We start from the raw sequence: 144,179 nt of genomic DNA, 5'->3' as shown, positions 1-144,179 counted from the left end.
TGCTTACTGCGTGAGATATTTGGCCCGGTCACTATCAATGGACCACCCTGTATATATATGTGTGTGTGTTGTTAGCAAAAATCTCGAAAAGTTGATGACAGATTTACTCCATGTTTACTCTATTCAACGTTCAGATTACCGAATCTGAATTTGCAATAGCAGTAAACAAGGCTCAAGGTCAGAGAGAAGGGTCAGAAGAGGAGATGGACAGAGGGGTGCGGGGAAAAAAGACACAGAGAGTGGGAAGGAGGAGATGGACGATTGGGGCAGGAGGAAATCGAAAGAGAGAGAGGGGGAGGAGATTGACAGAGACAAGGGGAGAAGCATTTTAGGATGTGCTTTCTCTTTTTTTTTTTTCATTTAACGAGACGGAGCTACAGCAATGTGTGACCTAGTGCAGTTAGTCCGTTATAGAAAAATCAAGATGCCGTCATAGTCTCCAGTGTTTTGATGTGTATTGAATGAATCGTTACAAATATGTTAGTCTTGCTCCGTGATAAAATAAGTTAAATATGGTAATATTGTTAATAGTTTGTTTGATGAGCATGCTCGCTCATTTTATATTCACATGTAACTGATGGTGATTTATCCCACTCCTATGGACACACCCAGATATTAAAGTTCAGGTGGACCATGAATAGTCAGTTTATTGAAATACGCTTATACTCAAGTCTCCTTCGTGGAATTTGATTTACACCACAAAATTGAAAGACCACTATTTAGTCTCAGCCTCAGCAAAGAGAGACACAATATACGCTTAATAGGCAGAAGATCAAACTGAATAACAAAACTTCAAGCTCTGAATTCGCTAGGAATTGCAAGTTTAATAACAAATAAGACGATGGCCTAAATACCATGTCAGCAATTGTCCATGCTGCAGAGGACAAGTTTGGGCCTATATCGAAGATGGCTGCTGGTTGTTCCACGTAGCGAAGAGTCCCGGCAGGAGCTGCACGCGTGAGAGATCTGGATGCATAATTATTTCAGATGATACTCTCAACCGAAGAACCGCAGCAAGTGAAGGGCGCATACGCCCAGAGAGCTGGTCTGGAAAGACTGGTGTGGCAATACCAGGCTCCAGGTTAAATACTATGGAGGTGTCAGGATTCTCCCAGACCTATCTGCACACACGTGACCCCACGGAAGCAAGTAAGTGCACAAAGACGGCGACCTCTTTTGGCGAGCCTGCTAAATGTCATTTTCCAAAGCTGTTTCACAGAGGAAGAGGAAGTTTCTTCTCTAGATTGTCGCACAGATGACAAAATGGTATATATCGAAATAGACGACAGAGGGATAGAGAAACAATTAAAATCGCTCAAAAGAGGACAGGCCGCTGGACCTGATGGGATACCAGTTCGATTTTACACAGAGTACTTCAAAGAACTTGCCCCCCCTTCTTGCAGCGGTGTACCGTAGGTCTCTAGAAGAGCGTAGCGTTCCAAAGGATTGGAAAAGGGCACAGGTCATCCCCGTTTTCAAGAAGGGACGTCGAACAGATGTGCAAAACTATAGACCTATATCTCTAACGTTGATCAGTTGTAGAATTTTGTAACACGTATTATGTTCGAGTATAATGACTTTTCTGGAGACTAGAAATCTACTCTGTAGGAATCAGCATGGGTTTCGAAAAAGGCGATCGTGTGAAACCCAGCTCTCGCTATTCGTCCACGAGACTCAGAGGACCATAGACACGGGTTCCGAGGTAGATGCCGTGTTTCTTGACTTCAGCAAGGCGTTCTATACAGTTTCCCACAGTCGTTTAATGAACAAAGTAAGAGCATATGGACTATCAGACCAATTATGTGATTGGAATGAAGAGTTCCTAGATAACAGAACGCAGCATGTCATTCTCAACGAAGAGAAGACTTCCGAATTAAGAGCGATTTCAGGTGTGCCGCAGGGGAGTGTCGTAGAACCGTTGCTATTCACAATATACATAAATGACCTTGTGGGTAACATCGCAAGTTCACTGAGACTTTTTGCGGCTGATGCTGCAGTATATCGAGAGGTTGTAACAATGGAAAATTGTACTGAAATGCAGGAGGATCTGCAACGAATGGACGCATGGTCCAGGGAATGGCAAATTGAATCTCAATGTAGACAAGTGTAATGTGCTGCGAATACATAGAAAGAAAGATCCTCTATCATTTAGCTACAATATAGCAGGTCAACAACTGGAAGCAGTTAATTCCGTGAATTATCTGGGAGTAGGCATTAGGCTTCGGGCAGAGGACGTCTCACAAGTGCTTCAGCTAGAGCTGATTGACCTGCAGTGCGATATCCGCCTGAAGGACCGCTTTCTTATCTGTAGAACTTTGGATGACTTTTACAGCTGTCTTCCACGAGAGAAAGATCAAAAATGGTTCAAATGGCTCTGAGCACTATGGGACTCTTCTTCTGAGGTCATCAGTCCCCTAGAACTTAGAACTACTTAAACCTAACTAACCTAAGGACATCACACACATCCATGCCCGAGACAGAATTCGAACCTACGACCGTAGCGGTCTCGCGGTTCAGAACCGCACGGCACTCCGGCCGGCAGAGAAATATCCTCTTTTGCACAAGCACACTGCCAAAGTTCTCTCAATGTTTGGTTCCACGTATATTTGTGAGCGGTTGTTCTCTCTTTTAAAGCTTGCTAAAACTAAGAACCGTTCATTACTTGGCGATAAAAATTTGAATAATTCTTTGTGGCTAGCAGTCTCACGGAATATTGTACCAAACCTAGACAAAATCGTTTCCTCAAGAAAGAAAAACGTGTAAAATGTTAACTGTCTTCTTTAACAATGTTGACCGTAAAAATTAAAGAGCTTTATAACCTTCACTCCATTCTTAATAAATTTTTAAACTTGGTCAGTTAAAATTATTATGTACAGAACAGCAAACTAAGGATCCGATTTCTAAACTCTGAAAAGGGATACAAAAAGCTGTAGCACGAAGTATAACAAATAGCATTACTTGTAACTACTAACAGTAAGAATGAGACTCTATATCCCTTACATAAAATTATTTCTATAATAGAACATTTATGACTATAGTTCATTTAAGAAACTGATATATTTTTCAGAAGAGGCCTATTGTACATATGACGAGTGTGCATGTGCAGTACTAATAGAATCAACCTGTGGGTCAGAAAACTACTAACAAGAGAACCTCCGCATCGCACCCCCCTCAGATTTAGTTATAAATCGGCACAGTGAATAGCCCTTGAAAAACTGAACACAGATCAATCGAGAAAACAGGAAGAAGTTGTGTGGAACTATGAAAAAACTAAGCAAAATATACAAACTGAGTAGTCCATGTGCAAGATAGGCAACATCAAGGATAATGTGAGCTCAAGAGCGCCGTGGTCCCGTGGTTAGCGTGAGCAGCTGCGGGACGAGAGGTCCTTGGTTCAAGTCTTCCCTCGAGTGGAAAGTTTACTTTCTTTACTTTCTCAAAGTTATGATCTGTCCGTTCGTTCATTGACGTCTCTGTACCCTGTAATAAGTTTAGAGTCTGTGTTTTGCGACCGCACCGCAAAACCGTGCGATTAGTATACGAAAGGACGTGCCTCTTCAATGGGAACCGAAAACATTTGATCACAAGGTCATAGGTCAACCGATTCATCCACAGGAAAACACGTCTGATATATTCTATACGACACTGGTGATGGCATGTGCGTCACATGATAGGAATATGTTGTCGATCCAAATAAATTGTACACTTGGCGAATGGGTAAAAAGATTCTTCTACCTTGCCCGATTTAGGTTTTCTTGTGGATGTGATAATCACTCCCAAAAAAGTGGTGAAAACGTAAGAGTTTGTCACATAAACTGCATCAAATGAATGCAACAGTTTCACAGTCGCACAGTTTTCCCTGTGCTCTGTCAAAACATATGTTTTTAACATTTTCAAATTTTTCCGTGTGTAGACCGTCAGTTACCTAGCATCGGACGGACGGACGGACAGATAATACTTGTCTGAAAATAAAAAAATTAAACTTTTCACTCGAGGGATGACTTGAACTAAGGACCTCTCGTTTCGCAGCTGCTCACGCTAATCACTGGACCACGGCGCTCCTGAGGTCACAGTATCCTTGATGTTGCCTATCTTACGCATGGACTACTCAGTTTGTATATTTTGCTTATTTTTTTCATAGTTCCACACAACTTCTTCCTGTTTTCTCGACTGATCTGTGTTCAGTTTTTCAAGGCCTATTCACTGTGCCAACTTATAACTAAATCTAAGATGGGTGCGATGGGGAGGTTCCCTTGTAAGTTGTTCTTCGATTCTTCTTTTGGATATTGCTTTCTAAAGCTTTGCGTAGTAATTCTGCCATACGAACACTAGTTGTTACCTAAACAGTAAATGGTTTGCTTGTTTTACCGCTCATCGACTTCTTTTACAGAGTGCCCTTCCTCTGTTGTTTTCTTTACGTTGGATCTGACCGCGGGACAGTCCAGCGCAGAGCACTGCTGTGCGGTCCCACTCGCTCCGCAAGCTCTCTCTCTCGCTGCTATGCCGACACTAGCGACACACGGTCTCGGACGGATCGTTAAACTACACTGCCTTGCGCCAGCGGGGTGCGGGCGCAATTCTTGGATGAGCCGGATTTATGACATGGCTTGTGCAGAGGTAACACTTGTGTATTCAGCGAATTAGAGGACAAAACGATTTTAAGCTGGACTTACGAAACAAAGTTAACATATAAAGATAAGCGGTTCACACCACACTTAAGACATTAAAAAAGTTGATGGGAACAAATTAGAAAATTTAAATTGTCTTACTATTGTATTGTTACATACTGTAACATCCCAAGAAACCCGAAAACCCAAATAAGAATGTCATGATAATTTAAAATAGGGAACAGTGTTATCCTGACAGGTACGACAACTTTGACAATAATATAACGCCTTAAAGTTTTGATGAACACCAATTTCAATAATTAATGAGTATGCCATGATATAAAAGCAGAAAGAAAGAAAGTTTATTTTTAATTAGCTATCAAACATCTCAGTAATAACTGCAAATCAGTATGACGAAAGTTACGTCCAAAGTAATATGTCGGTCAGAGATAACATTTACGAGGTGCATTCAAGTTCTAAGGCCTCCGATTTTTTTTCTAATTAACTACTCACCCGAAATCGATGAAACTGGCGTTACTTCTCGACGTAATCGCCCTGCAGACGTACACATTTTTCACAACGCTGATGCCATGATTCCATGGCAGCGGCGAAGGCTGCTTTAGGAGTCTGTTTTGACCACTGGAAAATCGCTGAGGCAATAGCAGCACGGCTGGTGAATGTGCGGCCACGGAGAGTGTCTTTCATTGTTGGAAAAAGCCAAAAGTCACTAGGAGCCAGGTCAGGTGAGTAGGGAGCATGAGGAATCACTTCAAAGTTGTTATCACGAAGTAACTGTTGCGTAACGTTAGCTCGATGTGCGGGTGCGTTGTCTTGGTGAAACAGCACACGCGCAGCCCTTCCCGGACGTTTTTGTTGCAGTGCAGGAAGGAATTTGTTCTTCAAAAGATTTTCGTAGGATGCACCTGTTACCGTAGTGCCCTTTGGAACGCAATGGGTAAGGATTACGCCCTCGCTGTCCCAGAACATGGACACCATTTTTTCAGCACTGGCGGTTACCCGAAATTTTTTTGGTGGCGGTGAATCTGTGTGCTTCCATTGAGCTGACTGGCGCTTTGTTTCTGGATTGAAAAATGCCATCCACGTCTCATCCATTGTCACAACCGACGAAAAAGTCCCATTCATACTGTCGTTGCGCGTCAACATTGCTTGGCAACATGCCACACGGGCAGCCGTGTGGTCGTCCGTCAGCATTCGTGGCATCACCTAGATGACACTTTTACCATTTTCAGGTCGTCATGCAGGACTGTGTGCACAGAACCCACAGAAATGCCAACTATGGAGGCGATCTGTTCAACAGTCATTCGGCGATCCCCCAAAACAATTCTCTCCACTTTCTCGATCATGTCGTCAGACCGGCTTGTGCGAGCCCGAGGTTGTTTCGGTTTGTTGTCAGACGATGTTCTGCCTTCATTAAACTGTCACACCCACGAACGCACTTTCGACACATCCATAACTCCATCACCACATGTCTCCTTCAACTGTCGATGAATTTCAATTGGTTTCACACCACGCAAATTCAGAAAACGAATGATTGCACGCTGTTCGAGTAAGGAAAACGTCGGCATTTTAAGTATTTAAAACAGTTCTCATTCTCGCCGCTGGCGGTAAAATTCCGTCTGTCGTACAGTGCTGCCATCTCTGGGACGTATTGACAATGAACGCGGCCTCATTTCAAAACAATGCGCATGTTTCTATCTCTTTCCAGTCTGGAGAAAAATAATCGGAGGCCTTAGAACTTGAATGCACCTCGTATTGTGAAAGAGAGTTGTAAACGCGGCGAAAAGGGAAATTCAATGTGTCTACAATGCTCGATCATGGAAATGTTAGTCGCTTGCTAGCTTGCTTGCTATCAAGTCGTGAAAGAGCACCGTTTGTTATAGTACTACAAACGGAACGCTACGAGATTGTTTCTATTAAAAAAAAAGTACTATTGCGTGATCGAGATGCGCAGACTTTGCTCTCAGTTATTCTGACTTGAACTGAAGTGATATTCTGATAGTGTACGACGAGTTAATGAACTCTGATTATTGGAGATATTATTGTTGGACTCAACCTTCATCAAAGTAAACAGTTATAACGAAGAATGGACATAGTATCGAAGACTGCAATACCTGATTAGCCTTGAGTAGGAAACATTAATACGACCACACGAAGATAATACAAATACGCCGATTGTAAAAGTTGTCGTAATTGTCACGATCACCGAACTCAAAAGAATCGTAATTGATCTGATCCATCGGTGTGCGTGTGGTGTGATGATTATAAACTAACTGCTAAGAAGGAACAATAAAAATTGTTCGTCAGTAATGGAAATCTCACGTGTTGGCTCCATCATTAATTGAACAGTGTGATAGTTGATGATCAGAATTAATTAACTGTGAACATTTTAAATGAAAGAGTGACTTGATGAACATTGAGCATTGAAAGGAGTGTTTTGCCGAAATAATATTACGACGCACGGAAGCAAGATAGCATTATATATTATCTCTGGATTTGCGTCGTGCCGTAGTGAACAATTCTGCCTAGCAACGTAACAACAACTACTGATACTGAATCGCAAATGAATTTTTCATCGCTTCTGTAGTGTGAAACGACGCCGGTGAAGAATGATTCACTCAATACTGCAATTACTAACTAACCGGGCACAGCAAATCATCATAAAACCATAACAGATAATTAAAATCAGCAGTTCACATCGCTGAGAAGACTGTGCGGACTCGGAAAACGGACTTTCATACATTACGAGAGGAACGATTTTCTTTAGAGATATTCAGGTGCTGTTCCACGTTATCCGACCGGGACAACCATCACTGCGCGTCGCGTCTCCATTCCACCGACCGATCTGTAGCAGTAGCGGCTCAACAGCGACAGCGACAACAACAGGGGAGACGGGACGTCACAACGCGTGTTTTGCTTGGTGGGTCCGGGATTGAAAAAGAATTGACGTCAGCTTCCTTCGGAGCATGTGTGACAAAAAAGTCCGACAGAAAAGCCGACAAGCACCAGATTCCAAGAAGGCACTTTCAGGATCAAGAGAGTTTTCAGTTGTGGGGTCATGAACGAAATGAATATTCAATTTCTTAAGACCCAAATTATAGCCGTAAAACTGTGAACTAAAATAGATTCGTAATCGAGAGACTCATTCACGATCTTTGTTTCTGGAGCAAGCAAGAGCTTGCATACAAACGACACTTTGAAGTTGAAAGATCCGACAACAAAGGCAATTGCAGTGTCTTGAGTTACTCGAACTTCGGCTATATGGAACAGTTTACAGGTATTCGGGCATCTTATCCGCATGGCTGTAACGGATCGTGCAGCCACATCTCGATCCCTTAGTCAGCAGATGGAGACGTTTGCAAGACAACAACCATCTACATGAACAGTTCGACGACGTTTGCAGCAGCATGGACTATCAGCTCGGAGACCATGGCTACGGTTACCCTTGACGCTGCATCACAGACAGGAGCGCCTGCGATGGTGTACTCAACGACGAACCTGGGTGCACGAATGGCAAAACGTCATTTTTTCGGAGGAATCCAGGTTCTGTTTACAGCATCATGATGGTTGCATCCGTGTTTGGCGACATCGCGATGAACGCACATTGGAAGCGTGTATTCGTCATCGCCATAATGGCGTATCACCCGGCGTGATGGTATGGGGTGCCATTGGTTACACGTTTCGGTCACCTGTTGTTCGCACTGACGCCGCTTTGAACAGTGGACGTTACATTTCAGATGTGTTACGACCCGTGGCTCTGCCCTTCATTCGATCCCTGCGAAACCCTACATTTCAGCAGGATAATGCTAACCGCATGTTGCAGGTCCAGTACGGGCCTTTCTGGATACAGAAAATGTTCGACTGCTGCCCTGACCAGCACATTCTCCAGATCTCTCACCAATTGAAAACGTCTGGTCAATGGTGGCCTAGCAACTGGCTCGTCACAATAGGCCAGTCACACTCTTGATGAACTGTGGTATCGTGCTGAAGCTGCATGGGCAGCTGTACCTGTGCAAGCCATCCAAGCTCTGTTTGACTCAATGCCCAGGCGTATCAAGGCCGTTATTACGGCCAGAGGTGGTTGTTCTGGGTACTGATTTATCATGACCTATGCACCCAAATAGCGTGAAAATGTAATCACATGTCAGTTCTAGTATAATATATTTGTCCAATGAATACCTGTTTATCATCTGCATTTCTTCTTGGTGTAGCAATTTTAATGGTCAATAGTGTATTTGCCCGTCATGAGCAACGCTTCATTTTCACCCCCACCCCCACCTTTTTGAAGGGCAGGTGGCTCTCACCCCCTCAGTGATTCTTTCCAGACAGTGAAATATGTGTGTATCAGATTTGGTTGAAATCTATGCACTGGTTAGGAGATGTGTAATATACGTACATACACACATACGTACACTTCTGTAATATGTATGGATTTTCCTCATTTAACGTCAAGTGAAAGAGATGCTCCAGTCAGTTTTTCGGATTTTCATGAAGTTTTCTTTGGTCGCTTCTACATCCATTTGGAATTGATAGCGCATACGCCTATTTTCATGCTTGTTATAATTTCTGAATAGCGCCATATTAAAATTTAAAAAAATATAAACTGATGCATTTCTTTCTTGATTCGATAAAAACTCTAAGAAAAGCCCAAAGACTATCGAAGAAGGTTCAGGAATATCGCCAGGTATCGCGTTAAAAATAAAATTAAAACTGAAACTGCAACGTGAAATAACAGATTTAGAAAAAGCTTTACTTTGAGCTCATCTAAAACCTGAATAATATATCTTATTTATCGAGGAACTGGTGAAGCTTCGCCATGTTACTATTATGGGGAAAAGCAGCGCAATATTTTCGTGATTGCTCTTTTCTTGCCCTCTATTTTCGAAAAGTTTGCTTCATTGTTTTGAAGTCGTAAGAGAACGTGACAGGAAGCTGTATTCGCGAGAAGAAATGTTTATTAACACTATTTCTAGTTTTAGGTAGTTACTGAATACAATACTTATAGTTCTGTGGTTTACGTTGAGAGGGATGCGAAGCGTTAATTGTATGTCACACCTTAAAGTATACAGTTTCTTCCAATGAACAGTAGTGAAACAACTATAGCAGACAAAACTTTACTTCTAGGCACATGTTCAACGAACGAGACACACTCTGACACTAAAGCGTCTGTAAGCAAGACAACGTTGGTCGTTGTCGCGAGTGAAAGATTCACAAAGACAGAAGTAAAGCTCAGTCTGTGAAGAAGAAGGAACTCTGCATCCACCAACCCTATCCTCAGAATCGCGCTTTCGAATTGCGGCTGAGGCTGACTAGGTATTACTATTCTGCTGTTGCTTTTGAATTTAGGAGTGTAAATACGTACATGGATATCCCATATCTAGATGTGCGAATTTCGCTTGCTATTTTGTTATTCAAAAATTATTAAAAATAATGTAGTGCATTCTCGGTTTCTTTTCAGAAACCAGTGTGCCACATTAACTAACCACGTGTTTATATGAACTGTCATTTCATCCACAGACGATCTTGGCGATAGCATATTGTTTAGAATAATAAAATGAATATTGCTGTAAAATGAAGCATAAATAAAATAATCCTAATAACACCTTATGAAAATAAAACTTTAACAAAACCAATTAGATTCCTAAGGAGGCACTTCATGTTGCATTAGTAACTTGCTCTAGGACATGATACTGACAGCGCAGCTGCCGCTTTCCGAATGTACAGCTTTCAAATATTCACAACTCAGCAGCCCCACGGGAGACACGGCTTTGCGCATGCGCGACGTGAGGTTGCAGCCGTACGGGAGACAGCCTTTGCGCATGTGCAACCTGAGGTTGCTCACAAGGCATGTGAAGTAACTCCCGTTTGCGCCACTGACCGGCGCCACCGGTACATCCGTGGTAGAACGACGCATAAATTTTACTTTCTTGGAACATGCAAACGCGCGCCGAATGTTAAACGTAAAATGTCTCATACAGACATACTGCTAGTTCTGGTTGCCATTACCGAAACATAAAACTTGTCACAAGAATAGGAAAGACGTCTCTACTCGTCTGATTCACAAAATGCTTCATCTATATAAAGCTGATTTAGTCCAAGCAATTTGGTGGGCGATTTAATTAAATTGCGACTGACTGTTGTGCATAATTTTTGGAAGGCTTTTTAGCCTCATTATGTAAGTAACTTATCTGTAGATATGGGTCCCGTCGAAGGTTCGAGTCCTTGGGCATGGGTGTGTGTGTTGTCCTTCGCGTAAGTTAGTTAAAGTTAGATTAAGTAGTGTGTATAGGATGACCATACGTCCCGATTAATCTAGATTGTCCCGTTTTTTGAGGCTCAAAAATTTGTTCCGACTTTTTTTTTTTTTTAACAAGCTAATTGTCCCGATTTTCAAGGATTATTTTCAGACATTTACAAAGTGGTTAAAATATTTTCTGAGTGTCGATTATATAAACTATCAATTGAAACTGACATTCCGTACGTTGGTACCCCCTCATAATGTACAGCTTAAGCACTATAATTGTTGCGTACTTTTATTTTCTTTGCTTTTGCTTGCCATTGTTGTCAGCACTCAGAATCAGTTTTGTGAAATGCTAGCATGTCGTGGCGATGCCGAAACGAAAATCAAAGTTTTCGGAAGAGCTTCAGAGGAAATTTCCTTGCTTCACTGTTACAGACAATGACTGTTCAGCAAAATGTAACTTATGTAACTGTGCTGTATCCGTGTCTCATGGTGGTGCTGCAGATCTCAAGCATCATATGGAATCAGAGAAACACAGGAAGAATCTTCGATCGGCAGGTTCCTCGCAAAAAATTACGAGATATTTTGTAACTTCAAATACACAGGAACAGAAAAACGTAGCTGCAGCAGAAGGAACCCTGTCATTCCATGTTGTTAAACACCACCAAAGCTATCGTTCTAATGTCTGCAGTGTTCAACTATACAAAAAAAAAATTTCCTGATTCTAAGATTCCAGAAAATGTTTCGTGTGGAAGAAAAAAAGTGTGAAGCAATTATCAACAGTGTTATAGCTCCGCATTCCCAGAAACAGGTAATAGCTACTGTAAACAGTGCAAAATACTTTTCAATATCTACTGATGCTAGCAACCATGGGCATCAGAAAATTTTTCCTGTGATAGTTCAGTATTTTTCTGTAAGTGAGGGTGGACTGCAGACGAAATTGCTTGATCTTGATGAATTGCAGAACGAAAAGTCTGAAACAATTGCCAATTATCTTCCTCATGTTATACAGTCATTCAGTATCATCTCAAAGTGTGTTGCATTTTGTGCAGACAATACTAACTGTAATTTTGGGGGGTTAATGAAGAAAGAGGGTAATAATGTTTTCACACATCTGAAAGAAAAATTAAAAAACTCTAACAGTGTTGGCATAGGTTGTCTGGCACATGTTGTTCATAACACACTTCAGAGTGCTTGTGATGTTTTACTTGTTGACATTGACTGCATTGTCATGAAGTTGTACAACCATTTTCATATTTTTTCTATTCGTGTTGCAGAACTCACTGAATTCTGTGAATTTGTTGGTGTCACTTACAAAAATTTCCTTTCCTTTTCCAAAACAAGGTGGCTTTCATTGTTGCCAGCCATAGAAAGGATCTTGAAAATGTATGAACCTTTGAAATCTTACTTTTTGTCACAGTCTAACTCAAAGCGCCCTACAATCTTAAAGAGTTTTTTTCAGTGATCGTATAAATGAATGTTATTTACTTTTTGTACATTCACAAATGAGGGTTTTCCAACAATCCACTCTGAGCATTGAGAAAGAAAATAATTCCATATGTGAAGTATTAGCAGTCTTAAATAAAGCTTTCGAGGAAACATGAACATTTTGTACCACTAAGTGTAAAAAAACTGCTGAATGATTGTGATGACCAGTCTGTTAAGAAATTTAACATATCAGTATCAACGTTTTATGATGCTTCAGTAGACTATTTATCCTCATGGTTACAGGGAATAGCTGAGTATTCTGTATTCTCATGGATGATGCTCACTGAACCACCAGAATGGTCAGTAGTGAAAATACTTTAATATGGCTAAATGAAAAGGGCATTCTAGTAAATGACAGCCTCTTATTTGATGAAATAGTTCATATACAGTCATTTGTAAAACAACAAGTGGAAACAAACAGTGAACACTGGAATTAGTTGATGGCACATGAAAAACGGTGTCGGTTTTTCAGATCTTGCCAGTGTAACGAATAGTTCAGAGAATCGCTTAATATAGCGCAGTACTTCTTTTCACTCCCTGCCCACAATGCAAATGTTGAAAGAGTTTTCAGCTTACTGTCGTCACAATGGACAGATGAGAGGAATAGATTTACGGTGAGGAGTGTTAAGTGTATTTTACTGACCTGTTTAAACTTCAGTAAATACAGTTGCACTGACTTCTATTCATACCTATTAGGAAAACCTGAGTTGCTGAATGAAATTTCATCTTCGAAGAAATATGATTGCAGTGTGGAATCCACAAAACCATAAATTCCTTGTGTTCACTAAGAACTTTTTTGTAGTGATTGTTACTGTATGTCTTTCTACATTCTGTGTTATAAATGTTACATTTCTTAATAAGTAAATTTCTGAACACTTGAAATGTACTTCTTTCCAGTCTTTCCGTTCTTTGTTTGGTTTTGTGTACACACACACACACACACACACACAAATATCAGTGAAGGTTATATTTGCAGAGGAAGAAGAAATGTTAGCATTAAAAGTGATATTTAACGAGAAATAAAAATTGTCCCACTTTTTGGCCAAGAAAATGTATGAAAGTCCCACTTTTGTCTGAAGAAAATATGGTCACCCTAAGTGTGTAAGCCTAGGAACCGATGACCCCAGCAGTTTGGTCCCATAGGATCTTACCACAAATTTCCAAATTTTGGTATTTGGGCAATGAGATAACTAAAGGCTAAAGTAGAGAGGATATAACATACAGACAGGTAATAGCAAGAAAAGCAATTCTGAAGAAAAGACATTTAATGACCCCAGTAGTAGGGCAACCAGGACGTTACCCCAAGTACCGTTATCCAAGATGGCGGCCAGGACGCAAGTACGTGACGTCAGCTGATGACGCGATTGACGTCAGCTGATGATGCAAGTACTGTTATCCAAGGTGACGGCTTTTGGTGGGAAGATAGCTCAATTTCGCTACCTCTACTAACCTAAGAAAGTGCCACGCCCCACTGGCGGCAAGATTGAATTTTTGTGGGGAAGATAGCTCAATTACGCTGCCTCTACTAACCTAAGGAAATTGCGGGAAAAAAGGGCTATGTCGACTAACCTAAGTCACCTCTTCCTAGTAACTAGACGTAAGTCTTGATTTAAAGAATTTGAGGCAGTACCGCCATCAAGTGTGTTCACTATCTTCTTGCAAAAAATGGACCTTAATTTTGCTCTAAGAGCTTACTCCTGCAGCTGGGGCGAGTTAGTATTGTGTTGACTCCGCTAAACGCTGCTCATTCAATTCGAATATAATTTGTTTAAATTTACTATCTACCTACAGCATCAGTGTCGTGTTACCGCCGTAAGAGGCTGACATATCGGTAGCTGTATTACATGCACTGGAATTAAGTCTTTATTTAAACAATTAGACCCACTACCGCCACCAAATGAGTTTGCCATCCTCTTGTAAAATGTGCTTGAATTTTGCTGAGGCAGGTTAGTATGGTGTCTCCCCCACCAGAGGCTGCTCATTCATATAGGCAAGAAAATGTGTTCGCTGCACTTCCAAATACCTAGTTTCAACTACTTTTCAAGGTCATCCAACCACATTTCCTACATACATCGAATTACAGATCTCACCTAGTTCATTACGCTGATAGGAAACACCATGCCAGCAGTCTGGAGGGGAGGAAAATTGGTGTGAAAAAAGGAATCAGCGTGTTCTGGGCTGCTGGAGAGAGGAGGGAGTGTACTTTATTTTTTGAACAATTTATTTAGCTACACATTTCACCTAATTTATTTATTACGCTGATGCAAAACACTCACCCTAACGTGCTTAGAGTCATTATATACAGTTTAACCTCGAAACTACTCGTAAATAATAATACATTACACTCATGAGCCGAGACGCAAACAACTCGTAAATTACGAAGTCGCGCAGTGGCTAGCATTCTGGACTCTTATTTGGGAGGACGACGTTCAGTCTCGAGTTCGGCCCCATCCTGATTTACGTTTTCAATGATTTCCCTATATCGCTCCAGGCAAATGGTGGGATGGTTCCTTTGAAAGGGAATGGCCGACTTCCTCCCCCCGTCCTTCCCTAATCCGATGACCTCACACTCCGGCCTCCTCACTCAAACAGCCCAACTCCTAAATTACCGAAATAAACCAGTACATACCATGCAGACGTGCAAATCACTCGTAGATCACCCAAATAATGTATGCAAACACGCTCACGATGCTTAATCACCCGAAAATAATTCCAAACACTCACCGCAAGTAAAAAGGCCAATTTATCACTTCTACTGGATGGAAAGCCTAAGTACAACCCCCCTAACGCATCGAAACCCTCCAGATGCAGGAGAGGAAGGTTAGGTTAGTGTATTCTGTTTATTTTGCTCGGGAATCTGACCCAAATATCCATCCTAATTACATAATTTATCACAAAGATCGGTCCTACTTACACAAATAAATGGCTCTTAGCACTATTGGACTTAACATCTGAGGTCATCAGTCCCCTAGAACTTAGAACTACCTAAACCTAAGTAACCTAAGGACATCACACACATCCATGCCCGAGGCAGGATTCGAACCTGCGACCGTAGCGGTCGCGCGGTTCCAGACTGTAGCGCCTAGAACCGCTCGGCCACCGTGGCCGGCCCTACTTACACAACTATATGCTTAGCGCTGCATAAGGACGGCTTAAAATCGCTAAAAATAACTATACAACTCACCTTATCATGCTTTAATTCAGGGCTTCACAACATACGTGCTTGCGGAGCAAGCTGTGAGCAGCAAGGCGCGAGCAGGGAGCAGCGCGAGCACGCTACCCCCAATATCGGACCAGAGCAGAGAGTGGGGAAAGTCACGTGGGGCACATAACAGCTGCCGCCAGTCAATGTAAATCCGCGGCCACCTGCAGGGATATCACTCACGAATTATTACTGCAACAAATGAAGCATATGGCTTCTTGCTGGAGATGGACCTTTATTTATGTTTGTTTGGATCATTAATTTCAGAAGCATTATAGGCAGAAAAGTGGAGCTAATGGACTTGTACCACTATTGAAATAAGCCCTTCATATATGCTCATTACTAGTGATGGGTTAAACTGCGATTTTCCGATATCAGTGATTTCTGTGAATGCTACTTTTTAGTATCTGTTATTCTTAACTGTGATTTGTCGCAGTTAAGAGTCGCAGTTAAGGAACCTAAGTCGCGTATCCCTCCGCGACCTCCGCGATTTCTGTGACTCATGCGATTTCTACGACTTACCACCGTATGAAAAAGCTACATCTGTCCACACAGAAAATTGCATCTCAACAAACCTGTCATTGGTAAGTATGTTTTACGTTTGTTCTTCCATTGGCTTTAATCTTGTATTAAAGAAACAACTGTGAAAATATTAATAGTGTAATTAATATGTAAGTAGCCATACAGTACCGTAATAGTTCGTGTTTAGAAAATGAATTCTAACATATTGTTATGTTCTCAGGTACCCGAACTACATTTCAGTCACTCAGTAAAGTGATAACTCAAAATATCATTGTCAGCAGATCTGGAGAAATTGCCACTGCGTCTTTAGACCATTGAGTGGCTTTCATTACAGCAAATATTAGCAATCTACTCTGTCAATTATATTGCTTGTAATTTGTGACAGCAAAAATTGTTTAATAATCCTTGTGATTTTACAGACACAGTTTTGGTTGCTGTACGTATCTATCCACATCAAGGCTGTTGGCTGTTCGGAGAGACTCGTGAAGATTCAAGAGAGCTCTTAGAGGATTTGCAGTTTAAAAGTGACATTATTGCGAAATAGGTGTGCAGATGAGTGATTAAACTGTGTTCTATTGAAGTTGTTGTGCGATTTTAAAGGAATAATAAATGTTAAATACAGTGAGCGAATAATGAAAATCTCATTTTCCACATGTTAAGCCGTCCTATACCCGTAATTTTCCGCCACATATTTATTGGTAAACACTTGTTGGAGAGTGACATGCGGCCCCCCCCCCCCCCCTTTCTTTCTCCACAATCTTGGTGTGACACTGACCTGTAACATATCCCGAAGTCTACAATATGCATTTTGAGGCTGTTGATACGAAAGTGGGAAGTACAGATCTTACAGTTAAATCAGGAATGGCTTAAGTGAATTACTTGAAAGTAACACAGGAAAAGCTTACTTATGTAGGTGGTAGTAGTGTCGGCAAAAAGTTCTTGTGTGTGAAGTTGCCACGTAGAACACCAGATGTAAAACTTTTCTCCCGAGTCTTGAACTGTGTCGGAACAAAAGTGAGGCATTCATATGACACAATAATACTGTTTTTATTTCACTACACTTATACAGGTGTCTGAGTTCTGCTGTGTTAACATTGCAAAGTCCTGTAGGCATGTGGAGTATTAACCAAAACTGTCATATTGGAAGCAGAATCAAACACATTTGTTACGTTACTTGATATTTTCAGGAGAAAAATGTTGCTTCTTATTAATATAATACATTCTGAGTCACAGCTGTGTTTGACCAACCATAACTGATGCTGAATGTGCATGTCGTCATATAATATGAAGGGCTAATTTCAATAGTGTTACAAGTCCATTACCTCCACTTTTCTGTCTATAATGCTTCTGAAATTAATGATCCAAACAAACATAAATAAAGGTTCATCTCTAGCAAGAAGCCATATGCTTGAATATTTCTGGTATCTCAACTGCAGATTTTTCAGCACTCATTTAACTTTACGACTCTGTATCTCAAAATGAACAAAAGTAGACTTGTACCACTATTGAAATAAGCCCTTCATATTCAGTATTATGCACACAGTCACACACAGCACGACGATCTCGTGAGGCACAAGGCTTTTGTAACGAAGTACGTATGTCGGTCAACAGATGGCACTAGGAAAAGAATGTTAACTGCGCTTTTTAGTTGATACTTGCGACTCTTAGTTGCGATTTGTCACAGAAATCGCAGTTTGACTCGGTAGCAAATAGCATAGTATGAACTTTGCTCAACAGATGGCACTGTTAACTGCGCTTTTTAGTTGCTACTTGCGACTCTTAGTTGCGACTTGTCACGGAAATCGCAGTTAGACTCGAGAGCGTGTCGCAGAGATGAGCGTAGTACGAACTTTGGCCAACAGATGGCACTGTTAACTGCGCATTTTAGTTGCTACTTGCGACTTCTAGCCGCGATTTGTCACTGAAATCGCAGAAAGCAGTACGGAATTCGGCCAACAGATGGCTCACGGCGTTGAATGTGATATGCTACTTGCGACTGCTAACTGTGACTGAAATCGCAGTTATATTTTGTAAAGTTGTTATTGTGATATGTGACTTCTCAATCACTGTGATTTCTAACAGATACGCGATTTCCTGCCCACCACTAACCTGCAGGGATATCACTGACGAATAGTGATGGGCTAAACTGCGATTTTCCGATATCAGTGATTTCTGTGAATGCTACTTTTCAGTATCTGTTATTCTTAACTGTGATTTGTCGCAGTTAAGAGTCGCAGTTAAGGAACATAGGTCGTGTATCCCTCCGCCACTGCTATTTCTGCGATTTCTGCTACTTCCGCGATTTCTGCTACTTCTGCGATTTCTGTGACTTCTGCTACTTCTGCGATTTCTGCTACTTCTGCGATTTCTGCGACTTCTGCTACTTCTGCTACTTCTGTGATTCCTGCGATTTCTGCGACTTACCACCGTTTGAGAAAGTTACATCTGTCAACACAGAAAATTGCATCTCAACAAACCTGTCTTTGGCAAGTATGTTTTACCTTTTTTCTTCCGTTGGCTTTAATTTTGTATTAGAGAAACAGCTGTGAAAATATTAATAGTGTAATTAAAATGTAAGTAGCCGTACAGTACCGTAATAGTTCGTATTTAGAAAATGAATTCTAACCTATTGTTATGTTCACAGGTACCTGAACTACATTTCAGTCACTCAGTAAAGTGATAACTCAAAATATCATTGTCAACAGATCTGAAGTAATTGCCACTGCGTCTTTAGACCGTTTTCGTCAGACGAGAGGTTAGTTTCTAAGCGTTTCGATGGACTTAATTACTTCAGTGAGATCGTTCTTGCAAATGTGATATTCATTGTAGCAAATATTAGCAATCTACTCTGTCAGTTATATTGCTAGTAATTAATGACAGCAAAAATTGTTTAATAATCCTTGTGTTTTTGCAGACACAGTTCTGACTCTGATTACTGGTTGCTGTACGTATCTATCCACATCAAGGCTGTTTTTGAGAGAGACTCGTGAAGATTCAAGACAGCTGTTAGAGGATTTGCAGTATAAAAGTGAAATAATTTTGAAACAAGTGTGTGAATGATTAAACTGTGTTTTATTGAAGTTGTTGTGCGATTTTAAAGGAATAATAAATGTCAAATACAGTGAGTGAATAATAAAAATCTCATTTACCACATGTTTAAGCCGTCCTATACCCATAATTTTCCGCCACTTACTTATTGGTAAACACTTGTTGGAGAGTGACATGCCGCCCCCCCCCCCCTTTTCTCCACAATCTTGGTGTGACACTGACCTGTAACATATCCCGAAGTCTACAATATGCATTTTGAGGCTGTTGATATAAAAGTGGGAAGTACAGATCGTCCAGTTAAATCAGGAATAGATTAAGTGCATTACTTGAAAGTAACACAGGAAAAGCTTACTTATGTAGGTGGTAGTAGTGTCGGCAAAAAGTTCTTGTGTGTGAAGTTGCCATGTAGAACACCAGGTGTAAAACTTTTCTCCCGAGTCTTGAACTGTGTCGGAACAAAAGTGAGGCATTCATATTACTGTTTTCATTTCTCTACACTTATACAGATGTCTGAGTTCTGCTGTGTTAACATTGCAAAGTCCTGTAGGCATGTGGAGTATTAACCAAAACTGTCATATTGGAAGCAGAATCAAACACATTTGTTACGTTACTTGATATTTTCAGGAGAAAAAGGCAATGTCGCTTCTTATTAATATAATACATTCAGAGTCACAGCAGTATTTGACCAACCATAACTGATGCTGAATGTGCATGTCGTCATATAATATGAAGGGCTTATTTCAATAGTGTTACAAGTCCATTACATCCATATGCTTGAATATTTCTGGTATCTCAAATGCAGATTTGTCAGCGCTCATTTAACTTTACGACTCTGTATCTCAAAATGAACAAAAATGGACTTGTACCACTATTGAAATAAGCCCTTCATATGCACACACAGCACATCGATCTCGTGAGGCACAAGGCTCTCATAACGAAGTACGTACGTCGGTCAACAGATGACACTAGGAAAAGAATGTTAACTGCGCTTTTTAGTTGCTACTTGCGACTCTTAGTTGCGATTTGTCACGGAAATCGCAGTTTGACTCGGTAGCGAATAGCGTAGTATGAACTTTGCTCAACAGATGGCAGTGCTAACTGCGCTTTTTAGTTGCTACTTGCGACTCTTAGTTGCGACTTGTCACGGAAATCGCAGTTAGACACGATACCATATCGCAGAGATAGACGTAGTACGAACTTTGATCCACAGATGGCACTGTTAACCGCGCTTTCTAGTTGCTACTTGCGACTCTTAGTTGCGACTTGTCACGGAAATCGCAGTTGGACTCCATAGCGTACCGCAGAGATGGACGTAGTACAAACTTTGGCCAACAGATGCCACTGTTAACCGCGCTTTTTAGTTGCTACTTGCGACTCTTAGTTGCGACTTGTCACTGAAATCGCAGAAAGCAGTGCTAAATTCGACCAATAGATGGCTCACGTCTTTGAATATGAAATACTACTTGCGACTGCTAACTGTGACTGAAATCGCAGTTAGATTCTGTAAAGTTGCTACTGTGATATCTGTGACTTCTCAGTCACTGTGATTTCTAACTGATACGCGATTTCCTGCCCACCACTACTGACGAATTATTACTGCGACAAATGAAACAAATAAAGGTGAATGTACACTTGCCACATAATTTTATTAGCTTAGTGTATGCCTCTACATTCACATTAATTTGTGACCTGTTACACAATAAAAGGTGTCACTGAAGTGTGGGATTCTCGCTTATCTTGTACTTTTTGCCCTTTACAATTGCGTCTATGTTCGGAGTAATTGTTCTTGTGCATTTTAGGCGCAGCGTGAAGTTTAAATTTCGATCAGACAATGCGTTTCTCAGGCGCATCTTGTTACATTTCATTGCAGAGAACAGTTGTTCACACACATACGTGGAACCGAACATTGATATTATTGTAGTTTGTGCAAACGAGGAAATCTATCCTGAGGGAAGTGTCTAGAATTCCAAAATGTTTTTCTTGTTCTGAAATTTGTCTCTGTATTCTCTGTCACACTGCAGGTCAATAATTTCTTGCTGCAGCTCAGGACGAATCTCTTAAATATTCGCTGAATATGGAGAGAACAGATCATAATCATTGTCTAGTGCTGTCAGATATTGAAAGCGCTGATCAACTAAACTATGTGAATAATGTTCACAGTCTTTGTGAACATCTTGCATGGATGATAATTTAGGAAAATGAGCTAGGTTTCCTGTTTCCAGCTGACTCACCCAAAGTGTCAGTTTCGTTTTAAAAGCTCGTATTCGATCTATGGAATAAGTAATTAGCAGATCTTTACCTTGTAGTGAAATGTTCAAAGCATTCAGATGGCTAGTTAAATATGCTAAGAACGCGAGATCGCATTCAAACGTGCGCGCGCATTTCCCCTCCCTCCCTACTCCGCGACCATGCACCTGCTCGCGAGCACGTGCCTGAGCAGACGCGAGTACTCGCGCTCAAAACGGGCCAGTTCTTAAGCCCTGCTTTAATTACACAACTACACTCCTGGAAATTGAAATAAGAACACCGTGAATTCATTGTCCCAGGGAGGGGAAACTTTATTGACACATTCCTGGGGTCAGATACATCACATGATCACACTGACAGAACCACAGGCACATAGACACAGGCAACAGAGCATGCACAATGTCGGCACTAGTACAGTGTATATCCACCTTTCGCAGCAATGCAGGCTGCTATTCTCCCATGGAGACGATCGTAGAGATGCTGGATGTAGTCCTGTGGAACGGCTTGCCATGCCATTTCCACCTGGCGCCTCAGTTGGACCAGCGTTCGTGCTGGACGTGCAGACCGCGTGAGACGACGCTTCATCCAGTCCCAAACATGCTCAATGGGGGACAGATCCGGAGATCTTGCTGGCCAGGGTAGTTGACTTACACCTTCTAGAGCACGTTGGGTGGCACGGGATACATGCGGACGTGCATTGTCCTGTTGGAACAGCAAGTTCCCTTGCCGGTCTAGGAATGGTAGAACGATGGGTTCGATGACGGTTTGGATGTACCGTGCACTATTCAGTGTCCCCTCGAAGATCACCAGTGGTGTACGGCCAGTGTAGGAGATCGCTCCCCACACCATGATGCCGGGTGTTGGCCCTGTGTGCCTCGGTCGTATGCAGTCCTGATTGTGGCGCTCACCTGCACGGCGCCAAACACGCATACGACCATCATTGGCACCAAGGCAGAAGCGACTCTCATCGCTGAAGACGACACGTCTCCATTCGTCCCTCCATTCACGCCTGTCGCGACACCACTGGAGGCGGGCTGCACGATGTTGGGGCGTGAGCGGAAGACGGCCTAACGGTGTGCGGGACCGTAGCCCAGCTTCATGGAGACGGTTGCGAATGGTCCTCACCGATACCCCAGGAGCAACAGTGTCCCTAATTTGCTGGGAAGTGGCGGTGCGGTCCCCTACGGCACTGCGTAGGATCCTACGGTCTTGGCGTGCATCCGTGCGTCGCTGCGGTCCGGTCCCAGGTCGACGGGCACGTGCACCTTCCGCCGACCACTGGCGACAACATCGATGTACTGTGGAGACCTCACGCCCCACGTGTTGAGCAATTCGGCGGTACGTCCACCCGGCCTCCCGCATGCCCACTATACGCCCTCGCTCAAAGTCCGTCAACTGCACATACGGTTCACGTCCACGCTGTCGCGGCATGCTACCAGTGTTAAAGATTGCGATGGAGCTCCGTATGCCACGGCAAACTGGCTGACACTGACGGCGGCGGTGCACAAATGCTGCGCAGCTAGCGCCATTCGACGGCCAACACCGCGGTTCCTGGTGTGTCCGCTATGCCGTGCGTGTGATCATTGCTTGTACAGCCCTCTCGCAGTGTCCGGAGCAAGTATGGTGGGTCTGACACACCGGTGTCAATGTGTTCTTTTTTCCATTTCCAGGAGTGTATATGCATAGTACAGCACAAGAACCGCAATACTACGCAAAAACTGACAAGTCGTGTTATCCTGTTTGGGGAAAAAAATTATACCACTCGAAACCAGCGACAGAAACTCTCAAACTCTATCCTACACCTACAACCTAGGAGAAAAACGTTCAACTCACTAGATCCTGCTGTTCGACAGAGATGATTTTAAAAAAGTCTATTAGCTCCAAGCACATACCATCTATCCCTGTTTGGCGTCAGAGTTCATAACACACGCCTACTAAAAAATCACCCTAACTGAAGCCAGTGAGAGATCCTTGTCGTAAAAGACTGCCTTCTCACCCATATAGTCACAAACTACGAGATCGAGCTACTACACTAACAGTCTCATGGCACCTGCCTCGCCAAAATGCCTTACCGCGAAAGCCCCGCTTTCTCTCGAAATCCATGCTGTTTGTCCCTAATGGCTACGAAGCACCGCTGTCACAGCCCCACAACGCATCGTGTTCACAGATTTTGTTTTTACGTCACGTAGTACGCTCGGGAAGCGGCGCACGAGAGCCACCGTTCAGCGTTCGATTATTATTTATTTAACATCAACTTCGCTCCTATAATCAAGCAAAACATTTCCTATCACAATAAATGTCCTATTCTTCACGAAAACAGACAAAGTCCAGTTTTATGAACAAAAATCTATATAGTTTTTCACATTCGACTAAGGAACTTATCACCTCTGCGAACATATTTACTTCTAAACCGATATTTCCAATCACGAATACAGATTTCCGTGATTTAACAGATTCCAAATCACTCCCTGTAATTTACGAAGTCAAATAACGTCTTTCTCATATCTAGACAACCGGCAAACGTGTTTTCCACCTGCTATATGTATATACCACAATCGATCTCCTCTCAACTACATATAGAAGTCAAATGCGAAGGAGCACTCGACCGAACAATTTACATGATAACAGAATAATGACCCAGCGCAAACACACATCCATATTCAATCTTGTCAAATTCCCACTTGGTCACAAAAGCTGTCCAACACATACCAAGTATTAATTCGGTATTCAGTCGATTAGACGACTACTCGGTTAAGTCAAATACATTCCTGCATTGCAACAGCCCTTTCCATTCGGATGGCCTCCCACCGTTAATGGGAAACTTGAATGATTCCCACCACAGGTCATGCATAGTCAGAATCATCTTACCAAATCGAACACACATGTATTTGATCGCTATACTTACAATTGAATGACATTCGACAATGAGCGAGGTATCCAAAATACACCCTGCTTATGGCTCTGAAAATAGAAATATCTGTACCATTCTTATCACTTGACATACTCTTCCCTTTGCTGTCACAGTATTCCACGTCAAATCCAAGCCTTCCATACCACTGAACATAGTCCTCTCCATTACACATCTCAGAACACAAACACATACTTTAGAAACCAGATGCTCCCAATTTAGAAAATTATTCTGCTAAGGAACGTGTTATGAAACCGGTATTTTCAAACCCCTCAAGCCACCGCGGCTAGATATTTATCCAGTATTTGTAAAGCATTCTTGCTCTATGCCGTGTCAGAGGTTCCGTTATATATCGACTGAGCTATAGGCGATGCTTGATTGAGAAGGATCACAAACAGTGGATGATGTGCTGATTGAGGTTGTAAGAAATGTACACTAGCTGTCCAGATCTCTAGTGCTACGCTATCCGCTAGAAATGCAGTATCCGATTTTGAATCAAGTCCTCGCATTCAAGCACATACCTGCGTAGGATCCTATGCTGCAATTTCTCCAGCTTTACGAATCTGATCGTTCCAATTTAAATCACAACTGACAAGGGAACCTCCCCATCGCACCCCCCTCAGATTTAGTTATAAGTTGGCACAGTGGATAGGCCTTGAAAAACTGAACACAGATCAATCGAGAAAACAGGAAGAAGTTGTGTGGAACTATGAAAAAAATTAATAAAATATACAAACTTAGTAGTCCATGCGCAAGATAGGAAACATCAAAGAGCGTGAATAGTTGCAGAACAAGAGGTCCTTGGTTCGAGTCTCCCTTTGACTGAAAATTTTACTTTCTTTATTTTCGCAAAGTTATGATCTGTCCGTTCGTTCATTGACGTCTCTGTTCACTGTAATAAGTTTGGTGTCTGTGTTTTGCGACCGCACCGCAAAACCGTGCGATTAGTAGACGAAAGGACGTGCCTCTCCAATGGGAACCGAGAACATTTGATTGCAAGGTCATAGGTCAACCGATTCCTCCACAGGAAAACACGTCTGATATATTCTATACGACACTGGTGACGGCATATGCGTCACATGACAGGAATATGTTTTCGACGCACCTAACTTGTACACTTAGCGAATGGGTAAAAAGATTCTTCTACCTTACCCGATTTAGATTTCCTTGTGGATGTGATAATCACTCCCAAAAAAGTGATGAAACCATAAGAGTTTGTCACATAAACTGAAAATAAAAAATTAAACTTTTCGCTCGAGAGAGGACTTGAACCTAGGAGCCGGCCGGTGTGGCCTAGCGTTTCTAGGCGCTTCAGTCTGGAACCGCGTGACCGCTACGGTCGCAGGTTCGAATCCTGCCTCGGGCATGGACGTGTGTGATGTCCTTAGGTTAGTTAGGTTTAAGTAGTTCTAAGTTCTAGGGGACTGATGACCACAGATGTTAAGTCCCATAGTGCTCAGAGCCATTTGAACCAACCATTTTGAACCTAGGACCTCTCGTTCCGTAGCTGCTGCTCTCGCTAACCACGGGACCACGGCCCTCCTAGACTCCAATTGTCCTTGATGTTGCCTATCTTCGCATGGACTACTCAGTTCGTATATTTTACTAATTTTTTTCATAGTTCCACACAACTTCTTCCTGTTTTTTCGATTGATCTGTGTTCAGTTTTTCAAGGCCTATCCACTGTGCCAACTTATAACTAAACCTGAGGGGGGTACGATGGGGGAGTTCCCTTGTGAGTAGGAGTCGGGGGAAAATATTTCTACCACCTTCTGCAACCCATATAGAAACATGCTAAGCTGCTTACGGCAACAGGACTGTGTTTTGACAATTCAATGGAAACCGAAACTGCTAGAAGGACAATGATTTTTTTCTACCGTACGACAGTGCGCCCCCAAACTACATACAAGTACTACAGATCCGTGTCCATTCACATCTATCTTCATTATTCTGTACCATCCAACAGAGAAATATTACCAATTATAAAAGCTCCACTAACTTCATCTGATAGACAACTCACCGCATCACTCTCCTACCATATATGGAAAACAAAATACCACATGCGTGCAGGCATCGAGTACATGTGACGGTCCTATTAAATATACGCGTTTTGATCAACTGCACACCTCAGTTTAAGGTTTCATCACCTGTACCGTAGGAACAATGATCCTATCCCGAAGACTATACTGTAAGTCGCAAGAAACGCACCCTGTGACCTCATCTCATTATTTGAAACATTAATTTTTCTAGAATGAGATTTTCACTCTGCAGCGGAGTGTGCGCTGATATGAAACTTCCTGGCAGATTAAAACTGTGTGCCCGACCGAGACTCGAACTCGGGACCTTTGCCTTTCGCAGGCAAGTGCTCTACCAACTGAGCTACCGAAGCACGACTCACGCCCAGTCTCACAGCCTTACTTCTGCCAGTATCTCGTCTCCTACCAAACTTTACAGAAGCTCTCCTGCGAACCTTGCAGAAGTAGCACTCCTGAAAGAAAGGATATTGCGGGGAAATGGCTTAACCACAGCCTGGGGGATGTTTCCAGAATGAGATTTTCACTCTGCAGCGGAGTGTGCGCTGATATGAAACTTCCTGGCAGGTTTGGAAGGTAGGAGACGAGATACTGGCAGAAGTAAGGCTGTGAGAGCGGGTGTGAGTCGTGCTTCGGTAACTCAGTTGGTAGAGCACTTGCCCGCGAAAGACAAAGGTCCCGAGTTCGAGTCTCGGTCGGGCACACAGTTTTAATCTGCCAGGAAGTTTCATTAATTTTTCTGCTATAACACGCTTTGTACACCATCAGACATGGTATTTATTTTTCCCCGCCATGACGTTGAGATCTGTGTCAGGTTCTAAACTGACATTAACACGGCCTCTCGCAGAAAACTAGACCTCCCATGGTGACGCGATTGACGTCAGCTGATGATGTGTGTACGGTTACCCAAGATAGCGGAAGAGTGCCGCGCCTCCCTGCCAAGCCCCTCTTTGCGGGAAGTTTGAATTTTGGAGGTGTGATAGGTCAACTGGGACACCTCTAGACCTCACACGGTGTAAATAAATTTGTTACTGCTGTTACTATAACACACACTCGATGATTTTAAATAAATTTCACTTACAAGATAACGAAATTGGAATAGTCTTGCCGCGTTCATGTGTTTTTCCAAACTGCAGTCCGAATCTGATTGCTATGCTTTCCGTTTTGACTGATTCCTCATATTGCAGTAATGTTCCTGTTTCGGTGCTACCACCCCACAGAAGGTGTCACCCCTCCACAAAACTTTTTCTCCGATTCGAACAAGCGTTGTCAGTCAATCATTATGTGGTAACCAACATTGTGTCAGTGGACAGAAAAGACTACGCCGATCTACTGAAATAATAAGCATTACAATTGATTATATGAACAATTTTACCAATTCTAAATTAATTTCAACACCGACCAATGATGTGAAGCATGTTTCCCAATTTCAGTATCGTAGCTAAATCACCCCTTCTCCACTTTGCTAATCTGGATAGATGACAGTGCATTACATCCATTCATTGCTAATTCTCGAACACATAAATCATCAAAGTATACAGGGTGTTACAAAAAGGTACGGCCAAACTTTCAGGAAACATTCCTCACACACAATGAAAGAAAATATGTTATGTAGACATGTGTCCGGAAACGCTTACTTTCCATGTTAGAGCTAATTTTATTACTTCTCTTCAAATCACATTAATCATGGAATGGAAACACATAGAAACAGAACGTACCAGGGTGACTTCAAACACTTTGTTACAGGAAATGTTCAAAATGTCCTCCTTTAGCGAGGATACATGCATCCACCCTCCGTCGCATGGAATCCCTGATGCGCTGATGCAGCCCTGGAGAATGGCGTATTGTATCACAGCCGTCCACAATACGAGCACGAAGAGTCTCTACATTTGGTACCGGGGTTGCGTAGACAAGAGCTTTCAGATGCCCCGATAAATGAAAGTCAAGAGGGTTGAAGTCAGGAGAGCGTGGAGGCCATGGAATTGGTCCGCCTCTACCAATCCATCAGTCACCGAATCTGTTGTTGAGAAGCGTACGAACACTTCGACTGAAATGTGCAGGAGCTCCATCGCCCATGAACCAGATGTTGTGTCGTACTTGTAAAGGCACATGTTCTAGCAGCACAGGTAGAGTATCCCGTATGAAATCATCATAACGTGCTCCATTGAGCGTAGGTGGACGAAACTAAAATGAGCTCTAACATGGAAATTAAGCGTTTCCGGACACATGTCCACGTAACATCTTTTCTTTATTTGTGTGTGAGGAATGTTTCCTGAAAGTTTGGCCGTACCTTTTTGTAACACCCTGTATAGACAGCACTTTACATATTTCTAACACCTAGAGCATATTGTTTAATTTACGATCCATGTCTATGTTGATGGGAGTCACAGAGCATTCGTCGCGTCCGCCGCTCGTGGTCTCGCGGTAGCGTTCTCGCTTCCCGAGCACGGGGTCCCGGGTTCGATTCCCGGCGGGGTCAGGGATTTTCACCTGCCTCGAGATGACTGGGTGTTTGTGTTGTCCTCATCATTTCATCATCATCCAGGAAAGTGGCGAAATTGGACTGAGCAAAGGTTGGGAAATTGTACGGGCGCTGATAACCACGCAGTTGAGCGCCCCACAAACCAAACATCATCATCATCATCACAGAGCATTCGTGCAGTGTTATTGTCATTGACCAACCCGCCCTGCGGCACTGGTAGCTATTTAATCTGTAACCGACCAGAATTAGTCCGGTACATTTCACGTCTTGTGAATGGATGGAGTTCGCTGAGTCCTCGCCAATCCAAGTGTACAAGATTTCTCGAGATGCACCCATGTCCAGGAGGTTAGCACTCCTTATCTGTATATAGTAAAAGATTTGAAAGTGTTGTGATCTAATAGCAGACGGTTAAGAAGAAGAAGAAGAAGAAGAACTAGAATAGGGTGATTTTTTATGCGTGATGGAGATTCAGATTGCTGGAGTTCGAGGCATTCTTACGTAAATCAACCAAGCCATCAGTTTTAAACTATTATTCCAGAGTCTAGGATCAGTAGCTGGAAGGTATTGTTAAGAGAGAGAAAATAAACACACGCACTCCTATGGCTACAACGTTATTCACTTAAAACGGGCTATAATGTTAGATCACGTAAGTTTCCAACCTATCACTCATATGGATTCTAGCCCTGTTAATATTTCAATGTAACAAATATATTTCAAGCGCATGAGACACGTCCTTCTTCCCGGTTTCTCTATGATAATCTATGTTATCGAACCATAAAATGAAAAAACTATTTTCTTAGAACATTTGCTCTGTGTGATACGAGCACAATATAGCTTTCCAGAGATGTATAGCAACCACTGTTCACATCCGATCACAGTTCAGAAATTATACTATGCGTGCATCAACCTTATATATAAAATGACCGTTACCAACGGGGAAAGCCTCTCACAATGAAACAGATAAACACATAGCAGCAGCTCCCGACATATGAAAATTGCAAGTCATTCTGCTACTAACTCTGTAAACAGCACATCTGTCAGGCAAATGTATACACGAGGGGGTTGGAGTGCCTCACAAGCCTCGTAATTTACGAGTTGTCTGGGTCTCGGGACAGCAGTGTAATGTATTATTATTATTTAGGAGTAGTCTCGAGGTCTGTAAACTGTGTGTAGTGGCCCTAAGCATGTTAGAGTGAGAGTTTTGCCATCATTTTTTATTTCATGTTTCTATGTCTAGTTGTTACATCACCTGTTGAGCTTGTTCATCTGATCGCTCCTTATTCCCGTGTTGATGCCAGCCGCTGTGACCGAGCGGTTCTGTGCGCTTCAGACCAGAACCACAAGGCTGCTTTGGTCGCAGGTTCGAATCCTGCCTCGGGCATGGATGTGTGTGATTTCCTTAGGTTAGTTAGGTTTAAGTAGAATGAGATTTTCACTCTGCAGCGGAGTGTGCGCTGGTATGAAACTTCCTGGCAGATTAAAACTGTGTGCCGGACCGAGACTCGAATTCGGGACCTTTGCCTTTCGCGGGCAAGTGCTCTACCATCTGAGCTACCCAATCTGCCAGGAAGTTTCATATCAGCGCACACTCCACTGCAGATTGAAAATCTCATTCTGGAAACATCCCCCAAGCTGTGGCTAAGCCATGTCTCCACAATATCCTTTCTTCCAGGAGTGCTAGTTCTACAGGGTTTGCAGGAGAGCTTCTGTAAAGTTTGGAAAGTAGGAGATGAGGCACTGGCGGAAGTAAAGCTGTGAGGACGGGGCGTGAGTCGTGCTTGGGTAGCTCAGATGGTAGTGCACTTGGCCACAAAAGGCAAAGGTCCTGAGTTCGAGTCTCAGTCTGGCACACAGTTTTAATCTGCCACTAAGTTTCATATAGGTTTAGGTAGTTCTTAGTCTAGGGGACTAATGACCTCAGATGTTAAGTCCCATAGTGCTTAGAGCCATTTGGACCAGTTGAACCCATGTTGATGTGTTGTCATTCACGCTTCCGGTTGATGTTATTGTAATCTTTAATTTTGGCGTCTGGCCGCCTTCATTGGTGTTTGACGCAGCCAACGCCAGCTTGGCCCACAATGCGTGCTCCAGTGTCCACGTGGTCTTGGAGCTTAACCTAATGGAAAACCCGATATGCACATGCTTAAAATGTTTCACAAAGTGAGGTAGAGGGAGCCCATGCCAGGCGGTTCTTGGTAACTGACAGCCGGCTCCCGAGATCTGGATCTAATGTAAGTGAGAAACAGTCTTAAGGGGAGCCGGAACGATCCATCTCCTCCATGCTAATTTTAGCAAATAGAAGGAACATTTTTCTAAAACCATTACACATATTGCTCTGAAATTTGGATTACATGTTCAGTGAATATTTCTCTACAAAGTTATAATGCCATGTTAAGAAATATTTATTGGTTTTTGTTTTACAATTTTTTTAAACAGATGCTTATTTTTTTCGCTAAAATTTTGCACTTTTTTCTTCTATAATTTTTGAATTGTACAATACTTTTTAAAATTTGTTATAAAAATTAAGGAAAAGAATTGAACAATATTGAGTATAAATTTCATTGATATACCGTTATCAGTTTTTGAGAAAATGTTCCTCAAAGATGAACATTTTAAAGTTATGGGAAATGGCTTCCCAAGTTTTTTAATACATTCCTGCCCCATATGATGGATTAACAGCATCCTCCTCTTTTTCCATTGTTAGTTTCCTTTTCACTGGTCTTTTCTTCCCTTTTGCTGCATGTTGTAGGCTTTTGTCTCTTCTTTATGCACCTCTTAGTCTTTCTTCATCAATTAGGCACATTGTGGAAATGGTGTTGTGTCCTGGTTGGAAACCTAAACGTTTCAGCACATCACATTTGATAATGTTTCCTTCATTGTATGTTGCCACTCCATCATACACTCCAAAATGCAATGTTTTTATCTGTACAAACACTCTTTTGGGAATCCTAATCCAAATTAAAGCCGCACGGGATTAGCCGAGCGGTCTTAGGTGCTGCGGTCGTGGACTGTGCGGCCGGTCCCGGCGGAGGTTCGAGTCCTCCCTCAGGCATGGGTGTGTGTGTTTGTCCTTGGGATAATTTAGGTTAAATAGTGTGTAAGCTTAGGGATTGATGACCTTAGCAGTTAAGTCCCATAAGATTTCACACACATTTGAACATTTTTTTTCCAAATTAAATTATTTACACTTTCTTTTGGATTTTGTGTTTTCCAATGTAAACACTTTTCCAATAAACTCGGCTGTGATAAATCTCTGAATATGGACTTTACTACATCAATTACAGCTTTTGGCAAACTGTTTTTATGGGCATATTCCTTTCCTGATTGGTACTCACACAATGAGTCATCACTTGTGGGGTACAGTGCATGTTGTGGGGGCTTATTTGTTGATGCAGTATGAAAAACTAATGCCCATACTGCTCTCCTCATATGCTCAATGCTGCTTGTATTTTGCCTAATTGCACACCCGTAATACCTCTGCAATCTATCAATTACTTCATCAGTCAATCTTCCTCTTCCTCCAAGGGTCTTACCATTACTAAACTTCTGAGATCCTAATGTCTGCTTTAGTTTGTGCAAGCGAGCCCCCATGTGCTTCTGCACATGTCCAATGCACTCCTGTTTTTTAATGTGCATTTCATTGTCATAAGGTTTGAGTTCCTCTACAGCTTTATATCCCTTAGAATCACCATCTCCTACATAGTGTATCGTACATTATACAAATCCTGTGAACTGGAAAAAATTGCTTTCACTCCCTCTACTTCCATTGCTCCACTCGTGCCATGAAAATTTGCTTCACAACTTTCACTATGTTAGTCCTTGGTATTGCCCTTACATCTACAATTTTTTGAGAGAATAGCAACATTAATTACTTTGCAACTGTCTCCACTGGTAGCTGTCACAACTCCATTTAGAGATTTATGACCTGTACGTTGCCATTATCCATCTAAAGCAACAGTTAAATCTCTACAATTCTCATTATCTGTCACAGCTTCTTCAACTGCTTTATTCATTGTTGCTTGAGCAATACCTTCAGCAGAAGGTCCCACCAATTCATTATTGGTTGGTGGTTCTGGCAAGTTCATAATTCCACATAACATAGTCCCTGCAGCACTGCCCTTGCCAATGCAATGCAAGCCATACACTAGTCTAACATTTATATCATACACCTTCTTTCCACTATTACCACTATGAGGAAAACTGTTAGAATTAGAAAAAGAAACTTCTGCAGAACATTTGTTACACTTCAATAACATTTTACATGCCAAACCAATGTGTGAAGTTATTTTCAATTCCACTCCTCATTCTTTGCAAACTTGGCGTAATATGTTATGTTCCAAAATATTAGAGAGCAAGGAAATGTTAATTATTTCATTCACATCATTACTGTCACTTTCATAGTTTTCAAATTTTTATTTGCTGTCACAAAGTTTCTTGCTGGAAGAAGTTCTATCACATTCATTTGGAGCCGACTGGGTGGCCAAGCGGTTCTAGGCACTACAGTCTGGAACCACGCGACTGCTACGGTCACAGGTTCGAATCCTGCCTCGGGCATGGATGTGTGTGATGTCCTTAGGTTAGTTAGGTTGAAGTAGTTCTAAGTTCTAGGGGACTGATGACCTTAGATGTTCAGTCCCATAGTGCTCAGAGCCATTTGAACCATTTTTGAACATTAATTTGGAGTAGTTGGTGAAGCAGTCTGAGCAGCATCTCCCTTTGAAACAACAAAAGATTTCTTCTTTCACTCATTGTGCCTTTTCTTAAACACTAGATTGCTGAAATGGGGCATATTGATATCCATAAACCAAATACGTAAAACAGGTATGTGCAAAATTTGTCAAATACGCACAATTGAACAGCTAAACAACACAAAGCAAACTCCACAAGTCAATACACACGGTATAGCGTTTATGTTTACTGATATGAATGGTTACTTGCCACAGAACTAAAGCCATACAACGTTGGAAAACAAAACACTGTCTAATTCCGCAAAGATACCCTGCTTGCAGTCAGCGAGTGGTGCTGTCAGAGGTGACACACCAAGTCTCTACAACCGTTTACGCGGCGTGTCAACTTTGCAGTGATAAAAACCACACTTAGAATGGTGAAACCAGATTTGTTTTATTGAGAAAACTCCAAATAATTTTATAATGAAAAAAGCCAAAAAGGTTAATTTTGTCATTATCATCGTTCCGGCTCCCCTTAATTGCTAGACAATCAGGGAAACCTGTATTGAACACCTCATTTTATAGGCTCATTTTGAGTCGACAATGAAATTTTGGTCAATAGTAGTTTCGCTTTTGCTGACATATATGATGGTATCTTCTAGACATATATCCATACTGTAAATTTTTAGTAGATTGATCAGTTGCTGCCCTTTTGTACAGTTGTCCTTGAAAATAACATTGAAATCTCTAACTATAATTGTGTGTTTTGATTGACTGCTTAGACACTTCAGAAGGCTTTACAAATTATCAGAGAACAACTTAAAATTTTCAGATAGTGACCTATATTTACATGCAGTTGTACTGCATACATCTGTCTGGGTCATCCTCTGCTAGGTGCTGGAGTAGCTGAATTTCGAGTGGATGCCATTGACAAGCATGAAGGATTCATATGATCAATGACTAAGTGATTCCACATTCTGCTGACAAACATTGTGTGCTGCAGTGTGGGATTTTCATGAAGGACACCAAAACCATTCTTGAGGTTGTCTCATCAGTAGCACTTTTTGGATGTCCACTCTGTGCTTTCTCAGCCACAGTCCTAATTTCTCTGAATTTGGATATTAAGCACCTGACAGTGTTGTGTGAAACTTCAGGTCTTTCTGAGTGCCAGCTGTTAAAATCTGCTGCTATGGCATGGAAACTCCATTCTCCAGACATCAAAATAACCTTGTTTCTATCCTCCTTAGTAAAAGACTTAGGCAGTAACCTGCAACAAAAATGAAGTGTTTTAACTTTTGAACCATAACTGCTAGTCCAGATCTTTTCACAAGAATGAACTTGTCAGAAAATGCTGATATTATTTAATATACCATACGCCCCATTTTCCACTTAAGAAAATGGACTTAGATTCAAGATGGCACCCATGTATGGTATATACTGTATAAGATAGACCATCTCACTCATACTGTACTGGAACATTCAGGTTTCCTCATTCCTGCAGGATTTTTGACATAACAGGGTACACTGCAAATTTCTGCTCACCCTGTAGAATATAGGATTGGAAAGCTTCGAAGTCACAATCACAAATAAATTTTTATTCTTATAATCTATTGTTATTACTTACTACTATCATTATGACAAAAATTGTCTACTGTTATTTGGACCTCAGTTATGGTCTATAATGTTGTATGTTAACAGTGTTTCTAATACTTTTGTTTGTTATGAGGACATGTAGTTTACTGTTTAAATATATTGAGCCAGTGGCTAAGGCCTTTAAACCTTTGTAAATTAGCAGTTTGGTAGAATATTACATAAAACTGGACTGTATGGTTTATATAACATTACAAGGCTCTGAGGATGGGTCATGTGCAGCTGAACCTAGTACTCAAAATAAAAATTTATTTGCAATCTTGACTTCGAGGACTTTCAGTCCTTAATATAAAAAAATTATGACAGATTGCTTGTCTCGAATTTTGACAGTCAGCAAATGTGAGCACAAAATATTAGTCACTGCCTTAGTACTCAGTTTCCTTTGGAGTGCTGAAGATTGTCTAGAACTGGCACCAAGTGGTCACAGGACACTCAAGTCATTACAGTGAAGCCTCTGGTTCTATGGAATCAACACAGTATAAGGATCAATGTAGAGACATGACAGAATGTGAGAAATGATCATTTGTATTTGGAAGTCCCCATTATCACTTCATGAATAAAGTTGCCTGATTTTTTGTTGTATCATTGCAGACTGTCCAACACATGTACAAGGAATGGTGTATTACATGCTGTCATGTAACACTGTGTAAGAACATTGGTCATAAAAAACCCTAACCAACAGGGACAGGAGTTCAAGTGTTCTGCCTTGTCAGTAACATTCCATTTCAAGTCTAACAGGAATTGTTGCAGTTAGTGAATGCTTTGCAGTCTTGGCTAGTTTCTGATAAAACCTTATGAATGGAATGGCATGCAATGGTCATTTGTAGTTGAGGTACCTTATAGAAGGCCATTGCTCACAGCAGCATACAACTCTACACATCTCTGTGAGCCAAAAAACACTGATAATGGACAGAAATTGACTTGAGGCATGCAGTGTATTCCAAAGAGGTACTTTTGCTTCGTTTCAAATTATGTCAGACACTGACTGCACCAACAGCCTACTCAGGCTTTTAACCCATGGTGTAATTCAAGTGAGAGCTTGTTACAATGTTTTGGAAGTGTTTTTGTACCAAAACTCATTCGGGTTACATGAACATGAACCTGAACGTTTATTTGAACATTCTTCATGACCAATTATTTCTCATTCTTCTGTATCTTCATGATGATTGTTAGCGTATGTTACCAACTTCCAAGATAACAACAAGCAGTTTTGCAGGGCTCCATGCATATGTTACTGATTTGACAAATACTTAGATCACATATCACATTTCAGTTGTCTCCCTGAATCATATAGCAAATGTTTTGGACTATTCGGAAAAGTCAGTATAAAATTTTAGTCAACATCCACACAACTTTAGGAGTACAGAATCAGATGCTCAATGAGTGGCTTCAGCTGAGTATGACATGAAACCTGTGGATTCTCTTCATTGCTGAAATGAGGCCCTATGAAGGCTACAGGTGGTAAGGCTGTTAAGTCTCCAGGTTGTGATTAATTTTTTTGTCTGCTATGCTTATCTTCTTTTTATCCCTTCTACAAACACAATGGCTGCAGTATTAAAGGATCTCAGAGTCTTCTTGTTAGTTTATTCATAAATATTAATCTTGAGCACGTGTCGCTCTATAATTCACGATGGTTGATCAGACAAACATCAACAGCTCAGGAACATATTAATAAATTGCAAAAATCTCCTTCAGTTGCCATAATTTCTTGTTTATTGCATGACTGGTTTTGAAGCCTAAAGCTTCACCCTTGGGTGCCACCAAATTATTGTGGAAACATTAATGTGTTGTGGTCAAGCCAGTCACTCATGGGGGTCACACACACGTCAAAAAGTGTGTGGGAGCATAAGGTCAGCAACTGCAGTGCTTATCTCAACAGCACAACATGGAAGTTTCCATAATTATTTGGTGGCAGTTGAAGATGAAGTTTTAGGCTTAAAAACTGGTCATGCATTAAATAAGAAATTACTGGCAACTGAAATGGATTTTTTGTTTTATTAATATATAATTTACTATAACTGTTTGTGTAGTTATATGTGATGAAGTCAGATGTTTATGAATAATGAGCAAAACATGATCACAAACTTGTTTGCAGATTTTATGTCTTCCACTGATCATCTTGTTAGGTTAAACATTTTCCATCTCACTGATCACATCATTGGCTCTCCACTGTGCTTACTTGCATTGGGACACATCATATGAAAAAGAAAAAGAGGTATCACATCGAGTGCTCAAAGAATGTGTGGGAAAATTGGGCAGATCTCAAATGTACCATACACCATTTTGTATTAGTCAAATTAAAGAATTGGCCATTAACAAGTATGACATTTTTGTACCTCCTTCCATGTTGAATATGTATGATATAGTGGTGTTTGAAATGTTATGGAGGAATGCATAGCTAATTATGATTGATGTTAACCTTCAGCACTATTGCCTTCAGAGTAGGCTATCATTGGCAAGCAACATGCCATATACATACATGGCAGTTCTTAACTTTTTACAGAGAGACACCATCCCACCATGTTTCAAACACACCTCTTCATGGTAAAATGCCAGCCCTAAATTAGTTATGGTGAATGATGGGATGGTCCGTTAAGGAGGACAAGGTTGATTCCTTCATTAGAATGATGTTAAATGCTAATCATTCTCAATACTTTATTATACTGTTGTCAGTCAACTTCGCCCACACAAAACAAATGTCAGTTTGTAATCTGGCATTGACATCTGTTAATATCCTAGTATCAGCAGGGATCAGGAATTGAATACCTTTGCTATCCACTCAGGCATCTTTTATAGAATCCCAGGATTTAATAACAGTACCCGCACTGCCTGTAGTTAATAATGGTGTTTTATGGGAACATTTGTATCATCACTGTTCCATTCTTTGATGGCTTATTATATACTAGTAGCAAAGTTTTGTTACAAAGGATATCCTTAATACCTCAATGAGCCGAAACCTTATGACTACCTGCTTAACAGCATGATTGTCCTCCTTTGGAATGAAATGTACCACTGATTCTGCATATCAGGGATCCAACAGTTTTTTGGTAGGTTTGTAGAGGTATGTGTCATTAGGTGTCTGTGCAGAGGTACATACTGTATGTGATGATGGCACCCAATGGTGACCCGGATGGGTTCCATAGGATTTACATCAGTGGAAATTTATCACCGAGACATCAACTTGAGTTCAGTATAATGCTCCTCAAACCACAGTAGCATGGTTCTGGCTCTGGGACATGGACAATTATACTGCTGAAAGGTGACATCACCATCAGGGAAGGTGTCAAGCATGAAGGGACACAGGTGGTTTGCAGCTCTCAGCTTGTCTTTGATTACTACCACAAGTCCCATGCAAATACAGGAGAATGTCTCCCATATCATAATACTGCTCCTACCAGCCTGTGTCTGTGATATGCTGCTCATTTTGAGCCACCTGTTGACCTCGATGACAGCATTTGTGGTGACGACCTACAACAAAGTGTAGCAAAAGTGTGTTTCACCCAAAGAGCCAACATGTTTCCACTACTTGATGGTTGACTCGTAATGGGCCCATGCACAGTGCAGTTGTAATTGACAGTGTCATTGGGGCAACATGTAAACATGTTGCTGCAGAGCTCCATGTTCAACAATGCACAATGAATGGCACGCTCCAAAACACTTGAGGCTGCACCAACATTGTGCTCCTTCAGCAAAGATCCCACAGATCACCATCTATCCTGCTTTACAGAGTAGGCAAGCCTCTTCTGTGAAGAGTCGTGGACATCCAACCATTTACCGCCTAGTGGTGGTTTCACTGCTCTTCTAACTCTTTCTGTAGATGCCCAAAACAGTAGCATGTGAACATTCATTCAGCTTTGCTGTTTTCAAGACACTTGTTCACAGGCTTTGTGTGATAATAATCTGCCCTTTCTCAAAGTCACTTATCTCAATGGATTTCCCATTTGCAGTACATATCTTTGCTAGGATGACCCCCGTCCGTGTCTGCTCCACTTTTGTTACCGCATCACATGCTTGCAGTGCCACCAAGCAGCATTCAATGTCAAAGGTAGACAGTGGTCATAATGTTTTGGCTTATCAGTGTATAAAAAAATAATGTAGTTGCAGGACTAAAGCATTCTAAATCAGGAAGTTTTGGCAGGCATTCTTAAAATGGGCACTTTTTCCTGACTATTTTATGTTGACTTTGTCTATTCAACAGAATATTTTGAACAGCTGATTATGTAATTTTAGTACATTTTCAAAGTTTTTTTTCAGTGGATGCAGAAGTTTCAGTGTGACACAACCCTACTTTTTGTGAGAATATTTTACAGTCCTGATGTACCACATTACCAAAGGAGATGTAACGCAAGACCAGTTTGTACCCGTAATGGAGATAATCAGTACCTAACCTCTGTATAGATGGTTTTTCTGTGGTAGTGCTATACTATACTGGTCAAATGATGGGATGTTTCATGAAGCACTACCTTGGCTTTTCTGTTGTTGAAGAACTGAGTTAGAGTTTATTACCTGAATATTGTGTTGTTTGTTGGTTGCTCAACTTTGGATAACAAGGAATGCTTATTCACTGTTAGCATTACAGTATTTCAGATCTGTTTATTGTGGCATTTCGTTATGGTATTGAAATGTGTGTTGTACTTTGATGTTCATTTTGTCCATAACTCAAAACAAATTCATTTTTCAGCAATTGTGTAATTTCATATTGTGGATTCAATGTTAACTGTTAATTAGGTGATATTTATAGTGGCTGTGAGTGTACATTAGTGGTATCATGTAACTGTCTATGAAATAGACATGGATTAAATAATAGACCTGGTTAATAACATGGACAACCCATTTGTTACTAATGTTAACAAGTATAGATTCACACCATGTCTAACTACTGGGGGGGGGGGGGGGGGGAGGGGACCAAAGAAAATGCCATTATTCATGGTATACTTGTGTAACAAATAATCTTTGCTGAGAAATAGCCTCAAGTGCAGACACAGTAACAAGGGACAGTTTTCTTCACATTCATAGAATGTCTGGTAGAATCTAAGAGGTAATCTCAAGAACACAACACGATGAAGATATCTGCGTATCAAGGTCATGGGTAATACTGTTTCACATGGTATATAAAGACTGATAAGTGACATTATTGCATTGGAGGCTTTTGTGGGACAGGAATTTAAATTGAGTACTATTCAGTCAATTTAGTTCTGCTTTAAGCATTCGTAACATTTTAATTGCTGTTGTCTTTGAGGCTGTGTTCTTGAGTCACCATTGTATTCAAATTTCAGGTGCAACGACTAGAACAGGAAATTTCAAGATTACATGCAAGTTTTGCTAAACTACAGGAAGCATTATATGATCTAATAGAATGAGAAGGATTCCTAAGTAAGTTCACATTGTTTCTCCCCAATCACAGTAGCAAGTTGTTGTTGTTTTTTCTTTTCCTTTTTTGTCTCTTTTAAATGTAGGATTTCATGGTTTTCCATATGAAACAAACAGTTTTTGTTCTCTGTTGGGTCTGTAGCCGCTCTGCCAAATAGTGGAGAAATTGTGTACAGACATGTTTTTACAAATACTGCCTGTTCTAAATAGGAACAATTATTGTGGCCAACTGCATGCCATAAATATAAAAGTGCTAAACTACTAAAAGAGAGATAGTGGTTAAGAAAGTATTTCCAATGTTTGTCTTTAGTGTATTCCATTATCAAATACTCTAGATACAGTAACTTAAAATTTCCATGATATTGATCAAGCATTAGACCAGATTTCCTACATAACTGGCATTATTAATTTGTATTTGAATTAGTGTCACTTTCATTTATTTCTGACTCTGTTACAAATTTCTTCCTGTTCAGGTCAGAACAATGAGTTGCAACTTGAAGTTGACAGACAGCAAAACGAATGTGTTCAGTTGCATAGCATTCTAGCAAACCAAACCCAAGATTTAAAGAAGGTTGTTAGTAACAACTATGGAAGTGATGTACACTTAATAAATGAGGTTGTGGAGCCAGTGCTGGCATTTGAAGGTCAAAAAAAGATAAACAGGTGAGTATAGAAGTGCAGTACTATATCTTATTTTTGTTAAGTACAACTGAGAATCACTAACTCTTTAGGCTCTAAATTCATGTAGGAAGTTGGAAGATGAATTGCAACATGAAGAAAAGAAGTGGCAAGCAGAAAGGGAACAACTTCAACAAGAAAATGAGAAACTCGAAGAGGAAAATGATAATCAATGCAATTTTTTGTCCATGAACTTAACTAGATGTCCGCAAACTCAAACTGAGGCTTTTATGCAACATGAAATTAGAAGACTAACTTCAGAAAAGTTGGTGAGTGTTACTTCAGATCATATTCAGATTTAAAATGCTTCATCAGAACATCTAATAACATCTACAGAATATTTCAGAAAGAAACAGCCATATATGGACAGATTATATGGACTGTTGAAATGGGGAAACAATGTACTATTGTATGCTCAGGGGCAGTTCAAGAACATTTTTGCACACAAATGACTCATCATTTGGCACCTCCCCCTGCACCCTGTAATCTACCCCTCCCTTTCTTGTTATTGCTACTGTCCACAATGGTGAAGTCTAATCAGAAAATTTGTGAGGAATAAGATTTACAATGAACTTTCTACTTATCTTTTCTCACACAGTTGGCTCCAGATCTTCATGTCGAGTGGTCTGATTCTTGAAGCTGAAATTCTCACATTTTAGGTTCTCATAGTTCAATTGATCTAAATAATTTTTAAGAATGTCTTTGCAGAATTTTTGTAATCATCATAATTTATTGTCTCAGATTTTACTACATCACACTGTCTTTTGAATTTTCTCGTTAACAAAGTCGAAATTACATTGTTTGTCCAAAATACAAATATTTGTCTGATAACATCAGAAACATGCTTATCACTACTTCACTCTGCGGCAATAACAATATTCCAAAACGTTTACAAGTTTTCTTGACAAATGAATTTCTATTAGTAGTTTAGATTTTTATTTTATAAATTAATCTAGAAATAAATGTAATAAAAGCACTAGATTGCATAATTAATAATAGAAAATTTAAGTGTGCCAAATAATTTGTAATTTTGTATGAACGTTTCTAAAAAAATTAATTGTTCATTCAGAGATAGTACATATCGATTTAACAATGAAAATAAAGTAATTTCTTTCATAAATTTTAGCTTGAAATATAACATATTGTGTGTAAAATTATATGAAATTTTTCAGAAAAACAGCTGAGGTAATACTGACCTGCCCAAAATTTTAAAAATATTTCTGGTATCAACTTCCACTGCTGAGGAAAAGTAATGCTAGAGGAGAATGTCCCTTTACAATATCTCCCTCGCAAAATATGGAAACAATGTGTTTACAGTATTTTGTGACCTACTATAAGGTTTGCCAAATGTTGTACGGAATGATGCCAAAAGATAGACTACAGATGTATAAAAGTATCTGATACATAACATATTACAGAAAATGTAAGAAAATATCTACTATACAAGTCATAATTTATACAAATATCAGGACATGGCATTCAGATTTTCAGCGCTGTGGAACATCCTGTCACAAGACAAATGATACAAAGTCAATACTCCAACATTAACACTGAACCATAGAAATAAGTGCAGAGAAAATGTAAATTACTAGAATTACAAATTGTAAGTTTACACCTATAAATTCGCACCTTCAAAATCATCAAAACTTCAGAATCTAAGTACACGATGAGTCAGGCGAATTGAAAAACTCACAGCGATGGGTACAGACCAGAAGAATATGCTCAATCATGAGTAGGAATATAGCACAAAATCAATCACTCACATAAACCAGAGTATGTAAGGATAAGTTGACTTATGAAAGGAGAAAATAATGGAAAAATATTAGGGCTCATGCTTGCGATGTGGGGACCGACCCATATATCCAAACTGCACTGGGTACACACCAGCAGAAATGTTTTGACTCAACAAAATTAATAAAGTTCATAATCATATATCAGTAAACACACACTTAACTGTGAGTTTGCCCACGATTCAAGTTCCTATGAGATACAATAATGCAGTACTCAGGATAAATACAGGTAATCAGAGACATAAATAGATTTGAATGATGACATAATCGAGTAGCTTGAGGACCAAACTCTGTGTGTGAAATCAAAAATGCACACATATTGATATATAATCTAGACTCTTAAATGTCTTCCAGACTATTTGCTAGACGGCCGATGTGGCCGAGCGGTTCTAGGCGCTACAGTCTGGAACCGCATGATCGCTATGGTTGCAGGTTCGAATCCTGTCACGGGTATGGTTGTGTGTGATGTCCTTAGGTTAGTTAGGTTTAAGTAGTTCTAAGTTATAGGGGACTGATGACCTCAGAAGTTAAGTCTCATAGTGCTCAGAGCCATTTGAACCAAGCCATTTGAACTATTTGCTAATTGTTCATACAAACTAATGTATGTACATAGAAGCCCAGAGGATTCATTTAAAACTGATAAAAAATGCATACTGATTTTGACTGGACCAGCAAGAGTACACACTGCATACTGAAGTTACATAATGTCTTGGAAAATTAATCCTCCTACTTGAAAAAACATACATTTATGTGGAATAACACTGTCCATTGCAGTGATGGCTTTTCTAAACAAATAGGTCCTTGAATTCTTCATATGGGATAATTTCTTGGCTAACAATCTACAAATTTTAATAATGACACTGATGTAGCTGACAGATGCTTGAGTACATTACCCAGCACCTATGTTCTCTTGTAAGTTGACTGGATCAGCAAGAGTGGAGCCATACAAGAGTGTGGGAGTGGATCCACCCACATCTTTCTGTTTCCTCCCTAGATTTATCAACACACACTCCAACGGATAGGTAACTTCCTGTCTAAGTTTCACATTGAATCCTGAAACATTGCTTTGTGTACTGAGTATGCTGTTCAATATTGCCCTCACAACACAAGGCATATGCTCTGCCTATATTTGACATTAACAGTATTCTAAAATAAGAAAATTTATTACTAGATGTTTAATGGCATTGTCCCATTTCAAAATTGTAAAATATATATTTATATAGTTGTATGAACCTGCATAGATTTAAACTCAGTCAATAGACACGACAGACCTTGAGAAATCACATGATCATACATATTTTTTTTATTTAAGAGAAAATACTTATCTACAAAATTTAGGAAGTATAAATTTAAGAAGAAGATATTCATGACTCTATACAAACCGAGTTTGAGAGATTTAAGAAAAGTTTTTAAGTGAAATTTAGAAAAATGGTTCTAACCGTATTTAAGTATTGAAAATCTATTCTAATTCATGGGTTAAGCCCACTACTTAAACATTGAGAGGTCGCGATAGGCACAGAAACTTAAGTATATCAGAAGATAGGACTTAAGACTAATCCCGTGTTAGCTGTGGCCTTAATTATGTCAGGCTGGTGGGGGAGGTTTGGAGCTAATTTAGGATCTATTTTGTTTATTTTATTCATCTCCATGCCCTGCCAGCACACTGCACATGCACGGCCACCAGCAGCTGGTGCACCACGCACGCAGCCTGGTCACATGCAGCTGGGCTTCTCCCTTCAGTCCGCCTTGCGGCAGACGTCACTGGGGTGTCGTAGCAGGAGGACATGGCTTCCCGCGATGGCTGGAGACAGCCAGGCAGTAGGCACACATTTGGCGCCGCCCAGCTCCGCGCCGACCGACATGGGGGCCATATTCGGCAGACACCAAGTAGGAAGTGGCACCAGGCAGCACCGCACACCACTGACTCGGCACTGCTGCGGTGCGGCACGAAGATGTTGTAGAGCCGCAGTTCCCGCATCGTGGAGAATAAGCTCAACACCACTGGCACGAAGGCACCGACCTAAAAGTTCTCTGACGACTGCCGTCTCGAAGGTCTCGCAGCCTGACGTCAGAGCATGTCACAGTCTAGGGAGGCACGTACTGGTGGTGGCCAGCGATGTGTTCCACGTAGATGTCGCGGGACCACCTAATGTTGTCAGATACCATCAGCCGCTGCATCAGTTGACAGTAGCGACTGGCGATGCCTAAGTGCCAAAGCACAGCATCATTCTGGTAGTCACACGCCCCTAGACTGCCAACAACCAGGGCATTGACAGTGACGGAATAACTGCGAGTGGCCAATCTGCACGCAACGTTGGCGTATTTGATTTTCTTTAGCTGCCGAGCATTGTTGAGCACAATCCGCCTATTTTCAAAGGGGATTGTCACATTGATGATGGTAACAGTCTTCGCGGGCTCGTCGGTTACTACAAGGTCTGGACACAGCCCACTGCTGTCCCCTAAGACGGTTTGGTTCACCCTGATGTCAGGAACAGCAGTGTTTCTTCTTCTTGGTCGCCCAGTGACAGCTGTCGCAAGGCGGTTGAGGACCGCATTGTGGCGATATTGTAGGGCTGCTGTGTGCACCATACACGCATTGATCACGTGTGGGAGGGTCTCCTCGTCGTAGCCACTCGCTCTCGGTACAGCCGCTCAGGTATGTGGCCAAGTCAGGACGACTGGGCTCATGTCCCAGGCGGTGGCGTGCTGTAGCTGTCAGTGATGCCCAGGCGATGTCACGGACGGCAGCGTCGGCGCAGTGGAGCATTCGGAAGCCGTGGACGATGGTTGAGATGTCCGCGGCATCTGTGAGCGGCGTCAGGCCACATCATCCCTCTCCCAGTGCGAGTTACAGCTGTTCGGTCAAGGCACACTGTGGAAGGAAAAGCCAGGATTTAACAGCCGCCTTAACTGCTTTGTCGCGTGCAGACAGCGGCCACTTGCTTACCGCTCCACCCCGCATGACAAAGTCGAGCCTGGGGAGGACGGAGACACGCACAGCGTCAATTTTCTCCCAAGGAGCCAGCAGGGAAGCGTCCAGGAGCTCCAAGTCGCGCCGAATTTCCGCAATCGCATCCGTTGGTGTCTGCGAGACTTTGCACCTGGTAGGGACGCCAAGATGGAGGTAGGCGTCACCCTCACCTAGCGATGCTGGTTCTCCCCCTTGCAGGGTGAATACCGAGCCTAATGTGTCGCGACGGCAGGTGTGAAGCGCGGCACACTTCGACGGCTTGAAGGTAAGCCCGGCCCACAGTGCTGCCTCACTCACAACACCGAGGAGTGTCTGCATCGCCTCTGAATCCCGTGCTAGAAGCACAATATCCTCCGCATATACCAGTGCACTCACACTGATACCGCAAAGCGAAATACCACACTCATTTCTGAGTACATTTGGAGTGCGAAGTACCAGCTCCAGCGCGAGATTAAAGATGATGGGCGATGGTGGACAGCCCTGCTTGACCCTCGCCTGTATCTCTATCTCCTCAGTTAGCCTGTCAGATGTACGGAATTGGGTGGAGCAACCGTTGTGCATATCGACAATTAGATGATGCAGTTCCTCCGGTAGTCCCATCCTGCCCAGTACTCAGAGGAGGTGAGCGCGAGGCAGTGAGCCAGAAGCATTCGCTAGATCAAGTCAAGCAAAGCATGCTTGACCTCCCCTGCGCCTTACGTCATCAATTGCCGTCTGCACAATAAAATTGTGCTCATAGCAGCCTTCAAAAGAGGGTTGTGCGATCCGCCACGATATCAGCAAAGAGCTTAGAGATGGTGGAGCTCAATGCTAGAGGCCGCCAGTTCGTCACGTCCGAGACGTCCCCTTTCTTGTGAATGAGGACGGTAGTAGATACTTTCCGCTGCACAGGCGTCATCTGCTCATCCCAGCAGCGCGAGAAGATCTTAGCTAGCACATGGCAACCAGGATCCCCACGCCGCAAGTCCTAGTAGGTGACTCCGTCTGCCCCAGGAGCAGTATTGCTCGCCTTCTGGAGCCGCTGTTGCACTTCTGTGGCGGTGACCGACGTCTGGACCTCCTCGCTGACGTCAGGAGGCATGGTGGCGGCAAAGTCCGGGACAGCGGCTGGTGCATCTGTAAAGGCCGGTTCCCACTAGAGTGCGGCAGCGCGTCGTGCGGCAACGGCAGCGGCAAGCGTTTTCCATTTTGACGCGGAGGCTCGCGGAATTGGCGTTACCATCTGGAAGCGGCAGACGCTAGCTGTAGCCAATGATGGACAGCCACTGACGTACAGGGCGGGACCCACAGAAATGCCTGGTGCGTTTGATTAACTATATCTTACACCTACATGAAGGAAAGACAAAGTTGGGTGAAGACATACCAATTTTTCATTTTCTGTACAATGTACTCTTTCACATATTTCATTATTCATGTTTTCTCATTTCACCATAAACAGATTTCATGACTACCATTCATGATTGTTCATTACCTCCTAACGCATTGAAACAATGTACGACAAAAGAGAATATTCAGATAGTTAAGCGAGACGAAAATTTAAAATGTGATACGGTATCAGGTACAGGATAACACTAAGAACACAAAGGCTTGGGATAAGGGATGAAAGTAGAAGCCACCTTGCTTAAGAATCATGAAAGAATAATGCATACTTGGAACAAAGTTTTCGAAACCAGATTTTAAATTATAAGACATTTCCCAGTGCAGATGCAAACGTACATTAATTTATTGGTTACGAGCTGAAGTTTACAACTAAAGAGACAGTAAACGGTAGCAAATTAAGGATATGGAACTTGAATAAGTCAAGACCCACAGTTTTTCGATAATCTCAAAGTTACCATAATACGACGACTGACTGAAACAGAGGAAGGAATGCGCTAGATTACGAATGGATATCTTTGAGAAAAGAAGTGGTGAATGCAGCAGAGTATGTGAACGGGAAGAAGGTACAATAGAAATCGTTATATAATACGTGATATATTAAATTTGACAAGAGGGGAAAATATAAAAATGCAGCAAATAAAGTAGGCCATGGGAAATAGAAATGGTTCAAACGGCTCTGAGCACTATGGGACTTAACTTCTGAGGTCATCAGTCCCCTAGAACTCAGAACTACTTAAATCTAACTAACACATCCATGCCCGAGGCAGGTTTCGAACCTGCGACCGTAGTGGTCGCTCGGTTCCAGACTGTAGAGCCTAGAACCACCAGCGGTTCGTCGAAAGTTGGTGTGGCTCGGGGTGCTGTACCTGACGTCACGCTCAGCGCGTTCTGTGATTGGCGGCGCGGACCTGGAGCGCGGCACGCGGCAGCAGAAGCAGCTCGACATGGTCAAACCGCGACGCAGAGCCCGCTGCGCCGCGGACGGCGTTTCCATGGCAACCACGCCGCTGCCGCGCGTCAAAACCTCGCGGCAGCGGAGTGGTTGCCATGGAAACGCCAACAGCGGTGCTGTGCGGTGGGGTCTGCTTCGCGTTTGCCCATGTCGAACCGCTGCCGCAGCCGCGCTCCACGTCTGCACCGTCAATCACAGAACGCACTGAGCGTGACGTCAGGTACGGAACCTCGGGCCACACCAACTTTCGCCGAACCGCTGGCGCGGACGCGGCGGCAGCTACGAAATACTTATCATCCTATTCCAAGGAAACTATTTGGTAGAAAAATTTGATTCTTCGTTGTGGTTATTTTTTTTCCTTTATTGCGATTTTAAACGCCTTGTATAAAGGTGGGCTGTCAGCAACATAGTACGCTGCTCTTCAGCCGCAAGTGGTACAATACATGACATAAAGGAGATACAGATAAGACAACAAAAATGGCGGGTAAAAACTGTAGACACGGAAAACAATATACACGAAGCCGTTCACGGTGGACAAGAAAAAACACTAAAATCTGTTGACACGGCGCACAAAACACAGACGACTGCGACGGCACATGTGAACGGTGGAAATGACGGCGAAAGAACACTAAACACAAATACAAAGGCACACACATGAGACACTGATGGTGATGATCTCCGGCGCACGAATGTCCACTGAGCGTGTACGAGTTCAGAGACGTGCCAAGAGAGGAGGAGGGAGGTGGGAGAGGGAGAGGGGAGAGCAGAGATGCCAAGGGCAGGGGAGATAGGGGGGAGGAAGGAAGAGAGGAGGGGGGGAGGAGAAGCCCGGGGGAAGAGGGGTGGAGGAAGGGGTATGGAGGGAAAAGGAAAGAGAAGGGAGGGAGGGTACCCAAAGGAAAAAAACATAGGAAGTGGGAGGGAAGGATCAAAGTTGATAGGAGGGGTAGATGGAGGGGGAGCTGGCGGAAGCCACCTTGGGAGAGGATAAGGAGGGTGGAGAGATGGAGACCGGGTGGGACGTGGGAATACAGGCACGGCAGTGGGCAGGGGTGGGAGAGGAGGGGTGAGACAAATGGGGGAGGAGGATCAAGTTTACAGGAGGTGTAGAGGATCTGTATCCGTTCGAGGAAAAGGAGGAGGTGGGGGAACAGAATTAGATCTTACAGGATCCGCGTGGGGGAGGGGATACGGATGCGATAGGCGAGGCAGAGAGCATGGCGTTCAAGGATTTGAAGGGAGTCGTGGTTACTTGCTGTATCGCATTTACATGAACCTTTACACGAAATTTTAATGTGTGTGCAGAGGTAAAAACGCATTGCGTGGACTTTGAGTACAGTTCATTTTAGGTAATACATTATTGCATATGAAATTTAGTCAACATATCGAAATTGTTTTTAAAGCTGAGAGCAGAACGATGGCTATCACCGTTCTCGAGATATTGAATGATATGTCGGTGGACGGGCTGTGCAGTGACCGCACGCGGATCGCTCGCGATGCGACCGATACTTTGTCCTGCTCGTCGTAAACCATGTGTTTATATCAACCGCAAATTTCGTAAACGGGTCAAGAAATCGAAAAGTGTTTTTTTTTTTTTTTTTTTTTTTTTTTGCAAATGATAACTTGTAAAAAGTCATGTATTTCGTCGCATGATAAATATCCAAAATCTATTTATTTACTGAGATATGAAATTAACTACAGTTTTTCAGAAGGGATAGATGAAATTTTTCAAACGGCATTTAATTGCAGTTGGAATGAGAAGTTAAACCGAAATTAATTTGCTGGTATGTCATAAGATGTAATTTGCTAAGTATCTACAGCTATTGTTTATTTCCTTTGGTAAGTAACAAATGTTTTTTTCTTGATTCAATGTACTTTATTGGTTCAAAATGCGTTTCGCCTTTTACTTTAAGGCATCTTCGGTGGAATCAAGAATGATTCAGTTTTGTGTTGATATGTGATACTTGCAGATTATAAAACAGTTCACATCTTTTATTACGTGAATAACTGATTACTTACAGGCATCTTCGGTGGAATCTAGAATGATTCAGTTTTGTGTTGATATGTGATACTTGCAGATTATAAAACAGTTCACATCTTTTATTACGTGAATAACTGATTACTTACAGTGAATCAAGTTTTTGGCAAACATCTGCGCTTCCCCTCACCTGGTCACGTGTTGGAGGTTGAACTAAAACTTAGATTATGGAACATAAGCACATTTTCATGTTCGCTCTTTTTTCTTCTGTCACTAGCTGTAGACATTTTACCGAAAACTCTGATTTGAAGTCGTAACTACAGTGTGTTCACCTCATGCCCCTTCCTGTTTGGTTTGTTTGTGTACATGTTGTCAACCTAAAGAATTATATGCTGAAAACTAATGTTTGTTTATTTCTGTTCTCCTTATATCTGTATATGTGTGTGACTAGCCAGTGATAGTTACAGAAAGTTGAAAGTGAATCCAGTAGTTGCCATACAGTGGTTGAAAGATTTGGCGTTCAGCTGATTTCAGTTTTGGTTTAAATGTTTTGTGGAGGAGTGCATGGAAGAGTAAATTCACTGCTTACATTAACAGATTAAATAGTAGAATAGCATTTCAACAGATGATTATTGTCAGAAAACTATCACCCAACTGCTTTGTCCTCACCCTTTGACGCCTCATAATATGTCCTGTCAATTAACCCCTCTTGTAGTCAAAGTTGTGCCGTGATTTCCTCTTCTTCCTCTAATTAATTCCGTACCTCTTCTTTAGTTACACGATCCTCGTATCTAATCTTCAGCATTCTTATTGATCACCACATTTTGAAAGCGTGCATTGTCTTCTTGACAGAACTGTTCATCGTCCACGTTTCACTTACATACAAGGCTACACTCCACACAAATACCTTTGTAAAATAGGTTCCAACCATTAGAATTTATATTCGATGTGAACAAATTTTCTTTTTCAGAACGCTTTTCTTGCTATTCAGTCTTCATTTTATATCCTCTCTACTTCTGCCTTCTCAATTACTACTTCCCTTTCAAGTCATTGAAGTCTTAGAAATGCAGTTTGGTTTCTGTACAAGTTGTAGATAATCTTGTGTCCCTGCGTTTTATCGATGACACCTCCAGAGCTTCAAAGAATGTTTTAATTAAGATTGTCAAACCCTTTCTCTAAAAATGCAAATGTATAAACACAGTTTCACAGTTCTTCAGTCTGTCTACTTAGCTGAGTGGTAGGATCAGTATTGCCTTGTGTGTTCAGACATTTCACAGGAATCTAACATTGTGCTTATGTTACTTTGTACAGTCCCTCCCCCTCTCCTCTCTACGTATTCCTTCCACTTTCTAGCCTTCTCTTATTTGCTTGGTTTTGGCTTGCCAAGTGAGTTCTTGACAGTTGCTTCTCCTTTGAGCAAAGTTTTCTTTCTTCTTTCTCATTTTCATTCTCCTATGTTTTCCAAGTGCAAAATCGCGTTGTTATGTTTAGACGTTTCTATTTCCAAGGGCCTACTTTATTTGCTGTATTTTTATATTTTCCCCTCTTGTCAAATTTAATATATCACGTTTTATCTAACGATTTCTACTGTACATTCTTCCCGTTCACATACTCTGCTGCATTCACCACTTCTTCTCTCAAAGATATCCATTCGTATTCTAGAGGATTCCTGCCTCTGTTCCAGTTAGTCGTTGCATTACGGTAACTTGAGGATTATCAAAAAACTGTCGGTCTTGACTTATTCAAGTTCCATCTCCTTAATTTAGTGTCTCTTTAGTTGTAAACTGCAGCTCGTAACCAATAAGTTATTGTATGTGTCTGCACAGGGAAATGTCTTATAATTTAAAATCTGGTTTCAAAAACTCTGTTCCAAATATATATTATTCTTTCGTGATTCTTAAGCAAGGTGCTGGTGATGATTACATTATGCTCTGTGCTCTGTGGCTTCCACTTTCATCCCTTCCCCCTAGCCTTTGTGTTCTTACTGTTTTCGTGTACCTGCTACCGTGTCACATTTTAAATTTTTGTCTGGCTTAACTATCTGAATAATCTCTTTTATCGTACATTGTTTCAATGTGTTAGGAAATAGTGAACAATCATGAATGGTAGTCATGAAATCTGTTTATGGTGAAATGAGAAAACATGAATAATGAAATATGTGAAAGAGTACATTGTACAGAAAATGAAAAATTGGTATGTCTTCACCCAACTTCCTCTTTCCTTCATGTAGGTGTAAGATAGTTAATCAAACGCACCGGGCGTTTCAGTGGTTCCCGCTCCGTACCTCAGTGGCTGTCCGTCATTTGCTACCGCTGGCGTCTGCTGCTTCCAGATGGGAACGCCAATTCCGCGAGCCGCCGCGTCAAAGCAGAAAACGCTTGCCGCTGCCGTTGCCGCACGCTGCGCTGTAGTGGGCACCGGCCTTAACAGAAAAGTCGGTTTTGGTATAGATTTTTCTGAAGTGCTCCGTGAGCACGTTGCCATCGATTTGGCAGTACGGCGACGTCCCGCCAAGGAAGCACTGCATCGCCTTGCGCCGGTCCGCGCGGTACAGCCTCTGAATTTCAGATGCTGCATTCGCATCGTGCCGGCGCTCGGCAGCCGCCGCGCGCCTACCGCGGCCGCGTGCTGTGGCAGGGGGAGGGGGAGGGGGATTGGCAGTAGCGCCGACGCGGCCCTGGCTGTTGGTGCCTCGTCCTGTTGACCTCCGGCCGCCTGGCGTTGCGGCTTCGTCTCGGCGATCTCGCAGATGAAGTTGTCAATGACCCCGACGAATGCGTCCGATGATTGGTCGTGGACGTTCTACAGGGCCGCCAGCCAGCGCCGCTGCCTCTCCGTTAGCCGAGCATCGGCCGGGGGAAGGGCTGGCGGAGCTGCCACGGGGAGGGTACAGGAGGGGGTGTCAGTTTCTATGGGAGACGGGCGTTATGCTGTGGCTGGTTGGGACTGGGACTGGGCCGGGGTCGGTTGGTTCGTCGTCGTCGTCTCTTCTTGTTGCTGCCCGGTCTCGGAGATGCAGCTGCAGTCCCTTTATCCACGTCGCGCCGCTCCGTCGTCTGCGTCGGTGGTGCCGTGCTGCCATCTGGCGTGGGTCGCGCAGTGCCGCTGTCGGTCGCCGCGTCGCTAACAGGTGGCGCAGCGGTAGCAGCTGTGGCAGCGGTGGTCGGTGTAGCTCGCGCCGGCCTCGCAACTCCAGGTGTCGCGCCGGCCTCGCGCTCGGATCGGGCGTACCGCGGCTGTTAGTAGCCGCGCCACCAACAGATGGCCCGGCGGTTGCCAGCGCCCCGCTGTCGGCGCGATGCACACGAGGTGTAGCTCGCGCCGGACTGCTGTTACGCGGACTGGGCGGTATGATGCGCCGACGATCTAGAGGCGATGGTCTGCGTCCTGCAGCACGGCGTTTGTCTCTCCGGGGGGTGACTGTGTGCCAGCCGTAGTCCATAACAGAGGGTTTGTTAGTAGCGCTCTCTGACAGAGCGGTTCTTACCTCTCAGACAAGGTCAAGGAGAAGGTACGAACCTTATTTCGGAAGTTGGACGTGATACGTGACAGTACACCACAACTCACCACAGTAGGTACGGTAGAACCCTTACGCAACCACAAATATAAAGTACCGAAGGCGATAGTATTTGAGCCTCCGTAAATGATATCCCTACGTAATTCTCCATAATTTAAGGACATAAAGCCCTTTAGCACTTCTACACATATGTTTTCAAACACACACCAAAAGCAGCGAGTTAAAGGACCCCTCTGTGTGCCCAAACTAAAGCTGAAAGAAGAATAAATAAATAAAGAGAAAATTTTTTCCCTTTCCATTCCCTACAGAAGTAAAAATCAACGAAGTTGATCTTTCTCACACACACACAAAAGAAGCCTGAGGGAGACTGAGGGACTGGGCCACTCGACGTAATCATCGGCAGGGCAGCAGGAATGCGCGTGAACGTCTGTGACCGTCCAAGCATCACACCGTGCGGTACATCTGTCGAGGTCGCGGCCTTCGGTGTATCAATCAGCGGCGCGGTTGTGTCGTGAATAATCGCATTTTGGTCGTACGGAGCAAGGCAGCCTGCCTGCCGCTTTCCACCCGCCGCAGAGCCACCTGTTGGCAGCGTAGCGAACGCGGGCGGCAGTCCCAGGCCGGTACTCATGCTCTCGACAGATGGCGGGCGGGAAGCGACGTGGCCAGAGGCCGGCGCAAGCACTGGCAGAAGTACAGCAGTGAGTACCGGGTGTTAGTTGTGCTTCGGTAGCTCAGATCGTAGAGCACTTGCCCGCGAAAGGCAAAGGTCCCGAGTTCGAGTCTCGGTAGGTCACACAGTTGTAATCTGCCAGGAAGTTTCATATCAGCGCATACTCCGCTGCAGAGTGAGAATCTCATTCTGAAAACAATTATTATGAACCTGCATAAAAATATAGTGTATATTTTCTTCCACACTGTGGGACACTATGCGTCTATGTTCAACGGTCTTGTCTTCCATACTGAAAGTTAAGAGTAGCTGAAATTTTACCAATTTGCTTTGCTTACCAGTAGCTCCTCTTATCTTTACACATAGAATGGGCATTCCCACGAAATTCTTACTATACTTGATCTTCTCCCTAAATTGTTCTGATGTACCACAAATTGAGCTACCTGTATCAATCTTATTTTTAAGTTAAGGATACTCAAAACCTGAATCATCTTCTGTGTTGTCAGACACTTCATGTAAAAGGTCACTTTCAATTTCATCAACTGCTACATCCAAACTCTCGTAACAGGGTTTTATCAACTTTACTAGTATCACAGCATTACTTTTGGTTACTCATGTAGTCAGGTAAAGATTGAACACAGTGACTAGATTCCATGGCACAGCTAACATCTCTTGTTACAGAAGGAACACAAAACACATTAGTGTCATAGTTACACTTCCTGCTTATATTCTCTTTCACTTCATTCCATGAATTGGAACACAAATTCTAACTAACTACAGCTAACTTATTCTGGGATGCACATTTATCTATGTCATCATCAGTCTGGTCCCAAACAAACTTAAAAGTTTTCATGTTTATTCTCCAGGCTCACCTTTACTGTTTGGACCATTACTCTGCATGACAGTTAATGAAAATCTGCTTTGTCTGGACTGGTATTCCATGACTCTCCCTTACAATATTACATACATCACTTACTTTACCTGTACTGTCAACATCATTCACAAATAACTGAAACTTCACTATTCTTAAATTCCACAAATACCTGATACTCATATTCATCATCATCATCATCACTAACAATACAGCTTCATATCCATCAAAGACACTTACATCACCTACATTAATTTACAATAAGCCACCAGTCTCAGACTTACCAACCTCAGTTATTTCACAGCTCCCATTCACATCTACATCAGAAATATGACCTAGCTCAGATCCAATACAGTCACCACCTGATTTACATACATCAACAACACTGTTTTCTGGCCAAGAGAAGAAATCATTAGTACATACTATATCAAAATTCTCACATTCTGGTTTGTGATTAGCACCAAACTCATTTTATAAAATTTCTTCATTCACACTTTTTAACCCCTCTGACAACCCATTTTTGAGCTCTGAAACTTGATTACTAAGTTGATCCATCTGATTTTCCACCCTTTTCTATTTTCTATTGTTATCTTTCTTCATTTCCTCTATTTTTGGCAAAATAATTGCAAAATACGGTTTTACTGTTTCTTTAGTGACTACGATTTCACTCGGATCAGACATAACCTGACTGGATCCTACAGCTTTCATTTCTGCCTCACTCTTACCTTCATCCCTGTGCACTTTGTTAACAAGCACACAAGTCCACAAACAAAATAACTTCACAAATAGTTTGTACTTCTCTTTCCTTTTTGATGTCCCTGGTTGTAGTTGTTAAGTCCTCTTTCATTCAATCAGGTCCATCATTATTGGTAGTACATTGTCACTGTTGGTATGATTTATTTTGTTGGGCAGCCTTTGGCTTTTTGTTTCATGTGATCAGAAATTTATTCATACATAAATTGTAAATGAAATAAATCACTTTCTTTTCTGCAACAGACAAAACTTCATGATTAGTCAACTAATGCCGGCGGAGCCCCCACTTGTAATCGGCCGCTCCCTTTCTTGTCATTGCCACTGTCCATGATGGTAAAGTCTTTTTAGAAAATTCAAGAGGAGTAAGATTTACAATGAACTTTCTACTTATCTTTTCTCACACAATTGACTCCAGATCTTCATGTCTAGGGATCTGAATCTTGAAGCTGAGATTCTCACATTTTAGGTTCTCATGGTTCAATTGATCTAAATAATTTTGAAGAATGTCTTTGCAGAATTTTTGTCTTCATGATAATTTAGTGTCTCAATTTTTACCATATCTCCCTGTCTTTTGGATTTTCACATTAACAAAGCCAAAATTACATTGTTCGTCAAAAACACAAAAATTCATCTGATCACATCAGAAGCATGCTTACTTCCACTTCACTCAACAGTAACAACAATATTCCAAAGGGTTTACAGTTTTTCTTGACAAATGAATTTCTACTAATTTAGATTTTTATTTTATAAATGAATCCAGAAATAAACATAATAAACAGTACTAGATTGGGTAATCAATAATATAAATTTTTAGTGTACCAAATAATTTGAAATTTTATATATTAAAAAAAAAAAAAACAATTTTAACTGTACATTCAGAGATATTACATATTGATTGTAACAACAAAAATGAAGTAATTCCTTTTCATAAATTTTAGCGTGGAAGAAAATATTGTGCATAAAATTTTTCAGAATAGCAGCTGACATAATATTGACCTGTCCAAAATTTGAAAAATATTTCTATCAACTACTACTGTCGAGGAAAAGTAATGCTAGAGGATTATGTCATTTTACAACCCTCTTTCCCCTCATACATTTCCACCATGACAGTTTTTGCTACATTGTGATACACACTGCATACAAATCTTACAGTTTGGACCTCCTCAGCTTGGCACCCTAAGTGGCCACTACTATTGTGATATGTCCCATATAGAAATCTTCATAGGGATTGTCATTTTTATCTTCTAACATAGCAACCAAATTTCAACTTCATTTTTTTGCCATGTGGATGACAAGTGAGTGCTTTTGTAGTGCTGTTTTTTCTGTTGTTGCAGATGAGTGAGATAATTATGAAAGTACGCATACCTCATTCCTCAAATGACAGCCAAGGATGGGGTCACCAAGCTTAACACTCCTGTTTAATTGATGAACAACTCAGAGTGTTACTTGCAATTACTCAGTTTCACAATGCAGAGTGAAAATCTCATTCTGGAAACTTCCAATGTATCACTAAAACAAGTTACCCTCAGGACATAATCTTTGATAATAGGAGGGAGGAACATATATCATGATTCAGGGAACATGCTATATTGGATTTGAAACATTGATTTTGTCTGTATGTGAGAGCGTCTGTGGCATCATGTGAAGTCCCACTTTTGGCTGCAGCCAGAATGTACCCACTCTTGACCACAAGCAGCATACAAGGCAAATTCTGTGATGTTCTGCTCCAGTGATCTAATTGGAAGCATTGATTGGTGGACTCAGATTACTTCTCTGTAGTGAGCGCACTATCCAGTCAGTTGAAATAAGGGTTTACAGCCTTGCTTTGATTGACAAGGCAAAATTATAGTTCTTAATACCGCAAAGTCATTAATTAAAAGTCCTGTACCTAACTTCTTTCAAGAAAGATTCTGAGATCTGGCCTCGTGACTGGAATATATTCACCAATATTATTTCAATACACCACCTCTAACTGGTTACGAGCAACTGTGACTTATAATAAACACAACAACAAAACAAGAGTACTTTTCAAAGCCAATACGGAAAGCATCACACAGAGCCATTACACTTGAATTTCCAGGGAAACAAATATAATTCATTACCGTCTACTGAACCTTGCTAAGTCCACTTCACTGACTAAAACATTACTGTCCATGTAGCTACTGGCTCTGCAATGTGATGTAATGGCTCTGCCTACATAGCAAATCCATTTCCACTTAAAAGCAGCACTTTCTTAGAACCCTGAAAAGTTCAACCCAAAATCCATGCTCTTGCAGGGCATGTACTTTCAGAATCTCTCAGTTTTCTCTACTGCAAAAATAACTTGGTTGATCATGAAGGATCACCAACTCACACCTTCTGAAACACACTACAAAAATATCACCTGCACTCCAGAGAGCACACAACACCACATACACTTGTGAGGACTACCAGCAGAGTCCTAGATTTTGTGGTCTTCAGCCTTCCAACCAGTCTGAATCAGGAGCAGAAAGCAGACAACTTTATTGGTCATTTCCTGTTAACATAGCTTCTATATTTTGCTGCTCAAGTAGGGCTTTTAGAACTTTTCCTGCAACATGTTTCAGAAAATGCTTAGTAGGATTAGGAAATACTGGCCCATCATGCTGACGCCAAACAAACATCCCCTTCTCCAAGCAGCCAGAAATTGACCAAGGTAACTAATGTAACAGACAGGGCTAGCAAGCATGGGTGGCCAGGAAATAATGTATCATAGGTTGGGCAATTACACTGCACATTCACCCAGTCTCATGATGAGTCCAGGTAATACACTTTCACATGCATTCCTGTGTTTGTGATATTCTTGTCTGATGAGTAGAACTGACAGAAACTGGTCCTGAAATAATTTTCATGATTATTTTGCAAAATGTTTTGTGGCTTTATCAGTTATTGTATTACCGGTACATTTTCTACTGGGTCAAAAGTAACTTCAGGAGAAATATTCTTCATACAGACATGAAATGCTGAAATGAAATATATAGTTTTGTAACAATAATGATTTCATTTCTCACACAAAGATACTGGAAGATGTATATTTTATAAAACTTTTTGTTAACTATAGCTTGATTATGAACAGTATTGATTGATAGAATAACATTTACAATGCTATATGTTGCAGACAAGTAAATATATTGGGTATTGATCAAAGATGCAATCAGCTGTCATTTACTCTGTGCCAAGCTGCAGCTTATCTGAGAAAACCCAGTTTTTGCCATGACCAGTTATATGCAATTTGGTTGGCATATTTTAAAATATTGCTACATTATATACTATCCAATTATTTGCCCCTTTGTACCAAAGTTTTTGACAATGAATTAGCTGTTCATTGCTACTGTATGCAGACAGTATTGATTCACCCAGTATTGTGCCATCTGCTTCATTTCTTTTATATGGTATGCAATATACTGGTTTCAGCATTAAAAAAACCTGTGAATCTTGCATCTGTTGCTTATCCACAGACATGATATTAATTGTGCAATAAAGAACAGAGTTTGTGAAGCCACAAATGTTAAACCATGGTATTCCTTCTGCATTTTACTTGTTGAAGTATGTATAGAGTTACAGATTTTACCCTCCTTGATGTGGCTGTATGATTGAAAATGCTGTGACAATCTTATGAGGGTTCCTGACCTGTTTGATGTCTCCTTCAAGTAAGAATTCTCTGTTTTAAAATGCTAGCAAGCAACCCTTAGTTTCTTGTGTTTTGCTCAACTTCAGCCATTGTATGTAGACTAGTGAGTACAAAGGATGTATCTGTTATGACATAAGTGTAAGATTTCATTGACAGATTTATTATGAGTGTATCTCAAGACTATATTGTCTCAAATTATGTGGCCAGAGATTGTGAGCCAAGAGGCAATACATGAATTGCCTTTCATGATACCTTCACCACAGAGGATATGGAACTTAACGGATATCCTACATGTCCATCATAATTGTGAAATGTCAATATTGCCCAGGGATAAATGCCAAGTTCTTTTTCACATGTCATCATCACCACTGGAATTTTTTTATAAACCTCTGAGGGTTGTAATTATATGCAAACAGATAAATGAGGAAGATACGGGGAACACTTTTAGATAACGGAGAATGGAGGAGGAGGAAAAATGAGGAAATCTACCTTCTGATGCAACAACCAACTATCCTACAGAAGATAAAGAGCAAAAGAATACAATGAGTGGGCCATATAGCCCATATGCCAGATGGAAGACAGGCGAAGATGGCTCTAGCGGGAAAAGCAAACACCAAACACCCCATTGGACAACCAGGGCAGCACTGGATGGATGACCTGACAAAGGACCTAGCAGCCCTGGGAATTGAACACACCTGGAGGAACTGGGCACAAAACAGGAAGAAATGGAGGCAGTTTGTGGAAGCAGCACGTGGTCTGCAGGGCCTGTGATCGCTGAATATCTATCTATCTGTAAAAATTGTAGTGCAACCATCTATTTGGTATTTGTGTAATTAATTCCACTTCTTATTATTTTTAATGTTTTTTTATTTTTCATTTTTTGAGTCAAGTGCATTCAAATGCAGCTTTTTTCCCTACTGTAATAATGATGAACTGAACTAGTATTTTTGAGAAAATTTAGATAGATACTGATTTTTACCAAAAACATTGGAAACAGCAGAATAAATTTCAGTTTAAACTATTTGCTTGTCTGTCTTAATTTTTGGTAATTCTTGTGTGTACAAATTACAGGATCTTCAAGAAAAACTAGATTTAGCCAAAGAGGAAGTGCAGCATTGTAAGATCCATTTAAAATTAAAAACAAAGGCAATTAAGGATGCATGTTGTAAGTAAATTTTTGAGAACAATTCTCTCTCTCTCTCTCTCTCTCTCTCTCTCTCTCTCTCTCTCACACACACACACACACACACACACACACACACACACACACACACACACACACACCCTTCCTCCTCTCCCTGCCTCTCTCCCCATTTCTCACCCCTTCACCCCTCTCTCACCCTCTCTCTCCCCCTGCCTCTCTCCCCTCTCTCTCCCTTTCCCTCCCTCTCCCCCTCCCCCTTCCCCTCTCCCTGTGTGTGTGTGTGTGTGTGTGTGTGTGTGTGTGTGTGTGTGTGTGTGTGTGTTTTCAGTGCAGTGATGATGACTGTGTAACAGCTCCTTCAGAAAGAACATTACTTTTTTTCTAGTGTTGGTGAGTAAATTAAATAACAAAGCTGAAACCGTTGAAAGTGCAACACAGAAAGCTCTAGTGAAAAGCCAAGATCAAAAGAATAATGTAAGTGTGGCAATAAAGAAAAGAGTGGCAAGAAAGAAGAGAGTTCCAAGAAAGAAAGAGAGCATTTATCAAGGCATGTTTGAATTTCACAAGAAGGATGTTCAACAAATTGTTTGGCATCTGATATTTGGTCAGTACACATACTTGTACATTTTTTAAATGATGTTCATTCATGCTTTTTCAGTGTTGAGTTACTTGCATTATTTCTTAATCTTTGATTGCTATAATTGCAGAGTTGAAGCCATGTATTGCTGTAACACTATTGCCAGAACTGCCTGCCTACATTCTTTTCATGTGCATTAGGCACACAGACCATACAAATGATGATGAGAAACTATGGTCACTGCTTACAGCAACTGTCAACACCATCAAGAAAGTTATGAAGGAAAGGCATGGTGATATAGATACAATGGTTTTGTGGCTGACAAATACTGTGAGACTTCTGAATAATTTGAAACAGTATAGTAGAGACAGAAAATTCCAGACTGTAAATACTCGCAGACAGAATGAGCAGTGTCTAAGGAATTTTTATCTCTCTGAATACAAACAAGTTCTTTCCAATACTGCTGTAGAAATCTACCAGGTATGCTTCATATTTACTGTAACTCTGTAATTGTTGTACAAACAACAGAGACCAGATAGTAATTTGTCTCAGTAATGTATCACTAGAACATGTAACTAACCTCTGTAAGGCATGCTGCAGTGACATCAACCCAGAAGTCAAGATTCTTCTCAAAAATATTCTGTGGAATCTGTTTCCTACCCCACTTTTATTACCCCCAGGAAAACCACTTCCTACTTGCTTCCTAAGATCTATAAGTCCAGCCTCCAGTGTCATACCATTATGTTTTGTTATTGTGTTTCTACTGAGGAAATCTTCATTCTTTCTTATTAACACCTTCACTCAATTACATCCAGCCTACCACATTATACTAAAGTCACTAACTACTTTACTCATCAACTCTCCACAGTAACATTTGATGGTCAGATAGTCACTGCCAATGCCACTTCCATCTGCACTGTTAGCCTTGTGTAGCTACCCATTCGTGAAATCCCCCAGTAATTCCTGGTCATCCCCCCCCCCCCAAAAAAACATCCCTTTACCCACCTTATCCCACACTTCCCAGATCTTAAGGGAGAAGTAAGTTCAGAGTAGCAGTTATTAGCTGAGTTTTGTGGTTCTCAGAAAGTAGTTTTGGAATAAACAAGCACAGAACTTGTGGTGCCCTAATTGTGTGGGCATAATCTTGTATAAAGCCCTCTGAGAAATCTGCAAAAAGTTATTTGAAATGGAGCTATTGTCATCAAGCAGGTTCATACAAATTCTTTTGATGAATTTTCTGTGCCATTTTGTTGCAGATTACAGGTGGACTTCCACTTCTATCATCATCATAAACATTCATGCTTACACTTTTAAAGAGACACTACTGCTGATGCACATCACCTTCACTCATCACATTCAATTCTTATACAGCAAAAATTTTGGAATGAATACAAACTACATTGAACAACAGAAAGTCTCGCAAGGAATAACAACAGTATCATGAAAAGGATAGGTTGCCACTCACCACATAAAGGAGGCACTGAGTCACAGACAGACATAAATAAAACTCTGCTAAATATTAAACTTTCTGCTAAAAGGCCTTTTTGGAAGTAGAGAACACACACCCATTCACACAAGCACAACTTGCACACACATGGACACAGTCTCCATCTGAGACAGTTGGAGACAGTGGATGTATACATTCTCTATATCCAAAGAAAGCTTTTGGCTGAAAACTGAAATCTTTAGCAACCATTACATTGTGCTTGTCCGTTACTCAACTAATTTGAGATATATTTTCCAGTATAAATTATCTTTCACATTTGGCAGAACTTTCAGTTGCAGTTCCCAATTTGAACAGCAACTGTAGGCAAATGAGAAGATATGTGGCTTTCTCACTATCACAATCTTAAGCACACTGACATGATTCATTAGTCAGTGTATTGACTTCTATAGTCCCTGTACTGTCTCTCATGTTACATGCTACATGAACATGAAGGTTGCTTTCAAGATAGTCCTCATACTAATATATTTGTGTAGAGTAACACAATTTTTACCAAAAATTTTAGGGGGTTAATTGTAAATCTGGGAAAGGTTTCACTTTTGAGAAAGACTTGTACTAATGATGTCTCATCTAATGCACTACTGCAAATTTCAATAGTGAGTAACTATAATAAGGAGTGAACATGCTTTTGCTGTGTCACTGTGCATGGTAGTGACAGCCTCTCAGTCATGGAGCTCTATTGGGAATGTTGTTCAAAGTGGGTCTGAGGACATGTCGGTGCTTTGAGAGATTGTATTTACCATTTGAGGTGTATTTAATTTCCATGCTCCTAATCTTTCATTGGTCCAATAAATTCAGCCCTTACAGATATTTGCTAAATATGCATAGTGGTCTGGACATTTTGGAAACAGGCCTTTCTAAAGAACCTGTTTCATATATGGGGAATATTTGAAGAGGATACCTACAATTATGTGTGCACAAGAGTTTCTATTGGTAGCCACCTCTAAGGCTGTGCTTAAGTGTTTGTATGTAAGGACTACAAGGATTTGTTTCAGTAAAGTTTGCAGTTGGTGAATATCTCACTGGATAATTAAAGTGTATAGAAGGCTAACTAATCTGTAAACAGTTGTATGATAACTTTAATTCTGGTGGCTTAGAATACAATTGAGATGTTTCAAATGGTTACAAAAAGTGGTTGTAGTGATTTACTGAGAGCCAAACTGACAGTCACACATCTGGATCTTCATCAGCTAATATGAAAAAAGCAAAGTGCACATGCAAAAAATCATGTGCACTTTATTCCATGCATTTGGGTGGCTAGTACAAGCACAGTTAGTCAGAAAATAACTGAAGTTTGATATGCTAGTGTGTACTTTACTAAGCTACTTGGTGGTAGGGAATACAGTTTACTATGCTACTCATAAGTATTCTGGAGAAGCAGAAAACAAAAGGTTTTCATGTATAATGTATCATGGGGGTTAGGCCAAATTCAATTAATGAAGTATTCAGTACCAGGTTTTATATTGTCTTTCTGATACATGTTTGTATTCATATTATGTGCCACTACTGGTCACATAGAAGAATTTATTTGAATTTTTTTCGTTTGGAATTAATAGAAGAATTTGTTTTGGGAATGTTCTTATGCGTAGGCCTATAATACTTTCCAAAAGGGATTATCATCCTATTAATGATTCTGAAATAAAGGAAGACAAACAGAAACTGGAAATAGCTATTTGTATAGTAGTGCACATTTGTATTACTCTATATACTACATCTGTAATGAGTAATAAGCATATATGCTAATGTCAAGAATTTTTTGTGGTAGTTTAGACTCAGTTTTTTTTTAACTGAAAGTGTAGATTTCTGGTACAAGAATAAGGAAATTTAATTAGTTTCATGAAAAGCATGTCATTAAATGAAAATTATGGAAAATTCATAATGTAAACAAAGCTACAAAATCTGGAAAATCCCATCTCAAATCTGAAATTAATTTAAATAATAATAACTTGTTACTGAAATATTATAATTGTAGAATCCAATAATGTCATATTTGTTTATAAATGATGGCTTATTTGAAGAGTATGGTAATAAGAAAAGTTCAGGCTTTGAGAAGTTTCTGGTGCACATAGAAAAACTACATAAAGACACAAAGAGTTCCAATGAGTAGTCAGACTTTTAGTTCCATTTAAGGGGATATGTAAAGTTAGACACTTGTTTTTAAGTGTAAACATGACTTCTGTCTTTCAAATAGTATGAGTTCTTGTAAAAAATTGTTAATTAAAATGTTTATTCTCAAGACATCATTTTGGAAGAAGAAATACAGCAAAGGAATGTACAAAGGAGAATTTCAGTCTAAAATATGAAAACCAGCCCATCAAAGATATTAATGTCAATGATCATCTAAAACTATTGTACTAGACCATGAAAAAAGCTCTGTTTGAGTTTATAAGTATTGCTTTCCAGTGACAATGTGACAACTACACCCCTGGAAATTGAAATAAGAACACCGTGAATTCATTGTCCCAGGAAGGGGAAACTTTATTGACACATTCCTGGGGTCAGATACATCACATGATCACACTGACAGAACCACAGGCACATAGACACAGGCAACAGAGCATGCACAATGTCGGCACTAGTACAGTGTATATCCACCTTTCGCAGCAATGCAGGCTGCTATTCTCCCATGGAGACGATCGTAGAGATGCTGGATGTAGTCCTGTGGAACGGCTTGCCATGCCATTTCCACCTGGCGCCTCAGTTGGACCAGCGTTCGTGCTGGACGTGCAGACCGCGTGAGACGACGCTTCATCCAGTCCCAAACATGCTCAATGGGGGACAGATCCGGAGATCTTGCTGGCCAGGGTAGTTGACTTACACCTTCTAGAGCACATTGGGTGGCACGGGATACATGCGGACGTGCATTGTCCTGTTGGAACAGCAAGTTCCCTTGCCGGTCTAGGAATGGTAGAACGATGGGTTCGATGACGGTTTGGATGTACCGTGCACTATTGTGTCCCCTCGACGATCACCAGTGGTGTACGGCCAGTGTAGGAGATCGCTCCCCACACCATGATGCCGGGTGTTGGCCCTGTGTGCCTCGGTCGTATGCAGTCCTGATTGTGGCGCTCACCTGCACGGCGCCAAACACGCATACGACCATCATTGGCACCAAGGCAGAAGCGACTCTCATCGCTGAAGACGACACGTCTCCATTCGTCCCTCCATTCACGCCACTGGAGGCGGGCTGCACGATGTTGGGGCGTGAGCGGAAGACGGCCTAACGGTGTGCGGGACCGTAGCCCAGCTTCATGGAGACGGTTGCGAATGGTCCTCGCCGATACCCCAGGAGCAACAGTGTCCCTAATTTGCTGGGAAGTGGCGGTGCGGTCCCCTACGGCACTGCGTAGGATCCTACGGTCTTGGCGTGCATCCGTGCGTCGCTGCGGTCCGGTCCCAGGTCGACGGGCATGTGCACCTTCCTCCGACCACTGGCGACAACATCGATGTACTGTGGAGACCTCACGCCCCACGTGCTGAGCAATTCGGCGGTATGTCCACCCGGCCTCCCGCATGCCCACTATACGCCCTCGCTCAAAGTCCGTCAACTGCACATACGGTTCACGTCCACGCTGTCGCGGCATGCTACCAGTGTTAAAGACTGCGATGGAGCTCCGTATGCCACGGCAAACTGGCTGACACTGACGGCGGCGGTGCACAAATGCTGCGCAGCTAGCGCCATTCGACGGCCAACACCGTGGTTCCTGGTGTGTCCGCTGTGCCGTGCGTGTGATCATTGCTTGTACAGCCCTCTCGCAGTGTCCGGAGCAAGTATGGTGGGTCTGACACACCGGTGTCAATGTGTTCTTTTTTCCATTTCCAGGAGTGTATATTGTGCAACAGTGATCGTTTAGCAAACCAAATGTGCACTGATAATGAATCATGATGCTTGTTCTATTCAAAAATATTCCCATACATGTTGAGATCTTGAAGAATGAAATATAAATATTGATGTAGTGAATTTGGGAACTTTACTTACATATTGGATCATGTTTCATCATGATAGTGCACCTGCTTTCACAGCAGCTAAACTGTAAGTATTGTATAAGGTGTACTAAGTTTAAAAAATCTGCATAGCTTAAAGCCCATATTGGGACTAATATTTTTTTTTCTCTGAAAGTGAAGAAATGCATAGGCTGGAATAATTTTCAAGGAGGCATATAAAGCAGCCATCATTATGTGGTTTGAGAGGATGTACAGGTGAAATTAATAGAAAAAGGCGCTACACTCTGAAAATGGCCTATGAGTAAAATACTGTTATTAACAAAGAATATCTTCATACTCCCATAATCATATTTGTGACTCAATGTAATCCAAACAGCATACTTTGAAACTTTTTAAAAAAGGTTTTAAATAGTGTGAGTTCTAAACATACTGGGCAGTACACACATTACTGGTTTTGGCTTATAGCTGCATTCTGATGAAGCAGTTCATACTTGTACTTTATAACATTGTGATTTATCAGCCAAGCAGTAACAAATCAACCCTAACTTTACAATAATGTATCATACTTTTGTGACACTGAATATATTGTATTACACCAAAAGAACTATTATCATTACTTGTTTGGTGAAATTATATGTAGAGGGTGTAACAAAGATGTATGGCACAAATTGCAGGACACATTCCTCTCACGTAGACGAAGAAATTATGTTGTATGGACATGAGTCTAGAAACGCTTTGTTTCCTTGTTACAACTCATTTTCTCCAACTCATTAATCATGGGAAACAAACAAGGACAGAATGTTAGAATCATGGAACACTTGGTGATGTCTTTTTGTGTTGTGCATTCCCAGTCTTTTGCTATGTGTGTCCCTGTTGCCATGCAACATATGTCATTGCTTAGTGATCAGTATGACCATTGCAGGCACATGGGTAACTATGTACAGTTAATCAGAGACTTGGCTCATATAGTGGCAGTGTACAAAACTGCAGAGATGGCGGATGCCCATTTGATGTATGTATCAGCTGATGGCAATGGCACTCATGTTTCTAGCGGTGGAGATTTCCAGAATGAAGGTGCTCTGACAGTGAAACATTTGAAGCCCCTGATCGTTGACTTAGGGAACATGGGGCATTTAATCCCAATACTCATGATCGGGGAAGGCCTAGAAGGATGAGGACTTCGCAGTGGGAGGCAGCCATTCTTCCTGCAGTTGATGACAACCCTAGTGTCAGTACAAGACCTGTGGCTGCAACACTGAATGTTGACCACATTACTGTCTGATGAGTGTTACATGAGGACCAGCTGTATCAGTACCATTTACAGCATGCACAGGCACTACCAGCAACTGACTTTCCTGCACTGGGCAGTAGGGATGTAAATCATCTTCATGCCACACATGCCAAATTGTGAAATAGCTTATACCCATTTTGCAAGCAACATGCCATGACCTTGTTGAGAGTGTATTTTCCAGCAGTGTTAATGTCTCCTCTTCAAGGTCTTGTGTATGCACTGTGAGTTGATGACTGCATCTGTCAGATCTTTGCACCTGTAACACAAAATGAATACACCAGGTTTCGAAGTAGGCCTTAAATGCACATGTGCCGTTACGAGACTGTACCAGTGGAAAACACCTCAAATAAACCTGTCACTCGTACGGATCTGTGTATGGCAATAAGTGTGCATGGATATGGCACTAATTGATTTGGAAAACACTGAACGTACAAATGTTGGGCAGTGTGAGCATTTCCATTTTGCCACCCTGTATCCACTGTGCATGTCTGCCTTTTTCTGCCAAGAATAGTGCTCCATTTCCTGTCTGCTCCACACAGTAACAAACACAAGAATGTTCCTGTTTGATGACAAACTGATGCAGGGTGAACCAGGCTCTGCAGTGTGCACAGATGCTGCCCTCTATGCAGCACCTATCAAACAGGCATTTGTCCAGTCAAAATCAATGCATTCATGCCCCAGTAAGATGCAGAAAACATGTATTGTTGTCCCACCTGAAATATCAACTATGTCAACTACAACGTTTGCAAATAAAGTTCATAAAACTTCAACCCATTGTCTCTTTTACTTTGATGTCACAATTGCATTGAAATTGTTGCCCTGCAGACCTGCTACCATGACAGCTCAGATGGCATGTTGTGTGCCTATCCTCTTGATGGCATGCAATGCTGTTCATGTATGGGGTGTGTAAGGAAGAAGAAGAGGGACGAGAAGGGGAACCTGTATGCCATACTGCAGCAGGGTACTCTGTTAAATGTTATAATTCATATACAATTGTAGCTTAATTGGTAACTTTTAGACTACCAATCCATGCTGATATACAGCTTTGGAAGAGGTGGGAAGTCAGCTGTGCTGGAGGATGTAATTAAGTTGTTCCAGCCTCCATCCTTGAGGGACTTGGATTCTACACGCAGCTATAAATTGACCTATTGTCACTCACAGCTATCATTGTCATATGATTATTCCCATTTTAAATTTTTTCTAATGAAGACAACTTTCACATTTTTAAGCTGTAAGTTCCATACAAAGCTACATTTATCAAGTAAATTACTTATTTATTATTACCAACACATTAGAAATATGTATAAACATAAAATGAAAGATATATATTGCTTAACCTCAAAATATTTCAATATTCAGTAGTTACACATAGTTTATCATTAGATTCACAATTTCTCTCATAACAGGACTAAAAAATAATCACAGTAAGTGAACAACTAAAGTAAACTCCACCCTTGTTTTATTAATCTAAATCAGATCTAGCTTCTTCAATTTCTTCATTCCCTTGTCATATAAAACATTAATTAATTTTTTACAAATGTCTGCTTCTGTCTGTGTATGTGCAGATGGATATGTGTGTGTGTGCGAGTGTATACCTGTCCTTTTTTCCCCCTAAGGTAAGTCTTTCCGCTCCTGGGATTGGAATGACTCCTTACCCTCTCCCTTAAAACCCACATCCTTTCATCTTTCCCTCTCCTTCCCTCTTTCCTGATGAAGCAACTGTTTGTTGCGAAAGCTTGAATTTTGTGTGTATGTTTGTGTTTGTTTGTGTGTCTATCGACCTGCCAGCACTTTTGTTTGGTAACTCTCATCATCTTTGTTTTTAAAACATTAATTAAAGTAGATGATTCTTCAGCACTTGCCTTCAGGCAGTCTCAAGCACTCTTTTAATTACCTGCTTCCATTCTGTCTATTTATTGGTGCTGTGTCATCTGAACAAGACACAGCCAGGGCAAAAGCACCATAGGTGCAAAGATGCAAACTGGATCCAGTGCCATAGAGACTCGCCACTTGTGTAAGCTTCACCAGCACCATGGATAGCAATGAGGATGAAGATATCAACTTCACCTTGGCCAATTGCTGGCCGAGCATAATCTGCCAATGACCTATCCTGTTACCTGATCCTGGGGCATAGCTGTGCAATAGTGGCAGCGAGAAATTCTTAGTGGTGAATTGCACCAGAAGCTGCTTCACAAACTCATAAACTTGGCCTCCACAGCAGAAGCTTTTACAAAACAGGCGACAACACTTTCAAAAATTGGTTTGTATTTTTCACAATGCCATGACTTACAGTGTTTGATAAATATAATTTCCCATGATACAGAGCCATTGTTGAATTATTTACCTACCCTTTACACCTGAAAGCAATGTCACAATATTCTGATGAGCAGTTTTTGCTAATGCTTGACCCATTTTGTTTTTCCATCCATACCATGGTACATATCATGGATTTGCAGAAGTTGGGGCTACTGTACATGGAATTTCAGAAATGCGGTCAGACTGATATGTTGCTACTTCATTCAGTTTGTAAAACCCAATAAGAATATTTACTTTGTTTATAAAAGTTGCAATATATGCAGAAAATCCACAGGAGCAAAAATTACACCAGTTGTGCACTGCTAGCACATTGAGAAAGACTAAAGTATAGAAAGGCAATGTTTCAGAAAGGCACAAGAAAGTAATAACTTCCACATGACAAGAAAAAAATCTAACAAGGCACACTGCTCCAAATAAAGCCTCAATATCAGGTTTTATTTATGATTTGAACAATGAAAGATGCTTCAGCTGCAAGTAAAGATATCAAAGAAAGCATTGCTAGATCAGCAATGTATCTTTAAAATACATTGAAATAATTCAATGACATCATGAATGTTAGCTTTTTTTTTTTTTTTTCAAGCTTGAGCAATTGGGGATTGAAGAAACTTTGTTAATGCTTACCAAATATGAGAGTTGAAACTACAGTTTACTATAAACAACTGCTGCCTAACATTTACTAAACAAGCAGTTACTTATTTTCATTTTAAATATGTACTGTAAACATAAGAAGTACTTATGGTAGTCTATATGCCCTCTACCAGTTGTTGACAAGTGCTATGAGCCATTTCATGTACTCCCTCATCATAGGTATGTTGTTCTTGGCAGTCTACAGACATTTCATTTAACTTAACTCCTTGCAAACAATATTTCATTGTGCACAAAATATTTACAGTCCCAAGTCTATACAATACCAAGTAATTCTGCATACCAAATACAGTGTCCACATGTAGATGAAATGTGGATTCATGTAGAACAAGAAACAGGAACTTATTGAACATTCATTGGAATTGATTAAGTAAAATTAAAAAAATTAATTTCACATAATATTGTCCCACTGTGGGTAGTGATGCAATGATCACTCACCAGCTGACGTGAGTGTGAGAACTAACTATTATTTAATGAAGCCACATTTACAATGTGCTTTAATTATGTATGGGGTGATTATAATTAAAATTAAACTTTCAAACCTCTGCAGAAATAACAACACTGGTCAGAATGACATCAAATTGCAACAAAATATTATCGGAGAATGGGGAAAATGTGTGGCAGATCAAAAAATAATTAGTTACAAAATGTAGCAATAGATGGCACTGTAAGCATCATAATTTAATAGTGGTCAACTACAAAAGACAGATGAATCATACAAAAATGCCTAAGGTGTACATTTGACATTAAATAAACTGTACTACTCAGTGAGCATGGGTGTACTTGTTTGACACTGTCAATTACGTAAGCCCATCCATCACGGCTAGGCAGATGGGAAAAATAAGTTTTTAATTGTCCTGATGCCAAAAACTGAATAAAAAGCATCAGTCAAAATCAAGTCAGATTATTAATTTCCATGTGACTGGCGCAAAATATGTTCAATATGCTGTCCACCATTTTCTGCTACAAGTTGAAATAGAGAAACAGCGAGTTCCACAACTGATCAAAGTGCTTCTGGGGTCACGTTCAGAACATGTTATGCAATGCGTGCCTTCAATGCTGCTAAGTTTGCAATCGGAACACTGAACACAACATCTTTCAGATAGCCCCACAGCCAGAACTCACTCAGGTTAAGTTCAGGTGATTGGGATGGTCAGGCTGTAGGGAAATGGTGACTGATAATTCTAGCATTTCCAAAATGGGGCTTAAACAGTTGCTTAACTGGATTTGCAATGTAAGGAGGTGCACCATCTTGCATAAAAATGATCCCATCCTCACATTCACATGGTTGGAGAGCTGGAATGACATGGTTGCACAAAAGACACTCATAGTGCTTACCAGTGACGCTGCAGGTAACAGGACTGGAAGCACCTGCCTCTTCGAAAAAATATGGCCCTATGATTAATGATGCTGTAAACCTCCACCACACAGTGACCTTTTCAGGATGAAGTGGTACTGGTTGATTTTCATGTGTATTTTCTGTTGTCCATCGCCAACAGTTCTGGGTATTAACATATGTTGTCAGATGGAAGTGGGCTTTGTCTGTCCACAAAACCTAACAGGGCCAATAATGTCCACTTCCATCCTAGCAAGAAGTTCTAAAGCAAAGGTCTCTCTTGCTGGCAGGTCAACAGGAAGCAACTCATGCACATGGGTAGTTTTGAACGGATAGCAAAGGAGGATGTTTCATAGGATTTTATGCACCATGCTCACTGGTATGTCCAGTGTTCAGGCAATTCTCCGTGCACTACACGTTTGCCCACCACCGCTCATCTCCTTCTGAATTGCTGTGGCCACTGCTTCCACTGATGTCAGATCAATTCGTTTCCTCCCTCTACCAGGTTTCACACCAAAAGAACCTGTTTTTCAAATTTCTGAATCATTTTCTCCAGACACACAGCAGTCATTAGACCAATGCCTTTCTTCTTTATTGGATTTCAATTCCCCCTCCCCAGAGGGAGGGGTGGGCTGGCAGCATTGTAATATGCTGCTCTACAGCATACAGAAAAGTTAAAAAACATAAGAATAGAAACAAACAAGAAAAACAGGTGATAAAACAGTGACATTGTAAAAAAAACTGTAAAATGGTGGTAAGTTGCGGAATTTAAAATATAAAAACACTGCTGTGACAATGTGGATGAAGACACACAAGTAGACAGGCACCATTAAAAAACACGGTGACAGTCTCGTTTCTGTGCGTTCGAGATAAAAAAAACACAAATAGCGACAGGATGGCAGCCGTTCGCAACACTGACAGGGGACACACAACACTGAACACTCACTTACAACAGCACTATACAGGTGACACGGCAGCAGATTGGGGGGGGGGGGGGAGGAGGACCCTTACCTATGAGGGGGAAAAGGGGGCAGGAGAGGAAAAGAAAAAACGGGGAAGCCGATGGAGGGAGGGGACATAGAAAAGGGGGGGAGGGGCTGGGCGGAAGCGAGATGGAGTGGGAAAGGTAGTGGAGGCAAGAGCAGAAAGGACTCAGGGGAGAGAAGGGAGGCAGAGAGGGTAGGCGGCAAAAAAACTGGATGGAAGGGGGGGAAGAAGGAGCCCGGGGAAAGGACAAAGGAAAGGAGAGGGAGGTGAGGATCAGAGTTGATAGGAGGGATAAATGGAGGGAGAGAGGGAATTATCCAGGAGGGGGAGTTGATGGAAGCCACCTTGGGAAAGGAGATGTAGGGTGTAGAGATGGAGGGTAGGTGGGACACAACAGTGAAGGAGCGGCAGAGGGCGGGGGTTGGAGAGGAGAGGAGCAACCAGGGGGTGAGGGGGATCAAGGCAGCGGGAGGTGTAGAGTATGCAGATATGTTCGAGGAATAGGAGCAGATGGCGGAAAGGAATCAGGTCATAGAGGATCCGCATGGTGGACGGGAGGCGTATATGGTTGGCAAGGCAGAGTACATGATGCTCGAAGATCTGGAGTGACTTATAGAATCTGGGGGGAAGGGGGGTCGGATATCCAGGTGGGACTGGCATAACAGAGGATGGGACGAATTGAGGATTTGTAGGAGTGGAGGATGGTAGAGGGGTTCAACCCCCATGTCTGGCCTGAGAGGAGTTTGAGGAGTCTGAGGCAGTTGTGGGCTTTGGATTAGAGTGGAGATGAGGTATCCAGGTGAGGTGATGATCAACAGTGAGGTCAAGGTAGGTGAGGGTGGGGGAGAGATGGACAGGATGGGCACAGATGGTAAGGGAGAAATCAAGGAACCAGAAGGAGCGAGTGGTACGACCTACAGTAATTGCTTGGGTCTTGTAAGGACTGATTTTCAGGAGCCACTGGTTACACAATGTGGCAAAAAGGTCAAGGTGATTCTGGAGAAGGCGTTGGGACCGTTGGAGGTTAGGAGTGAGGGCAAGGATTGTGTTGTCATTGGCATACTGCAGGAGGTGTACTGGAGGGGAGGGTTGGGGCATAACTGCCGTGTACAGGAGGTAGAGGAGAGGGGAGAGGGCAGAGCCCTGGGGCACACCTGCAGAGGGGTAGAAGATGGGGGGATTGACCTTATGGATGGTAATGTAGTAGGGGCAGCGGGAGAGGAAGGAGGCAATCAGACAGATGTAGTTGACAGGAAGGGCATAAGTCTGGAGTTTGAATAGGAGACCGGGATGCTAGACACAGTCGTAGGTCTTTTTGATGTCAAAGGAGACACAAATGGGAGAGTGACGGGAGTTAGGCTGGAGGGAGAGGAGATGAATGAGGCATAGAAGTTGGTCATAGGCAGAGAAGGAAGGTCGAAAGCCACACTGGGTGTTGGGAAGGAGGTGGTTTCGGTGGAGGTGGTGATGGGTGCACTGGGTAAGGATGGATTCCAAGAGCTTGCGGAACACTGAGGTGAGACATATAGGGCGATAGGAAGAGGCATCAGATGGAGGCTTGTTGGGGTTGGAGAACATCAGGATACGGGAGGTTTTCCACAGCTCAGGGTAGAAGCTGGTGGCAAGGATTATGTTTGTAGAGGGTGGCAAGGACTGCAAGGAAGGAGGGAGGGCAGTGTTTGAGGTGTTAGTAGGTAACACGGTCATGGCCAGGAGCAGTGTTGTGTTTAGTGCGGAGTGTGAGGCCGATGTCCTGTGTAGTGATGGGAGTGTTAAGTTCAGGTGGTGGTGTGTGGCCCAAGTACTAGAAGCTAGGAGCAAGGGGAGTAACAGAGGTATTCGTACAGTTGATGAGGTCAGGGAAGAGGGCATAATCAAATTGGGGATCATCTGGGATGGAAAAAACATTGGATAGGTGAGAGGCAAAGTAGTTGGCCTTACTGAGGTTGTCAGGACAGGGATGGTCATCAAGGAGGAGAGGGTACTAGGGGGTGGGGCGGTTCCCAGTAAAGGGATGGAAAGCAGACCAATACTTGGAAGAGTTTATCGGGAGTATGTTGTTGAGTTGTGTACACGTCTGTCGCCATTCACGGCATTTCTTCACAGTAAGCAGGTTGTGGATGTGTTGGTGTAATTGCTGGTGGCAGGTGAGTGTGTCCTGATCATGAGTGCAGAGAAAAGAGCAGTATAGGTGGTGGGATTCATGAAAGAGAAGGACAGCCTGTGGGGGCAGGGCTGGGCAGTGAGGGTGGGTGGCTTTGGTAGGGATATGTGTGGCGACAGCGTAGGACAAGGTCTGGTGCTGGAAGGCAGCAGTGCAGGAGGTGTCATCAGGAGATTAGAGGGTAAGGTCGTGGCCTTCGACCTGGGTGTGAATGGAGTCCCGGTAGGCATCCCGGGGCACGGGAGTAATCACAGATAAGTTTAGGAGGGATGTCAGGGCGATGAGAGGGACGGGAATGGCAACCATTAGGGATAGTGAGGAGAACGGGAGCATGGTCACTGCCAATGAGGTCAAGGACATCAGTGGTGATGCGACCAAGTAGGTTGGGAGAGGCAGGGATCACATTGGGAGTGGTGTTGGGTTCGGGTCGTGTGTGCTTGTGGAGGGGAACCAGGTCTCCCTGGGGGTTGGTGATAAACCGATGCCACCCCTGGAGGTCGGCAGGAGCATGGCTGTGGATATTGAGGTCGGCGGCAATCACGTAGGTGGAGGAGGTGCAGTCAGTGTGGGCCAAGAAATCATACATGGGGGTTCGAGGGTGGACATAAATGGTGGCTCAGGTGATGGTGAGGAAGGGGAAGAAGAGGTTGAGGCTGAGATGCTCGGCAGGATTTTGAAAGTTTAATTATAATCACCCTGTATTTAGAGAAACCTGCATTTACTTCCTGTAAGACTATCAAGACTTAGTCCTAAAAGAAATTCTGTCTCCTTGGTGGATATAGCTTTTGGATTGGAACATAACCACTTGGTGTAGATTTCTAGTAGGGTGATGGATACTGGCATTCAACAGTACTGTTAGAAGTGAAGCATCCATTTTTGCCTGCTTATTGTGGCATTTAATAATCATTAAAAATATGGAGTAATACATAGCTATTCCAATTGTGGAGATACAAAATAATTTTATGCATTGTTATCATGGAAATGTGACTCCACCAAGACCCATATGCTGCCTACCTAAAATTCACTGTGAAATTCTACAGTAGTTGTGACATATATAAAATATTATCTGGCTGAAATTGAATCACATCTAGTGAATATAGTACATGTACAGTGTGTGACAATTACATGCATACATAATATTAAAGTGCAGGCTGATTCTGAGGTTACTGTCTAAATGATGAAGCATGTAACTCTCCCTTACTTGATATCCACACCTAGCTTGAGATGCAACATTTTCACTTTGTACAGAGGTGGACAAACAATGTTGTTCAAAGCAGTCTGTATTTCAATTGGTTCTGCGAATCACTTTCTATTTTTAAGTGCTCAAAAGTACAGTGAAGACATACTTTATAGTGCATGTATTTTCTCTTTTTCACATGTAAATGCTAAGAAACATCACAGACTCATTTTTATGAGTAATTTATATGTCTGTACATTGCTTCTTCATTTCTTTCCTTCTTTGTTTCTTTATTTTTAAATAATTGCACAAACGACACTATAATTGATAAACTGTTCATTTGGCCACAGAGTGGACTGAATATCTGCCTTGAAAGATTGAAGAAAGACAAATTTTAAGTGTGTCTTATTTTCAGTTTGCTTCAACTCATTAATGTTTTGGTCTTGTATCATATAAGAAAGTAGTAGTTGCTTTATGAATTCACCTATGTGATATATTTAACCCTCTCTAAAATAGTATTTGAGATTGAAATGTCATTACAGAGTCTTACTGGGCACATACAAGAAAAGATACATCCATTGGTGGTGCCAGCTATTCTTGAACATGAACCAAAACGGAGCTTGTCAAGTATACAGCCATTGGAGATACTCTTGCAGGAATTAAATTCTATTCATAAAATTATGCAGTGCCATAGTGTTGACTCAGAGATTATTCTCCAGATATTTAGGCAGGTGAGGTGCCAAATTTTTTTTAGCAGTTAACTATACAGCCCTTGGCTAGAATGAATCTGATATTTACACTTGGGTTTTAAAGTATTGTGCATAATACAGATTGTGGTCTCAAGTGAACTGCAGAATAAAAACAAAAAAAAAACTGTCTCTAAAAATGTTACCATACTATATCAACTTGTGTATTTTACTTTTACAGATTTTTTACTTCATCTGTGCCATTTCACTGAATAACCTACTGCTTCGAGAGGATTTGTGTCATTTGACTAAAGGATGGCAGATAAGGCGTAATCTGTCACAACTTGAACAGTGGTGGTGTGACACAACAAGAAAGTCATTGCCCATCTTCTCAATAGATTTTTTGAAGGTTACAGTTGTTTGTTTATGTCACTTTTTACAAATGTATATAACTTTTGCAGTAATTACTAACCAAACAAAAACTTTATGCAACCAGAACTCTGTTTTTATACAGTAAGGCACACTGGAATTGTACTGTTCCATGAGTGGTCTCCACTCCTAGATTATTAACATTCTGACAGAACTTTCTTTACTATATTTTTGTCAGATCATTAGTTTTTTTATCAATGCTGTACTAGTTTCAAAGATAGATTCTATTGTTTTATGCCAGGATGAATCTAAAAATTAACATAATATTGTGTGTAAAAAGGCTTTCACTTATGGAATCTATTCTGTTTTGCCAAATGAATCACATAATCAATTTAGGGAAACCCATACTGTTGCTTTCAATCTTATATGTTGTCAGAAAGATAAAATTGTTTTAGACTGTTCCATAACTGAAGATGAGCTTTCATCTGATTAGGTTGCAAAATTCTATTTACCTGGTCCTTTGTTGCACTTGGTTTTGAACAGTGTTGAAGTCTCATTTCTTACTGAACTGAGAGACAATACTGAGAACTGATCTTAGGAAGAAGAGATTTAAATAATGCAAACAAGACAACCCAATATTTTGGCACTACATTGTGGGTGGTGGCCAGTTAAAGTTTGATAGTTCACAGTATATGCAGATAAAAGAAAGAACATCTCCTGTTTTGTAATTCCATAAAGAAGGAAAATCACCTAACTAATACACAGCTTCAAAGATTTGAACACAGTTCACAGTGGCAGAATATAGGGTGTTACAAAAAGGTATGACCAAACTTTCAGGAAACATTCCTCACACACAAATGAAGAAAAGATGTTATGTGGACATGTGTCCGGAAACACTTAATTTCCATGTTAGAGCTCATTTTAGTTTTGTCCACCTACGCTCAGTGGAGCACGTTATCATGATTTCATACGGGATACTCTACCTGTGCTGCTAGAACATGTGCCTTTACAAGTACAACATAACATGTGGTTCATGCGCAATGGAGCTCCTGCACATTTCAGTCGAAGTGTTTGTATGCTTCTCAACATCAGATTCGGTGACCGATGGATTGGTAGAGGCGGACCAATTCCATGGCCTCCACACTCTCCTGACCTCAACCCTCTTGACTTTCATTTATGGGAGCATTTGAAAGCTCTTGTCTACGCAACCCCGGTACCAAATGTAGAGGCTCTTCGTGCTCATATTGTGGACGGCTGTGATACAATACGCCATTCTCCAGGGCTGCATCAGCGCATCAGGGATTCCATGCGATGGAGGGTGGATGCATGTATCCTCGCTAACGGAGGACATTTTGAACATTTCCTGTAACAAAGTGTTTGAAGTCACGCTGGTACGTTCTGTTGCTGTGTGTTTCCATTCCATGATTAATGTGATTTGAAGAGAAGTAATAAAATGAGCTCTAACATGGAAAGTAAGCGTTTCCGGACACATGTCCACATAACATATTTTCTTTCTTGGTGTGTGAGGAATGTTTCCTGAAAGTTTGCCCGTACCTTTTTGTAACACCCTGTATATGGTGACAGAATTATGATTGTGTTAGTGCACATGACAGGATTTACAGTATTGTTACCTCCATACTTAACACAAAACATCAAACAGTTTGCATATCTTTAGTACTTTTGAGGATAATATTTACTAGTTCACCAGTGATTTCAAAATTCAAAGATATTTCACAGTTTCATATTTTTTACAGACACTGTTGTTGGGCATAGTATACGAAGGCACAAAATTTCACCATAACCGTCGCAGAATGGTGAGCCCTAGGCAAGCAATATGCAGGCTTTAACAAGAAGTGACATATATATGTTATTCATGTGTCATCCTAACTTGATCTGAAATAGAGATGTTAGCGGTGTGCTTCTCAGATGTGAACTTTCCTGCGATGTGACGGAGAGATGTTAACTGTACACTGGCCATCTGTGAACGTGCAATTTTCAGAGGGAGTTGACTACATAAAGACAGACTTAAGGTAAAAAACTAAACTCTGTCCAGCCTTTGAAGTTCCAATGGTACTGACTGACCACCACATCATGATCCTCAGCTGATGCAGACATGGAGTAGCATGTGGTAAGCATACCACTCTCCCAGCCATTGTCAGTTTTCATGACCAGAGCCACTACTGCCCAGTCAAGTAGCTCCTCGGTTGGTCTCACAAGGGCTGAGTGTGCCTTGCTTGCCTATAGCGCTTGACAGATGTGGATGGCCATCCACCTAAGTGCTAGCCAAGCCCAACAGCTCATAACTTTGATGATCTGACAGAAACCAGTGTTACGTCCGTGACAAGGCCATTGGCTGAGAGATGTAAGAACATGATGTGAATTCTGAAATTACATAATGCTTTGAAATTCAGCTAGGCTAGATTTTACCGTTTAGCATGCATTCTAAGACTTCACTATTGTTTGGTTTATGGAGAATGTTCAGGTTAGTAATTCACAAAAGTACAACAAACATAACTATTACACTGTTTCTGAAATCCCCCATTTACAAGTATAACATCCATCTTGAAATAAATAATTTATTATTCTAAATTATTCAAAATCATAATTAATAACTGGATTAATTAACAGGATATGATGTCTGATTCAGAAAAAAATATAGCTCTAAACTTATATTATCATATTTTGGAATCTTACAGTCATTAAAACAAAATAGGTGATTTACATTTGGAGAATTTGAAATTCTGATGATGATTATCTTGTAAGTAAATTACTTTTAGCTGATTTCAAACACTGTCTTGAAGAGATGGGAATGCCTGATTTCTAATGAGTGGTAACTTTTGCTGTATAGTACGTCACTAAGTTCTTCCATTACATGATGTTCTCATAACTTTAATTACTGTAAAATGGGATGTCTTGAGACACAGGAGTGATTTGAGACAGAACGACATATATTCATAATCCTATATTTTATCACTATTTAGTTCATATAACAAATATTTTTATTCTTTGATTGGTTTGCATGTAACATCAACTTCCGCACTGAGGTTACTTTATTTTTATAAGAATAATTTTGGCAACCTCATGTGATTTGTTAACAGAAAGGAGAATATTATCTTTTTTCTATGTCCATCCTTGTAATAGATAGTTGCAAGAAGTCTGGCTATCCATTATGAAATGAAAACTAAAACACCTGCAGCCATCTCTTTTTCATTCAATTTTTTTATGCAACCAGTTTCAGAGTTCCATTACACCATATTAACCCTGGAATAGTCATGTGGATGACATATGTCACCCTGAAATTTCCTTTTTTCTTACATTATCAGCTGTATGGGTTGTCCACAGATGTGAATTGGTATAGTTTTGAGATTCACTTTAAGGATACAGGGTACTTTTCTGGCTCAATATTATGTAAAAATGAACAACTATTTCTTTCAGGCACTGTTTATAATGTATATGTTTTACAGATTTTTTGTTGATATCAGGTAATGCAGCACACTTTCTAAACAAATTAGAATTATTTTTAATATTTTTGTACCTGCTTAGGGCTGTTAAAAAAATTACAAAGAAATTGATACAATTTGTTTCCAAAATTCTTACTCAAATTGAGGTACCATTTAATCCAATGTTATACATTTGAAGAAGACCAAATTTTTACCAGATATGCATGACATGATGGCTGAGGTACTAGACCTTTTTAATTCCACCTATTATGCATATTACAAGGATAAAAAATATCACATCTTACATTTTAATTTTTATAATTTTTTTCCTAATAAAAATGTTATTTTTCCTATAATTTAGTTGATTCTGCAATAATGCTTAGGTCTACTACAAAAGTATGGACTATTGCAAGATACAGAAAAAAATAAGAGCAATGCTTTATAAACTTTAGGAAATATTTGTACCTGAATTCTGGAAAACATAACTTGTGGGAAATTGCGAATGAAGATATGAGTCTAATTAAACTGTGCCTCAGAACATAATCTTCATCTGTAGCATTTCTTCATCTTCAAGCTTCCTCTTGGTTTTCCTTTTAGCACTTTTTGATTCTTTGGTAACTTGAAGAGTGACTCTTTCACCTTCATGCACCTGTTGCCTGTCGCACGCAAGCAATTTATCTTCCATATTAGAGCCACATTTTATGCCTAAATTTCTCAGGACTTCCAATCTTCCTATCACTCCATCATTGAAACATATCGCTGCATCTAGTATACCAACTTTTAATGTATATAGTCCTATAAAAACATTCTTGGGTAACCTTTTCGATATGCAATGATTGGTGAGAACCTGGGCCAGGGCCATGAGTGTGGCCTCTGTGGTGGTGGATACCATGCAGATGACGTACAGGTATTTGGAGTGGGCATCAACGATAAGTAATTACATGGACCCCAAAAATGGGCCCACAAAATCGAGATCGATGCTGTTCCAGGGCCAGCAAGGCACAGGCCAGGGTGTGAATGACTGACGGGGGAGGGGAGGGGGCGGGGTGCTTGCCTGGTGATGTGCACACACAGTGCACCTGTGGACCAGGTGGTCAATATCGCCATCGATGTCGGGCCAATACACACGCTGGCGAGCCAAAACTTTCAAGCGGAACATACCCCAGTGCCCGCAGTGTAACAAACTGAGTACGTGATGTCGAAAAGATGGAGGGATGACTACCCATGGGCATCTGATTCTGTGGCCAACAGAAGGACATCATTGATCATGGAGAGCCTGTGGGACAGGTGGCACCAGGGGTTGAATTCAGTCCACATCCAACGAGTAGTATAGGAGGGCCAACTATGGACCATGCAGCGGAGAACCTGCCACAAGATAGGGTCTTGGTGTGTAGCCATGGCAATGTGAGTAGCCACAAGAGGCAGACCATACAGCACATCCCGGCAGGCAGAATCAATGTGGAAGCAGAGGACCTCCTGTTGGTCAAACGCAGGATCGGGACCTTCTGGGAGACGTGACAAAGTGTCTGCATTAACATGGTGGGTGGTGGGCTTATACTGGATGGTAAAAGTGTAATTCCACAAAAATAATGCCCACCACTGCAGATGCTGAGCCGTCCACTGTGGAAGGTGAGAGTGTGGTCCAAAAAGCATAACTAAGGGTTTATGGTCCATGAGGAGGGCGAATGTGGCCCCAAAGAGATAGATGTGAAATTTTTGGATGGCGAACACTATCGCCAGGGCTTCCTTTTCAACCTGGGAGTAGTTCTGTTGTGCTGGGGTTAACGTCTTAGATGTATAGGCAATGGACTGTTCTGAGCCATCGGTGCGAGGACTGCCCCAATGCTGTATGCCGATGCATTAGCTGCCACAACAAAGTGGTGGTCCAGAGAGAAAGGAGTAAGGCAAGCAGCGGTCTTCAGCATCGTCTGTAAATGGAGAAAAGCCTGGTCACAGGCAGGAGTCCAGTCAAAATTAACCCCTTTGCGATGCAAGTGATTGAGGGGTTGAGCAATGGAGGCAACTTAGGGTAAGAACCTTAAGTAATAAGTAACCTTGCCCAAAAACACCTGGAGTTAAGATAAGTCCTTGGGATGAGGAAGGGCCTCAATGGCCATGACATTGCGATCCGAAGGGTGAATGCCATCTTTGTTAAGCCAGTGGCCTAAGTATTCCACTTCTGGTTGAAAAAAAAAAACAACACTTGTCCAGCGGACAGCATAAACCTGCAGATTGCAGAGCATGAAATAAGGCGCTGAGGTTGTGCAAATGTTCCTGGCAGGAACACCCGGTGACCAAAATGTCATCCAGATAATTGATGCAGGCTGGGATAGGCTGTGTAAGCTGCTCCAGGAATGGCTGGAAAATTGCCGGCACCAAAGAGACACCAAATGGAAGGCACTTGTACTTTTATAAACTGAAAGGTGTGTTGATAACCATGATGTTCTGTGAATCAGCATCCAAGGGTAACTCAGCCAGGTCGATCTCAGAAAAGTACTCGCTGCCCACAAGTTTGGCAAGAAGGTCTTTCTGTCAGGGAATGGGGCAAGTGTCTACTAAGGACTGAGCATTGATAACAGCGCCAAAGTCCCCACACAGTCGAAGAGACCCACTGGGTTTCCATATGACCACCAATGGTGCCGCCCAAGCACTGTATGACACAGGCTCTAGAATGCCAGTAGCCTGGAGCCAATCAAGTTCCTGTTTGACTGCTGTCCGTAAGGCCACTGGAATGGGTCTGGCCCAGAGAAAGTGAGGCTGCACATCCGACTGAAGTGTGATGTGGGCCTGAATACGTGAAGCACACCAGACATCCATTGCAAACAATGATGCAAAAGCTGAGCACAGATCGTCCAAATCATGAAAAGGAACAGCCGTGGAAACAACCTTAACTTCATCATAAATGGAAAAGCCAAACAGTCAAAACACATCCAGACCAAAAACATTCAAAGCCGACGGATGGTCGATGACAAATAGGGTAAGGAGCCGTGGAACACGTTTGTATGTAGCCTGGACGATGAAGTGTCCACAAAGGGGAATGGAACAGTCGCCATAGGTGACCAAACACAGAGAGGGAGGTGACAAAGCAATATTAATCAGGGAGACAGTGACCCCAGTGTCGACCTGAAAACTGACATCCTCAGTAAAAAGGCGGAGCATGAGGAATAGCTTCTGTGCTGATGGGTCCTCCAGTGGGACCACCGAATGCACAGCATGTGCTGTATCCTGAGGCCCAGTAGGGGCAGGACGTGAGGGAATAGAGCGACTACAACAAACAGATCGGATGTGGCCCTCCTTCTCACACAGCGTGCACATTTTTCAGTGGTGGGGGCAATCAGTGAATCAGTGCAAGAGTGTGGGTAAAGCACTGTGGGCAAGAAGGAAGCGGGCCGCGTGACTGGCGACGAGGGGCGACTGGAGGCTCTGATGCCATAGAGACGCCAGACAAAGAGGAGTCCCGACGGAGCTCTGGCCTCTGCTGGCCAGGCCATGTCTATGTCATGAGGGCAGAACCCATAGAGATGCATCAGTTGCTGCCACTTGCAGCTGTGCCATGAGATGCTCGGTAGCCACCTGAGCAATTTCAGATGAGTGGGCAATGCAGATAATCTCTTCCAATGAGGAATCATCGAGTTTCACCACTGCAGTGTGGACCTCAGGATTGGTAGCCAGCTGAACCACCACATCCTGGATAAGGGAATCTGCATACGAAGCCTTACACTGCTGATTGGTGCATGTAAAATCATATCGACGGCTGAGACCCTGCAAGTCCATGACCCAGGAACAATATGACTGACCAGGCTGCTAATGGCACTGGTGGAACTCCAGCCAAGAGGCAACCACATGGTAGCACTGTGAATAATAGTTTGTCAGCAAACGGCATATTTCCTGGAAAGAGAGAGCCACAGGATCGGACAAGGATGCCAGCTTGCGGAGAAGAAAGAATGTGTCTGGGGAAGCCCAAGACAAAAACAACGACCGCTGCTAGGGGTCACCCGGGACTTGGAAAGCCATGAAATGTTGTTTCAGCTGATGTAAGTATGTTTCCCAGTCTTCTTTAGCGTCATTAAATGGTGGGAACGACGGTGGACATGGCAAAGCATCGGACACCCAAGGTCTCAGAAGCTGTTGTGGTAATGCATCCCGGGCATCGACTTTGTCTGTTAGCAACTGCATCAACTGTTGTAAGATGTCTAACTGGAGCTACTGCTGCTGCATGAGCTGCTGCTGTTGTTCCAGAAGACACACCAACTTAGCCTCCATGCTAACAACAACTACCAACGGGAGTGGCCCGCGAACTGACAAGGCGGATGATTGAGAATGGAAGGACAAGCATGATGATAGACAACTGAGCGAGACACCAAGATCAACAACAAAGTATTAAGCCATGGGGTCACAAGAGACAACCTCACAAAATCAAAACAATGCCCACTCGTAAATGGGAAGTAAGCACACACAAATTAAACACAATGTCTGTAAGTGAGATGTCAACTGAATCAACGCAAGTACCAGACTGCCTCACTGAGTGAGATGCAGCCACCTAAATACATGACAGGGTATGTAACTATTGGCCACTGTGACCATGTGCTCCACAGCAGCAGCTTCAAGTTAGACTCGGGGCCAGGAGCGCACGCAGCCACAGCTTACGGCGCGACTGCTGCAGCAACCTCTAGTGGTCATGGAGTTCCATGCCGTCTGGCACGGATTATAAACCCACGGCACTCGGTACCAGATTGACCTCTTCATCTTTGGTACATCTGGACATCACGTGGCCCCAGAGAAGCAGGTTCTGTGAACACAAAATCTGGGTGGATAGAACAGAAGATCTTTGAAGAATGGTTTTTGACAACAGCTTACCTGTATTTTGAGAGTAAGGATTCACCACAGTCACTCATAAGGGATAATCTATTTCCTCACATGTCTCAGACTGCAACAGCAAAATGCAGAGAGGAAAATATAAAATTTATTTGCCTGCCAAAGAATTCAACTCGTCTTTCTCAGCCTCTTGATGTATCTTCCTTCATACAATTCAAGCAACACTGGCATGAGGTTTTGATGCAATAGAACATGAAATGAAATAGAGGAGCTGTGCCTAATTATAGACTGCCAGCAATGTTAAAAAAAACTGTTTTCAAGAACTGAAGGATCAGCAGGAGATATCAGAAGGTCAGGTTTTGAAAAATGTGGAATCATTCCTGCAAATTTCCAGAAGATACTGGCCCAAATTTGAGTTATGGCTACTGGTAACAGTAGCACCAATGAAGACAGAAATTCAATTGAAGAAAAACTGAAGGGAAGTATGATTGACCTTTTGAAGAATTTGCATTCTGGGGGTAAAGAAGATGGTGCACTAAAAGAGAAGAATATAAACTGAACCAAATAACAGTGTGTCAGATATTGAGCCTACTGAAGCCCATCTGGATTTGAGTAATGACACTGCTAAATGTGATGAACCTGAGGGTCCATCAGTGAAAGACATTAACAACAGTGACAATAACCTTTTAAATCCAGAATGTCAAGTTCCAGATCTTGTTAGACAGAATGATAATTTTTCCTGTGACATTATAGCAAAAGGCAATTACCTCCTCATTAAAATGGGTGTGAATAGTGCCTCAAAGAAGTTAACTGACACTAAGAAATGTTTTGCGGGGAAAGTGGTCACAATTTCTGAAAATTACTGTAGGAAAGTCAAACAGAAATTTATGAGACAATATAGAAATAGTTTACAGTCTTTTGTATGGCCCCAAGTGGATGATCTGAGTTTTGTGAATCCTCGTGAAATAAAAACCTGTCTTTTTCAACTGCAAGAACTTAGATGTGGACTGATGAAATATTAGATATATATTTTTAATGGGTAGCTAGACTATAGTGGGGAAGAGTGGAGAGATTGATTTAGTCTGGATTACATTTGGATTTTGTAAAACATTTACTAAAGATCAAATCTGCATAAAACTGGTGATGACTGCACAAAAATGTCTCTTTTGATTGGTACACAGTTACTATAACAGTAATTGCATTGAAACAACAATTACTTTCAGAAGCAAATATTTAAAAAACACTACTGAAACAAACCTGAGAAAGGAACCAGCAACCTCTCAATTAAATAAATAAACTTCACAATTTAATAATGCAAACAAAACTATATCCTATGATGAATTTTGTTGAAGTGAGATCTTTATATTAATCTCTCTGCTGTGTACTATCTATGTCTATGTCTTTGGTTGGTGACATAAAATAAAACACATGTGTCTTGTTATAGCAACTACATCGTGTATATGCTTTATGTTGAGCCCTTTAGTTCTTTCTTGAAGTTTCTGCAATAGGTTATGGGTCCAGTACATTATTCAAGAAAGGAATTGGGTATTACAATTTTACATTTTGTGATGCCAGAAATGTGTTAGCATGTGTTGTGTGCTATGCATGGTTGGTATTGTATATACATGAACAATTGCTGCATGTTTCTCTTGTGTAATTTTTGCGGTTGTAAATCTGAATTGTTTTATGGGACTGCAATGGATTTTCATGGTATATAGAAGCTGTGTGAAGCTGAAAATTGGATTATTTGGAAGTTTGCAGTATGAAATTTATTACGTGCATCAGACGGTGCATATGAAGTGTGTATTGGTGACGTAGAAAAACCAGCGGCTTTGCCAGCAGATGCAACATCAGCACAAATAGATGTGTTTAATGCTGCGCTAAAAACATGGAACAAAGCTGATTACTCAGCAAGTCAGATTATTGTTAGAAATGTGGAAGTAAAAGTCATGGTGTTGATGGTTGCATGTGAGAGTGCACGAGATATGTGGGACAAGCTACATCCCATGTTTGAACAGAAAACGAAGCAAGCTGCACATTCTGTTCAGGCAGAATTCTTCAATTTTTACATGAGTTCAGGTGATGACATGGTGACACATCTCGCTTGTTTTGAAATCTTGGTTCTTCGAATGTAGCAACTCAATGTGAAATCTGATGAATCCTTGTTAATGGTGCGACTGCCTGACACACTGCCTGACAGTTATGAAAGTCTGCAACACTTGTGGTGGGCAAGATCTGAAGATCAGCAAACACTAAAACATTTAATGGACATGTTAACTTCTGATGACAGTCGTCATGCTTGTCGGAGGGAGAAACAAGACGAGGTAGTTGCAATTTTTTGCTACTAAATCAAACATTAAAAATGCAGAGGGCACCACTATGAGGAATGTTACTTCATCAAACAAGTATGAAAAGCCTACAAATGAAAAGAAGTTCAAATATTTTGCTTGTGTTGGATTTGGCCATATCAAAACAATATGTCCAAATTTAAAACACAAACAAAAAACCATCCACAACCAAAATAAAACTGATTTGCCTGACCAGGCTTTCATTGGTGAAGTAACAAGTGCAGAATTGAACAAGGACTTGTAGGTCACTGATTGTGGAGAGACAAATCACATGGCTACGAAAATTGAGTGGTATACATCATTTACTAAATTTGCAACACCACTGCATATATGCATGCACAATGATTTGACTATGAACACACTAGGAAAAGGGACTATTTATTTTGAAGCTTTTGTCAATGGAAAATGGAAGTTATGCCATATAGATAATGTTTTGTATACTCCACAAGGGTGAAGAAATCTCTTTTCTGTATCATCTGCTATGGACAAGGGATTAGACTTTTATCCATTGAAAGACAAGTGTGAGTTCCGAAACAATGGCATTGTAAAAGTGTGTAGCATATGTAGTGGCAACTTACTGAAGATGTTGATTCGAGTGACAAAACAAATTCAGCCTTGTGATCCGGAGGTAAATCTTGCGTCAAAGGACTTTCTGCAAATTTAGCATGAAAACTTGGGTCATCAGAACAAATATCATGTTCAACAATTCTTGAAGCAGTGTAGTGTTGAAGTTGAAGACTTTGGTGAAGAATTTTGTGAGGCATGTGTTAAGGGGAAGCAGCATCACAGCAGTTTCAGTTATGACAGCAGCATGCCACACAACCTGGAGAAGTGATTCATGGTGATCTGTGTGGACCTATGGAGTGTAAATCGCTGGGAGGAGCAGAATATTTTCTTTGCTTCTCTTGTGACTTTTCAAGTTTGTGCATGATGTATTTTCTCAAGCAAAAGTCTGAGACTGCCGAGAAGATTGCAGAAATGGTGAGCATTGTGAAGAATTTTTGTAGCCAGCTACCAAAAGCATTTCAGTGTGATGGTCGACGAGAATTTGATAATACTGAAGTTAAAAGATTTGATGAAATTAAATGGCATACAACTCATCATCACAAATTCTTGTACTCCAGAACAGAATGGATGTGCTTGAGTGCACCAACAGAACAGTTGTGGAACTAGCTCAAACCATGTTGCTATATCAGGGCCTGCTTAAGTTTTTGTGGGCAGAAGCAGTACACATAGCTTTTTATGTGTTAAACAGAACTGGTACAAGTTGTGTGGATGGCAAAACACCTTATGAGATATTCACTGGAAAGACGATACAGCTAAATAAACTTCATATTTTTGGGGTAAAGTGTTTTGTTCATGTTCTGAAGGAAATGCGAAATAAATGGGATCCAAAAGGAAAACCAGGAATCTTTGTTGGTTATTCTGATGGCACTGATGGCTTTTGAGTGTGGATTGTATCAGAAAAAATGGATTATTTGGAGTAAGGATGTTGTTTTTGAACCTAAGAAAACTGGTAGGACAATGGTGTTACACCCAAGTGAAACAGGCAATGAAGAATTGAAGAATCATGAAGATGCAAGTGCGTTTAAGGAACCTACAAAAGAAAGTTTTAGAGAAATAGATAGCAACTGAAGAAACTGCCTGTGTGCAGTGTAGATGCTCTTTTGTATGCCCCTCTTCAGCTAGAGCAAAAGGGTTTCACCATCTACCTCTGGTGCTGTTCACAAGGACAGGCTACCAGCCACACAAACAGGACCTACCTTCTCCTTGTCCAAACCTCTTAGAAGGGGTCATCCTGGGGAAGAAATGGGAAATGCCTGTATACAGTGGTATACTGTAATAACTCTAGATGCCAAGCCCAGGTGCTTGGCAAGGATGTGGGAGTGGCAAGCACCCAGCATGTGATTTGCATGTGATGTGGATGCAATTGATTATCTGACTTACCTGTGTGTTGGTGCGCAGCAACAAGATAATTATGCTGGCACTGGCAGGCCAGCTGCAACAGTCCAATGGGCCCTGAGTTGTGCTGTCTCAATGCCAACCTAATACACCACATTTTTTTTTCTTCAACAATTCTTTATTGAACATAATGAGAACTACACAGACAAAAGAATGGTATTTTATCTAAACACTCTGTTTTTTCACATAATCTCCATCCTGTTCTATGACCTTCCTCCAGTGCAAAAAAAGGGCATGAATGCCCTGTCAGTGCCAATCCTTGTGCTGGTGGCGAAGCCAGTGCTTCACTGTGAACTTACTTTACTGATTGACAGATGCACCACCCACTGCCAAGTCATAATGCACCTGTCCTCATGAATGACAACATCAGCTCGCTGCAAAGTGTCAGGTGTGACAGCCGTGGATGGTCTCCCCAACCACTGCAAATTGTGGAGCTCCGCCAAACCACTTTCTGATGACCTGCATTTAATTTTATTTCTGTTCACGTGGGTAAACTGTGGGCATCTTTTTCCAATATGTTTATGACATTGCTTGACTTTGTTCATGAATAGATGACTTTCAGTTAAATGAGGCATGTCTAAAGTTATCAGGAGAAATGCATGGCTGTGTAGAATCTGTGGATACAATGAAAAGTGCAGAAAGGTTTGATGTTCTGGCAAGGGTGTTGCCATAGAGGTATTTAGACAAGAGAGACATAAGATAATACAACAAATTGTCTACAGAGGCAAGGGAAAGAACTTGAAATGTTCATGAATATTATCTGTACAGTGTTGTCTTAAGAGAGGAAATGGAGGTGAGAAAAATAGATGTGATTATCAGAGGCATCAGTCCACAAATCAGAGGTGAGGTGGAATTGGCAGTATTTTCAACCATGCATGAGGCAGTTTGGTTTGAGCTATTGTGCAAGGAAGGCAGGCAATTTGTTTTGACCACATTATGCAGTAATGACCAGTGCCATATGTTTACAAAAGTGTTAAATTGTTAAAGGTGCAAGTAGCTGGGACATACAGGGTGATTGTAATTAAAGTTAAACTTTCAAAATGCTGTAGAGATAACACCACTGGTCAGAATGACATCCAATTGCAACAGAATATTATCAGAGAAGGGGGAAACATATAGTGTGAAAATTGATCAATTGACGACACTGTATGTGTCAGAATGCATAAATGAAAACACCTGTCATGCGCACTACCTATTGGAGTTTGGTACAAGCACACCAGGTACATGGCTCTTCCTCCTTTCACATCTGTAGTGTTCGCCATAACTGTCCCAATGCATGATTGCACTCTGCTTGTAAAGCTGTATCACAAGAAAAATGACTGTGTACATGTCACTCTGTAGAAGTTCTGGACACTGAAGGGTTCAAAAAAAGGCATTGGTCTGATGACTGCTGTGGGTCTGGAGAAAATGATTCAGAAATTCAAAAAGACAGGATTTCTGGTGTGCCACCTAGTAGAGGGAGGAAATGAATTGATCTGATGTCAGTTAAAGCAGTGGCCACAGCAACGCAGGAGGAGATGAGTGGTGGTGTACAAACGTGTAGTGCATGGAGAATTGCCCAAACATTGGACAAACCCATGAGCATGGTGCATAAAATCCTACATAGCATCCTTCTTTGCTATCCACTCAAAGTTACCCATGTGCACGAGTTGCTTCATGTTGACCTGCCAGCAAGAGAGACCTTTGCTTTAGAATTTCTTGCTCTCATGGAAATGGACAATGATTGCCTGTGGATAGACAAAGCCCACTTGATCTGACAGGATGTCAATGCACAGAATTGTCAAATATGGGCAATGGAAAATCGACATGCAAATCAACCAGTATCACTTCATCCTGAAGAGGTCACTGTGTCATGCAGGTTTACGGCATCATTTATCATAGGGCAATATTTTTTTGAAGAGACAGGTGCTTCCAGTTCTGTTGCCTGTACCGTCACTGGTAAGTGCTATGAGTGTCTTTTGAACAACCATGTCATTCCAGCTCTCCAACAGAGGGAATTTGTGAATGGGATCATTTTTATGCAAGATGGCACACCACGTCACATTGCAAATCCAGTTCAGCAGCTGCTGAAGCACCATTTTGGAAATGCTAGAATTATCATCTGCCATTTCTGTACAGCCTGGCTGTCCCAATCTCCTGATCTTCCTACAGGTGATTTTAATCTGTGTGGCTTCTGGCTGTGGGGCTGTCTGAAAGATTTCTTCAGTGTTCCAATTGCAGACATACCTGCACTGAAGGCAGGCATTGCACAAATGTGACCCCAGAAATACTTCGATCAGTTGTTGAACATGCTGTTTCTTGATTTCAACTTTTTGCAGCAAATGGTGGACAGCATACTGAACATGTTATGCGCCAGTCACATGGAAATTAATAATCTGATTTCATTTTGATTTATACTTCTTATGCGGTTTTTGGCCCCAGGACAATTAAAAACTGATGTGATTGATGTTTTTTTATGCAGTTTTTGGCCTCAGGACAATTAAAAACCTATTTTTACCACCCAATGTGATATGATCTCGCCATGGTGGATGGGCTTATGTAATTAACAATATCAAAGCTGTACACCCATGCACACTGAGTAGTACAGTTTATTTAATGTCAAAAGTACACCTTAGGCATTGTTGTATGATTCATTTGCCATTTGCAGTTGGCCACTATTAAATTATGATGCTTACAACGCCATCTATTGCTACATTTTGTAACTATTTATTTTTCTTCTGCCATATGTTTCTCCCCCTTCTCCAATAATATTCTGTTTCAATTTGACATCATTCTGGCCAGTGGTGTTATTTCTACAGTAGTTTGAAAGTTAAACTTTAATTATAATCAACCTGTATACCTGACACATGTCATGCACCTTGTCGCATCCACTGTGGTGTCACCCGATGGCAAAGTGTTAACAGTAATTATGATATTGTGATTCTCACAGCCTATGTGTTGGGTTCTATAATAAAGTTAAGGAATCAGCTTGTACATTAGACTGTATCACTGACCCATTCCATCACAATGTGTACACATACGTAAGTCAGTGAAGGAGTTTAAAGAAGCTTAAGGTAGCAAAGTCTGTTTTATTGTCCACAGCTCATGGTCTTGCGGTAGCGTTCTTGCTTCCCACACACGAGGTCCCGGATTCGATTCACAGCGGGGTCAGGGATTTTCTCTGCCTTGTGATGACTGGGTGTTGTGTGTTCTTCATCATCATTTCCTCATCATTGACTCGCAAGTCGCCGAGGTGGCGTCATCTAAGAAGGACTTGCAATACGGCGGCCAAACCTCCCTGCATGTGGCCTCTCGGCCAACAATGCCATACGATCATTTCATTTCATTTGTTTTATTAATTGTTTTTTACTTTTGCTATGTGCTTCATATGATTTCTTATGACAGTTACTTATATAATATGAATTTACGACCATCTTCCCCATTAACCCTGAACACTAATGTTTGCTTAGCCTATATGAGAGTATAATGTCTGGTATGCATCTGCCCCCACTTATAACGAAGTGTCAATGCAACTGAAGTGCCACTCAGTGATGAGGTCAGTTACCATTTTTGTTCAACTGTTGGCATTGCAATTTCAAAGGTTTCATCCATATTAAGTTAAATTATTTTAAGCTTATTATTGCTGCAGTTTGGTTGCAACCTACTAGTTCCTTCATGTAATTATCTTGCACAGAACTAACATCTGAAGACATTATCATGTGAAAAAATCTTTATAAACATGGTTCCAAGAAAAGAATTTAAAAGAATTTATATTAAGCTTTGAGAAAAGAATTGTAGTAGCCATAAAACTTAGTATTTGTATCCGATAGAATTTTTGTTTTACAAATTTTGTTTACTAAAACATTTGATGATTCTCTTTGGCATTAACATGAAGATTTGTCAGTGACAGTGTCCGTCTGCTCAGCTGGGGGGTAAAATGCTTGCCTCCCATGCAATGGGCCCGGGATCGATTCCTGACTGGGTCGAAGGTTTTCTCCACTCGGGGACTGGGTGTTGTGCTGTCCTCATCATCCTTTCATCCTCATCACTGGTTGCAAGTCACCCAATGTGGCACCATTTGAAATAAGATTTGGACTTGGCAGCTGAATGTGACTGGGACATTCTGGACAACGATGCCATATGATCATTTCAGTTTTTTCATCAGTGGCAGTGAATGTGAAGTGAAAAGTAAAAGTTGTGTTGTTAATTCTCTGGTGGTGAATTAAATAAAAACAAGTTAAACTGATCAATACTGCACTCTTTGAATGTGAATACAGTAGCTTTACCAATTTCAAAAATCAACACTTGTCACATGGGAATTATGCAGGTCTCAATGATAAACAATACTTCATGCACTACGTATTTGGAAGTAGTGTCTGGTGGCTAATTTCATTGTTGTGAGAGTTATGTTCTAAGTACTTTATGCTTTTAGACTCACATTGCCAGTATGAAATCTCATTTGCTGAGTAATAAATATGTGGATGCTCCACAACATACTCTACAGGAACGTTAACTAGGAGGGGAAGGGGTGGGGGGGGGGGGGGGGACAGAAGCATAAACCTTCAAAATTTCACATGCATTTAACTAGACACAATGACAAAGATTGTAAGTAGACCAACAATTCTAACACAAGAAGTCACAAACACATAGATAAGTCAGACTTGAGCAACATAAGCTTGGGAGTCAGCATATTGGTACAATTGTATTTAACTTGAGGATAACCAGACAAAGAGCTGCAGTTTGGCTTTCAGAAAAGGAGATTAATGGACGATGCAGTCATATTGGTGGTTGAAAGTTGTCACTCTACACCCTGTAAATATGTGATTCACATCATGGAGGACACTTCTTGTGCCTGTGATGACTTGTGATGCCCCTCACTTGTACTTCATCTCCAAGTGTATGTTTGGAGACACTACAAAAAAATGTTCAAATGTATATGAAATATTATGGGACTTAACTGCTAAGGTCATCAGTCCCTAAGCTTACACACTACTTAACCTAAATTATCCTAAGGACAAACACACACACACCCATGCCCGAGGGAGGACTCGAACCTCCACCGGGACCAGCGCACAGTCCATGACTGCAGTGACTTAGACCGCTCGGCTAATCCCGCGCGGCGGAGACTCTACATGATCAGCATAACAAAAACTCAAAGATGTTTCACGTAGCTCCTTTTTCAGGCCCATATTTTGGGATACAAGTTTGGATCCATTACTGAGGAGACTAAAAGACAAAACATCTGTGCTGGAACTGACAGATTAAACAGACGAACTTCTATTTGCTGAGAGAAGAAAGAATGATTTTCCTGAATCCTTCTATTATTTATCTAATCACAAACCATTTTCTGGCTTCCTGGGTCATTGTCAAGTGATAACTGAATTTCGCAACGTTAATATAAAATGATGTGCCACATACATCAATCACACATACATGCACTTACATTACACACATGCAAGAGATACACAAGATGGTGATACAGAGAGTTAACAAAAGAAAATATTACATTTTTTATCATATGCAAATTGTTACATCTGAAAAAAGTAATCTATGTAATTACACTACTGGCCATTAAAATTGCTACACGATGAAGATGATGTGCTACAGACATGAAATTTAACTGACAGGAAGAAGATGCTGTGATATGCAAATGATTAGCTTTTCAGAGCATTCACACAATGTTGGCACCAGTGGCAACACCTACAATGTGCTGACATGAGGAAAGTTTCCAACCGATTTCTCATACACAAACAGAAGTTGACCAGCGTTGCCTGGTGAAACATTGTTGTGATGCCTCGTGTAAGGAGGAGAAATGCGTACCATCACGTTTCTGACTTTGATAAAGGTGGGATTGTAGTCTATTGCGATTGCGGCTTCTCGTATTGTGACATTGCTGCTTGCGTTGGTCAAGATCCAACGACTGTTAGCAGAATATGGAATCGGTGGGTTCAGGAGGGTAATACAGAATGCTGTGCTGGATGCCAATGGCCTCATACCACTAGCAGTCGAGATGACAGGCATCTTATCTGCACAGCTGTAGCGGATCGTGCAGCCTCGTCTCGATCTCTGAGTCAACAGATGGGGACGTTGGCAAGACAACAACCATCTGCATGAACAGTTCGATGACGTTTGCAGCAGCATGGACTATCAGCTCGGAGACCATGGCTGCGGTTACCCTTGACACTGTATCACAGACAGGAGGGCCTGCGATGGTGTACTCAATAATGAACCTGGGTGCACGAATGGCAAAACGTCATTTTTTCGGATGAATCCAGGTTATGTTTACAGCATCATGTTGGTCACATCCGTGTTTGGCGACATCGCGGTGAACGCACGTTGGAAGTGTGTATTCATCATCGCCATACTGGCATATCACCTGGCGTGATGGTATGGGGTGCCATTGGTTACACGTCTCGGTCACCTCTTGTTCACTTTGACGGCACTTTGAACAGTGGATGTAACATTTAAGATGTGTTACGACCTGTGGCTCTACCCGTCATTCAATCCCTCCGAAACCCTACATTTCAGCAGCATAATGCACGACCGCATGTTGCAGGTCCTGTACGGGCCTTTCTGGATACATAAAATGTTCGACTGCTGCCCTGGCCAGCACATTCTCCAGATCTCCCACCAACTGAAAAATTCTGGTCAATGGTGGCCGAGCAACTGGCTCATAACAATACACAAGTCACTACTCTTGACGAACTGTGGTATCGTTTTGAAGCTGCATGGGCAGCTGTACCTGTACACGCCATCCAAGCTCTGTTTGACTCAATGCCCAGGCCTATCAAGGCCGTTATTACGGCCAGAGGTGGTTCTTCTGGGTTCTGATTTCTCAGTATCTATGCACCCAAATTGCATGAGAATGTAATCACATGTCAGTTATAGTATTATATATTTGTCCAATGAATACCCGTTTATTATCAGCATTTCTTCTGGTGTAGCAATTTTAATTGCCAGTAGTGCAAATGGCTAAAATGTTGACCTGACCACCCCATCACCAGATCAACCAGTCCCTCTGACTGGTTGTCTATCTAATGACTTCCAGGGGCAACAGAAATTGTTTTTTCTGTTTCAAATAGTTACTGACTGATTCAAAAATTGTAGATGCTATCGTAATATACTCATTAAGAGTATCTTGTATTAAAAGTTTAACACAGTGACACAAGTATTAGTTGGAAACTGTGTATATGTCTTGAGGCAGTGTAACTCATGGTGCAAAAACTACCTAGAATATATTCATCCAGTATTCAAGAATAAGAGCACTTAGCAATGTCCAACAGACTGTATTTACACTTGAAACTTTTTTCTTGTTTGCAATCCCCACCCTCCAAACAACACACATACTAAATAATCAAAGAAAAAGATGTTTATTGATGACTACATTTTTAACGGTTGTGCAGTAAAACTTCAGTGTCATGCAAAATGTTTCAATTTATTAGTTTTATTTAGGCAGTCAATGGTTCTTTCAATAAGACAGCTTGTTCAATTTGTTTATGAAAAATTTCAGATTGTGTAAGACTAAGAAAGGAAATCCACAGGTAGGCCATAAGTTGGTCCATAATAACTGTTATGAATTTGGAAATAATTATATTCTACACATGTTTGAGTAGCAATGATTATATTGTGTAATAATACATATTTAGCATAGATTTCTGCTATAGATGTTTTTAATATGTCTTTACATTGATCAGTGGAAATATTTGTATTATGTCTACCAAAACTAATTAAAACCAGTATATCTTGAGTTTTATTCACAAGAGTTATGAATATCTTGAATGAAATGTAAGAATGAGTTTTATTTTCTTTTTTTATGTAACCTAGTTCTTCCCTTGTAAATATCAAGGTCCAGAGAAGACATATGTCTGTTATGCAGATATGCCAGGAAATCAAGGAGCCATAGGATTCACAATTATATACATCTGGCTGTTGGTTTCTGAGACAAAATTTTTGCATGGTGTTATAGTGGTTTATATTTGAGTGTTAGAAGCTGCATCTGGATTTTCATGCAATTGCTAAAATTCAGAAGGATTACAGAAGTGTTTGATTTGGTGGGTTTGTTAGCCATGACATTGTTCAACATCAGATCTTTCTTAAATGTGATTAATTTCACCACATAAGACACCATAAGTACCAGCAGCAATACTTTTCAAACCTTGTAGAAAAGTTTTGTTGTGACTCGCTGATCATTCAAAGAGCCACCGCACAATTATGCGCGTCCTCTACGTGCGGCGCTGTCTGCCAGCCATGCAGCAGCTGCGCCACCTAAGCGGCCAGCCAAGCAGTGGCCACTAGACTGGGACTCAGTGCTCATTCGAATGCTAACGTGTACACATGTCTTGCTTGTCAACTTACTCTGTGACTTATATGTGTTGTGTCGTTCTGAAATATATGTATTAAACTTGAAGTTACAACAAGTTTTCCTTTAACATGAGTTTAATGTCTACTTAGCATTTACAGAAAAATGGGTACTTCTGCTTGGTCCCTGCAAGATGGCAGCACCCAGTCACATACAAGCAGTTTTCAGTGCTCTTGTATGTAGACTAATATTTGTCCCATTATCCAAATTTGCTTTTCAAACCATATACAGCTTATTAAATTCAGTAACTGCTATAGGTCTGACCTGACTGACAACATTATGCAAAAAGTGAAAATGCTTATAATTAAACCACTGCTGTACAGTGGTCACCAGGAACTAGTCAGTAGTTACAATAGCTAGAGCACTACCCCATACACTGACAAAATTTCAAATACCCTTGCAAGAAAGTTGATCTCATAACTGCAGACCTGTTTTCTACAATAACAATGTAGCTAAATTATTATTTAATATTAAATATACTATGAAATCTTTAGCCCAGAGTGATGTCTACAAAATCACCTCCAAGTACAGTGGAAAACTATAAGTTGGTCAGTCAAGCACATCTGTGGCAATTTGGCTGTTGAAACAAGAGAGGATGTGGAGACTAACAAAGACAGATTTGAACTTTGCAGAACAACTTTTAAGAGAAAACCATGCATATGGCATACAGTGTTTCTAGTAAGAAGATAATACTACTAAAAATGGTTTAAATCAATAAACACATGTCACAGAATGCCAGCTTACTTGTAAATGAACAAACATAATTTCCTTTCCCATTTTTTTTAAAATTAAGGTTATTTTTTGCTTAATGTTACATTAGTGACACCCTCAGTCATCATTTTATCTGCAGTTCTGACAGTTAGTAACCTAAGTTATAATGATCTAAGAAGCTAAAACCTGATGTGTGATAAAATAAATAATAATGCTTGAGAGAACATGAAAATAATATCAGAAAGCAATTACTTTCCTGAATGACTGCCACAGTCACAGTATTCAGTTAAACTTACAAAATAGCTTCAATAAATTAGAATCATGCTGGAAATGTACTGTAAGTTTACAAATAAAGGGAGGTTCAACAGACAATGTTTGACATTTGGCAGAATGAGTAGAATACTTTGACAACAGAAGCAGGGCATATAGTGTGTTTCACATATTAAAGAAAGATTGAAATGAAAATATTTTCACTCAACCAGAGGTATCATACATTTATTTATAGGGCATACCACATATCTTGTGACCCAGGAAAGGATTAATGACACCACTGTATGACTGTGGATATGAGGAGGTTACTCCTTAACATGCCACGTATATGCTGATTAACCAAAACATTATGACCCTACCTACCATGACATTAAATGATCCCTTGTGACATAGCAGGCATATGACATGGAAGGAAAGTACATAAGTGGAGCAGAGATGAATAGAACATCATTATAGCACAGATACTGGTTGCAAATGAGGGAAATCTACTCACATAATAAACATTGAAACAGGGCAGGTTGTTTTGGCCTGTGCCTGGCAATGAGTATCTCAGAAACTGGGAAGCTGTTTAGCTGTTCGTGTGTACTTATGGAAAGCCATGAATATCAATGGAAAGTGGTTGAAGGATGATAAAACCATGAGTATGCAACAATGTGCTGAAGCACACCATTCATGGCACTGGAAGACAAACAAGCTGCTGTACGTGTGTCTTCCAGAACAAGGAAAGCTCCAGAAAGGAACAGTGATTTTTTATGGCTGGCACCAGGGAAATCACTCCAGCACCATCCAGATCCAGTGCCATCAATAATCTAACTATGGATGTAAGTACACAACATCAAAGTGACAAAGAAATATACAAGCCAAGTGAGCAAGGTGATGAGCTGCTACAGAAGAATCCAGACCTACCCTTTTGTGAGGATGGCTCATTATTAAATATTAGGTCTTTAAAAAATAAAATTGATGATCTTAGTAGTAACTATATAATGCATTGTAATATAAATGGTTTAAGTGCTGAATACTCATGTGACAGAAGCTCTAAGTTAGATGAGCTACAAGTTTTTTTATCCGAATTTCTAAGTGTTAAAGTAATTTGTTTAAATGAACACTGGCTTAGTAATGATACCATAAAAATCTTAAATAAAATTGAAAACTTCGAGGTAGCTACCAGCTTTTGTAGGATAAATAAGTCACGAGGAGGTTCATGCATACTCATTCATTCTGATTTAGATTACCATGTAAGATGTGACTTAAATTGTTTTAATGAAGAGTGTATTTTTGAAAGTTGCTGTGTTGAGTTAAAGGACTTAAATGTTGTTATAATATCAATTTATAGAATCCCAGGGAAGGTGACAACTGAGCATTTCCTACGTAAATTTCAGAGTTTGTTAGAATACCTCAGTAAAGAAAAGAGGAAAAAAATTGTAGTTGCTGCTGATTTCAATATCAATGTGTTGAATGAAACATGCGAGGTATCAAAATTTACAGACTTAATAAAAAAATATGGCTTCAAATTAAATTTTTCTGAATCTACAAGAGAAAATGCTCAGTCAGCCACATGCATTGACAATATTTTAACGAATTACGTATTTGAAGATGGATATAAATTTTGTCTAGATCTAGGAATTTCTGATCATTCAGCATTATTCATTGAGCTACCCAGAGCAGGTAGAGAAGTCCCATGTAAAAAAGCTTATGTAAAAAGGATCTTCAACCAAGAAACTTTGACTCTATTCCATGATAAGCTCAAGGAGACAGAATGGCACTTTGATAAAAATATTTCATGCACGGCAAATTTTGATGCATTTTTAAGGGATTTTCTAAGTGTTTTCAATGAAATGTTTCCACAAAAAACTTATTTCAATAAAATGACAAAATTAAAATGGATCACTAAAGGTATAAAAACCTCCAGTGCTAAGAAAAGGCAGCTACATAAGGAACTAAGACATAATAAAAAAATTGAATTTATTGAATATGTTAAACGATACAAAAGTACATTTAAGAAAGTTGTCAAAGCAGCGAAGCAAATGACAAATAATAAATTAATCTTAAAACATGAGAATAAATCAAAGGCAGTGTGGTCAGTTGTAAAACACGAATTAGGTATCAAAGCCTCTAGACATGGAATTAGTACAATTAAGCTTGAAGATGAGATCATTGTAAATCCGGCTCAAATTTCAGAATGCTTCAATGAGTTCTTCATTAATGTAGTGAAACCAGAGGTTAATGTTGCAGATTATGGGAACAATGTATGTCCCTTTGGACTAAATCATAATTCTGAATGCCTCACAAAATTCAAAACAGTTTCAACAATAGATGTAGAAAAAATTATATTAAAACTAAAAAACAAAAATTCTGCAGGTTGGGATGGAATACCAGCAAAAGTCCTTAAATCTGTGTGTAAAATAATAGGATACCCACTATCTAAAATAATAAACCAATCCTTTGAACAAGGAAGCTTCCCAGAGGTACTGAAGTATGCAGAAGTAAAACCGTTGCTCAAAAAAGGGTCAAGAGAGGATATGGGGAATTATCGTCCCATCTCCCTCCTTCCAGTCCTTTCAAAAATCTTTGAAAATGCTGCTGCTATGCAGATTCGAAATTTTATCGAGAAATATGATATTATTACGGAAAACCAATTTGGTTTCCAGCGTGGCAAAAGTACTACTGATGCAATTAACAAGTTTACCGACAAGATCAGCACATCATTAGACAACCATAATAAAGTTGCAGGAATCTTTTGTGATCTCACAAAAGCTTTTGACTCTGTAAATCATGCACTGCTTATCTATAAGCTTGACAAGTATGGGATCAAGGGTAATGTTCTAAATTGGCTTACTTCATACTTATCAAATAGGAAACAAAGAGTGATTGTCTCATCAAATTCAGCAAATTACTATTCAAAATGGAAAACAGTAGCCCAAGGTGTCCCTCAAGGCTCGATTCTAGGACCTATTTTGTTCTTGTTCTATGTTAATGATTTACCGAACAATATAAATGCTCCATCGATTTTATTTGCAGATGACACATCGGTATTAATTGAAAACCAGGAGCCAGAAAACATCCCTCTCTACATAATAAACACAATGAACAAACTAGAAACATGGTTCCAACTGAATGGATTGAGATTGAACATCCCCAAAACCCACATGGTCCAGTTCAGAACAAAACAGTCAAAGCCCCAAGAAATTAAAATAACTCATAAAAATCAGGATATAGAGGAAGTAGATTCTGTAAAGTTTTTAGGGTTAAACCTAGATAAAAATTTAAATTGGAATAAACATGTTGACTACCTGTTAAACAAATTATGTAGCTTTGCATTTGCTATGCAAATATTAGCTGGTGCAACAGACATGAATACAAGGAAAATTGCATACCACAGCTACTTTCAATCAGTTGTAAGGTATGGTATTATTTTTTGGGGAAATTCAAGCAATATATTGCGCATACTAAAGCTACAGAAAAGAATAATAAGGAACATGTGTACCGCCCATCCAAGGACATCATGTCGCCCACTATTTGAAAAACAACAGTTATTAACAGTTCCCTCCTTATACATCTATGATATTATCATCTTTCTACATAGCAATTTAGAGTTATTCGAGAAAAACTGTTTCAATCACTCATATACCACAAGAAACAAAGACAATTTCATGCTTCCCACTCATCGGTTAAACCTATATGCGCAGTCTCCTCAGTATATGGCAATGAAAATTCATAACAAGCTAAAAGGAAAGAATGTTCTGAGTATGAACCTAGAGACACTGAAAACAAAGCTATATGATATACTTGTCAAACGCTGCTACTACACTGTTGAGGAGTTCATGAAGGATGAACTGAACATTTGAGCAGGATAAATTTACATATAGTCTTGTGTGTAAATGTAGCTGTCCTTCACAAAAGGGAGGAAAGAAAAATAAAAGTTTATATTAATGTTAAAATTCTTTGTACCAATTAGGCCTAAGTTGTGTTATCCATTTTTTGACGTGTCTCCTGTACACTAATCATATGATTAGAAATTGTATGTTATGAGACGAATAAAACACTATTCACTATTCACTGTACATTGTTTGCTCTTTTCAAAGGATTGCTGGTATTTACTGGATGTTTTATGAATTTCACAATATATCTAATCTTCTTTGTTAAGTGTCATAGCAATGTGGTATTAGCAGTACCAGTGAATCATCATTTACTGAGTTCATTTACCAGGGACGTCTGAAAACAATTATTAGTTATATGCAGTTCCAGTAGAAATACATAGCAAATATAATTATTAAAGCCCAGTATATTGAGAAAATACATCAACAATTAAAATCTATGTATGAATATCAGTATTATTTTGACACTATACTGATATTTATAATATATCAATATATCAGTGTCATCTGTAGCTATTCATTTCAGTGAGCACATATGATTGTACTATAACCAACCTTACCAAAATACTCATATATGAATAGCATTTTCCCATCATTTATTAATGTCAGTGATTTAATAGCACAATGACTTGGGCCGAAGTATTCCTGCAAGGAATAGGAAGAATTCTGTAGGAGAAAAACCTACATTTGTGGGACCCGAATTGTTTATTTATTTATTTACTTATTCGGCAACTGTAGATTTGTGTTGTTGATCCCCGTACCCTTTTCTGATCAGTAGTGAAGCACATCCTTGTGACATAAAAACTGTTCATCTGTTTTTGTTCACTAAATTTTATAAAGGACCCATCATAAATTTTCTACCTTTTGCAACTTATTTCTTTTTGACACTTACTTTATCACAAGTGTTCCATTCTTTTATGACTGCACTGATTACAGAGTATTAAATTTAAAAAGGAAATGGGAATGTAAATAGCTATTTTTTAACAATTTTCCATAAGTTGTTGCGTAAAATGGTACTTTAGGTTATTACCACCAGAGATCTACTTAGTGTGACATAACTCAATTACAATGTGAGTACCAACTGTCTATAAACTGAAAATTCCATAATTGTTGTGTAAACATCTATTCAATTCTGACGTTCAGTACAGATGAAAACATAGTACTTTGTGAACTGACATGACATATATATGTGTAAAATAGTACTTGGTGTTTCCTTAATAATTTTAAATGAGGTAAACTTCAGCATTCAAGAATTACACTTTGCTTTTGTTTTACAGTTACTCAAGGCATACTGGAAATTAATTTGTATTTTCAATTTTACTGCATGGTCTGCAGAAACAAAATATTTGGAAAAAAAACACAATTTCATATTTTAATTGTGATTTATATAGTAGTATGGTTAGTTTACTATTTGTTCCAGGATTCCATTGAGCCAGAAACTTTACAGCCCATAATTCAGGCATCCCATTTGCTAGACACTCATAAGCTGGATGAGAATGTTCAGAATGTATGTGATATGTGCAATAAGCTTTCAGTGGTTCAGGTATGTATTCAAAAGTTAATTGTATCACTGTTTTAAATTGGTTTCAGTTGTCATTGATTTATTAAATTCTGCATATTACTTCCAGACTGCCCATTATGAGGTTTATTATTTAATTAATACTTTCATTCATGTTCAAAATTGTTTTAAATATGATATCGGTCAGAAAGGAACATATTTGTAAAGACCCATGAGCTACAGTTGTGTTTTAATTGAAGTAATTACTATTTTAAACAGCAGAGGATGGCGTAATTCCCTGTAGATAGAACAGTCTGTTTTAATTTGTGCACTCCTAATGATCTGTAGAGTGCTCCCTGCAATGTTTCCCTTAGTGAGGAATGAATTGAGCCTGCACAGCAATGCCTCGTAATCTAATGACTATAGGTGGTGCACATTACATAATTCCAAATAGCACATATAGAATGTGATGATTTGTGTCAGACACAAAGAAAAGGAAAAATATAATATTAATGACTCTATTAATAGTATTTAATATGTTTATTGGCTTCTGAAATTTTATGTTTTTTTTCAGACCAAGAGTGGCAATGTCAGGAATCAAAATGTTTGCAACATTAATGTGGAGGATTCTCTTCATTGTAACCTCCTAAAGAAAACTCCTTTCTTTGCTTTTTATTCTTGTTATGGATTAGAAAAGTTGACTATATCAGTATGTAGACCCAAGCATACACATTGTCATTGCAACAACACTGTGCAGATTGTGGAACTTTTTGATGTAAAGAAAGATGTCACCATCATGAAGCTAGTGTGCTGTAGTATCTTACTGTCAGCAAAGTTAAATTCTATGAATCTAGCATTCCTGACTTGGCTAATGGTGACAAATCATAGAATGAAATTGGAAAGGATTCCTTAATAATTTCACTTCCATTTCCAAAACACTGAACTTTTGGAGCCCTTTTTCAAAACACATGATGGGCTCATTTATCTTGGCTAGGTAACCACCAAAACTGGTACCTGTAGGTAATTTTAAAGATGTTAGATGGCCAGCAAATGTTAAATTTATGTTCCTCAGTTGTGTATCAAATGTAATTTTTCCATGAATGCTGAGACTTTGTTGTTCCTGTCAATTATTTAATGCTCCCTGCCCTGCAGTGAAATTTAAACTGTTCATACATGTTTTTATGTGTGCTAGGGATGTTAGCTCTGATATGTATTTTAAATCTTTCTGACATTACATTACTACTCCTTTCACTTCAACAAAAAGAGAACTTTCCTCACAAATGGCAAAGGAAGTATTTTTATTTTAAGCTGGACTGTTAGATCTTTGGGTGCTTCACTTTCTTTCTGCTTATAGTCCACTGCATGAAGGCATGTACAATAATTTTTACGTGGTACTTATTAGCAGAGTTAAATACTTTGTGACATACAGAATGCTGCAGGTTTGCACCCACATTAATTAATTAATTAATTAATTAATTTGTGTTCACCTGTAATAGAAACATGGGACTTCCATGGCTAACCAAATCTGTTCTTCTCATTGTCAGAAGATGAAAATTTAGGCACTTGTAGGGTGATGAGCATCAGACTAGTATAAATTAATCTTGTAGTAACTCTTACTTCTTTAGCCAGTTTCAGTATCATGGTATTTGCAAACAGAATGTCTTATCAGTATGTTATCCCCTTAAACATCTCTCATCAGTGAGTAGCAGCTATTATCTTTGCATTAAGTTCTACTTGTATGTGCACTCATTTCTTACTTCTGAAATTCTTCTCTGGGAAACAAATGCAGAAAATGCAGAAAAGGATTATAAGAGAAATAACAAAAAATAGTAGTTGAGCTCATTTTAAAGATCTGTTAAAAAACTGGGGATTTTAACTACAACATGTGAGTATATTTACCAATCAGTTGGACACATCAAAGTAACATTGACAGTTACTGTACAGACTGCTCTGTCCATGACTGTGAAACAAGATCAAGACTGAACTTAAATTTACCAAGAAGGAATAAACATAAAACCATTTTGTACCAAGTATTAAAATTTCGCTACAAATTGCCCAAGAAGATTAAAGACATTAGTAAAACAAAATTTGTTATATAGACAGTTAAAAAGGTACATGTTAAGCAATACATTCTGCACAGTGAAGGATTACTTACATTGCACACAGTAGGGCTATGATAAAAAAATGTAATGTGGGTAATCTTTACCAAACCAAATAATCAAACTGTAAATCTGCTGTCTCTATACATTCAAAAAATATGCCAAAAACTGATTTCAGATTAGGGAGTGTGACAGAAAACAATAAGAATATTTTTAAAGGTTGTGTCTGTTTCATAGGCATCTTAAGCATAGCTTGGAGAAAGACAAAGGATTTAATTTATCAAAACCAGCTTATGGAAATAAGAGACATCTTAATTTAAAATCTTAGGAGTCTGCTGAGATGTTTACTTCAGCAACACAATCACCATGGTGCATTGCACAAAAAAAAGCAATATAATCATGTTTCCAAATATGGGATTAGTTGGTTGGCATTTGTAAGCAACTGGAAATGCCCTGACGACTGTCAAATGATTGGCAGCTGCTGTGAATCAGTGTACTGAAAGAGCACCAGAGATGTCATGTACACGTGGTACCAGTACCAAAGGTACCCCAGGTACTATCCTTCCCTGTGGATCCTGTCTCCTGTGCAGAAAGTAAGGGCTCCGTCATTACTCATTCACTTGACTGTGACTGGCATTTCAGTAGTAGATCTAGGTGTACTACATGGGGTGCATGGGGACCAGGGAGGCCTCAGGGTGTTATACTGACCCCACTAACCAACAAGTTCAGGGTGCTGTCTCTCACTGAAACTGAAACTGAGCTAGTGGGGCTCACTTCACCTATTTTGGGGAAACCTGTTTTGTCCAGTGTCAAGAGGAGGCAAATTCAAAAGCATAGAGTTCTATTAATCGTCTGCAGTTGAAACATATGGTGAATGATTGTACCCCTTAAGGAAATGGCAGCAGGAGACAGGAAAGGACACCACGGACACTCAGTTTGTATGTCAGAGGGCTTCATTTGACATGTTCAAGATGCTATTTCAGCAGCCATTGAGGGAACAGGGTGCAACCAACTACAGATTGTGGTGCATGTTGGAACAAGTGATGACTCACGTCTGGGCTCCGAGGTCATACTTGGGTCATTTTAGCAACTGGCAGAGAAGGTTGAGAAGAGCAGCTTTGTGCACAGAGTTTCAATGAAAGCATTGTCCCCAGAACTGATCATGACCCTTGGTCATGAGTTGACAGAAAGGACTGAACCAAATACTTTGGAGGTTCTGTGACAAGCTAGGCTGCAACTTCCTGGACTTGCACCATAGGGTTGAAAACTGTAGGGTCCCCATAAATGGATCTGGTGCACACTATACATCACAAGCTGCTACCCAGTTAGCTAACTGTGTGTGGGGTGCACACAAGGTTTTTTTAGAGTAGGTGACTTTCCATCCAGTCCAGATAACAATGGCTCTTGGAAACCCAGAAGTATCACTTTAAGACCAAAAGAAATGCCTCCCACGCATGAGAGTATTAACTGCCAAAACATTTGCAGCAAAGTACTGTAGCTCGAAATGCTCCTGAAGAACAGTGAAGCTCAAATAATACTAGGTACACAAAGCTGGTTGAAACCTGGAATTTATAGCAGTGAGATTTTTGGGGAAAATTTAATTCTATATTGAAAGGATAGGCTATTGAGAAATTGAAGTGACGTATTTGTTGAAGTAAACAAGGAACTCAAATCCACCGAGGTAGGAACTGAAGCTGTGTGTGAGATTGTGTGGGCAAGACTCAGTACCAGAAGTGGGCATAAAATGGTAATTGTGTCCTTCTGTCATCCACCAGACTCATCTCATGATGTAACCAAAAACTTTAGAGAAAACCTCGGTTGGCTTGTATCTAAGTTCCCCAATCATACTATAATCATTGGAGGAGACTTTAATCATCCAACAATCAAGTGAAAAAATTACAGTTTTGTTAGTGATGGTAATAACAAGACATCCTGTGAAACATTACTAAAAGCCTTCTCTGAAAACTCTCTCCAGCTGATAGTTATGAACCCCACTCATGATGGAAATATATTGTATGTAATGGCAAAAAATAGACCTGACCTCTTGGACGATGTCCACATTGAAACTGGCATCAGTGACCATGATTCTGGCATGGTGGCATTGATTATAAAGTACAAAGGACAACTAAAATGAGCAAAGAGATGTATATGTTCAGTAAACTAGACAAAAAATCAGCAGTGTCATATCTCAATGAGGAACTTGAAACTTTCACCACAGGGCAGGAGCATGTAGAAGAACTATGGCTCAAGTTTAAAAGAATAGTTGACCATGCACTGGATAGATATGTACCCAGTAGAACAGTCCATAATGGGAGGGATCATCCATGGTATACAGTCATTGTAAAGAAATTTCTAAAGAAACAGAGAGTACTGCATAGTAGGTGTAAAACAAGGCATAAGACTATGCTTAATGAAATGCATTTGGCTATCAGGAGAGCAATGTGTGTAGCTTCCAATGACTACTATAGCAGTATATTGTCAACCCATGGAATTCTGGTCATATCTAAAGGCACCAGACCCTAGCAAATGAGATAGGAACTGAAACTGAAAGAGCAAAGCAAAAACTGAAATGATATGATTAACTCTGTTTTCAAATGTCCATTTACAAAAGAACACCCAGGAGAATTGCCTCAATTTCATCCTCATGCTACTTAAAAGATGAGTGAAATCAGTATTGATGTCAGTGGTGTTAAGAAGCAGCTGAAATCGTTGAAATTGAACAAAACTCTAGGGCTCAATGAAATCTCTATCAGATTCTGTACTGAGCTTGCAACTGAGTTAGCCCCTCTTCTAACCATAATCTATCATAGATCTCTTGAACACAAAACTGTATCCAGTAGTTGGAAGAAAGCACAGGTCACAACCATCTACAAGAAGAGTAGTAGAAGTGATTCATAAAACTACCATCCAGTATCCTGGACATTGATGTGTTGTAGACTTTTAGACATATTCTGAGCTCAAACATAATGGGGTATCTCAAACAGAATGACCTTCTCCATGACAACCAGCATTGATTCCAAAAACATAGATCATGTGAAACCGAACTCACACTTTTCTCACGTGACATACTTAAAGCTTTAGATCAAGGCAAGGTTTATTCACAGAATTCTGGGGAAATGCAATCAGTTTACAAAGGAGATTGCTTAAAAATCACCCATGCAACCCGTTCTAGAATATTGCTCAAGTGCGTGGGACCCTTAGACCCTTACCAAATAGGACTAACAGGGGACACAGAACGTACACAAAGAAGGGCAGCACATATGGTCGTAGGTTTGTTTCACCCATGGAAACGTGTTACAGAGACACTGAAGTACCCCATGAATATACTAGAACCCCCTACATATCACTCACATAAGGATAATGAGGACAAGATTAGAATAATATGCAGAAGCATTCAAACAATCATTCTTCTTATGCTCTACACGTGAATGGAACAGGAAGAGACCCTAATAACTGGTACAATGTGACATATCCTCTGCCATGCACTTCACACTGGTTTGCAGAGTACAGATGTAGATGTAGATGTGCACTGTGCTGTTAGTTTTGTAGTACACCAAAGAACTAATAGACTGTTGCTGTTTTTTACCTCAGTGACAGAAGTATGTTCTGAAGTGTATGTCAATGACAGAATTAAGTGCCACAATCTTATCTTTATGAATACATGCTAATACTGAATTTACTTGGCTTGATTACATGGATTTACTTATTTTGCTCTGTGCATTAAAAACTAAACAAAATTGCCTTGCTTCTTTCAATAGGTTTTATTTATATTTGACTTCTTGCCTAGGAGAAATGGATTTGTTGAGTTTGCTTTGTGATTTGGCTGCTTGCTTATTACATTTTAATTTCTTTTTCTTATGAATAAAAATGGCTAGGAAACAGTCAAATCTTTCTTCTCAATACACTAGAATGGCTGAAAGACTGAGGACAATGTAGTCTCAAGAATCCTATTAATATCTTGAAGTGAGGCTTACTGCAGCTTGAGAGCAACAGGCTTTAGCTTGATCTTTGGAAACTCCTTCCAAAAATAAAGTGCAACATATCTCTGATTAAAAGCATCATGCTTTATCAAACCAAGGAAGTTCAGCATATGCCACAACTATTTCTTGAGCTTGTTCTGAATCTTCAGATGAAACTGACATTCTATTTAGTGAGTGCCAAATCTGATCAGCACCTAGACAAGATGGGCACTGTTCTTCTTTCTCAGCCTGCTGTATTCCATCTATTCTCTCACTTTCACCCACTGTAAAATTCTCATGATTTTGATGCACATGTTCATAATTCTCCCTACCTAATTGTAAATGCTGCTGTTGTAAGTCCTCACTTTCTAAGGCTCTAGCATTATTAGTCCTAGCAATATTGTGACAATCTCAGTCATTACTTATGTGCTCCTCACACTGCGTAAACAGTGCTTTTACAAGAAATTGTATGACTGATTATGCCATATTTTCTTGAGTTGATGGAATGGTCATAAAGTGCATGTTTTGTAAGGCCCTGAAATGACAAAAAGGAATGGTTAGAATGTGTTGACCAAGTGGAAAAGTGCATATTGAAGTTTTTCAGAACTCCCTGAAACCTTAAATTTCTGCAGAATGGTGAACATCCACATGCAAAACACTTTTTCAGTAACATCTGTGTAGACAATAATGCATTTCAAATGACATCTTTCATCGTGTAACAAATAATGGAAGGAACATTCATTGGTGTTGTATTGATACTGCCTGAAAATGAGCCCAAGTTTCTTTGTTTCTAATATGAAGAATAGGCAAATATTAGGAACCGAAACTTTCCACATCTTAACAATGGTCTGGTTGCTGTGCTTCAAAACATGCTGCATCAAGTGAATCCATTTATTCACAGTATTAAAGCTACATTAGAGTCTATTTTGGAAGGGCAAAATAATGATTACAGATTTGTCATTAGTGCATACTGTTTACAAATAAAAATGCCTAGAAAATGATTGAGTCTTTCTCAATATAATAGACTGGCTAAAAGACTGAGGACTATGTGATATCAAGATCATAGTATCAGTTGTTTTCCACATGGCCTGATGTAAGTGGCTCTCTCCCATGTGAGTGAAGCAAACAAGCTCTTTCTTCATATCCCCAATCATATTACTTCATATATCATATACAAAGGAGATTTATAAGTAAAAAACAAATCCCACACATATAAAACCTTGGGAACATCTATAAATAAATACTCAGGCAACACCCAGTTTCTCATATAGTTAATAATAAAACACATATATCACTTCATAACATGCTTTTGCTCTATAATGTGTAATTAATTTCCTGTAAAATTTTACAACAAAACTTTCCATTGGATGATACTAACATCTCTTTGAGAGCTCAGAATTTCACTCATTATAGAGGAATGTTGACTCAGTTTTTCAGGAAAGCAAATGGGAAGTTGGTGTACTCAGAATGGAAACCAGACATAGTTGTCATGGGCTTGATGTTAGACGACAGCATATGTAGTGTGTCCAAGGACTAGTATTGAGAAATTAATGAACTGCATAGCCTTACATTTTTACATTGTACATGCTTCCAAAGAAGTTATTTCATAAACAAAACAGTGCTGTAAACAAGGGATAAGTCAAACAGGGTTGCACTGTTTTTAACAGACTGTGTTTGTATGTGGGATGATGCAGACTCTAATCCCCATCTAGTTGTCCTGACTTAGTTGCGGTTTCCCTACATTTCTCTATTCAAATATTGGAACAGTTCCAACCAAAAGCCCTGGCCAACTACTAGTCCCATCCTTGTCAAACTATATCTAGAATTATGTAAATTCATGTCTAATATTAATAATGTATTTTGTTCTTAAACTGTAATAGTATGACTTGTCTCATATTCTGGTAAAAGTGATACATGCATGAATACCACAATAAAACAAATACTTTTACTACTGCTACTACTACCACCACTACTACTATTACTGCTAATAACAGTAGTAGTAGTAGTAGTAGTAGTAGTAGTACACAGGCTCTGTATTTTAGACTGAGCATTCCTGTCCCTTGAGGCTTTATCAGTACAGCCTGAGCTAGAAGTAGTTACTAAATGATAATTTTATACACTGCAGCATCATATGGCAAATAATCATCTTATATTACTGCTGTAGTTTTAATAGGTGAGTTTACCAGTGAGTCCATTATTCATTTTTCCCCTTCTTCTGTTTCGCCCCCTTAATCAGTCTCTTGAAGGGTTTGATGTAGCCCATGATGGCAGGGCCAACTGTTTTTAACAGACAGACCTAGTATGTGGGGGAATGGAGTCTCTAATCCCCAGCTTGTCATCTGGTTTAGGTTGTGGCCCTCTCAGCTTGGCACCCCAAGTGGCAGCTTTTTTTGTTTAGGCCCAAACTGGCTCTGCATGATGATTTCCTCTCCTCTTCAGCTTAACCCAAACATCTTAAATTACAGCTTGGGTATATTCCAACCTCTCTTCCCTACAGTACCCTAGAAGTTACTCTAGTACCACAGAAACTAAATGTTGTCTAAACACACAACCTATCTTCCTGTCCCTTCCTTTCCTCAATTTTATCAGTGTGCTAATTTTCAGTGTCTTTCTGTAACAGCCCATCTCAATCACTTTGATTCTCTCCTGTCCTGGCTTTCCAAAAGTCACTGATTCACTGATATATAGTGCAGTACTCCAGACAAAAATTCTCAGAAAGTCCTTCTTCAAATTAGGGACTGTGTTTGACAACAGTGGGCTTCTTTAAGTTGAGTAATGCTCTCTTTGTGATAGTCTGCTTCTTATTGCTTGCTTGCTTTCTTCGCCATGCATTATTTTGCTCCCAAGAGTGCATAATTCTTTCACTTTATCTACTACATGGTCCCCAAACTTGATATTAAGTTTACCACTCATCTCATTTCTGCTACTTCACATCACTCTTTTTGTTTTGGCCACCTTTAGGAGACATTATGTGATGGCATGTGTTCCAGTTTTGTCAGTCTCTACTTTATAAAATACTGAAGAGAGGAGAAAGTTGACATCCTTACAGAACTTGATATTTTAGTACATATGTCTTATGTAATCATTGCAAATATACTGTAGTAGCCCACTTATTAGCTGATTGAATAGTTCTTCCATAGTTACTAGCTTATTATATTTTCTAGGATTCTATTCCACATTTTTCAGATAATCAAAATACTCAATCTACTTACAACCATAGATGAATTTGAAGAACATGTTCCTGTCAGTTTTATTCACAAGATACAGGCCAAGCTTCAGGAAAGAAATGAACCTCAGGAACAGGTATGGAAAACTGTGATTCTCATAATATTTCATAACTACTGAACATTTTAAAGGCATTGCTAAAAGTCCATAAACTGTGTTGCATTTTGTACACTGCCAGTGGTGTATCACAATGAAAATTCTTAATTTTAGTTGTTTTAATCAATACAATGGTTTTGTAGTTTAACAAAAACTTAACAGTCCTGAACAGCTCATTGACAGTATGTACCATTATCTGACAAACTTTCTCAAATCTATAAGTGTAACACCTCCTACAGATTTATCTCTGGCTTATATCATTACTCAGTATCTAGGAATTTTGTGTGTGAGATGACTGATCAGCAAGATGGTTCAGTGGTAACATGTTAAATTAATTCTCCAAGAATTAGTTACATGGGTGCAAATTATTTTTTTACATGATTGAAGACTTCATAACAAAACAAAACTTCTCATTTTTTTTAAATTTTTGGGATTTCAGCACAGTCTTGTAATCATCCCCAAGATTCATGATTTGTTCTAATCAGATATGACAGAAACAATCCTTGTCCTAACTTACTGCAGCATAAATATGTGATGGTTTGAGAAAAACAACCTTTGTCAAAATATAATTTCTGGCAAAAACAGTGTTTGTCATTTGACAAGAGCTATTTTTGTGTGAAAGCAGGCAACAATGCAACCTCAATGTATACTATCACCTTCGTAGCACTTGTTGGATTATTTCAATCTACTCTTTGGCAAGTGATGGTTCAGTGTCTGTGGTTCTGTAATGAATTTCAGAGACAGTGTTCAGTGGCCTAAAAAGCAGAAATGTCAAGAAAGAAAGGAGAATGCAGTAAAGAAGAAGAAGCCAATGGGTGAGGAACACATGATTTATGTCAGCAAAAGTGTTCCCACAAAATGGTTTAATAAAGTGACCTCTTTATTGTTTCATTATTTAAAAAACAGGTGACACCTGGAGAGAGATTTAGTTTTCATTTCAGAGTGAAGGGCTGGTCAGAATAAAAATTTTGTCATGAAATATTTTCTGTACACGCTAGTGCACAACCTGGAAATGTTCCACTGAATAACTTGCATCTTTTCCATGAGAGGTGATTCTTTTTTGCCCAAAGAGCAAGATTTCTCCTTAATTTCACATAAGAAACTGAATCTGCACTAGCTACATTTTTGTGCAGGACAGTTATACAGGACCTTGGCATACAATTATATGGTTGCTCTTCAGAACGACTTAAGCTTCTACATGAGTCAATTTTCAGTCAAATTTACAACAATGAACTGAAGATTAATATGTTGAAATATCAACATCTCAAGGCCCGATCTCGTACTGCGCGCTGCCGGCCTCTCGCTCTGCCAGCGAGTCTAATCGTTGAGTGAGTCTCAACAAATTGCCTGGACAAGACAGCATGTTTATCGTACTTTGATCTCTTTAATCGTGGTTTGCTTGTCTCTGTCTTGTTTGGTTGTCTCTGTCACTCCATTGCATCTTGTGTGTTGTCGTCGTAAGGTCTTTCTCCATCGTCTGCCATTGTTTCATGTCTGTCCTTTCCGTTTGTAAGTTTGTGCACAGGCCGCTCTCCATTTGGTCCCGCCGCACTTTCTCGGCCACCCCGTGACCATTCCAGTCGCAGTCACAACAGGTTACAACACCCATCTTCCTCATTTGATGAGTAACAGCCAAAACTTTTTCCAAACACTGATTGTCTGTGGAGAGGGAAACAATTGGCTGAACTTGCATGTGACAAAAGAAGTGAAAAGAACCAGTGAACATTTATTTGACCAATTTTGTGTATATTTAATGTAACTTAATTTTTTGTTCTGTAAAAAATCAGTATATTATAAGGTTTATAAAGTAAACTAATGCACCTGCTGAGTCATTCCTCCATACTCCCAGCTACATTTTCTGACATAAACTACCTATGACATTGAGCACTTAATTTGAAAAATAATCTTATTGGCTATACTGGAAGCTAAATTAGTATAGTGTCATAAAAATGATTTAGACATTCCCAAGAGGCCACATGAAGAATATAATTATTAGCAAGATGTTATACAACTATTCAGATTGTTGTTTCACTCTCCTAAAAAAATGAAAATTTTTGACAATGGTCGTTTTTGTTATGAAGTCTTTTTAAAGTAAACACAATTATGTAATGTGCATATTTTGCCCCTTTTAATTTTATACCTAATGAAGTTTGACAGTCAATAACACATTAAATATCTAGAAGAAATGAGACTGTCTCTAACATATTTCAGTATTTATTTTTTTATTTACACTTCTAGTTCCATATGACCAAATTGAGGAGCAAATCTCTAAGACCATGGAACAAGTCAGTAAATGAAGCTACAACATAAAAGTAATAACAGATAAAATAAAATGTTTATGGACCTAAAAAAGTTAAGCCCTAAGTATAAGTAAACGCATTCAAAAATATAACATAAGAATCAGCTTAAGTTTTCAAGGAACCCTTCAACAGAATAGGAGTAATGACCCATGAGAAAACTCTTCAGATTTGATTTGAAAGTGCATGGATTACTGCTAAGATTTTTGAGTTCTTGTGGTAACTTATTGGAAATGGATACAGCAGTATACTGCACAAGAGTTAAGGAGGTGCGGTCCAAATGAAGATTGGATTTTTGCTGATTATTATCTGAGTGAAAGCTATTAATTCCTGGGAATAAACTGACATTTTTAACAAGAAATGATAGTAAAGAATATATATATTAAGAGGACAATGTCAAAGTACCCAGACTAGTGAGCAGGGGTCGACAAGAGGTTCACGAACCTACACCACTTATTGCCCGAATTGCCCATTTCTGAGTCAAAAATATCCTTTTAGAATGGGAAGAGCTACCCCAAAATATAATACCATATGGCATAAGCAAAGTAGACTAATTGTCATGTCGAATGAATACTTACTTCAAATACTGTTCAAATAGTAAAAATGGCAGCATTAAGCCTTTGAACAAGATCCTGAATGTAGGATTTCCACAACAGTTTACTATATATCTAAACACCTAAAAATTTGAACTGTTCAGTTTCACTAATCATATGCCCATTCTGTGAAATTGAAATGTATGGTTTTGCTGAATTATGTGTTAGAAACTGTGGAAACTGAGTCTTACTGTGATTTAGCTTTAGTTTATTTTCTACAAGTCATGAACTTATGTCATCAACTGCACTATTTGAAACAGAGCCAATGTCACACACGGCATCCTTTACTACCAAGCTACTGTCATTAGCAAACAGAAATATTTTAGAATTACCCACAATACTATAGGGCATATCATTTATACAGGGTGTTACAAAAAGGTACGGCCAAACTTTCAGGAAACATTCTTCACACACAAATAAAGAAAAGATGTTACGTGGACATGTGTCCGGAAATGCTTAATTTCCATGTTACAGCTCATTTTAGTTTCGTCAGTATGTACTGTACTTCCTCGATTCACTGCCAGTTGGCCCAACTGAAGGAAGGTAATGTTGACTTCTTGTTTTGACATGAGACTCATTACTCTACAGTACTAGCATATCAGTATGTAGCATCAACAGGTTAGTGTTCATCACGAATGTGGTTTTGCAGTGAGTGCAATATTTACAAATGCAGAGTTGGCAGATGCCCATTTGATGTACGGAATAGCACGGGGCAATAGCCGTGGCACGGTACGTTTGTATCGAGACAGATTTCCAGAACGAAGGTGTCCCGACAGGAAGACGTTCGAAGCAATTGATTGGCATCTTAGGGAGCACGGAACATTCCAGCCTATGACTCACGACTGGGGAAGACCTAGAACGACGAGGACACCTGCAATGGACGAGGCAATTCTTCGTGCAGTTGACGATAACCCTAATGTCGGCGTCAGAGAAGTTGCTGCTGTACAAGGTAACATTGACCACATCACCGTATGGACAGTGCTATGGGAGAACCAGTTGTTTCTGTACCGTGTACAGGGTGTCCAGGCACTATCAGCAGCTGATTGGCCTCCACGGGTACACTTCTGCGAATGGTTCATCCAACATTGTGTCAATCCTCATTTCAGTGCAAATGTTCTCTTCACGGATGAGGCTTCATTCCGACGTGATCAAATTGTAAATTTTCACAATCAACATGTGTGGGCTGACATGAATCCGCACGCAATTGTGCAATCATGTCATCAACACAGATTTTCTGTGAACGTTTGGGCAGGCATTGTCGGTGATGTTTCAATTGGGCCCCATCTTCTTCCACCTATGCTCAATGGAGCACGTTATCATGATTTCATACGGGATACTCTACCTGTGCTGCTAGAAAATGTGCCTTTACAAGTACAGCACAACATGTGGTTCATGCACGATCTCTTTCATTTATGGGGGCATTTGAAACCTCTTGTCTACGCAACCCCGGTACCAAATGTAGAGACTCTTCGTGATCGTATTGTGGATGGCTGTGATACAATATGCCATTCTCCAGGGCTGCATCAGCGCTCAGGGATTCCGTGCAACGGAGGGTGGATGCATGTATCCTTGCTAACGGAGGACATTTTGAACATTTCCTGTAACAAAGTGTTTGAAGTAACACTGGTACATTCTGTTGCTGTGTGTTTCCATTCCATGATTAATGTGATTTGAAGAGAAGTAATAAAATGAGCTCTAACATGGAAAGTAAGCGTTTCCGGACACATGTCCACATAACATATTTTCTTTCTTTGTGTGTGAGGAATGTTTCTTGAAAGTTTGGCTGTACCTTTTTGTAACACCATGTATAGATAAGGAACAGGAGTGACCCCAACACTGATCCCTGGGGCACACCCCATTGGACTGTACCCCACTCAGGGCCCACATCACAGCCATTCTCAAGCTTGTAAATAGCAGTGCTATTTTGACATTACAAACAGACAAAAGAAAGTTTTGCACCACCTCCATGCCTGTGCATGTGTAAGAGTAAGGATTCAAGAGGAGTGGGGAATGGAAGAATAAATCTTCTGGAAGGAAAAAATCTTTATCATGAAATAATAACAAAATAATTTGCAAAATAAATTTGTCCCTTTGAAAGTAAACATCTGTGAAATCAAAAACTGCTGCCAGTAACACTGAACACTGTGTTGTTTAAGGTTGTCCTACTCTTTGAGCTGAATTTGCTTTGCATCAGCAAATTCTGTGGTGGTTCTAATTGAGTTGACTCATACCTCGTAGAGGAAGGTTTTCATGAGGTGCTTATGCATTACTGTCTTGAAAGATGAACCCAGTGCAAAAATTATGACTATAGGTTGGACAATAGATGTATAGGATACTGTCCTCATACTGTACTGTTTCACATTGGTACGTGATTGATTTATATATTTGTTCTTGTGTCAGAAATGTACAAATACACAAGCTGACAGTCAAATCAGGAAATAGATAAATTAGGCAGGGAAAACACAACATTTATGGTGGAGTTCTATCTTCATGTTACACATGCCCAGAACTTCACAACCTTCATGGCGCTCAGAATGGCATTAATATCACCATCCATGCAGGATGGTGGCTACAGAAGGCACTAAAGCATGTAGCTTGTAATTGACTCTTTCAGTACATGTCATCAATGTTAAAGTCCCATTTCTTCATATTATACTTGCATCTTCACACTCCAGATCATAATATGTTTAGCAGTTTTCATGCCAACTAGCTTTAACTGTGTCCATGGGGTAGTTGCTCAATTGCTGTCATCTGTCAGCAGAGCTGAGGTAATCTCTGCTGCCGTAGTTTGAACCTCACCTTCTCATGAATCTCAGTAAGCTCCTTACATGGGCATAGGAACAGCTTCATAGGCATCAGCTGTTGGGGAAGAGAGAGATGTCCATACACTGTCTCGGGTGGAATTGTTCCAGCTGGGTAATCACCCTAAATATTTCACTGAGCACTGTCTGTCTCTCTGGGATGCCGTGATCTGTACCAGACTGGAGAGGAATTTTCCACAGCAGAAAGATGCAGTGTCATTGCAGATGATATGGGTGGCAAGTGGGAAAAATCTAGTGGCATGAGCAACTTTGATAATGGGCAAATTGATTTGGCTAAATATATCTGAACAAGCATCTAAGAAATGGTTGAGCTGGTTGACTGTGGCAACTGGTTGCAACTGCAACTATCTGTGAAAAATGTTGAAATATGGTGAAAGGATGAGTAGGTGCAAGATATAGGATGTCTCACCTCATCACAGAACATTGAGATTGGAGGCTTGCCTCCTCTGCAAATCAGGATGGACAGTGATCTGTGCCAGATCTAAGGCACTGTACAATGCTGTGCAGGTACAAGTGTTTCAGAGCACACTGTTCAGTGCAAATGGTTGAAAATATGTCTCCATAGCAGACAACTCCCATGGGTTTCTGTATACACCCAATGAGATTGTCAGTTATGATTGCAGTGATCACAGGATCATCAAGATTAGACTGTTAACTAATGGAAATGAGTCACCTGGTTGAATGAATCACATGCCTTGTTACATTAACTGCAGGGTCATGTTTGAATACACTGTCGTCCAGGTGTACAGCTGCTTGAAACTTGCACTGCACTACCAATGCAGGTCATTGAGAGAATGTTTATACCATGGGGGATATTCACCTGGGCTTCCATGGGATTTATGGTAGTAACTGAAGGCACTATGACAGCTGTGGACTACATGAGCATTCGTGCAGACAACCTACATCACTTCATGCTTGATTTATTCCTGTCAGTGATGTCATCTTCCAGAAGGTTATCTGTGCATATCACAGAGCCAGAATCATGCTACAGATGTTTGAGTATTATTATAGTGAACTCATTTTGATGTCTTGGCCACCAAATTCTCCTGATGTGAACCTAATGCAACATACCTGGGACTCTATTGGGCACTAACTCCACACCCACAAATGGCTGGCACATGATTTACAGGAACTGCATAATCTGTGCAAAGATATCTGAAAACACAAAACTCTACAAATCTATCAAGGGCTTGTTAAATCTATGCCATGCAGAATTAGTTCTGTGTTGCATTCCAAAAGTGGGCCAACACACTATTAAACTGGTGGTCAGATGCATTGTTTCCTCAGTGTGTAAGAGTTCCGTCAAGCACAAAAATGATCAGGCTCCTGACCATCTTATATGTACCTCATGATGAGTTTCTGTGTTCCATACACAAAATGTACAGACTTGTCTCTTAGAAGAGTTTAATTTTTTCTGGCTCTGTTTATAGCACCCTGATAGATTTCTAAGAGCAGTTGTTAGATTTCTCTTCATACTGTCAAAGATTTTGCTCTGCACAGAAAATGCTATGTCAGCCACATACAGGGAACTTCTTGTACATGGAACCAGAGCAAAACCTGAGTGACTCTTTCATCCTGCTAAATCCATGGGATTGCATGCCTGAGAATTCTTTGGAACCTGGCCACCTCAACATGCTTCTATGACTATCATCAGCCATCAAAGCCTACATTTATCAATGGACAGAGCCCAATGTCACTGACCCAGGTATTCCATTGTCTACCTTCTTCATGCATCACAATACTTGGGGATTTGTAATTTTGTTCTTCATGGATGCTTAGATGGCTCCCTATATTAATAATTTTTTGTAGTCAAGAGTATTGAGAGTTAAGTTTTAGTTCAAAAAAACCACAAATTGTGCAAGTAATGAAGGTGGTGCAAAACTATTTTCAGCAGTAAATACCACAATAATTGATTGCATTTAACACAAACACTTAGAGACAATAACTTTTAATGAAATTTTAGGAAGGACCAAGGACTTCTCTCTTTTAAAAGTTTTTTGTCATACCTCTTAAACATATTTTATCATTGGGTGACTTATCAGTGATATTTGTAAAGCTTAATCAACCACTATTTCCAAGACAAAGACAACTCTTAGGGCAGTAATGGACCAATGTAGATATTATTTTGTTGACTTTCCCTATACCCAATGTATTTAGGCAGGCAGGAGAGCTTGTTAGGGTGTAAAATTGTGTAGTAAAACATTCCAGTGATGAATTGAGGTAATGATGAAGCCATGTCTGTGGGTGCAATGCAGTGTGGTACAACTCTACATATGCAAAAAAAGTGGACACTGCCCTGAATGAAACCTGCAGGCTGGTCACAGGTTGTCTGAAGCCAACACCAATACAGAAGCTGTATACACTTGCAGGTATAGCCCCACCCAATAATAGATGCGAGATAGCTGCCAGCAATAAGAGGCAAAAGGTCTGCAATAACCCAGCCCAACCCTTGCACAAACATCAGCCACTACCATCTTGACTGAAGTCCAGGACAACATTCTACAGTTTTCTGTTCCAATTGACAGAGATCAAAGTATAGCCAGGGTTGAACTGTGGAAGAAAAAGACATCCTGTCAATCCAGAGCAAGATGTAATTGAAGAAACTCTGCCACCTGGTCACCAAGAAGGATGGTGCACATGAAAGTCCTTGAACAGAGTGCACTCCGGTGTTGCAAGAACGAAGGACATCTTGAAGAAATGGGCCATCGCATAAGGTGGAGACACATTGTGTGAGTGTGGAGATGAACAAACTACAAGCCATCTCCTGAAGTGTCATCTCTGCCCATACTCTTGTACAGGACTGGAACTGGCCTTGGCTTATAGCAATGCAGTCAATGTTGCCAAATACTGGACACAACCAGTGTAAATGTGTTTATTATGTAAAAATTGATTTCTTACTATTGTGTGTATTATGTAAATATTGATTTCTTACTCTTTTTTTCCTATGTGTTCTTTTTATTATGTTTATATGTCTCTGAATTACTCATGTAAACAAATATGTATATTTTTAAATCAGCACAGTTTGTGTCCTGGAACTTTTGACATGAATAAAATTAAAAAAATATAATGCAGATGTATGTATTTAGACTCTTACTCAAAAGGGAATCAGACATGATTCAGTTAAAATACGTGATTTTACCAATTTACATACTCTTCGTAAGAATATTCCCTTAAGCTATAATCCAACTAATCTCTTCCAGCAGGAGTTTTTCTTTAATGGGCACATGTTTAAATGAGTGAGGGGATGACACTGACTTACATTTGGGGGAGATGGTGGTTCAAATTCCCATCCAGATTAAGGTTTCCCATAATTTCCCTAAATCACTTGAGGTGAATGCAGGAACAGTTCCTTTGAAGGGCTTGGCTGGTTTCCTTCCCCAGCCTCCTCCAATATGAGTTAGTGCTCTGTGTCTAATGATGTTGAATCCTAATTTTCCTTTTCATGGATATGTTTAAATGAGTCATATAAATGTTAATCAGGATTGACTCCACTGCTACTTCATCAGAAATTAAAACTTAATTGACAAGTTAAAGAAGTAATCTGTGAAGTGGTACACTCCTAAATTATTGTATCTATGCATGTTTGCAAGGAGTTTGAGCCACTGAGTATTTTATCAAACATGTAAAATATACAGGGCATACAAATTTGATTACCGTATGTTAAGAAGGGGCTACAAAAGTTGACATGTAGTTATTGGACTATTAAAACTGGAGCATATAGATTTCATCTGGGTATGTTGTGAGGAGATTTAACAGATCTACAGAAAAGTGCAAAGGCTATTCAACAAAGTGAGTAGTTTATGGAGTGTTTTTGGAAGATTACATAAATGTTTCCTGTGAAATGCTATGTGGTGTTCATGATAGCTTTGTATTATAAACATGCAGACATTTTGTGTGTTTATTCAGGATCTCAGGGGAGAGCCCTTTGAAATATTTGTCATCCTTTTTGTTTGTAGGCCTCCTTTTCTCCACAGTCACAGTTATACACCTAACGTAGGTTATATTCTGTCTTTCGTGACTGTAATAAAAGTCGTATTATATTTAGACATTAAATACCATCAAATGAGGACATTCAAGAACCGACAAACATGATAGTTGACATGCATGTTTTCACCTTATTTTGTTTATAGGATTTTAACAAATAAATTACCCATTGCATGAAATATAAATTTCAGTGGCCAACTATGAAGGAATCCAAGAGGAGTAGCAAGCATATATAAATAGTTTTTCAATATTATTTCCAAAATTTTGTGCAATGTGTGTGTGTGGGGGGGGGGGGGGATTATTGTGGAAGTGCATTGTTTCATGTTGTGTATTGTATATTGTATTTATCAGTATTTGCATAACCTTTTTGCTTTTACAGGCTACATTGCTGATGGACACAAAATTCACATTCCCAGTAGTATTTCCTTTTAAACCATCAAAAATCAAGCTTGAATATATAGAAGTACCAGAGGAGCTGGATTTACCTATGCTGAAGAAAGTTTAAAATTGAGAGAGTAGTGTTCATCGCAAAGACAGAAATGTACCTTACTAAGAGGTTTGCATTGATTACCTTCTGAGTGCTTGGTTTCTGCTGTAAAGGACATTGAAATTGTAATGGCTTACTAAATTTCACATTAAACATTGATTAAAAACCTGCAAATTTCACCTTGTGTATTGTTTTATTCTAACATGCACTTCATTCTTAGTATTTTGTTCTAATGTGAACTTGGGTGAAAATGACAGGTTGCTTAAAGTATTACTTGTAGAAATTTCTTTGCTATAATAAAAGTTTTAATGCTGTATGGTGCAGAGATTCCTGCAAGTTATGAGTGTAGAATGTAAAAGTCATCCATCATGTGTTTGTTCTGAATAACAAATGCTACTGCTTTGTTTATGGTCCTAATTCACTATCAACAACAGATATTTGAAGATGTAAAAACACATGCCATTGTGCTACATTCATCTATTTACTTGTAAAACAACTGTTATTTGCCTCCAGTATCTGCGAAAACAAAACCTTTTTCCCACAAGTCTAATGATGGGTACATATTATGTGGAGTAACATGTAACATTTAAATGTCCTCTAACTACTAGATTATTTTTCCTTCTCATTACAATTTCTTTCAGGAAAGCTGGGCTCAGCAGTCACAGCAATAAGAAGTTATTTTCTGACAGATAAGTAACCATAAAAAATTGAAGCAGTTAAAATACAAAAATTTTCTTGTAAGCATATTGAATGTTTCTTCATCTTCTAACTTTCCACCACATCGTTGGCATTCTGTTTATCTCACAATATTCTTTTTCTCCATCTTCATCTTCATCTGTTGCTCATTAACTCTTAAATAAATATTGCTTCATTCTACTAATTTTAGGATGATTTTTAAAATAGCCGGCAGGAGTTCCTCAGTGTTGGTCAGTCAGGCATTCAATGTAATCTACTCCATGGCTCTTAAATGTAAATTTGTATCTATAGTATCCAGAGAGGGCTGTTTTTTAATTTCCTTTTTGTTTTAGTGAAACGATGTTTTCAGTCACTTTTCAGCACCAGATTTCTTCTTTGTAATTTTAAATGTGGTTCATCCATAAAGGAACAATAGATATACAAATAAGTAGGTATCTGGAGGGTACTATAAGAAGAACATTGTGTATCTTGTCCAATACAGCCACATAAATGAATATTATGTCTGCTATGTGCCACATCTTCAATGACATGATTTTTCTTAATATCACTTTAAATAATCCAAAATGAGACTTTCACTCTGCAGCGGAGTGTGTGCTGATATGAAACTTCCTGGCAGATTAAAACTGTGTGCCGGACCGAGACTTGAACTCAGGACCTTTGCCTTTCGCAGGCAAGTGCTCTACCAACTGAGCTACCCAAGCACGATTCGCGCCCCATCCTCACAGCTTTACTTCTGCCAGTACCTCGTCTCCTACCTTCCAAACTTTACAGAAGCTCTCCTGCGAACCTTGCAGAACTTCTTTCAGGAGTGCTAGTTCTGCAAGGTTCGCAGGAGAGCTTCTGTAAAGTTTGGAAGGTAGGAGATGAGGTACTGGCAGAAGTGAAGCTGTGAGGACGGGGCGTGAGTCGTGCTTGGGTAGCTCAGATGGTAGAGCACTTGCACGCAAAAGGCAAAGGTCCCGAGTTCGAGTCTCGGTCCGGCACACAGTTTTAATCTGCCAGGAAGTTTCACTTTAAATAATAGTCAGTGACTGCATAACAGGCCTGCAGTGGAGCATTGCGGACATTATTTAGCTGAATGTTTTTATTTAGACTATGTTAGTTCATGTATGTACACACACATTTCATGATTATAGGTAAATATGGAGTTGCACCCTGAAGGAAATACTTAAAAAGGTATCACTAAATGAGTTGTTCTGTTTAATATGGGTTCCAATCAACACAGTTTCAATTTTTTTTAACATCAGTTCAAACTTTTCATAATATCCATGTTAACCACACAAAAGAAATTATTGTGGGGATACTAGATAACTCCTCTTTATCTTTTCAGTGTTTGTGTAAATGGTCTTCATAAAAAATAATATAATGTTTTAAACTGTTAGGACTATACCTGAAAATGCATATTTTTTGTCATGTGTTACACAAATACTGGAGGTTATTACTTGGAATATACTGTTTAATAAATGACAAGTGGTTTCTCAAAAGCTGATAAATGCTCCATTGTTCAAAATTTAGATTTTAGTTGTTACAAATAAAGCTGGTTGCCATGCATGATCTGCTGAAATGGTTTTGTTAAAAGCAAATATTTCTTGTTTTTTATAGGATACTGAAAACTACAGGTTTTTGCAAAACTTAATATTTGCTCTTAGCCAGTTAAAACAAAGTTGATAAATGTAAACTTTGCTTTGCTTCTGAGAAACCTGAAGGGAGAATAACAATGAACGATGACATTACCAATGATAATGTGAAAGAGTTTCCCGCAAAAAAAAAAAAAAAAAAAAAAAAAAAAAAAAAAAAAAAAAAAAAAAAAAAAAAAAAAAGAGGAGTATAAACTACAGGCAAGCACTTGTTACCAGAATCAACACTACAGATAAGTTATTGGTTTACACAACAACAATAACTCCTGATTCTAGCTTGGTTCTGTGGTAACATTTTAAGCATTATCAGGGATGTGCAAAAAGAGATTCTCAAAAGGAACAAGATCTAGAGAAAAAGAATCAGTTAATAACAAACCACAAGTTCACAAACTTTGTGCAAAAATTATCTATACAATAATGGAGGAGGAAAATCCAAATGTGGGTAAAGCATATTTTGATTTATACTAAAGCACCAAAGAAACTGGTATAGGCATGCGTATTGAAATACAGAGATATGTAAACAGGCAGAATATGGCCCTGCAGTCAGCAATGCCTATATAAGAAAACAAGTGTCTGGTGATTTTAAGATTGGTTACTGCTGCTACAACTGCACGTTATCAAGATTTAAGTGAGTTTGAATGTGATGTTCTAGTCAGCACATGAGCGATGGAACACGGCATCTCTGTGTCACTGTAGCCAGAAAAATATCCTGCAAGAAGGCAACAAACGACGGCTGAAGAGGATCATTCAATATGACAGAAGTGCAACCCTTCCACAAATTGCTGCAGATATGAATGCTGGGCCATCAACAACTGTCAGCTCATGAACCATTCAATGAAACAGCATCAACATGAGCTTTCGGAGCTGAAGGCCCACTCATGTACCCTTGATGACTGAACGACACTAAGCTTTGTGCCTTGCATGGACCCATCAACACTGACACTGAACTGTTGATGACTGGAAACATGTCGCTTGGTCAGAAGAGTCTCATTTCGAATTGTATCAAGTGGATGAATGTATATGGGTATGGAGACAACCTCATGAATCCATGGATCCCACATGTCAGCAGGTGACTGTTCAAGCCAGTGGAGACTCTAATGGTGTGGGGCATGTGCAGTTGGGAGTGGTATTGGACCCATGATATGTCTAGATATGACTCTGACAGGTGACACATACGTAAGCATCCTGTCCGATCACCTGCATCCATTCATGTCCTTTGTGCATTCAAACGGACTTAGGCAATTCCAGCAGGACAATGCAACACCCCGCACATACATAACTGCTACAGAGTGGCTCCAGGAACACTATTCTGAGTTCAAACACTTCCACTGGCCATCAAACTCCACAGAAATTAACATTATTGAGCATATCTGGGATGCCTTGCAACAAGCTGTTCAGAAGCGATCTCCATCCCCTTGTACTGTTATGAATTTATGGACAACCCTGCAGAATGCATGGTGTCAGTTACCTCCAGTACTACTTCAGACATTGAGTCCATGTTATGTCATGTTGCGGCACTTCTGCATTCTCGTAGGGGCCATACATGATGTTAGGCAGGTGTACCAGATTCTTAGGCTTTTCAGCGTATAAGAGAATCAGCTAACACCAAAGCTCTATGTACGTGGTGTATCCCATTCAAGACAGAATTGGCTATGCAATTTGTGCAATATAATTCACTCCACAGCATAGAAAAAAGAAAAGATTGCTTTTTATACTTGGCTTGAAACAAAAGAACCAGAAGAATGCAAGCAAGTAGCCTGTGCTCTATTGTATTTTCTCAGAAACCATGAGGCATCCCAGCCAGAAAATAGTCCAAACAAAATTCATTTGTTTTCTGACTCCTGTATCTTTCAGTATAAAAATACAATAATATGTGCACACTATGTCCTGAATTGAATAAAGCATAAAATTTAATTGCTGGTATATTATTTCCCTATTCATGATCATAGCTATAATCCTGACAAAGGTTTTAGTATAAAAGGTAAAGACTATCTTGTAAAATGAAGAAACCACACAACAGCTGCTGAGTCAGCAATGTTTTATTGCATACATGACCAGTTTTGTAATAGTCAGTATTCCACTATTAAATCATTTTCCTGTTAGCATTCCCGGTCAGACGGTAGAAGGAGAAAGGTTATTTTTTGAATTTATGGTCTCCCTTTTATTCTTTTGACAAAGAATTTTTGTTCCATGGCAACTCTTGGGTAAGGGTGACCTCAGATAGTTAAGTGATTTTATTTTTTACTCCAGATGATGCAACTTTAACTGTTCTAAAATCCGTCATACATGCAATAAAAGACTGTTGATTCAGAAACTGTGGTGTGGTTTCATCATTTTTACAAAATAGACTTGTACAGTTCATGCTGCTCCACAAGAAGAACTATTTGTAGATAAAGGCTACAAGAAAAAGGACAATATCCTTTCAGTGACTGTATGCTTTAAAGTGCTGGAACAACATGGCATCATCAAGACACTATATGAAGATTGGGAAGCAAAGGATCTCAGGTCCAGTGCATTAAAAGTCCTATGATCTGAGGTGCCTTTCAAAATAATTGCTAAGTTAGTGATTGCTTCTTATAATCTAAGAAGAAGGTATTGTTGTCAGTATCGGACACTTATAATGCAAGTCTTGTAGAGCATGAGGTATGAGGTATGGAAATTGAGAAACTGCATCCAAGAAGCAAGGAAATCAGCCATCTTTGGCAAGAAGAACATGATCAAAAAGGAAAATAATAAATAAGTCTTAAAACTTATGAGGCATTTTAATGTAGCAGAAGAGTTTTATAAAGGCATTCCTTTTCTGAAAGATGATGATTTCCCTTTTAGTATTGTGGTAACTAGCATTTTGTGTTGTTTCAATAGTGTTTGCTCCTATTTTGCACTTGTGTTTATTAAACATCTAGAAGAGTATGATACTACAGTGTATATTGTACTACACTATTATATTTCTATGAAAAAGAGCGGTAAAATAGCTTTCTTTGTAATTAATGTCAAAGATAAAAAATAAATGGAAAAATCAATTTGAATGTATGTGTTAACAAAGCTATAACTTCAGTCTTTGCATTTATTGACTTTTGAAGAAAACTTGTCCTTCTATCTTGAAATAAGCAATGTAAATTTTAGAAAAGTTGAACACAGAGTCAGAATCATGCCTACAAAAGCTGTGCAATTGTTAAATTATCTTGTTTATGTAATTAGCATATCAGCATGATATTTAAAAAAGTGTTTTCTCAAAATTTTACTTTTTTGCATTTATTGAATGTTGAAAAATGGTCCTCAAATGTATCCACAAAATAAATGCTCCACTGGAACTAAATACACACACCAAAAGAAGTTTTGCATCACCTCAGTACCAAGAGTTCTGGAACCAGCACAGAAAATTGGAATGCAGAGATCAACATAAACACCATTTCTAGCATTTTTATTGCTCATGAAAATCACACATTGCATGTTGTACCACCATACAATGAGACCTTCAGAGGTGGTGGTCCAGATTGCTGTACACACTGGTACCTCTAATATCCAGTAGCACATCCTCTTGCATTGATGCATGCCTGTATTAATCATGGCATACTATCCACAAGTTCATCAAGGCACTGTTGGTCCAGATTGTCCCACTCCTCAACGACGATTTGGAGTAGATTCCTCAGAATGGTTGGTGGGTGTCACATCGTCCATAAACAGCCCTTTTCAATCTATCCCAGGCATTTTCATTGTCTGAAACATTGTGGGAAGACAGTGTAGCTGCGAGCAAGTGCAATAATGGAGGGGGGAGGGGGGGGGCTGGGGCTGGTACGGCGTATTTGGTATGCAGATGGCAGTCTGTGTCTGATGTGAAGCGTGTGTAGATACATCCTGCAGGGAGGTTGACCATTGCGTCCTGATAGTACAATAGTCAGCGCATCTGCCTCATGAACAGGAGGTCCAGGTTCTAAACCCAGATGGGCACAAATTTTCATCCACTGCTGTTGCTTCATTTCAAAGCCCTGTGACAGTGTGGACTTTTGTCGTTCAATGTTTAAGATTCAATTGTTTTTTGAGGCAGTACAAGTGATTTGCGAACATTTGTCTTGTCATCAATGTAATGGGACTTCAACGGCCTCCATTCCTTAGTCATTGCTTTGTGATGGCGCTAACCCATTCGTATACAATGCAAATCAGATTGTAGCGCATATTTAGTCAAATAATGAATGGTCAGTATACAAGTATTTACAAACAGTAGAAGCAGGATTACAGCGAGCTGATCACTTAACCAAGTGCTACATAGACTACAGGTGAGTCGCCGGTGTGGCCAAGTGGTTCTACGTGCTACAGTTTGGAACTGTGGTCGCAGGTTCGAATCCTGCCTTGGGCATGGGTGTGTGTGATGTCCTTAGGTTAGTTAGGTTTAAGTAGTTCTAAGTTCTAGGGGACTGCTGACCTCAGATGTTGAGTCCCATAGTGCTCAGAACCATTTGAACTATTTGAACCTGTGAGTCATTTCAGCCACATAGCTGACGGTAATATTTGTCAAGCAATGCACTGCAAAATTAGTGTAGGCACTAATACCCGCACGATGATCTCTGTAGTCATACAGTATCATTAGCAGCTCATCAATGGAGTACTATGTTCGATGAATCAGATTACTCAAGCTGATGCAAAATAAAGGGAAGCGATGATGCCACCACACTATCTTCACTTAGGTACTCAGCACTAGATTGTGTGCACCACCATTAACGTTACTGTAAGCAGTTTGACAGCATAACACCACCACGCCAACTGACAATGTGAACTATTATCATCACACAGACGGTACTCGCAGTGATTATAAGTGATGTTTGTCAAGAATAGCGGAAAGCACCTCATGAATGTGAAGTTCCATTTGCATTACGCTTAGGACAAAGAGAATCCTAAATAACAATAAGAGGTTACCCAGCAAAGGGAAGAGTCCACGTATTGTCTTGAGTTCTTAAAGTTTGATATTAATGTAGTTAACGATGGTTTCACACTAACAGGCTCTTTTGGCTATCTGAATCCTCAAATGGGAATTATCAAAGTGTAATTGCTGGAACACTTAACTACCTTAATAACACCTCATTTTGGATTGAATATGACTCGGAAAGCGACGTTAATTTGACGTTTCCGTCCGTCTCCTGGCGACTTACTGAATGAAGTCTGAAGTGCACTCACAATCGCGTTGCCTGCAGCATGAATTCTGTAAAGTCTTTAGCAGCTGGCAGTCATAGCCGAATACAGATATGTGCACTGCTCTAGGGGAACTCTTCTTTGTTGCATTTTTTACAGTGTGCGATTTGCAGGGGGGGATGTGGGGGGATTCCCCCCCCCCCCCCACACTCTGCATCAGACCATCCCCTCCTCCGGTTTTAGGTTATGCATCCCAACCTGGGATGTTTATTTCCCACGCACTGGAGTAAAACTTTACATATAATTTAAATTTGTGGAGCCGAACACTGAAAGTTTGTAATAAGTCTTACTATTAATATGTTTCAGTTTTCTATCATCAGAATAAGTACAGCTTTTCACAAATGTGCCTCTACTTTTTGAATTCCCCTCGTATACCTGTATATGGATGATTTTGTAAATAAGCTTTACCTATAATGTACTTTTAAAGATATAACAAGGGATGGCCTTTCTGATAGTGCATACGCGTGAATAGTGAGTTTTGGCATTAAGATCTATTTAGAAATAGCTGTTTAACCATGCATAATGCCACGGTCCAAGCTAGTAACCTACATAATTCTACTAACCCCCTAAGACATCCCCCCCACTGGTAAAAGCACAAATCGCACCTTGATTTTTTCCATACCGTAATTAGCACAATAACATAAGGCTTATTCTGCTGAAGAACTTGATGCCCACAAGTCCTTAAATAAGAATCTGGGAGGGGTAGTAATGCATGAAAGAAAACAGACTGTTGTACAAAAGAATGGACAGCCCCCTGCTTTTTATGTTTCCGATAGGGCCTACGATAAGAATCTGGTGTCATATTATACTTCAGAGCCCTAAACTGTTTATTTTTCACTTCCTACTAAAACAAAATCTATGATATAAGAAGAGGAAATGACTTACATGCTCCTCAGAAACTTTAGTTTTTTGTGTTTATTTTCTCACTTCATACTGAAACAAGGGCGTTGATATTCTTCTTCTTCTTTTGCTTGTGCCTTTGTCCCGCAATTGTAGCAAGGTCGGCTTTGTTACAATCAGATTTGGCATGGTTAATTTGAGGGGGTGGCCAGATGCCCTTCCTGCCGCCACCCCAAACTCCCCAGTACGGAATCAGTGTACCCCAGCTGACTGCGTCTAGTATAAATCATGAAATAGTGCAAATGTGTTTCAAATGCCTGCAAGCCATGTAACTGAGGTGGGACGTGGGGACCAGCCTCCTATTCACCTTGTGGGATGTGGAAAACCGCTTAAAAACCACATCCAGGCTGGCTGGCACACCGGCCGTCGTCGTTAATCTAACGGGCAGATCCGATCCGGGGCCGGCGCACCTACTCCAGTCCAGGGAGTAGCGTGTTAGCGCTCTCGGCTAACTTAGGGGTTGAAACGAGGGCTTTGATATGAGAGGAGGAATGAAGTATTCACTTCCAAGACATAATATTTCCTTGTGTACTACCACTGCATGCCTGAAATCTCTGCAGGTAACTTTGGTGTATTGGATAAATTTTGATATCACCTCGCATTACTTTGTGAGAAGGTTCCTATTTTCTTGGGATTCATGAGTAGAGTCTCACGTTGGTTTTTATAAGAACATACAGACAGTGATGTCTGCTCACTACAGTCAGAGCCAAGGTGATTTCTCATAATATTTCCTTGTGTACTACCACTGCATGCCTGAAATCTCTGCAGGTAACTTTGGTGTATTGGATAAATTTTGATATCACCTCACATTACTTTGTGAGAAGGTTCCTATTTTCTTGGGATTCATGAGTAGAGTCTCACGTTGGTTACTATAAGAACATACAGACAGTGATGTCTGCCCACTACAGTCAGAGCCAAGGTGATTTCTTTCTGTTTATGGTGAAGCATCTGCTGCAGTGTCCATGCTCAGCCAACATAAACCTATCTCGGCAGCATTGAGCAATGCTAATTGCTGCACTTGTCGCAAGCCGTGACAAGAGCGCACTGTCTCTGCTAACAATATTATGGATTTATTAAAAGATATTCAAATGTGTGTGTGACATCTTATGGGACTTAACTGCTAAGGTCATCAGTCCCTAAGTTTACACACTACTTAACCTAAATTATCCTAAGGACAAACACACACACCCATGCCCGAGGCCAGGGTGGTCGAGCGGTTCTAGGCGCTACAGTCTGGAACCGCGCAACTGCTACGGTCGCAGGTTCGAATCCTAGTATTGATTTAGATTATGCGTGAACACACACACACACACACACACACACACACACACACACACACACACACACACACACACACACACACAGTCATTGATTCCAGTCAGAGTGACGACTGCTGTCTGTTGAACGACACATGCACCAATCAATTACGCAGATACACTGCGACCCAAAGATGTCTCAGTTGTTCGCAACAAATTCCAGCTGTGATGGACACAGCCTTGGGGAAGAACTCGTACTGCAAAACACACTGCCAGGAAGTTTCATGGATTAAGAGAGTTACTGCTAGCTGCCAGAGTGGCAACTATTTCTAACATTATTTAATTAATGATTAAAATATACATTATTCACATTGTCTTTAACAGAGAAGCTAAAGTGCCATTATAGTCTACATTATTTTTAAGTGTATTCAAAGAAAAGTTACAAATGTGTTTGTTAGCCTTATTCAGTGATAAAATAAGTTAAATGCGGTGATGTGCTCTAATGATTAATGATTGCTAACTGTGCTCCTTAAATGTGTGTGCATGTAATTGATGGGATAAATAATTTTAGCGTTAGTATATAATGGCTAATATAACGAGTTCCCTTTATCTTAGTTATGTATTAGCAGAGAGCTCAAATGCACACAGTATAGCTTTGTGGCGTGAGAGACACGTAAGTGGCTACTCTGACAGAAGGTCGTGAAATCATGAAACGCCTGCTTAGTGACAGTCTTGAGAAATGAAGGTCGATCAGAGTAAGCTTTTTTTCAACTAATAGTTATATTGTGAAAAGAGGGAAAAGCGGTTTGGGTTTTCATATGTTAGCAGGTATAGTCTACCCTGAGGGGCATAATAATACTGCCGCTTTATTGTCTTCTTGTGATATCTCCATTTTTTTCTGTGTAGAAAGACGAAGCCTTATGCATTACAGTAGTTTTCAGTGTATCCGCTGAGAAAGTACATAGCTTTCCACGAGATTTCGGGGTAACATTAAGACCCTATAGGCACAATAAATTTCCTAGATTCATGTGTCCCTTGGACTCGGACTTTGACCCACTGTTACCCACAATCGTTTTCCGCCGTAGGGCGATCTCGCGTTGAGAACGGAGGGAATGTAACACTGCTGGACAGCCAAACTATTTTCACAGTCTTTCACTATTTGACGCTTGTTTTTGCTACATTGCAAATCCCAACACTAGTTCTATTTTCTGTTATAATATTTGTAGTACATATCTATTACCTTTTAAAATATTTATATCGTGAAATCAAATTCCACGGTTTCACATTTATACTTTGTTGGCCAATGCGGATTTGTACATTCATGTCAGACCTACAACTGGGCTAGCTGAACTCCTGTCTCATAGATGTTTCCTACCGATGCAATAATAGCTCCAACGGATATCTATAACTATTAGTATTAGTACCACCCTATTTTTTTCTATTTTCTCAGAAGAACAGAAAACAGATGCGTCAAATAGAAGAAATCAGTGAGTTGTCTCTTATTGGCATTTTCAATTGTGTACTCTTTCGCTGTAACTACACTGGTGTCCAAAATTAAAGAAACAAACAGAAATTTTGCACGGTTGCGTATATTTTGCCACAGAGTGGTGTAAACAGGTGATAGTAAAGTAAAACAATGTAAAGAATACAGAAAGTAAACAACTGCAACATGCATAATGGTAGACAAATAAATTCCTCCTTTTTTCCAACTAAACGCATTTGCGCACACATTCCGACAACTGGTTAATGTGCTCAGTATGGGGTGTGATCACCTCTGGCAGTAATTTAGATCTGACAACGATGGGGCATGCCGTGAATGATGTCACAAATCTCATGTTGAGGAAATAAGGTCCATTCTTTATGCAGTGCAACCCGCAAGCCTTGGAGAGTGGTTGGTGGATGCTGCCATGATGCAACCCATCTTCCTCGTGCATCCCAGATATGCTCTATGGTATTCAAATCGGAAGAGCGAAGGGGCCACGCCGTGCATGAATATCTTCCGTTTCCAAGAAAACCTTAACCACTCTGTGAGGTCGAGCATTATCGGCCTTCAGTACGACGTCTGGTCCCACAGCACCTCACAACAACAGCACATGATGTCCGAAGAGCTCGCCAAGATACCTGGCAGCAGTGAAGCCTTGCCGATTCACCCAAACAACTTCATGAAGAGGTGTTCGAGTGGTCAACATAATCCCTACCCACTCCATTAGTGATCCTCCTCGATACTGCCCTCTTTCCACAATGTTTACGTCCCGAAATCGTGTCAAGAATCACTCTCCAAACCGAATCTGGACTCATCTGTGAAAAGAACATTTGTCCTCTGCTGCGCAAATGAGCTGATAGCGAACGCCGCGCCGACACATGCAAGTGTCGCGTTATTGTTATCTCTTTCCAACTCAGGTCTTGTGCCGTTACCACGCACTGTCGGACGACCACCACCAGCCAAATACTCTCATTTTACTTTTGCATGGCTTCTACCTCTTATTTTAACATTCTCGAAGCTTCCTGAAAACGGCCGGCCGAGGTGGCCGAGCGGTTCTAGGCGCTACTGTCTGGAACCGCGCGACCGCTACGGTCGCAGGTTCGAATCCTGCCTCGGGCATGGATGTGTGTGATGTCCTTAGGTTAGTTAGGTTCAAGTAGTTCTAAGTTCAAGCGAACTGATGGCCTCAGAAGTTAAGTCCCATATTGCTCAGAGCCATCCTGACAACGTAATTAACGATGGCATTTTCTTCCTTCATGATCGCATACCTGTGACGGTGCAGGCAATTATCATATTAACAACCGAAAGTCAAGCTGATGGTCCCTTAGGTACAAGGTTATTAACTCAATTTTTTTCGTAAGCCGACCATACTAAGGTTTCCATCACTTCTCATCATTCTGAAAATTCTAGTTTAGATTCTCTCACTCTGAATGCGTAAGGTGAAGTACCTAATTATGGCCTCTTTTTTCATTATCATCTGCAAATTCATCAAAAAGCTGGAGAAAAATAGAGTACACGCTTCATTACACACCAAGTTGCGGAATCTTGCCCATACGTCTCTTATAGGGTGCCTAGGAAGCTGTTTTCTCGGATAACTAGACAACATACAAGCAAATCATTGTAAATTGAGTTTATTACAGTAAAGTAGATTTACAATACTTAATTTTGGGTCGGAAACAATTAGCGAATTGCAAATAATCAGTGTCCTTCAATGTATTCAATATCCATGCAAGTAAATCACACAAGTTCATAAGTTACTGATATCGTTAATATCCACCACTCCGTCTACAGGCTACAAGTGGCCCATCGGAAGCATCCGACCGCCGTATCATCCATAGCTGAGGATGCGTATAGGAGGGGCGTGGGGTCAGCACACCGCTCTGCCGGCCGTGATGATGGTATTCTTGACCGAATCGTTAATATCACTGCGGCTCTCTTAGTGTGACCTCTCTTCTAGTGCTGGTCTGCTAGTGCCTGGTTTCTAGTAAGCCCTCTGCTAGGCGTCGCTCCAAAACGTCCTAGTCAGCGTGCTATTGGCTGAAGTCGTTTCACAGCCATCTCTACTGTATCGTTCTTGATCTTCGTCCCGGCGCTTATCGTTACGCTGGAACACAAGTACGTTTCCTACATGTGCTAAGTCAACTTTTGTAACACCTTAATAAAGAATGTTAAACGTAATGATACAAAAAAAGTGACATTCCTTTATTTATGAGAAAGGTGATCCAAATATGGCACCTATATACACTACTGGCCATCAAAAATGCAACACCACGAAGACGACGCGCCACAGACGCCAAAATTAACTGACAGGAAGAAGATGCTGTGATATGTAAATGGTTAGCTTTTCAGAGCATTCACACAAGGTTGGCGCCGGTGGCGACACCTACAACGTGCTGACATGAGGAAAGATTCCAACCGATTTCTCCTACATAAACAGCAGTTGACCGGCGTTGCCTGGTGAAACGTTGTTGTGATGCCTCGTGTAAGGAGGAGAAATGCTTACCATCACGTTTCCGACTTCGATTGCCGTTTATCGTATCGCAACATTGCTGCTAGTGTTGGTCGAGATGCAATGACTGTTAGCAGAATATGGAATCGGTGAGTTCAGGAGGATAATACGGATCGCCGTGCTGGATCCCAACGGCCTCGTATCACTAGCAGTCGAGATGACAGGCATCTTATCCGCGTGGCTGTAACGGATAGTGCAGCCACGTCAACAGCTGGGGACGTTTGCAAGACAACAACCATCTGCACGAACAGTTCGACGACGTTTGCAGCAGCATGGACTATCAGCTCGGAGACCATGGCTGCGGTTACCCTTGATGCTGCATCACAGACAGGAGCGCCTGCGATGGTTTACTCAACAACGAACCTGGATGCACGAATGGCAAAACGTCATTTTTTCGGATGAATCCAGGTTCTGTTTACAGCATCATGATGGTCGCATCCGTGTTTGGCGACATCGCGGTGAATGCACATTGGAAGCGTGTATTCGTCATCGCCATACTGGCGTATCACCCGGCTTGATGGTATGGGGTGCCATTGGCTAGACGTCTCGGTCACCTCTTGTTTGCATTGACGACAATCTCAACAGTGGACGTTACATTTCAGATGTGTTACGACCCATGGCTCTACCCTTCATTCGATCCCTGCGAAAACCTACATTTCAGCAGGATAATGCACGACCGCATGATGCAGGTCCTGTACGGGCCTTTCTGGATACAGAAAATGTTCGACTTGTGCCCTGGCCAGCCCTTTCTCCAGATCTCTCACCAATTGAAAATGTCTTATCAATGGTGGCCGAGCAACTGGCTCGTCACAATACGCCAGTCACTACTCTTGATGAACTGTGGTACCGTTTTGAAGCTGCATGGGCAAACTAGCTGTACATGTACACGCCATCCAAGCTCTGTTTGACTCAATTCCCAGGCTCATCAAGGCCGGTATTACGGCCAGAGGTGGTTGTTGTGGGTACTGATTTCTCAGGATCTATGCACCCAAATTGCGTGAAAATGTAATCACATGTCAGTTCTAGTATAATGTATTTGTCCAATGTCCATTTCTTCTTGGTGTTGCAATTTTAATGGCCAGTAGTGTAAGTCAAATGCTGTGATGTGTTCTAATGATTGATGACTGTGCTCCTTAAATGTGTGTGCATGTATTGATGGAGTAACTAATTTTAGCGTTAGTATATAATGGGTGATATAACGAGTGCCCTTTATCTTAGTTATGTATTAGTAGAGAGCTGACTGCACACAGTATAGCTTTCTGGCGTCAGAGACACGTCAGTGGCTACTCTGACATAAGGTCGTGGTACCATGAAACCCCTGCTTAGTGACAGTCATGAGAAATGAAGGTCGATCAAAGTAAGCTTTTTTTCAACTAATAATTATATTGTGAAAAGGGAGAAAAGCTGTTTGGGTTTTCACATGTTAGCAGGTATAGTCTACCCTGAGGGGCATAATAATACAACCGCTTCATTGTCTTCTTGTGATTTCTACATACTTTCTGTGTAGAAAGACGAAGTCTTGGGCATTACAGTAGTTTTCAGTGTATCCGCTGCTTTTCACTTGCTCTGAGAAAGTACATAGCTTTCCACGAGATTTCGGGGTAACACCAAGACTCTATAGGCACAATAAATTTCCTAGACTCATGTGCCTCTTGGACTCGAACTTTGACCCTCTGTTACCCGTGATCGTTTTCCGCTGTAGGGCGATCTCGCGTTGCGAACGGAGGGAATATAACACGACTGGACAGCCAGACTATTTTCACAGTTTCTCACTATTTGACGCTTGTTTTTGCTACATTGCAATTCCCAACACTAGCTCTATTTTCTGTTCCAATATTTGTAGTACATATCTATTACCTATTAAAATATTTATATCGTGAAGTCAAATTCCACGGTTTCACATTTATACTTTGTTGGCCAATGCAGATTTGTACATTCATGTCAGACCTACAACTGGGTACTCCTGTCTCATAGATTTTTCCTACCGATGCGATAATACCTCCAAGGTTTATCTATAACTACTAAAACTTGTATCACCGTACTTTTTCTTGTTTTCTCAGAAGAACAGAAAACAGATGCACCAAATAGAAGAAATCAGTGAGAATATCATATAGTTGTTTCTTACTTGCATTTTCAATTGTGTACTCTTTCGCTGTTAATACACTGGTGTCCAAAATTAAAGAAACAAACCGAAATTTTGCACTGTTGCGTCTATTTTACCACAGAACAGTGTAAACAGGTGACAGTGAAGTAGAACAATGTAAAGAATACAGAAAGTAAACAACTGCAACATGCATAACGGCAGACAAATAAATTCCTCGTTGATCCAACTAAACGCATTTGCGCACACTTTCCGACAACTGGTTATTGTGCTCAGTATGGGGTGTGATCACCGTTGACAGTAATATATATCTGACAACGATGGGGCATGCCGTTAATGATGTCACAAATCTCATGTTGAGGAAATAACGTCCATTCTTTATGCAGAGCAACACGCAAGCCTTGGAGAGTGGATGGTGGATGCTGACATGATGCAACCCATCTTCCTAGTGCATCCCAGACATGCTCTATGGTATTCAAATCGGAAGAGCGAAGGGGCCACGCCGTGCATGAAATATCTTCCGTTTCCAAGAAAACCTTAACCACTCTGTGAGGTCGAGCATTATCGACCTTCAGTACGAAGTCTGGTCCCAAAGCACCTCACAACGACAGCACATGATGTGCGAGGATTTCGCCACGATACCTGGCAGCAGTGAAGCCTTGCCGATTTACCCAAACAATTTCATGAAGAGTTGTTCGACTCGTCAACATCATCCCTACCCACTCCATTAGGGATCCCCATCGATACTGCCCTCTTTCCACAATGTTTACGTCCCGAAATCGTGTCAAGAATCACTCTCCAAACCGAATCTGGACGCATGTGTGAAAAGAACATTTGTCCTCTGTTGCGCAAATGAGCTGACAGCGAACGCCGCGCCGACGCATGCAAGTGCCGCGTTATTGTATCTCTTTCCAACTCAGGTTCAGATGTTTCAAATGGCTCTGAGCACTATGGGATATAACTTCTGAGGTCATCATTCCCCTAGAACCTAGAACTACTTAAACCTAACTAACCTAAGGACATCACACACACCCATGCCCGAGGCAGGATTCGAACCTGCGACAGTAGCGGTCGCGCGGTTCCAGACTGTAGTGCCTAGAACCGCTCAACCACCGCGGCCGGCTCCAACTCAGGTCTTGTGCCGTTACCACGCACTGTCGGACATACACCACCAGCCAAATACTCTTATTTCACTTTTGCGTGGCTTCTACCTCTTATTTTAACATTCTGGAAGCATCCTGACAACGTAATTAACGATGGCATTTTATTCCTTCATGTTCGCATACTTGTGACGGTGCAGGCAGTTATCAGACTAACATCCGAAAATCAAGCTAATGGTCCTTTAGGTACAAGGTTATTAACGTATTTTTGTCGTAAACCGACCATACTAAGGTTTTCATCACTTCTCATCATTCTGAAAATTCTAGGTTAGATACTCTCGCTCTAAATGCGTAAGGTGAAGTACCTAATTATGGCCTCTTTTTTCATTATCATCAGAAAATTCATCAAAATGCTGGAGAAAAGTAGAGTACATGCTTCATTACACATCCAAGTTGTGGAATCCTGCCCAAACGTCTCCTATACGGTGCCTAGGAAACTGTTTTCTCGGATAACTAAACAACATACAAGCAAATCATTGTTAATGGAGTTTATTACAGTAAAGTAGATTGACAATACTTATATTTGGGTCGGAAGCAATTGGTGACATGCAAATTATCAGCGTCCTTCAATGTATACGATATCCATTCAAGTAAATCACACAAGTTCATAAGTCACTGCTATCGTTAATATCACTGTGGCTCTTTTAGTGCGACTTTCCTAGACCTCTCTTCTAGTGCCGGTCTGCTAGTGCCCGGTTTCTAGTAAGCCTTCGGCTAGGCGACGCTTCAAAACGTCCTAGTCAGCGTGCTATTGGCTGAAGTCGTTTCACAGACATCTCTGCTGTATCGTTCTTGATCTTCGTCCCGGCACTTGTCGTTACGTGGGAACACAAGTACGTTTCCTACATGTGCTAAGTCAACTTTTGTAACACCTTTATAAAGAATGTCAAACGTAATGAGGCAAAAAAGTGACATTCCTTTATTTATGAGAAAGGTGATCGAAATATGGCTCTTATATATTAAAGGCATGCAAAACACTGAGAGCTGGTAATAAAATGGCTAAACAAATAAGAACTTGCAAAATTTTATTAATATCAGAAAACACTCTAGTATTAACGTTTACGTTTCAAACAAAGTGTGCAGATATATATAGTTTTACCCGAAATTCGTCCATTGCATTTTTCATGTCTGCACAAAAAGTACTGTATGCACTGAATCCACTTCATTGCACTCTTGATATTTTGCATCTTCATCTTCGTCACTTTCGTCACTGCCATCTACGTAGTCGGAATTTGAATCGAATACTTCTTCAACATCAGAATCTTCAGAGGATTCAGAGGAAGAAAGTTTTTCCCCTCTTTGGGTCTCACATCCCGTCTTCTTTCTTGCAGATGATGCATCCTTGTCTTGCTTCTTCTGATACAACTCCAAAATATTATTTTTGTGATGTGAGCCTATGATAAGAGGAGCTGAAACTCGTCAGGTGGAATTGCTTGGTTCGATGGCAGGCACAGATCGAATTTCCTGAGGTGATATGCGAGGGTCGTTCAATGAGTAATGCTCCACACTTTTTTTCTCAAAACATATTTATTGTTAAGAGTCAGAATTTGGTGACAATATACATCAACATGTCTTGTCTATGTCCTATTTTTCTACATAGTCTCCATCACGTTCTATGGCCGTACGCCAATGTTGTGGAAGAGCATGTATTCCCTGCTGGTAAAAGCTCTTGTCCTGTGCCGTAACCATGTTTTCACTGTATGACTGAGACTCTCGTCATCTTCAAAGTCTGTTCCCCATAGGGAATGTTTAAGGGACCCAAAGAGATGGAAGTGCAAGGGTGCCAGGTCTGGATTCTAGTCTGGATGAGGAAATGTCCTTGTGGACCGCTGTGAGCATTCGTGGAACCCATCGTGAGTACCTCTTTGAATATCCGATAGTCTCGATCCTTGCAGACGCACTTCCAATGCTGACCGACAACTGTACAGCCACTTGTCGAGTTGTGATGCACCAGTCGGCTCGAATAATGGCATCCGCACGATTCAGCATGTCTGGGGCAGTGGCTGTGACAGGACATCCCGAGCGTGGCTGATCACAGAGCTCTGTTTCTGCATTTCCCTGAGGTTGTAACTTTCTTTACCCATCGACCAACTGTACTCCTATCAACTGCAGCATCGCCGTACACAGCACACAGATGTTTATGGATGTTCACCGCGGTTTTTTTTTTCTGTACACAAGAGTTCAATAACAGCACGCTGCTTGTAACGTGAGTCGTATGTAGGCGCCATTTTGACGCTGTACTACGGCTCTGCCATCTGCCAGAGCGCTTCGAAACTTCATCGTCGCTCAGAACAAACATCAAATGTGAAGCACCAACAAGGACGTTTGTCTATGTATATTAATGGCTTTTTAAGAAAATGTGGGGTATTACTTATTAACGAACCTCTTACATTGACTATCAATCTCAGGAGCAGGTTCTGATTGCACAAAAGGTCTACTGAAGATATTTTCATCCAGAGGGAAAATCCCCATTGATCCAAACCCATTGATGGTAGTTGACATGTTTGCAGCTCTTGTGTAAGCATGACCCTTCAGAGCACCTATTTAATAGTGAGTAACAACCCTGTGTTCGTGCGTATCCAACATTTTGAAATGTACTGG

General features: G+C 40.5%; 1 protein-coding gene and 1 long non-coding RNA gene across 2 annotated transcripts; both read left to right on the top strand.

Moving 5' to 3' along the window:
- Positions 1-18,496: 18,496 nt before the first annotated feature.
- LOC126183419 (uncharacterized) lies at positions 18,497-19,159 on the top strand. Its single transcript, XR_007536749.1, has 3 exons — positions 18,497-18,568; positions 18,723-18,833; positions 18,993-19,159. It is a non-coding gene; the product is annotated as an uncharacterized LOC126183419 (long non-coding RNA).
- A 35,246-nt stretch (positions 19,160-54,405) lies between these two features.
- LOC126183610 (unconventional myosin-Va-like) lies at positions 54,406-124,817 on the top strand. Its single transcript, XM_049925720.1, has 9 exons — positions 54,406-54,450; positions 60,764-60,857; positions 61,222-61,440; positions 61,544-61,893; positions 77,321-77,509; positions 77,706-77,873; positions 105,013-105,135; positions 114,335-114,451; positions 124,545-124,817. Exons 3-9 carry the CDS (start codon positions 61,386-61,388, stop codon positions 124,668-124,670), a joined length of 1,128 nt encoding a protein of 375 aa, XP_049781677.1. The 5' UTR covers positions 54,406-54,450; positions 60,764-60,857; positions 61,222-61,385; the 3' UTR covers positions 124,671-124,817.
- The last annotated feature ends 19,362 nt before the right edge of the window (positions 124,818-144,179 follow it).

The sequence above is a fragment of the Schistocerca cancellata genome, chromosome 4 (assembly GCF_023864275.1).
Source record: "Schistocerca cancellata isolate TAMUIC-IGC-003103 chromosome 4, iqSchCanc2.1, whole genome shotgun sequence".
NCBI lineage: Eukaryota > Metazoa > Arthropoda > Insecta > Orthoptera > Acrididae > Schistocerca > Schistocerca cancellata.
The sequence above is the reverse complement of the archived record's forward strand: the minus strand, read 5'-3'. Positions and strand labels throughout refer to the sequence as shown.

Bases quoted from the DNA above. Each gene is read 5' to 3' on its own strand.
- LOC126183610 (XM_049925720.1), top strand. From the start codon at position 61,386: ATGTTTGAATTTCACAAGAAGGATGTTCAACAAATTGTTTGGCATCTG. The intron at 61,894-77,320 runs GTATGCTTCATA...ATGTCATTACAG, and splicing joins CTGCTGTAGAAATCTACCAG to AGTCTTACTGGGCACATACA. The intron at 77,874-105,012 runs GTTACAGTTGTT...TATTTGTTCCAG, and splicing joins TCTCAATAGATTTTTTGAAG to GATTCCATTGAGCCAGAAAC.